The sequence below is a fragment of the Heptranchias perlo genome, chromosome 20 (genome assembly GCF_035084215.1).
Source record: "Heptranchias perlo isolate sHepPer1 chromosome 20, sHepPer1.hap1, whole genome shotgun sequence".
Lineage (NCBI taxonomy): Eukaryota > Metazoa > Chordata > Chondrichthyes > Hexanchiformes > Hexanchidae > Heptranchias > Heptranchias perlo.
The window spans coordinates 52,691,844-52,817,169 of record NC_090344.1 but is presented as its reverse complement, the minus strand read 5'-3'; the positions used below and the strand labels follow the sequence as shown (position 1 = coordinate 52,817,169).

At 51.4% G+C, this 125,326-nt stretch overlaps 1 protein-coding gene across 2 annotated transcripts; it reads left to right on the top strand.

Annotated features, from left to right (window-relative positions):
* Positions 1-14,642: 14,642 nt before the first annotated feature.
* On the top strand, positions 14,643-115,354 carry si:dkey-220o5.5 (actin filament-associated protein 1-like 2). Of its 2 annotated transcripts, none has more exons than XM_068001397.1 (17): positions 14,643-14,786; positions 60,365-60,514; positions 61,170-61,247; positions 62,484-62,575; positions 79,160-79,265; positions 90,626-90,834; positions 92,217-92,396; positions 93,542-93,637; positions 94,223-94,307; positions 95,343-95,554; positions 96,164-96,306; positions 97,248-97,362; positions 100,708-100,828; positions 101,618-101,755; positions 104,001-104,188; positions 112,364-112,474; positions 113,765-115,354. In XM_068001397.1, the coding sequence occupies exons 1-17, from the start codon at positions 14,771-14,773 to the stop codon at positions 113,792-113,794; spliced, it is 2,070 nt and encodes a 689-aa protein (XP_067857498.1). In that variant the 5' UTR covers positions 14,643-14,770; the 3' UTR covers positions 113,795-115,354. The 2 variants fall into 2 exon arrangements, with proteins under 2 accessions (XP_067857498.1, XP_067857499.1); XM_068001398.1 differs by having other exon boundaries at positions 14,644-14,786; positions 100,711-100,828.
* Positions 115,355-125,326: the final 9,972 nt, after the last annotated feature.

Below are 125,326 nucleotides of genomic sequence, written 5' to 3'. Positions count from 1 at the left end.
CCAGGATATCAGCCTCTTACCCAGTGCATCAGCCTCTCACCCAGATTATCAGCCTCCCACCTGTGCATCAGCCTCTCACCCGGTGTATTACACTCTCACCCGGGATATCAGCCTCTCACCCGGTGTATCAGCCTCTCACCCGGTGTATCAGCCTCTCACCTGGGATATCAGCCTCTCACCCGACGTATCAGACTCCCACCCGGGATACCAGCTTCTCATCTGGGATATCAGCAGCCCACCCAGGATATCAGCAACTCACCCGGTGTATTACCCTCTCACCCAGAATATCAGCCTCTTACCCGGTGTATCAGCCTCTCACCCGGTATATCAGCCTCTCACCCAGAATATCAGCCTCTCACCCGGTGTATCAGCCTCTCACCCGGTGTATCAGCCTCTCACCCAGAATATCAGCCTCTCACCCGGGATATCAGCCTCTCACCCGGGATATCAGCCTCTCACCCAGAATATCAGCCTCTCACCCGGTGTATCAGCCTCTCACACAGAAAATCAGTCTCTCACCCGGGTTATCAGCCTCTCACCCAGAATATCAGCCTCTCATCCAGAATATCAGTCTCTCACTTGGTGTATCAGCCTCTCACCCGGGATATCAGCCTCTCACCCGGGATATCAGCCTCTCACCCGGGATATCAGCCTCTCACCCGGGATATCAGCCTCTCACCCGGGATATCAGCCTCTCACCCGGGATATCAGCCTCTCACCCGGGATATCAGCCTCTCACCCGGGATATCAGCCTCTCACCCGGGATATCAGCCTCTCACCCGGGATATCAGCCTCTCACCCGGGATATCAGCCTCTCACCCGGGATATCAGCCTCTCACCCGGGATATCAGCCTCTCACCCGGTATATCAGCCTCTCACCCGGTATATCAGCCTCTCATCCGGTGTATCAGCCTCTCACCCGGACTATCAGCCTCTCACCCAGAATATCAGCCTCTCACCCAGAATATCAGCCTCTCACCCAGAATATCAGCCTCTCACCCGGTGTATCAGCCTCTCACCCGGTGTATCAGCCTCTCACCCAGAAAATCAGCCTCTCACCCAGAATATCAGCCTCTCACCCAGAATATCAGCCTCTCACCCAAAATATCAGTCTCTCACTTGGTGCATCAGCCTCTCACCCGGGATATCAGCCTCTCACCCGGGATATCAGCCTCTCACCCGGGATATCAGCCTCTCACCCGGGATATCAGCCTCTCACCCGGTATATCAGCCTCTCACCCAGAATATCAGCCTCTCATCCGGTGTATCAGCCTCTCATCCGGTGTATCAGCCTCTCACCCAGAATATCAGCCTCTCACCCAGAATATCAGCCTCTCAACCAGAATATCAGACTCTCAACCAGAATATCAGCCTCTCACCCAGAATATCAGCCTCTCACCCGGTGTATCAGCCTCTCACCCAGAAAATCAGTCTCTCACCCGGGTTATCAGCCTCTCACCCAGAATATCAGCCTCTCACCCGGGATATCAGCCTCTCACCCGGGATATCAGCCTCTCACCCAGAATATCAGCCTCTCACTTGGTGTATCAGCCTCTCACCCAGAATATCAGCCTCTCACTCGGGCTATCAGCCTCTCACACAGAATATCAGCAACTCACCCGGGAGATCAGCCTCTCACCCAGTGTATCAGCCTCTCACCCGGTGTATCAGCCTCTCACCCGGGATATCAACCTCTCACCCGGGATATCAACCTCTCACCCGGGATATCTGCCTCTCACCCGGGATATCAGCCTCTCACCCAGAATATCAGCCTCTCACCCAGAGTATCAGCCTCTCACCCGGTGTATCAGCCTCTCACCCGGTGTATCAGCCTCTCACCCGGTGTATCAGCCTCTCACCCGGTGTATCAGCCTCTCACCCAGAATATCAGCCTCTCACCCAGAATATCAGCCTCTCACTCGGTGTATCAGCCTCTCACCCAGAATATCAGCCTCTCACTCGGGCTATCAGCCTCTCACCCAGAATATCAGCAACTCACCCGATATATCAGCCTGTTATCCGGTGTATCAGCCACTCACCCGGTGTATCAGCCTCTCACCCGGGATATCAACCTCTCACCCGGGATATCTGCCTCTCACCCAGGATATCAGCCTCTTACCCAGTGTATCAGCCTCTCACCCAGATTATCAGCCTCCCACCTGTGTATCAGCCTCTCACCCGGTGTATTACACTCTCACCCGGGATATCAGCCTCTCATCCGGTGTATCAGCCTCTCACCCAGTGTATCAGCCTCTCACCCAGTGTATCAGCCTCTCACCCGACGTATCAGACTCCCACCCGGGATACCAGCTTCTCATCTGGGATATCAGCAGCCCACCCAGGATATCAACAACTCACCCGGTGTATTACCCTCTCACCCAGAATATCAGCCTCTCACCCAGAATATCAGCCTCTCACTCGGTGTATCAGCCTCTCACCCAGAATATCAGCCTCTCACTCGGTGTATCAGCCTCTCACCCAGAATATCAGCCTCTCACCCGGGCTATCAGCCTCTCACCCAGAATATCAGCAACTCACCCAAGATATCAGCCTCTTACCCGATGTATCAGCCTCTCACACGGTATATCAGCCTCTCACACGGTATATCAGCCTCTCACCCAGAATATCAGCCTCTCATCCGGTGTATCAGCCTCTCATCCGGTGTATCAGCCTCTCACCCGGGATATCAGCCTCTCACCCAGAATATCAGCCTCTCACCCGGTGTATCAGCCTCTCACCCAGAAAATCAGTCTCTCACCCGGGTTATCAGCCTCTCACCCAGAATATCAGCCTCTCACTCGGTGTATCAGCCTCTCACCCAGAATATCAGCCTCTCACTTGGTGTATCAGCCTCTCACTTGGTGTATCAGCCTCTCACTTGGTGTATCAGCCTCTCACTTGGTGTATCAGCCTCTCACTCGGTGTATCAGCCTCTCACCCAGAATATCAGCCTCTCACTTGGTGTATCAGCCTCTCACTTGGTGTATCAGCCTCTCACTTGGTGTATCAGCCTCTCACTTGGTGTATCAGCCTCTCACCCGGGATATCAGCCTCTCATCCGGGATATCAGCCTCTCACCCAGAATATCAGCCTCTCACCCAGAAAATCAGTCTCTCACCCGGTGTATCTGCCTCTCACCCGGTGTATCAGCCTCTCACCCGGTGTATCAGCCTCTCACCCGGTGTATCAGCCTCTCACCCGGTGTATCAGCCTCTCACCCAGAATATCAGCATCTCACCTGGGCTATCAGCCTCTCACCTGGGCTATCAGCCTCTCACCCAGAATATCAGCCTCTCACCCGGGATATCAGCCTCTCACCCGGGATATCAGCCTCTCACCCGGGATATCAGCCTCTCACCCGGGATATCAGCCTCTCACCCAGAATATCTGCCTCTCACCCAGAATATCTGCCTCTCACCCAGAATATCTGCCTCTCACCCAGAATATCTGCCTCTCACCCAGAATATCTGCCTCTCACCCGGTGTATCTGCCTCTCACCCGGTGTATCTGCCTCTCACCCGGTGTATCTGCCTCTCACCCGGTGTATCTGCCTCTCACCCGGTGTATCTGCCTCTCACCCGGTGTATCTGCCTCTCACCCGGTGTATCTGCCTCTCACCCGGTGTATCAGCAGCACACCGGGGATATCAGCCTCTCACCCAGAAAATCAGTCTCTCACCCGGGTTATCAGCCTCTCACCCAGAATATCAGCCTCTCACTTGGTGTATCAGCCTCTCACCCGGGATATCAGCCTCTCACCCGGGATATCAGCCTCTCACCCAGAATATCAGCCTCTCACTCAGTGTATCAGCCTCTCACCCAGAATATCAGCCTCTCACTCGGTGTATCAGCCTCTCACCCAGAATATCAGCCTCTCACTCGGTGTATCAGCCTCTCACCCAGAATATCAGCCTCTCACGCAGCGTATCAGCCTCTCACCTGGGCTATCAGCCTCTCACCCAGAATATCAGCCTCTCACCCAGAATATCAGCCTCTCACCCAGAATATCAGCCTCTCACCCGGGATATCAGCCTCTCACCCGGGATATCTGCCTCTCACCCAGAATATCTGCCTCTCACCCGGTGTATCTGCCTCTCACCCGGTGTATCTGCCTCTCACCCGGTGTATCAGCAGCACACCGGGGATATCAGCCTCTCACCCGGGGTATCAGCCTCTCACTCGGTGTATCAGCAGCACACCTGGGATATCAGCCTCTCACCCGGGGTATCAGCCTCTCACCCGGTGTATCAGCAGCACACCTGGGATATCAGCCTCTTGCCCGGTGTATCAGCCTCTCACCCGGTGTATCAGCAGCACACCGGGGATATCAGCCTCTCACCCGGGGTATCAGCCTCTCACCCGGTGTATCAGCAGCACACCTGGGATATCAGCCTCTTGCCCGGTGTATCAGCCTCTCACCTGTGTATCAGCCTCTCACCCGGGATATCTGCTTCTCACCTGGTATATCAGCAGCTCACCCGGTATATCGGGGATCTATGAGCATAGGGCAGGGGAGTGGGACTGGTTAGATTGCTCCTGCATAGAGCCGGCATGGACTTGATGGGCCGAATGGCCTCCTTCCGTGCTGTAACCTTTTTATGACTCTATGATCAGCCTCCCACTTGGTATATTAGCAGTCAGTCCGGATGTGGTTCTATGGATTGAACTAAAGGCACCTGAAGGGGGTTTGCTGTTCTCGGTATTCCTCCTACTTATTGTAAACCAAAACCATGTCTCAGTCCCCACAGGTTACTGTGGGAATATTGCAAAGCTGGGCAGTAATTGAATAAACCTGTAATCCAGGACTTCAATGGCCTTCTCAATAGAACTTCTGTCCATGTTGTACATGTGGTATTAATTTTACAGGACCAAAACTGTCAAACACCATTAGAAAGTGTTGGAAATAATCAGCAGGTCAGACTGCATCTAAAAAGAGTAAAGGTTTTGAGTGGGGATCTGATGACAATTCTCCACGAAAGTACTGTCTCTCTGAGCTGCTGGCATCAGCTGTGAATTTCCAGCACTTTATATTTTTATTTTTGATATATTTTTTGTTTGATTTCTTGTGGGTTCAGCAGGTTTCTTCATCCTACTTCAAACCCTGAAGCTTGACAAATTTAAAGAACATGTATCACAGGTGAGAGCATGTTGGAGGGTGGGTGCAGTGTTTCAGGGTGAGATGGGGACAGGGCTGCAGGGCGAAACAGATGAAGTGCTACAGGGCGAGATGGGGGCAGGGCCACAGGGAGAGAGTGGGGCAGGGCCACATGACGAGATGGGCAGGGCCACAGGGTGAGATGGGGCTGGGCTACTGGGCGAGACGGGCAGGGCTATGGGGAGAGAGTGGGCCAGCGGAATTAGTTTGGGATTGAAACAGGACTATGGGGGGAGAGTGGGCCAGTGGGATTAGTTTGGGATTGGTACAGGTCTATAGGGAGAGAGCGGGACAGTGAGATTAGTTTTGGATTGATACAGGGCTATGGGGAGTGACCAGGGCAATGGGATTAGTTTGGGATTGATACTGGGCTATGGGGAGAGAGTGGGCCAGTGGGATTAGTTTTGGATTGATACAGGGCTATGGGGAGAGAGTGGGCCAGTGGGATTAGTTTGAGATTGATAGAGGGCTACGGGGAGCAAGTGGGGCACTGGGATTAGTTTGGGGATTGATACAGGGCTATGGGGAGCGACCAGGGCAATGGGATTAGTTTGGGGATTGATACAGGTCTATAAGGAGATAGTGGGGCAGTGGGATTAGTTTTGGATTGATACAGGGCTATGGGGAGCGACCAGGGCAATGGGATTAGTTTGGGATTGATACAGGACTACAGGGAGATAGCGGGGCAGTGGGATTAGTTTGGGATTGATTCAGGGCGATGGGGAGTGAGCAGGGCAGTGGGTTTAGTTTGGGATTGATACAGGACTATAGGGAGATAGCGGGGCAGTGGGATTAGTTTGGGGATTGATACAGGACTATAGGGAGATAGCGGGGCAGTGGGATTAGTTTGGGATTGAGACAGGGCTATGGGGAGACAGAGGGCAGTGGGCTTAGTTTGGGATTGATACAGGGCTATGGGGAGAGAGCGGGGCAGTGGGATTAGTTTGGGATTGAGACAGGGCTATGGGGAGAGAGCGGGGCAGTGGGATTAGTTTGGGATTGAGACAGGGCTATGGGGAGAGAGCGGGGCAGTGGGATTAGTTTGGGATTGGTAGCCAGTACAGACCACAATGGGCTGAGTGCCTTTCTTCTGTGTTGTAAACCTCTTCTGTGCTGTCCCACCATCCACAGCACAGCCTGTTGGAGAATCCGCTTTAATAAACTGCTACAACTGTGTTTCGAAACCATACGACAAACACAGAAGAATTATGCTGAGTGGGAAAGTAATTTTGGGTCAGCTAAAAAATATATATTTCCCATCATGACCAAGTTGAGTCCTTAACGAACCAGTGATATTTTAAAATGCAGCACTAACATCTCAAAGAAAGCCTTTGAGGAGCCTTAGTGACAGTGGGCATGTGAGGGAGAAAGACACACCTCAAACTTTAAACTGATCCACATTGCACTTTCAATTTATGATCGATTGGATTCGAATTTAAGAAATACCATCTTTTTGGAAACTCTTGAAGAAACTGCTCTGAAATTCTTCACACTGTTTAAAATATAATAAAGATTTGTTTTTGCAAATAGCCACAATGAGATACAGCATTTAAAGGGGTAGGCGTGCATGAGATGTCCTGCTGGGTTTAAACTTGTGTAAACAATCAGTGTTCACTGAGCAGGAATATTAGGGGAATCAAGAATCTACTTCCTGATCTGCTCTGTCCCGACTGCTGGAAGAGGAATTTAGGATCAATAACGAGCCCATGTTCCTCATTTCTCTGCGATCATACCATCTGCTTTATAAACTGCTTATTCCATTCTTCATTTTATCAAATGGTTTTCTCGAGCTCTCTCTAGCTCTCCTTCCATTCACACCCGCACACCACACCCTGGCAGACTGATTAGGTACAGACGGACCTGCTGCCAGGTGTGTGCCAGTGCTGCTATACAACTGGTCACTGGGCAATAGGTGGGAATGAGCCAGGTAACTCCGATCTCTGTGAGGAGACAGCGAGAGTTGGGAGCTAACTGAGACCATGAACTCACTGCTTCAGCTGGCCCACAGACCCTGGTGATTGAGCAGACTGCCAGCACAGTCTCATGGTCTAGACTCACACATGAAGTCCCATGGAGTGCCAATGCCTGTGGGACTGTGCCCCACAAAAAGTCAGCACTTTCTGGGGAAGAGGGAAGGGACCTGGGAGCAAAATGAAGAAGAATCGAACTGTGTGGAGAATCATGTATCCAAACACTCCATGTCGCTGTATCGCTACACTGACCATTCACCGGTAGCTACTGGTGAACCAGGTTAGAAGATTAAGGGGTGATCTAATTGAGGTGTTTAAGATGATTAAAGGATTCGATAGGGTCGATCGAGAGAAACTATTTCCTCTGGTGGGGGGAGTCCAGAACAAGGGGGCTTAATCTTAAAATTAAAGCCAGGCCGTTCAGGGGTGATGTCGGGAAGCACTTCTTCACACAAAGGGGAGTGGAAATCTGGAACTCTCTCCCGTGGATGCTGGGGGTCAATTAGAGTTTTCAAAACTGAGATTGTCAGATTTTTGTTAGGTAAGGGCATCAAGACAAAGACGGGTAAATGGAGTTGAGATACAGATCAGCCATGATGATTTTTTGAGGAGGTAACAAGGAGGGTCGATAGGGTAGTGCATTTGATGTAACGTACATGGATTTTAGCAAGGCTTTTGACAAGGTCCCACATGGCAGACTGGTCAAAAAAGTAAAAGCCCATGGGATCCAAGGGAGAGTGGCAAATTGGATCCAAAATTGGCTCAGTGGCAGGAAGCAAAAGGTAATGGTCGACAGGTGTTTTTGTGACAGGAAGGCTGTTTCCAATGGGGTCCCACAGGACTCAGTATGAAGTCCCTTGCTTTTTGTGGTATATATTAATGATTTGGACTTGAATGTAGGGGGCATGATTAAGAAGTTTGCAGATAATACAAAAATTGGCCGTATGGTTGATGGTGAGGAGGAAAGCTGTAGACTGCAGGAAGAGATCGATGGACAGGTCAGGTGGGCAGAAAAGTGGCAAATGGAACTCAATCCAGAGAAGTGTGAGGAAATGCATTTGGGGAGAGCAAACAAGGCCATGTGTCTGCCCATTTCACCAGTCTGTCCATGTCCTCCTGAAGTCTGTTACTATCCTCCACATTGTTTACTACATTTTGGAGTTTCGTGCCATCTGCAAACATTTTGAAAGTGATATTCCAGAGTCAACCAGGCTGAGTCCATCCAGTCAACTGAATGCATTACATTTGTAGCACATCGAAGTTCTACAGACATCAGTTACCTCTCTGCTCCGGTCAGTCACCTCTCTGCTCCGGTCAGTCACCTCTCTGCTCCGGTCAGTCACCTCTCTGCTCCGGTCAGTCACCTCTCTGCTCTGGTCAGTTACCTCTCTGCTCCGGTCAGTCACCTCTCTGCACTGACCAGTTACCTCTCTGCTCCGGTCAGTCACCTCTCTGCACTGACCAGTTACCTCTCTGCTCCGGTCAGTCACCTCTCTGCTCCGGTCAGTCACTCCTCTGCTCTGGTCAGTTACCTCTCTGCTCCGGTCAGTCACCTCTCTGCTCTGGTCAATCACCTCTTTGCTTTGATCAGTTACCTCTCTGCTCCGGTCAGTCACCTCTGGTCAGTCACCTCTCTGCTCTGGTCAGTCACCTCCCTGCTCTGGTCAGTCACCTCTCTGCTCCGGTCAGTTACCCCGCTGCTCTGGTCAGTTACCTCTCTGCTCTGGTCAGTCACCTCCCTGCTCTGGTCAGTCACCTCTCTGCTCCGGTCAGTTACCCCGCTGCTCTGGTCAGTTACCTCTCTGCTCCGGTCAGTCACCTCTCTGCTCTGGTCAGTCACCTCTCTGCTCCGGTCAGTCACCTCTCTGCTCCGGTCAGTTACCTCTCTGCTCCGGTCAGTCACCTCTCTGCACTGACCAGTTACCTCTCTGCTCCGGTCAGTCACCTCTCTGCACTGACCAGTTACCTCTCTGCTCCGGTCAGTCACCTCTCTGCTCCGGTCAGTCACTCCTCTGCTCTGGTCAGTTACCTCTCTGCTCCGGTCAGTCACCTCTCTGCTCTGGTCAATCACCTCTTTGCTTTGATCAGTTACCTCTCTGCTCCGGTCAGTCACCTCTGGTCAGTCACCTCTCTGCTCTGGTCAGTCACCTCCCTGCTCTGGTCAGTCACCTCTCTGCTCCGGTCAGTTACCCCGCTGCTCTGGTCAGTTACCTCTCTGCTCTGGTCAGTCACCTCCCTGCTCTGGTCAGTCACCTCTCTGCTCCGGTCAGTTACCCCGCTGCTCTGGTCAGTTACCTCTCTGCTCCGGTCAGTCACCTCTCTGCTCTGGTCAGTTACCTCTCTGCTCCGGTCAGTTACCTCTCTGCTCTGGTCAGTCACCCATCTGCTCTGGTCAGTCACCTCTCTGCTCTAGTCAGTCACCTCTCTGCTCTGGTCAGTTACCTCTCTGCTCTGGTCAGTTACCTGTCTGCTCTGGTCAGTCACCTCTCTGCTCTGGTCAATCACCTCTTTGCTTTGATCAGTTACCTCTCTGCTCCGGTCAGTCACCTCTGGTCAGTCACCTCTCTGCTCTGGTCAGTTACCTCTCTGCTCCGGTCAGTCACCTCTGGTCAGTCACCTCTCTGCTCTGGTCAGTTACCTGTCTGCTCTGGTCAGTCACCTCTCTGCTCTGGTCAATCACCTCTTTGCTTTGATCAGTTACCTCTCTGCTCCGGTCAGTCACCTCTGGTCAGTCACCTCTCTGCTCTGGTCAGTTACCTCTCTGCTCTGGTCAGTCACCTCTCTGCTCTGGTCAGTTACCTCTCTGCTCTGGTCAGTCACCTCTCTGCTCTGGTCAGTTACCTCTCTGCTCTGGTCAGTTACCTCTCTGCTCTGACCAGTCACCTCTCTGCTCTGGTCAGTCACCTCTCTGCTCTGGTCAGTCACCTCTGGTCAGTCACCTCTCTGCTCTGACCAGTCACCTCTCTGCTCTGGTCAGTCACCTCTCTGCTCTGGTCAGTCACCTCTCTGCTCTGGTCAGTCACCTCTGGTCAGTCACCTATCTGCTCTGGTCGGTCACCTCTGGTCAGTCACCAATCTGCTCTGGTCAGTTACCTCTTTGCTCAGGTCAGTTACCTCTCTGCTCCGGTCAGTCACCTCTCTGCTCCGGTCAGTCACCTCTCTGCTCCGGTCAGTTACCTCTCTGCTCTGGTCAGTCACCTCTTTGCTCTGGTCAGTCACCTCTCTGCTCTGACCAGTTACCCCTCTGCTCTGGTCAGTCACCTATCCGCTCTGGTCGGTCACCTCTGGTCAGTCACCTCTCTGCTCCGGTCAGTCACCTCTCTGCTCTGACCAGTTACCCCTCTGCTCTGGTCAGTCACCTATCCGCTCTGGTCGGTCACCTCTGGTCAGTCACCAATCTGCTCTGGTCAGTTACCTCTTTGCTCAGGTCAGTTACCTCTCTGCTCCGGTCAGTCACCTCTCTGCTCCGGTCAGTCACCTCTCTGCTCTGGTCAGTCACCTCTCTGCTCCGGTCAATCACCCCTCTGCTCTGGTCAGTCACCTCTCTGCTCCGGTCAGCCACCCCTCTGCTCCGGTCAGTCACCACTCTGTTCCGGTCAGTCACCCCTCTGCTCCGGTCAGTCACTCCTCTGCTCTGGTCAGTCACCTCTCTGCTCCGGTCAGTCACCGCTCTGATCCGGTCAGTCACCTCTCTGATCCAGTCAGTTACCTCTCTGCTCCGTCAGTTACCTCTCTGCTCTGACCAGTTACCCCTCTGCTCTGGTCAGTCACCGCTCTGATCCGGTCAGTTACCTCTCTGCTCCGGTCAGTTACCCCGCTGCTCTGGTCAGTTACCCCGCTGCTCTGGTCAGTTACCTCTCTGCTCCGGTCAGTTACCTATCCGCTCTGGTCAGTCACCTCTGGTCAGTCACCTCTCTGCTCCGGTCAGTCACCTCTCTGCTCCGGTCAGTTACCTCTCTGCTCTGGTCAGTCACCTCTCTGCTCTGACCAGTTACCCCTCTGCTCTGGTCAGTTACCTATCCGCTCTGGTCAGTCACCTATCTGCTCTGGTCGGTCACCTCTGGTCAGTCACCAATCTGCTCTGGTCAGTTACCTCTTTGCTCAGGTCAGTTACCTCTCTGCTCCGGTCAGTCACCTCTCTGCTCCGGTCAATCACCTCTCTGCTCTGGTCAGTCACCTCTCTGCTCCGGTCAATCACCCCTCTGCTCTGGTCAGTCACCTCTCTGCTCTGGTCAGTCACCTCTCTGCTCCGGTCAATCACCCCTCTGCTCTGGTCAGTCACCTCTCTGCTCCGGTCAGCCACCCCTCTGCTCCGGTCAGTCACCCCTCTGCTCCGGTCAGTCACTCCTCTGCTCTGGTCAGTCACCGCTCTGATCCGGTCAGTCACCTCTCTGATCCAGTCAGTTACCTCTCTGCTCCGTCAGTTACCTCTCTGCTCTGACCAGTTACCCCTCTGCTCTGGTCAGTCACCGCTCTGATCCGGTCAGTTACCTCTCTGCTCCGGTCAGTTACCCCGCTGCTCTGGTCAGTTACCCCGCTGCTCTGGTCAGTTACCTCTCTGCTCCGGTCAGTTACCTCTCTGCTCCGGTCAGTTACCTATCCGCTCTGGTCAGTCACCTCTGGTCAGTCACCTCTCTGCTCTGGTCAGTCACCTCACTGCTCTGGTCAGTTACCTCTCTGCTCTAGTCAGTTACCTCTCTGCTCTGGTCAGTCACCTCTCTGCTCTGGTCAGTCACCCATCTGCTCTGGTCAGTCACCTCTCTGCTCTGGTCAGTTACCTCTCTGCTCTGGTCAGTCACCTCTCTGCTCTGGTCAGTCACCTCTCTGCTCCGGTCAGTCACCTCTCTGCTCTGGTCAGTTACCTCTCTGCTCTGGTCAGTTACCTCTCTGCTCTGGTCAGTTACCTCACTGCTCTGTCAGTCACCTCTGGTCAGTCACCTCTCTGCTCTGGTCAGTTACCTCTCTGCTCTGGTCAGTCACCCATCTGCTCTGGTCAGTCACCTCTCTGCTCTGGTCAGTTACCTCACTGCTCTGGTCAGTTACCTCTCTGCTCTGGTCAGTCACCTCTTTGCTTTGATCAGTTACCTCTCTGCTCTGGTCAGTTACCCCGCTGCTCCGGTCAGTCACCTCTCTGCTCTGGTCAGTTACCTCTCTGCTCCGGTCAGTTACCTGTCTGCTCTGGTCAGTCACCTTGGGTCAGTCACCTATCTGCTCTGGTCGGTCACCTCTGGTCAGTCACCTATCTGCTCTGACCAGTCACCTCTCTGCTCTGACCAGTTACCCCTCTGCTCTGGTCAGTCACCTCTCTGCTCTGGTCAGTTACCCCTCTGCTCTGGTCAGTCACCTCTTTGCTCTGGTCGGTTACCTCTCTGCTATGACCAGTTACCTCTCTGCTCTGGTCAGTCACCTCTCTGCTCTGGTCAGTCACCTCTGGTCAGTCACCTCACTGCTCTGGTCAGTCACCTCACTGCTCTGGTCAGTCAACTCTCTGCTCTGGTCAGTCAACTCTCTGCTCTGGTCAGTCACCTCACTGCTCTGGTCAGTCAACTCTCTGCTCTGGTCAGTCACCTCACTGCTCTGGTCAGTCAACTCTCTGCTCTGGTCAGTCACTTCTCTGCTCCGGTCAGTCACCTATCTGCTCTGGTCAGTTACCTCTCTGCTCTGGTCAGTCACCTCTCTGCTCTGGTCAGTCACCTCTCTGCTCCGGTCAGTCACCTCTTTGCTCTGGTCAGTCACCTCTGGTCAGTTACCTCTCTGCTCTGACCAGTCACCTCTCTGCTCTGGTCAGTTACCTCACTGCTCTGGTCAGTTACCTCTCTGCTCCGGTCAGTCACCTCTCTGCACTGACCAATTACCTCTCTGCTCTGGTCAGTCACCTCTCTGCTCTGGTCAGTCACCTCTCTGCTCTGGTCAGTCAACTCTCTGCTCCGGTCAGTCACCTCTCTGCTCTGGTCAGTCAACTCTCTGCTCTGCTCAGTCACCTCTGGTCAGTCACCTCTCTGCTCCAGTCAGTCACCTCTCTGCTCCGGTCAGTCACCTCTCTGCTCCGGTCAGTCACCTCTTTGCTCTGGTCAGTCACCTCTGGTCAGTTACCTCTCTGCTCTGACCAGTCACCTCTCAGCTCTAGTCAGTTACCTCTCTGCTCTGGTCAGTCACCTCTCTGCTCTGGTCAGTTACCTCTCTGCTCTGGTCAGTCACCTCTCTGCTTTGATCAGTTACCTCTCTGCTCTGGTCAGTTACCTGTCTGCTCTGGTCAGTCACCTTGGGTCAGTCACCTATCTGCTCTGGTCGGTCACCTCTGGTCAGTCACCTCTCTGCTCTGGTCAGTCACCTCTCTGCTCTGGTCAGTTACCTCTCTGCTCTGGTCAGTCACCTCTCTGCTCTGGTCAGTTACCTCTCTGCTCCGGTCAGTTACCTGTCTGCTCTGGTCAGTCACCTTGGGTCAGTCACCTATCTGCTCTGGTCGGTCACCTCTGGTCAGTCACCTATCTGCTCTGGTCAGTTACCTCTCTGCTCTGGTCAGTTACCTCTCTGCTCTGGTCAGTTACCTCTCTGCTCTGGTCAGTTACCTCTCTGCTATGACCAGTTACCTCTCTGCTCTGGTCAGTCACCTCTCTGCTCTGGTCAGTCACCTCTGGTCAGTCACCTCACTGCTCTGGTCAGTCAACTCTCTGCTCTGGTCAGTCACCTCACTGCTCTGGTCAGTCACCTCACTGCTCTGGTCAGTCACCTCTCTGCTCTGGTCAGTTACCTCTTTGCTCCGGTCAGTCACCTCTTTGCTCCGGTCAGTTACCTCTCTGCTCTGGTCAGTCACCTCTCTGCTCTGACCAGTTACCCCTCTGCTCCGGTCAGTTACCTCTCTGCTCCGGTCAGTTACCCCTCTGCTATGACCAGTTACCTCTCTGCTCTGACCAGTCACCTCTCTGCTCCGGTCAGTCACCTCTCTGCTCTGGTCAGTCAACTCTCTGCTCTGCTCAGTCACCTCTGGTCAGTCACCTCTGCTCCAGTCAGTTACCTCTCTGCTCTGGTCAGTCACCTCTCTGCTCTGCTCAGTCACCTCTGGTTAGTCACCTCTCTGCTCCGGTCAGTCACCTCTCTGCTCTGGTCAGTCACCCCTCTGCGATATTAAAATACTTTTGCTGGTGTTTGGGAAAACTGAGTGCTTTCTGGTTTATCATTAAGAATATTTGATATACTTTATCCTGTTTGCGATCACAAAAGCATTCTGCATATTTGAAGGGAGCGAGAAAAGGAAGGGAGATCGTCCTTCGGTTTGCAGAAATATCCCCACCAGGTGCAGGCGATGGGTGACTTTCCCTCATCACTCACCTGCCAGAAACAACTCATTGGTTTCACTCCCGTTTGGAGCACAGTCTCCCCCGACCCCCGCCTCAAAGACCCTCCTCCCGACTCTGTTCCAAGCCTCCCGGGGCAGCAGATGGTGCTGTATTCGGGAGTTGTCCGACTCCAGGCTCCAAACTACCTCCTCGCTTCCTGTTTAAGAATCAGTGTTGATATAATGTCCAGTTTGGGTTGTGCTGAGTACAGTAACAGTTTGCAGAGACGCTCAGCCTTAAGACAAAGGATCCAGAGCAGCAATGGGACATGCAGAAGGGCGCCTTTGTTTTTAGATTCAATCATCCACAATGGACAAGCAAAAAGGTAAAACGAACTTCTCTCTGCTGACTTGTTTTTTCAACCAAAACAAAATGTTTAAATATTATTCAGCTGAATGGAAAGTTTCCCCAAACTTTTGTTTGAAACATTCCATCACATCCATGAAACGTATGGGCTGCAGAATACTTTCCCAACGCTCCAATACTCCAGCAAGCATGATCACTCTCAGTACTCTTACAAGTGTCATTATTTTGACACTCCGTATGGTAAGAGGAAGAATAACTAAGATTAACCTCAGGCTAACAGGGGCATGCTTTGTTAAGCTCGTCATTGTCAGGGCAGTGACACGGGACAAATCATTGTTTTCAGTGAAGGAACATACCTGGGACATCAGTATCATGTTTGTTTGCGTTGAAATGTGTTACAGGGTGTTCAGATGTGGGTTTGTAGTTTAATGTGTTAGAAGGTGTTTAGAGGTGGGTTTGTAATGTAATCATAGAATGGTTACAGCACAGAAGGAGGCCATTCAGCCCGTCGAGTTCATGCCAGCTCTCTGCAAGAGCAATCCAGCTAGTCTCCCCCTCCCTATCCCCGTAGCCATGCAAATTTTTCCCTTCAAATACTTATCCAGTTCCCTTTTGAAGGCCATGATTGAATCTGCCTCCACCACCCCCTCGGGCAATGCATTCCAGATCCTAACCACTCGCTGTGTAAAAAAGTTTTTCCTCATGTCACCTTTGGTTCTTTTGCCAATCACCTTAAATCTGTGTCCTCTGGTTCTTGACCCTTCCGCCAATTGGAACAGTTTCTCTCTATCTACTCTGTCTGGACCCTTCATTATTTTGAATACCTCTATCAAATCTCCTCGCAACCTTCTCTGTTCCAAGGAGAACAACCCGAGCTTCTCCAGTCTATCCACGTAACTAAAGTCCCTTATCCCCGGAATCATTCTGGTAAATCTCTTCTGCACCCTCTCTAAGGCCTTCACATCTTTCCTGAAGTGAGGTGCCCAGAACTGGACACAATACTCCAGTTGTGAACGAACCAGTGTTTTATAAAGGTTCATCATGACATCCTTGCTTTTATACTCTATGCCTCTATTTATAAAGCCCAGGATCCCGTATGCTTTTTTAACCGCTTTCTCAACCTGCCACCTTTAATGATTTGTGCACATTTGCCCCAGATCTCTCTGTTCCTGCACCTCTTTTGGAATTGTACTTTTAAGTTTATATTGCTTCTCCTCGTTCTTCCTACTGAAATGTATCACTTCACATTTCTCTGCGTTAAATTTCATCTGCCACTTGTCCGCCCATGCCACCAGCCTGTCTATATCCTCGTGAAGTCTATCACTATCCTCATCACTGTTTACTACCCTTCCAAGTTTTGTGTCATCTGCAAATTTTGAAATTGTGCCCTGTACACCCAATAATATATTTTTTAAAATTATCATCGTTAATATATATCAAAAACAGCAGTGGTCCTAGTACCGACCCCTGGGGAACACCACTGCACACCTCCCTCCAATCTGTAAAACAAATGTTCAATACTCTCTGTTTCCTGTCACTGAGCCAATTTCCTATCCATGCTGCCACTGCCCCTTTTATTCCATGGGCTTCAACTTTGCTGACAAGCCTATTATGCGGCACTTTATCAAAAGCCTTTTGGAAGTCCATATACACCACATCAACTGCATTGCCCTCATCGACCCTCTCTGTTACCTCATTAAAAAACTCAAATCAAGGTGGTTAAACATGATTTGCCTTTAACAAATCCGTGCTGGCTTTCCCTAATCAATCCACACTTGTCCAAGTGACTGTTAATTCTGTCCTGGATTCTCATTTCCAAAAGTTTCCCCACCACTGAGGTTAAACTGACTGGCCTGTAGTTGCTGGGTTTATCCTTACAACCTTTTTTGAACAAGGGTGTAACATTTGCAATTCTCCAGTCCTCTGGCACCACCTCTGTATCTAAGGACGATTGGAAGATTATGGCCAGTACCTCCGCAATTTCCACCCTTACTTCCCTCAGCAACCTAGGATGCATCCCATCCGGACCAGGTGACTTATCTACTTTAAGTTCAGCTAGCCTTTCTAGTACCTCCTCTTTATCAATTTTTAGTCCATCCAGTATCTAAGAACATAGGAACAGGAGTAGGCCATTCAGCCCCTCTAGCCCGCTCCGCCATTTGAAAAGACCATGGCTGATCTGTGATCTAACTCCATATACCTGCCTTTGGCCCATATCCCTTAATACCTTTGGTTGGCAAAAAGCTATCTATCTCACATTTAAATTTAGCAATTGAGCTAGTATCAATTGCCGTTTGCGGAAGAGAGTTCCAAACTTCTACCACCCTTTGTGTGTAGAAGTGTTTTCTAATCTCGCTCCTGAAAGGTCTGGCTCTAATTTTTAGACTGTGCCCCCTACTCCTAGAATCCCCAACCAGCGGAAATAGTTTCTCTCTATCCACCCTATCCGTTCCCCTTAATATCTTATAAACTTCGATCAGATCACCCCTTAACCTTCGAAACTCGAGAGAATACAACCCCAATTTGTGTAATCTCTCCTCGTAACTTAACCCTTGAAGTCCGGGTATCATTCTAGTAAACCTACGCTGCACTCCCTCCAAGGCCAGTATGTCCTTCCGAAGGTGCGGTGCCCAGAACTGCTCACAGTACTCCAGGTGCGGTCTAACCAGGGTTTTGTATAGCTGCAGCATAACTTCTGCCCCCTTGTACTCTAGTCCCTACTCTATCTCAACTACCTCCTCTTTTACTGAGACTCTGGCAGCATCTTCTTTGTTGGTAAAGACAGATGCAAAATACTCATTTAGTACCTCAGCCATGCCTTCTGCCTCCATGAGTAGATCTCTTTTTTGGTCCCTAATCGGCCCCACCACTCCTTTTTATATGTAACAGGGTGTTTAGAGGTGGGTTTGTAATGGAGCGTGTTACAGGGTGTTTAGAGGTGGGTTTGTAACGGAGTGTGTTACAGGGTGTTAAGAGGTGGGTTTGTAATGGAGCGTGTTACAGGGTGTTTAGAGGTGGGTTTGTAATGGAGCGTGTTACAGGGTGTTTAGAGGTGGGTTTGTAATGGAGCGTGTTACAGGGTGTTTAGAGGTGGGTTTGTAATGGAGCGTGTTACAGGGTGTTTAGAGGTGGGTTTGTAATGTTACAGGGTGTTTAGAGGTGGGTTTGTAATGTTACAGGGTGTTTAGAGGTGGGTTTGTAATGTTACAGGGTGTTTCGAGGTGGGTTTGTAATGTTACAGGGTGTTTCGAGGTGGGTTTGTAATGTTACAGGGTGTTTCGAGGTGGGTTTGTACATTATCCTGTTGCTGGTTTCAGGCTCATTTACACAGGGATGAGGAATGTCTAGTGTGGTAGAGATGGGAAGTCAGAGTGAGTTCTGCAGTCCAGAGTCTCTCCAGCTGAGAAATAGCGTTGATAAAGGTCAGGAGCAGGGTTGTCGCCCATGGGACCGGCTGGTAGATGATGCTTATCCTGGGAGCTCCTGTCAGACCAAAACATGTTGTTATTTTCTAAATCATAAATGCAGAAACAGTTTAATCTTGTTACCAGTTCAGAGCATCTGCCCCGTGTCCGCCCATTCCACCAGCCTGACTATATCCTCCTGATGTCTATCACTCTCCTCACTGTTCACTCACCTTCCGAGTTTTGTGTCATCTGCAAATTTTGAAATTGTGACTCGGACAATCAACAATCGAATGATCGCCCGAATCACAGGCCTCGCGTTGGCCAGAGGTTCACACCAGTACTGGGGGGGCAGATCGTAAGATGTCTCCCTCCTGTGGGGGGGGGGGGTGTTTGGGGGGGTGGGGGGAGGGGGTGTGTGTTTGGGGGGGTGTGGGGGGGAGGGGTGTGTTTGGGGGGGTGGGGGGGAGGGGGTGTGTGTTTGGGGGGGAGGGTGGGGGGGAGGGTGTGTGTTTGGGGGGGTGTGGGGGGGAGGGGTGTGTTTGGGGGGGTGGGGGGGAGGGGGTGTGTGTTTGGGGGGGAGGGTGGGGGGGGAGGGTGTGTGTTTGGGGGGGTGTGTGGGGGGGGAGGGTGTGTTTGGGGGGGTGGGGGGAGGGGGGGTGTGTTTGGGGGGGTGGGGGGGAGGGGTGTGTGTTTGTGGGGGCTGCTGGGTGTGTGTTTGGGGGGATGGATGTTGAGGGGGGAGCTAGTTGTTGGGGAGGGCTGGGTGTGTCGCTGGCTGGTGTGAAGGGGCTGGTGTGAAGGGGCTGGTGTGTCAGAGGCTGGGTGTGTCGCGGGCTGGTGTGTCGCGGGCTGGTGTGAAGGGGCTGGTGTGTCAGAGGCTGGGTGTGTCGCGGGCTGGTGTGAAGGGACTGGGTGTGTCGCGGGCTGGTGTGAAGGGGCTGGGTGTGTCAGAGGCTGGGTGTGTCGCTGGCTGGGTGTGTCAGAGGCTGGGTGTGTCGCTGGCTGGGTGTGTCAGAGGCTGGGTGTGTCGCTGGCTGGTGTGAAGGGGCTGGGTGTGTCAGAGGCTGGGTGTGAAGGGGCTGGGTGTGTCGCGGGCTGGTGTGAAGGGGCTGGGTGTGTCAGAGGCTGGGTGTGTCGCGGTGTGAGCTGTCATTGGCAATTCGGGCAGGTGAGGGGCTGATATGGGATACGATTCTGGATTGATCCCATTTCCATGTGACCATTCTGCCCAAGTTTTGCTCCCTCTATTCCTGGTACCAGCTTTCCGAGAGAAAAGCCACTTTTGGTCATTTCAGGAGACTGGACGGTTTCCTGGCATCTCGAAGATTAAATTAGTTTTTCTCTAATGTGATGGGAGCAGACCCATTGCTAGCTGCCATTTTCATTGTTTCAATATTTTAACACCAAGAATCGTACAAGAAAAGGTTCCTCTATATAATCTCCCAAGAACAAGATTCTGTGAAGGTAATTAAGCAAAGCTCCTGAAATCTTTCTTTCCTTTCCACCTACACTATTTCTATTTCACTGACTGTCTTTTGTCTGTTTGACATTTTCACCATCCTAACAACTGCAAGAATCCGACCACTTTGATCCTTACTGACCCATGTAACCCATTGCTAACCAGATATATATTTAGATAAAAGGCAAGTGGAAGGTGCAGCACGACATTAACTAAAAATCAGTTCCGTTACTGATCGGCATGGCTTTCCAAACAGAAATGTTGTCTCTAGGCGTGCTTGGGTTTTCCAGAATGAGGCAGGAGACTTGTAAGTCTGTAGAGGAGTGAAGTGTTCATGTCCTGAGTTTGGAAGAATTCAGTATTTGTAATGGATGAAGAACAAACATTTGGTCCTCACTGGAGCACTGGAAAATTGTCTTTGAATACAACTGCTTCCCCCAAACAAGCACCAATATGACTTGAATTACTTCCAGAGATTGCAGTAGCACATCTGGTGGAGTGGCAGTTTCCAATTACAGGTTCAGGTCTAACTGGCTTCCTGTTGCTTGGGTTTGGGGTGAGCTTCTGTATTCCTTGGTCACATCAGACCACAGCTCTGAGGGAGTGGGGGAAACTGGGAATAATCAGCTCACCTTATCATCAGCTGATTAGCCTGCCCAGTTATGGCGCGAGCAATGCTAACACGCACCAACAGCTTAATCTCCGAGGTGAGTGACAGCATCGAGCTTCAGTTGGGGGACAAAGGTAGAAAAACAAGGAGGATAAAGAGAAATGGAAAGGAATCAAAAGTAGGGTCTGCAATAAACCATCTGTACCTCTGGCCCCCTTGCTGCAGAGTGTCACGTCTAAAAAGATCTCCATCTAGGAATGTTCATAATGATTGTGCAGCAATCGGAAATGTTCTCCCAGTCCCCAGAGAACAGCTGAGAACTGTTGTGTATTGATGGGGTAAGCAGGCCCTTGACTGACTGACTGACTGATTGTAATCTCGGGAATGGTGAATTACTGCCTCATTCTGAGGCCCAGAGCTGCAAACTGAGAATAACGTGTTCCTTTTAAAGCTGTGCTGACCCGGTACAATTCACTCATTTCAAGGCCCCCCAACCCTTTCGTCCTCCTCTCCTGAGGGCAGGGACTCACTTGCTTGGTTACAGGTCAGCAGGTACTGGTAGCTGTTACACCTTCCTGTATCTGAGGCTGGACAGTGAATGCTCTCCCAAGGGGGGCGGTGCGGGTGCGGGCTGGGTGCGGGGGTGGGGAGGCGGGGAGGGGGGGGGTGGGGGGAGGCGGGGGGTGCGGGGGAGGCGGGCTGGGTGCGGGGGAGGCGGGCTGGGTGCGGGGGAGGGGAGGCGGGGCCGAGGCGGGCTGGGTGCGGGAGAGCACAGTAGAAACCCGGTAGGACCTCATTATAATTTTATTGGACTGTTTCCCGCCCGGCAGCCAGCAAAATTGACAGGCTGATCGCAGCCGAGCGGGAAAACCAGCAGCAGGAGGCTGCAGCCCCGCGGGGACCCTTGGGGAGGGACCCAGGCAATCAGGAGGGAGAGAGTGACAGATCAAGGCTTGGTGGCCCTGCCTCCCTGCTTATTGTCAATAATAACCATGTGATTTATATTAATTAGAGTTAATTGTATCAATTGGGGACTCTCTCATCCATTTACAAGAGAGCTGATTGAGGATGTGTTGTGCGGGTCTCTGTGAATAGAGGCTTGGAAGCAACTGAAGACCAGGCTCTGGTATTCGATCCTTCACCACCGGGCTATCCACTTTTAACACTTACATCACTGGCCCCGCCTCCCTGCTTACATCACCACCTGTACCCGCTGGCCCCGCCCCCCTGCTTACATCACCACCTGTACCCGCTGGCCCCGCCTCCCTGCTTACATCACCACCTGTACCCGCTGACCCCGCCTCCCTGCTTACATCACCACCTGTACCCGCTGGCCCCGCCCCCTGCTTACATCACCACCTGTACCCGCTGACCTCGCCTCCCTGCTTACATCACCACCTGTACCCGCTGGCCCCGCCTCCCTGCTTACATCATAGCCCAGAGCCCGAGCACATTTCTGCTCATGTTTGTGTGTCTGTATATGCGTGTGGACGTGTTGAATGAGGAGAGGTCATTCTTGCCTGTGATGCCCACGCAGGAGTCAGTGTCTGTGGAACCCGTACCCCAGTGAGAGTCGGTGTGTGTGGGACCCGTACCCCAGTGAGAGTCGGTGTCTGTGGGACCCGTACCCCAGTGAGAGTCGGTGTGTGTGGGATCCGTACCCCAGTGAGAGTCGGTGTCTGTGGGACCCGTACCCCAGTGAGAGTCGGTGTGTGTGGGACCCGTACCCCAGTTAGAGTCAGTGTGTGTGGGACCCGTACCCCAGTGAGAGTCGGTGTCTGTGGGACCCGTACCCCAGTGAGAGTCGGTGTCTGTGGGACCCGTACCCCAGTGAGAGTCGGTGTCTGTGGGACCCGTACCCCAGTGAGAGTCGGTGTCTGTGGGACCCGTACCCCAGTGAGAGTCGGTGTCTGTGGGACCCGTACCCCAGTGAGAGTCGGTGTCTGTGGGACCCGTACCCCAGTGAGAGTCGGTGTGTGTGGGACCCGTACCCCAGTGAGAGTCGGTGTGTGTGGGACCCGTACCCCAGTGAGAGTCGGTGTCTGTGGGACCCGTACCCCAGTGAGAGTCGGTGTGTGTGGGACCCGTACCCCAGTGAGAGTCGGTGTCTGTGGGACCCGTACCCCAGTGAGAGTCGGTGTCTGTGGGACCCGTACCCCAGTGAGAGTCGGTGTGTGTGGGACCCGTACCCCAGTGAGAGTCGGTGTCTGTGGGACCCGTACCCCAGTGAGAGTCGGTGTCTGTGGGACCCGTACCCCAGTGAGAGTCGGTGTCTGTGGGACCCGTACCCCAGTGAGAGTCGGTGTGTGTGGGACCCGTACCCCAGTGAGAGTCGGTGTGTGTGGGACCCGTACCCCAGTGAGAGTCGGTGTCTGTGGGACCCGTACCCCAGTGAGAGTCGGTGTCTGTGGGACCCGTACCCCAGTGAGAGTCGGTGTCTGTGGGACCCGTACCCCAGTGAGAGTCGGTGTCTGTGGGACCCGTACCCCAGTGAGAGTCGGTGTGTGTGGGACCCGTACCCCTGTGAGAGTCGGTGTCTGTGGGACCCGTACCCCAGTGAGAGTCCGTGTCTGTGGGATCTGTACCCCAGTGAGAGTCAGTGCCTTAAGGAGATATGGGGGAGGGAAGTTTACAATGAAGCAGATGTCGTACAGGAAAATTATCAGAGGTTTTGCTGATTGAGCTTAATTTTCAATACTGGCTGTTCCAGGAACTGAAAATGGAAGAAATCTTCCCAAATCCAGCATCATTGCCCCTTCAATCTGACAAATGCATATTGATTGTAAATGGTCCTGTCACTTTCCATTTAAAGCCAAGTCTGACCGGGATTCTTTGAAAGTTTGTTTATGTGACTCTAATTCCCCAACTATGCTGTCAGCACCGACTCCCTGAGCCAACAAGACTTTCAAAAAAACGAAATGGTTTGAACGCCAAGTGAAGGGTCCAGAGAGAGAGAAACAAAACCACATGTTTTTTCCAAATGTGTATATGTTCAAGAATATAGAAACTGTCGATATATAGTTTTAAGCTTTTGCACCTTTTATTCTCATTTTATCTTGTTCCCTGGGACTGTGTTCTCATCAATCACAGATCTAGTTTGATATAATTGCTGTCACCATCAGAACTTTCTAAAAAATCAAACCCCTTCCCAATTACCCAGCTTCCTGAATATATTTAATAAATGACAGGATACAAGGGAGGAAATATTGTAAACTGTAACTCAGAAGCTCAGATCGTAACCAGAGGAGCGGGTGAATGGAATGGTCACACAGGCCAACCCGGAAATCATTCAGGGAGCAGTGGGAGACGGCAACGGGGGGAGTGGAGTTGTTCTGGATGAATGAATCCAGATGGACTGAATGGCCGCCTTCACCCGTAAGTATATTGTGACTTCTAAACTCGGTCACGGTTCCATAGCGAGGTCCTGCTTTTATTCTCAGCCGTGGCTCTGCGGGTAGCACCCTCTCCTCTGAGTCAGCAGGTCATGGGGTCAAGTCCCACTCCAGAGACTTGCACACATAATCTAGGCTGACATTTCAGGTCAGTACTGAGGGAGCGCTGCACCATTGGAGGGTCAGTACTGAGGGAGCGCTGCACCGTTGGAGGGTCAGTACTGAGGGAGCGCTGTACCGTTGGAGGGTCAATACTGAGGGAGTGCTGCACTGTCGGAGGGTCAGTACTGAGGGAGCACTGCACTGTCGGAGTGTCAGTACTGAGGGAGCACTGCACTGTCGGAGGGTCAGTACTGAGTGAGCGCTGCACTGTCGGAGGGTCAGTACTGAGGGAGCGCTGCACCGTCGGAGGGTCAGTACTGAGGGAGCGCTGCACTGTCGGACGGTCAGTACTGAGGGAGCGCTGCACTGTCGGAGGGTCAGTACTGAGGGAGCGCTGCACCATTGGAGGGTCAGTACTGAGGGGATGTTGCATTGGCAGAGATGCCATCTTTCGGATGAGACGTTAAACCAAGGCCCTATCTGCCCTCTCAGGTGGACGTAAATGATCCTATGGCACTGTTTCGAAGAGCAAGGGAGATCCCCCTGGTGTCCTGGCCAATATTTATCCCTCAACCAACATCACTAAAACAGATTATCTGGTCATTATCACATTGCTGTTTGTGGGATCTTGCTGTGCGCAAATTGGCTGCTGCGTTTCCCACATTACAACAGTGACTACACTTCAGAAATACTACATTGGCTGTAAAGCTCTTTGGGACGTCTTGAGGTCGTGAAAGGTGCTATAGAAATGCAGGTCTTTCATTCTTTCTTTACACTGGAGAGTGGGACATGTGCTTCAGTCACTGGGTTGAAAGGTGGTTTTACCCTGAAGGTGTGACGGAGGGACAGTGTGACGGAGGGACAGTGTGACGGACGGTGTGACGGACGGTGTGACGGAGGGACAGTGTGACGGACGGTGTGACGGACGGTGTGACGGAGGGACAGTGTGACGGACGGTGTGACGGACGGTGTGACGGAGGGACAGTGTGACGGAGGGACAGTGTGACGGACGGTGTGACGGACGGTGTGACGGAGGGACAGTGTGACGGACGGTGTGACGGACGGTGTGACGGAGGGACAGTGTGACGGAGGGACAGTGTGACGGACGGTGTGACGGACGGTGTGACGGAGGGACAGTGTGACGGAGGGACAGTGTGACGGACGGTGTGACGGACGGTGTGACGGAGGGACAGTGTGACGGACGGTGTGACGGACGGTGTGACGGAGGGACAGTGTGACGGACGGTGTGACGGACGGTGTGACGGAGGGACAGTGTGACGGAGGGACAGTGTGACGGACGGTGTGACGGACGGTGTGACGGACGGTGTGACGGAGGGACAGTGTGACGGAGGGACAGTGTGACGGACGGTGTGACATCTGGAGTGACATCTGGACTGACGGCAGGATCAGGGAGATGAGCTGCTGTCAGATCAGCAGTTTCAGTACTCGGGTCCGTGAGGTAAGAGATAAAAAACCACAACCTGAAACAGGAAACTCTCAGATACTGCAAATGCACAACAGCATCAACAACTACTGGAGCAGCCCAACCAGCTGACCCGATGTAGCCCCTCCTGCAATGACGTGTCCAGCCCATTCCCAAATGTTGTTGCCCTCAGTTTACACTTAAATAAATGGTGGAGGTTCATCCCCAGATGTGGGAGAGGAACTCCAGCTGTGTTTCTGGCTGCTGGCACCAGCAGCTCATTCTTTTGAGGCAGGATTTCCCATGTCCTGTGACACTTACTGAGCTGGGTCCTGATCCAGCTGCTAAATGTTTCGAGGAACCATTCACTCACTTTCCGAAATTCAATGGGTGCAAAGTGCCGGCTCTCATGATTTACTTCAGGAAACTCATTTTCTTTTCTTAAAAAGAGGCTTTAATATTTAGTGTATTATTTTTCACCAAATTGGTATCCTGGTCACAGGTGAGGAACAATTCTTGCCTTTGAGTCTGCAGTTGCTTCCAGCATATCCTGAGGTACCCACCTCCTCCACCTCCTCCTCCTCCCCTCCACCTCCATGTCCTCCCTCCCCTCCCTCTTCCTGCTCTCCTACTCCTCCTCTCTTTCTCTCCCTCCCTCTCCCCTCTGCATCCATCATCTGCTCCCTCCTTCCTCATCCGCCCACTCCCTCCCTCCCTCTTCCTCCTCCTCCTTCTCCCCTCCTCTCCATCGCTCCTCTCCATCCTCCTCTCCCTCCCTCCTTCCCCTTCTACTCCTCCCCTCCCCCTCCTCCTCCATCTCCATGTCCTCCGTCCCCTCTTCCTCCTGCTCTCCTCTTCCCCTTCCCTCCCTCCCACCCTGCTCCCCTTCCTTCCCTCCCTCCCACCCTGCTCCACTTCCTTCCCTCCCTCCCACCCTGCTCCCCTTCCTTCTCTCCCTCCCACCCTGCTCCCCTTCCTTCCCTCCCTCCCACCCTGCTCCCCTTCCTTCTCTCCCTCCCACCCTGCTCCCCTTCCTTCCCTCCCTCCCTCCCACCCTGCTCCCCTTCCTTCCCTCCCTCCCCTCCTGCTCCCCTTCCTTCCCTCCCTCCCCTCCTGCTCCCCTTCCTTCCCTCCCTCCCCTCCTGCTCCCCATCCCTCCCTCCCTCCCCCCCTGCTCCCCTTCCCTCCCTCCCTCCCCTCCTGCTCCCCTTCCCTCCCTCCCCTCCCGCTCCCTCCCCTCCCCTACCCTCCTGCTCCCCTCCCCTACCCTCCTGCTCCCCTCCCCTACCCTCCTGCTCCCCTTCCCTCCCTCCTGCTCCCCCTCCCTCCCCTCCCCTCCTGCTCCCCTTCCCTCCCTCCCCTCCCCTCCTGCTCCCCTTCCCTCTCTCCCCTCCCCTCCTGCTCCCCTTCCCTCCTGCTCCCCTTCCCTCCTGCTCCCCTCCCCTCCTGCTCCCCTTCCCTCCCTCCCTCCTCTTCCTCCTCCCCTTCCATCCCTCCCCCCTCCTCCTCCCCCTTGGATGAGGGAGATTTCTGCTGCATGTTGCAGCCACTGAGGGTTGCTGGCTGCCTGTGGAGTTCATATTCTTTGAAAAGTGTACATTTCCCAGGGTCTCAGAGTGTAATCCATTGCCTGGTAGGGGCGGTGTAAAATTGAAATGCCCTCCGACCTGTCCTAGTAGCGCTGGGCACAAAATGAGCTGCTTGTGTCCAGTGTCATTGTGATGGGAATGGCAGGAGATCTAGTGCCAGTCTGACTGAGTTCATCTAACTTCAATCAGGATCAAATCTCCAATCTCTGCCAATTGGGAAGTGAACAAATTTCATTCATGAAAATAGTTGAATAAATTGAAAGTATTTAACTGCTGGAGTCTGTTTCTGGCACCTTGCAAAGGGTTGCTGACATGTAATAATTAAGGAATAGACTGTGAGGAGCTATGACATCTGATTCACATTCAACTCATGGTCTGACTTCACAACTCATAGAAACAAAGAAACATAGAAAATAGGAGCAAGAGTAGGCCATTCGGCCCTTCGGGCCTGCTCTGCCATTCAAAATGATCATGGCTGATCGTCTAACTCAGTGCCCTGTTCCTGCTTTTTCCCCATTTCCCTTGATCCCTTTAGCATTAAGAAATATATCTATCTCCTTCTTGAATACATCTAATGACTTGGCCTCCACTGCCTTCTGTGGTAGAGAATTCCACAGGTTCACCACCCTCTGAGTGAAGAAATTTCTCCTCATCTCGGTTCTAAATGTCCTACCCCGTATCCTGAGACTGTGACCCCTGGTTCTGGACTCCCCAGCCATCGGGAACATCCTCCCTGCATCTAGTCTGTCTAGTCCTGTTAGAATTTTATATGTTTCGATGAGATCCCCTCTCATTCTTCTAAACTCGAGTGAATATAGGCCTAGTCGACCCAATCTCTCCTCATATGTCAGTCCCGCCATCCCAGGAATCAGTCTGGTAAACCTTTGTTGCACTCCCTCCATGGCAAGGACATCCTTCCTCAGATAAAGAGACCAAAACTGCACACAATACTCCAGATGTGGTCTCACCAAGGCCCTGTATAACTGCAGTAAGACATCCCTGTTCCTGTACTCAAATCCTCTTGCAATGAAGGCCAACATACCATTCGCCTTCCTAACTGCTTGCTGCACCTGAATGCTCGCTTCCAGCGACTGGTGTACAAGGACACCCAGGTCTCGTTACACCTCCCCTTTTCCCAATCTATCACCATTCAGATAATAATCTGTCTTTCTGTTTTTACAACCAAAGTGAATAACCTCACATTTATCCACGTTACACTGCATCTGCCATGTTCTTGCCCACTCACCCAACTTGTCTAAATCACATTGGAGCCTCTTTGCATCCTCCTCACAGCTTACATTCCACCCCAGCTTTGTGTCGTCTGCAAATTTGGAAATATTACATTCCGTTCCCTCATCCAAATCATTGATCTATATTGTGAATAGCTGGGGCCCAAGCACTGATCCCTGCGGTACCCCACTAGTCACTGCCTGCCACCTGGAAAAAGACCCGTTTATTCCGACTCTCTGATTCCTGTCTGTCAACCAATTCTCAATCCATGCCAGTATATTCCCCCCAATCCCATGTGCTTTAATTTTGCACACTAACCTCTTGTGTGGGACCTTATCAAAAGCCTTCTGAAAATCCAAATACACCACATCCACTGCTTCTCCCCTATCTATTCTACTAGTTACATCCTCAAAAAACTCCAGTAGATTTGTTAAGCATGATTTCCCTTTCATAAACCCATGCTGACTTTGTCCAATCCCATTAATGCCTTCCAAGTGTTCTGTTATCACATCTTTTATAATAGACTCTAGCATTTTCCCCACTCCTGATGTTAGGCTAACTGGTCTGTAATTCCCTGTTTTTTCTCTCCCTCCTTCTTTAAATAGTGGGGTTACATTTGCCACCCTCCAATCTGCAGGAACTGTTCCAGAGTCTATAGAATTTTGGAAGATGATCACCAATGCATCCACTATTTCCAGGGCCACTTCCTTTAGTACTCTGGGATGTAGATTATCAGGCCCTGGGGATTTGTCAGCCTTCAGCCCCATTAATTTCCCAAGCACTATTTTTTTTCACTAATACTGATTTCCTTCAGTTCCTCCCTCTCACCAGACCCTTGGTTCCCTAACATTTCTGGGAGGTTATTTGTGTCCTCCTTTGTGAGGACAGAACCAAAGTATGTGTTTAATTGTTCTGCCATTTCTTTGTTCCCCATTATAATTTCCCCCATTTCTGACTGTAAGGGACCTACATTTGTCTTCACTAATCTTTTTCTCTTGACATATTTACAGAAGCTTTTACAGTCAGTTTTTATGTTCCCTGCCAGTTTACTCTCATACTCTATTTTTCCCCTCTTAATCAATCTCTTTGTCCTCCTTTGCTGAATTCTGAACTGCTCCCAATCCTCGGGCTTGCCGCTTTTTCTGGCAATTTTATATGCCTCCTCTTTGGATCGAATACTATCCCTAATTTCTTTTGTAAGCCACGGTTGAGCCACCTTTCCTGTTTTATTTTTGCGCCAGACAGGAATGAATAATTGTTGTAATTCCTGCACACGTTCTTTAAAATATTAGCCATTGCCTATCCACCATCATCCCTTTTAGTAAAGTTCCCCAATCTATCATCGCCAACTCACACCTCATACTTTCGTAATTTCCTTTATTTAGATTCAGGACCCTAGTTTCAGATTCAACTACTTCACTCTCCATCTTAATGAGGAATTCTATCATGTTATGGTCGCTCTTCCCAAAGGGACCCCACACAACAAGATTGTTAATTAATCCTTTCTCATTGCACAATACCCAGTCTAGGATCGCCTGTTCTCTGGTTGGTTCCTCAACGTATTGGTCTAGAAAACCATCACATACACACTCCAGGAATTCCTCCCCCACAGTATTATTGCTAATTTGGTTTGACCAATCTATATGTAGATTAAAGTCACCCATGATTATAGTTGTACCCTTCTTGCATGCGTCTCTAATTTCCTGTTTAATGCCCTCACCTGCATCTCCACTACTGTCTGGGGGCCGATAGACAACCCCCACCAACGTTTTCTGCCCCTTGGTGTTTCTTAGCTCCACCCATACAGATTCCACATTGTGATTTTCCGAGCCAATATCCTTCCTCACTATTGCATTGATTTCCTCCTTTACTAACAACGCTACCCCACCTCCTTTCCCTTTTTGCCTGTCCTTCCTAAATATTGAATACCCCTGGATGTTCAGTTCCCATCCTTGGTCACCCTGCAGCCATGTCTCCGTAATCGCAACTATATCATAACCGTTAATATCTATCTGCGCTGTTAATTCATCTACCTCATTGCGAATGCTCCGCGCATTAAGACACAATGCCTTGAGACTTGTCTTTTTAAGATTGCTCGTCATCTTAGTTTTATTTTGCACTATGGCCCTATTTGTTTTTCGCCCTTGTTTTCTCTGCCTTCCACTATTGCTTCTTCCCTTTCTGTCTTTTTTGTTTCTGTCCTTGTTTCCCCCTCCTCTGTCTCCCTGCTCAGGTTCCCATGCCCCTGCCATTCTAGTTTAAACCTTCCCCAACAGCACTAGCAAACACCCCCGCGAGGACATCGGTCCCGGTCCTGCTCGGGTGTAACCCGTCCCGCTTGTACAGGTCCCACCTTCCCCAGAACCGGTCCCAATGTCCCAGGAATCTAAATCCCTCCCTCCTACACCATCCCTGCAGCCACGCATTCATCCTGTCTATTCTCCTGTTCCTGTACTCACTAGCACGTGGCACCGGTCGTAATCCTGAGATCACTACCTTTGAGGTCCTGCTTTTTAATTTATCTCCTAACTCCTTAAATTCACCTTGCAGGACCTCATCCCTTTTTTTACCAATGTCGTTGGTACCGAAATGGACCACGACTACTGGCTGTTCACCCTCCCCCTCCAGAATGTCCTGCAGCCGCTCCGTGACATCCTTGACCCTAGCACCAGGGAGGCACCATGCCATCCTGGAGTCACGTTTGCGGCCACAGAAACACCTATCTGTTCCCCTTACAATTGAATCCCCTATCACTATAGCCCTGCCACTCTTCTTCCTCCCCTCCTGTGCAGCAGAGCCACCCGTGGTGCCCCGAACCTGGCTCTTGCTGCTTTCCCCTGATAAGCCATCTCCCCAACAGTATCCAAAGCGGTATATCTGTTTGAGAGGGAGATGGCCCCAGGGGACTCCTGCTCTATCTGCCTAGTCCTTTTACTCTGCCTGGCGGTCACCCATTTCCTTTCTGCCTGCGTATTCTTCACCTGCGGTGTGACCACCTCACTGAACGTGCTATCCACGATAGTCTCAGCATCACGGATGCTCCACAGTGAGTCCACCAGCAGCTCCAGCTCTGAAATACGGTTAGCCAGTAGCTGCAGCTGGACACACTTCCTGCACACATGGTCGCCAGGGACACCTGTAGTGTCCATAACTGCCCACATAGTGCAGGAGGAGCATATCACGGGTTTGGGCTGTGCTGCCATGACTTGCCTTAGATTTACACTGCGTTCACCTCTCGGACTCTCCTTTTACACTGCGTTCACCTCTCGGGACTCTCCTCCTGCTCTCGGACTCTCCTTTTACACTGAGTTCACCTCTCGGACTCTCCTTTTACACCGCGCTCACCTCTCGGACTCTCCTTTTACACTGCGTTCACCTCTCGGGACTCTCCTTTTACACTGCGTTCACCTCTCGGACTCTCCTCCTGCTCTCGGACTCTCCTTTTACACTGAGTTCACCTCTCGGACTCTCCTTTTACACTGTGCTCACCTCTTGGACTCTCCTTTTACACCGCGTTCACCTCTCGGACTCTTCTTTTACACTGCGTTCACCTCTCAGACTCTCCTCCTGCTCTCGGGACTCTCCTTTTACACTGTGCTCACCTCTCAGACTCTCCTTTTACACCGTGCTCACCTCTCAGACTCTCCTTTTACACCGTGCTCACCTCTCAGACTCTCCTTTTACACTGCGCTCACCTCTCGGACTCTCCTTTTACACCGCGCTCACCTCTCGGACTCTCCTTTTACACTGCGCTCACCTCTCGGACTCTCCTTTTACACTGCGCTCACCTCTCGGACTCTCCTTTTACACTGCGCTCACCTCTCGGACTCTCCTTTTACACTGCGCTCACCTCTCGGACTCTCCTTTTACACTGCGTTCACCTCTCGGACTCTCCTTTTACACTGCGCTCACCTCTCGGACTCTCCTTTTACACCGCGCTCACCTCCCGGACTCTCCTTTTACACTGCGCTCACATCTCGGACTCTCCTTTTACACTGCGCTCACCTCTCGGACTCTCCTTTTACACTGCGCTCACCTCTCGGACTCTCCTTTTACACTGTGCTCACCTCTCGGACTCTCCTTTTACACCGTGCTCACCTCTCGGACTCTCCTTTTACACCACGCTCACCTCTCGGACTCTCCTTTTACACTGTGCTCACCTCTCGGACTCTCCTTTTAAACCGCGCTCACCTCTCGGACTCTCCTTTTACACAGCGCTCACCTCTCGGACTCTCCTTTTACACTGCGCTCACCTCTCGGACTCTCCTTTTACACTGCGTTCACCTCTCGGACTCTCCTTTTACACTGCGCTCACCTCTCGGACTCTCCTTTTACACCACGCTCACCTCTCGGACTCTCCTTTTACACTGTGCTCACCTCTCGGACTCTCCTTTTACACTGCGCTCACCTCTCGGACTCTCCTTTTACACAGCGCTCACCTCTCGGACTCTCCTTTTACACTGCGCTCACCTCTCGGACTCTCCTTTTACACAGCGCTCACCTCTCGGACTCTCCTTTTACACTGCGCTCACCTCTCGGACTCTCCTTTTACACCGTGCTCACCTCTCGGACTCTCCTTTTACACTGCGCTCACCTCTCGGACTCTCCTTTTACACCGTGCTCACCTCTCGGACTCTCCTTTTACACTGCGCTCACATCTCGGACTCTCCTTTTACACTGCGCTCACCTCTCGGACTCTCCTTTTACACAGCGCTCACCTCTCGGACTCTCCTTTTACACTGCGCTCACCTCTCGGACTCTCCTTTTACACCGTGCTCACCTCTCAGACTCTCCTTTTACACCGTGCTCACCTCTCGGACTCTCCTTTTACACTGCGCTCACCTCTCGGACTCTCCTTTTACACAGCGCTCACCTCTCGGACTCTCCTTTTACACTGCGCTCACCTCTCGGACTCTCCTTTTACACCGTGCTCACCTCTCGGACTCTCCTTTTACACTGCACTCACCTCTCGGACTCTCCTTTTACACTGCGCTCACCTCTCGGACTCTCCTTTTACACTGTGCTCACCTCTCGGACTCTCCTTTTACACCGTGCTCCCCTCTCGGACTCTCCTTTTACACTGCACTCACCTCTCGGACTCTCCTTTTACACTGCACTCACCTCTCGGACTCTCCTTTTACACCATGCTCCCCTCTCGGACTCTCCTTTTACACTGCACTCACCTCTCGGACTCTCCTTTTACACTGCACTCACCTCTCGGACTCTCCTTTTACACTGCGCTCACCTCTCGGACTCTCCTTTTACACTGTGCTCACCTCTCGGACTCTCCTTTTACACCGCGCTCACCTCTCGGACTCTCCTTTTACACTGCGCTCACCTCTCGGACTCTCCTTTTACACCGCGCTCCCCTCTCGGACTCTCCTTTTACACCGCGCTCACCTCTCGGACTCTCCTTTTACACCGTGCTCACCTCTCGGACTCTCCTTTTACACTGTGCTCACCTCTCGGACTCTCCTTTTACACTGTGCTCACCTCTCGGACTCTCCTTTTACACTGCGCTCACCTCTCGGACTCTCCTTTTACACTGTGCTCACCTCTCGGACTCTCCTTTTACACTGAGCTCACCTCTCGGACTCTCCTTTTACACCGCGCTCACCTCTCCGACTCTCCTTTTACACCGTGCTCACCTCTCGAACTCTCCTTTTACACTGCGCTCACCTCTCGGACTCTCCTTTTACACTGCGCTCACCTCTCGGACTCTCCTTTTACACCGTGCTCACCTCTCGAACTCTCCTTTTACACTGTGCTCACCTCTCGGACTCTCCTTTTACACAGCGCTCACCTCTCGGACTCTCCTTTTACACCGTGCTCACCTCTCGGACTCTCCTTTTACACCGTGCTCACCTCTCGGACTCTCCTTTTACACTGTGCTCACCTCTCGGACTCTCCTTTTACACCGCGCTCACCTCTCGGACTCTCCTTTTACACAGCGCTCACCTCTCGGACTCTCCTTTTACACCGCGCTCACCTCTCAGACTCTCCTTTTACACCGCGCTCACCTCTCGGACTCTCCTTTTACACCGCGCTCACCTCTCAGACTCTCCTTTTACACTGAGCTCACCTCTCGGACTCTCCTCCCGCTCTCGGACTCTCCTTTTACACTGTGCTCACCTCTCGGACTCTCCTTTTACCCCGCGCTCACCTCTCGGACTCTCCTTTTACACCGCGCTCACCTCTCAGACTCTCCTTTTACACTGCGCTCACCTCTCGGACTCTCCTTTTACACCGCGCTCACCTCTCGGACTCTCCTTTTACACTGAGCTCACCTCTCAGACTCTCCTTTTACACCGCGCTCACCTCTCAGACTCTCCTTTTACACTGCGCTCACCTCTCGGACTCTCCTTTTACAGCGCGCTCACCTCTCGGACTCTCCTTTTACACCGCGCTCACCTCTCGGACTCTCCTTTTGCACTGCGCTCACCTCTCGGACTCTCCTTTTACACCGCGCTCACCTCTCAGACTCTCCTTTTACACCGCGCTCACCTCTCGGACTCTCCTTTTACACTGAGCTCACCTCTCGGACTCTCCTTTTACACTGAGCTCACCTCTCGGACTCTCCTTTTACACTGCGCTCACCTCTCGGACTCTCCTTTTACACCGCGTTCACCTCTCGGACTCTCCTTTTACACCACGCTCACCTCTCTGACTCTCATTTTACACCGTGCTCACCTCTCGGACTCTCCTTTTACACCGTGCTCACCTCTCGGACTCTCCTTTTACACCGTGCTCACCTCTCGGACTCTCCTTTTACACCGCGCTCACCTCTCGGACTCTCCTTTTACACCGCGCTCCCCTCTCGGACTCTCCTTTTACTCTGTGCTCACCTCTCGGACTCTCCTTTTACACTGCGCTCACCTCTCGGACTCTCCTTTTACACCGCGCTCACCTCTCGGACTCTCCTTTTACACCGCGCTCACCTCTCGGACTCTCCTTTTACACCGCGCTCACCTCTCGGACTCTCCTTTTACACAGCGCTCACCTCTCGGACTCTCCTTTTACACCGCGCTCACCTCTCGGACTCTCCTTTTACACAGCGCTCACCTCTCGGACTCTCCTTTTACACCGTGCTCACCTCTCGGACTCTCCTTTTACACTGAGCTCACCTCTCGGACTCTCCTTTTACACTGCGCTCACCTCTCGGACTCTCCTTTTACACCGCGCTCACCTCTCGGACTCTCCTTTTACACCGCGCTCACCTCTCGGACTCTCCTTTTACACCGCGCTCACCTCTCGGACTCTCCTTTTACACCGCGCTCACCTCTCGGACTCTCCTTTTACACTGCGCTCACCTCTCGGACTCTCCTTTTACACTGTGCTCACCTCTCGGACTCTCCTTTTACACTGAGCTCACCTCTCGGACTCTCCTTTTACACTGCGCTCACCTCTCGGACTCTCCTTTTACACTGCGCTCACCTCTCGGACTCTCCTTTTACACTGCGCTCACCTCTCGGACTCTCCTTTTACACTGCGCTCACATCTCGGACTCTCCTTTTACACTGCGCTCACCTCTCGGACTCTCCTTTTACACTGAGCTCACCTCTCGGACTCTCCTTTTACACCGCGCTCACCTCTCGGACTCTCCTTTTACACCGCGCTCACCTCTCGGACTCTCCTTTTACACCGCGCTCACCTCTCGGACTCTCCTTTTACACCGCGCTCACCTCTCGGACTCTCCTTTTACACCGCGCTCACCTCTCGGACTCTCCTTTTACACCGCGCTCACCTCTCGGACTCTCCTTTTACACCGCGCTCACCTCTCGGACTCTCCTTTTACACTGCGCTCACCTCTCGGACTCTCCTTTTACACTGAGCTCACCTCTCGGACTCTCCTTTTACACTGCGCTCACCTCTCGGACTCTCCTTTTACACAGCGCTCACCTCTCGGACTCTCCTTTTACACCGCGCTCACCTCTCGGACTCTCCTTTTACACTGCGCTCACCTCTCGGACTCTCCTTTTACACCGCGCTCACCTCTCGGACTCTCCTTTTACACCGCGTTCACCTCTCGGACTCTCCTTTTACACCGCGCTCACCTCTCGGACTCTCCTTTTACACCGCGCTCACCTCTCGGACTCTCCTTTTACACTGCGCTCACCTCTCGGACTCTCCTTTTACACTGCGCTCACCTCTCGGACTCTCCTTTTACACTGCGCTCACCTCTCGGACTCTCCTTTTACACTGCGCTCACCTCTCGGACTCTCCTTTTACACTGCGCTCACCTCTCGGACTCTCCTTTTACACTGCGCTCACATCTCGGACTCTCCTTTTACACTGCGCTCACCTCTCGGACTCTCCTTTTACACTGAGCTCACCTCTCGGACTCTCCTTTTACACCGTGCTCACCTCTCGGACTCTCCTTTTACACTGCGCTCACCTCTCGGACTCTCCTTTTACACTGCGCTCACCTCTCGGACTCTCCTTTTACACTGAGCTCACCTCTCGGACTCTCCTTTTACACTGCGCTCACCTCTCGGACTCTCCTTTTACACTGCGCTCACCTCTCGGACTCTCCTTTTACACAGCGCTCACCTCTCGGACTCTCCTTTTACACCGCGCTCACCTCTCGGACTCTCCTTTTACACCGCGCTCACCTCTCGGACTCTCCTTTTACACCGCGCTCACCTCTCGGACTCTCCTTTTACACCGCGCTCACCTCTCGGACTCTCCTTTTACACCGCGCTCACCTCCCGGACTCTCCTTTTACACCGCGCTCACCTCTCGGACTCTCCTTTTACACCGCGCTCACCTCCCGGACTCTCCTTTTACACTGCGCTCACCTCTCGGACTCTCCTTTTACACTGCGCTCACCTCTCGGACTCTCCTTTTACTCTGTGCTCACCTCTCGGACTCTCCTTTTACACCGTGCTCACCTCTCGGACTCTCCTTTTACACCGTGCTCACCTCTCGGACTCTCCTTTTACACTGCGCTCACCTCTCGGACTCTCCTTTTACACTGCGCTCACCTCTCGGACTCTCCTTTTACACTGCGCTCACCTCTCGGACTCTCCTTTCACTCTGCGCTCACCTCTCGGACTCTCCTCCCGCTCTCGGACTCTCCTTTTACACCGCGCTCACCTCTCGGACTCTCCTTTTACACCGCGCTCACCTCCCGGACTCTCCTTTTACACCGCGCTCACCTCTCGGACTCTCCTTTTACACCGCGCTCACCTCCCGGACTCTCCTTTTACACTGCGCTCACCTCTCGGACTCTCCTTTTACACTGCGCTCACCTCTCGGACTCTCCTTTTACTCTGTGCTCACCTCTCGGACTCTCCTTTTACACCGTGCTCACCTCTCGGACTCTCCTTTTACACCGTGCTCACCTCTCGGACTCTCCTTTCACTCTGCGCTCACCTCTCGGACTCTCCTCCCGCTCTCGGACTCTCCTTTTACCCCGCGCTCACCTCTCGGACTCTCCTTTTACACTGTGCTCACCTCTCGGACTCTCCTTTTACACTGCGTTCACCTCTCGGACTCTCCTTTTACACCGCGCTCACCTCTCGGACTCTCCTTTTACACTGCGCTCACCTCTCGGACTCTCCTTTTACACTGCGCTCACCTCTCGGACTCTCCTTTTACACTGAGCTCACCTCTCGGACTCTCCTTTTGCACCGCGCTCACCTCTCGGACTCTCCTTTTACACCGTGCTCACCTCTCGGACTCTCCTTTTACACCGCGCTCCCCTCTCGGACTCTCCTTTTACACTGCGCTCACCTCTCGGACTCTCCTTTTACACCGCGCTCACCTCTCGGACTCTCCTTTTACACCGCGCTCACCTCTCGGACTCTCCTTTTACACCGCGCTCACCTCTCGGACTCTCCTTTTACACCGCGCTCACCTCTCGGACTCTCCTTTTGCACTGCGCTCACCTCTCGGACTCTCCTTTTACACTGCGCTCACCTCTCGGACTCCCCTTTTACACCGTGTTCACCTCTCGGACTCTCCTTTTACACTGCGTTCACCTCTCGGACTCTCCTTTTACCCCGCGTTCACCTCTCGGACTCTCCTTTTACACCGCGCTCACCTCTCGGACTCTCCTTTTACACCGCGCTCACCTCTCGGACTCTCCTTTTACACCGCGCTCACCTCTCGGACTCTCCTTTTACACTGCGCTCACCTCTCGGACTCTCCTTTTACACTGCGCTCACCTCTCGGACTCCCCTTTTACACCGTGTTCACCTCTCGGACTCTCCTTTTACACTGCGTTCACCTCTCGGACTCTCCTTTTACACCGTGCTCACCTCTCGGACTCTCCTTTTACACTGCGTTCACCTCTCGGACTCTCCTTTTACACTGCGCTCACCTCTCGGACTCCCCTTTTACACTGCGCTCACCTCTCGGACTCTCCTTTTACACTGCGCTCACCTCTCGGACTCTCCTTTTACACCGCGCTCACCTCTCGGACTCTCCTTTTACACCGCGCTCACCTCTCGGACTCTCCTTTTACACTGCGCTCACCTCTCGGACTCTCCTTTTACACTGCGCTCACCTCTCGGACTCTCCTTTTACACTGCGCTCACCTCTCGGACTCTCCTTTTACACCACGCTCACCTCTCGGACTCTCCTTTTACACTGCGCTCACCTCTCGGACTCTCCTCTCGTTCTCGGACCATAAACTTGCTGATGTGACTCCTGGTACAATTTAATAACGTTTACTAGTTTTAATCAAAGGATTTTTACAAGTTTTGGAGCAGGTTGGCACAGGAACAGCTCATTCCCAAGCGCTCCCTAATATGTTATCACACTTAACAACTCCACCTGTTCCTGGCCAAATACTCCAGGTCTTCTCAATCTTGACACTAATGTTGGACATGGTTGGAAAAGGCTGGGAGACCTGTGCAGCTCAAACTCGGCCACATCAGTGACCCAGCTCCACCAACCATGGTGCCTTTTGACATTGCCAGCCCCTCCCCAAACTAAACCCTTCGCTAACAAAATCATTACTCAATAAAATGCTCTGAAATCCACAGATAAACAGAGTGGGTTTGAGAATCGCTGTCTGAGCTGGACTTTCTGGGATGTTGGGCCTATTTCTCAGCTGTCTTACTCTGCTTGGTCTTTCTGTCATATGCTGTTGATTCCAAAATGACAGACTGTTTTAACACTTGCCTTCACAATCTCGTCACTTCAGCGAAAGCGACTACACATCCCAATCTGGGAATACCGCCCATTGTTATTCCTCCTGTCGCACAGCCTCTCTGAGCCTCCTCTGTCCAGACAAATGTCGATTCAAAGTGAGTCTTCATCAGTACCTTGGACCTCAATCCCATGGAAAGCTTGGAGCAGGTGGGGGTGGTCGACAGTAAAACAGATTTCGGGGCATTTAAACCACCACTGCTACAGGTTGTGAACATAGACTGAGGACAGGGACGGAGTCAGTGGGATGTCTCCTACCTCCACTCCAACACTGTGGAGTTTGGTGAAAGGTCTCCAGCAAAGAGGTGCTAGAGAATGGCTGGCATTTCTGGACCCCCGCCCCAACACGGACCCCCGCCCCAACACGGACCCCCGCCCCAACACGGACCCCCGCCCCAACACGGACCCCCGCCCCAACACGGACCCCCGCCCCAACACGGACCCCCGCCCCAACACGGACCCCCGCCCCAACACGGACCCCCGGCCCCAACACGGACCCCCGGCCCCAACACGGACCCCCGCCCCAACACGGACCCCCGCCCCAACACGGACCCCCGCCCCAACACGGACCCCCGCCCCAACACGGACCCCCGCCCCAACACGGACCCCCGCCCCAACACGGACCCCCGCCCCAACACGGACCCCCGGCCCCAACACGGACCCCCGGCCCCAACACGGACCCCCGCCCCAACACGGACCCCCGCCCCAACACGGACCCCCGCCCCAACACGGACCCCCGCCCCCAACACGGACCCCCGGCCCCAACACGGACCCCCGGCCCCAACACGGACCCCCGGCCCCAACACGGACCCCCGGCCCCAACACGGACCCCCGGCCCCAACACGGACCCCCGGCCCCAACACGGACCCCCGGCCCCAACACGGACCCCCGGCCCCAACACGGACCCCCGCCCCAACACGGACCCACAATTTCTTGGAAGAGGTTGGAAAGTGTGAGGGGAAGGAAGCCCCAGAAGTTGCTCTTGTTTTGTGGTGCTGGGTGAGGACAGTCGGTGCTCGGTGTCTGTGCTGAAACTGAATGTGTTGATGAATCACAATCCACAGAGAGTCCACTTCACCCATGACCGTATTGTCTAACGCCATGATTATTTCCCAGGTTTAGGTCCAGTGCTGGTGACACTAAAATAACAAAGTGTGTTTGGTCAGACAAAGATTGGCTCCTGATGGCCCTTTGTTTTGCTGAAATAATCACTTATCAGTTGTGTGAGTGGAACAGACAGCGTATGGTGCCCCAATACACATTGTTACTGGAACGCTGCAACATTTGTTCCCTGATTCGAGCCATGTGTAGCTTGTCACTGGCACGGTTCATCCATGGGGCAGGGCAGGGCAGGGCAGGACAGGGTTGGGGGAGCAACTAATGTGGACAAAGTTACAGGAGGATTTTATAGAATCATAGAAGGAGGCCATTCGGCCCATTGTGACTGTACTGGTGACACACCATTAAAGCCATCCACTCTAATCTCTTTCTTTGTATCCCCTGATCTCTTTCTTCCAATATTTCTCTAATTCTCAGATACATGTTCCCTTGCGTGGTTGTACATTTAACAAGGACAGAACATGCAGCAGAGCTACCTGCTAGGCCGAGGCCTCTGGGCTGTGCCAATTTGCTCCAGTGTCCTAGGCCCAACCATCTTCAGCTGCTTCATCAATGACCTTCCCTCCATCATAAGGTCAGAAACGGGGATGTTCGCTGATGATTGCAGTGTTCAGTTCCATTCGCAACCCCTCTGATAATGAAGCAGTCCGAGCCCGCATGCAGCAAGACCTGGACAACATCCAGGCTTGGGCTCATAAGTGGCAAGTAACATTCACGCCAGACAAGTGCCAGGCAATGACCATCTCCAACAAGAGAGAGTCTAACCACCTCCCCTTGACATTCAACGGCATTACCATCGCCGAATCCCCCACCATCAACATCCTGGGGGTGACCACTGACCAGAAACTTAACTGGACCAGCCACATAAATACTGTGGCTACGAGAGCAGGTCAGAGGCTGGGTATTCTGCGGCGAGTAACTCACCTCCTGACTCCCCAAAGCCTTTCCACCGTCTACAAGGCACAAGTCTACACACAAAGGGTGGTAGAAGTTTGGAACTCTCTTCCGCAAACGGCAATTGATACTAGCTCAATTGCTAAATTTAAATGTGAGATAGATAGCTTTTTGGCAACCAGAGGTATTAGGGGATATGGGCCAAAGGCAGGTATATGGAGTTAGATCACAGATCAGCCATGATCTTATCGAATGGCGGAGCAAGCACGAGGGGCTGAATGGCCTACTCCTGTTCCTATAAGTCAGGAGTGTGATGGAATACTCTCCACTTGCCTGGATGAGTGCAGCTCCAACAACACTCAAGAAGCTCGACACCATCCAGGACAAAGCAGCCCACTTGATTGGCACCCCATCCACCACCCTAAACATTCACTCCCTTCACCACCGACGCACCGTGGCTGCAGTGTGTACCATCCACAGGATGCACTGCAGCAACTCGCCAAGGCTTCTTCGACAGCACCTCCCAAACCCGCGACCTCTACCACCTAGAAGGACAAGGGCAGCAGGCACATGGGAACAACACCACCTGCACGTTCCCCTCCAAGTCACACACCATCCCGACTTGGAAATATATCGCCGTTCCTTCATCGTCGCTGGGTCAAAATCCAGGAACTCCCTTCCTAACAGCACTGTGGGAGAACCTTCACCACACGGACTGCAGCGGTTCAAGAAGGCGGCTCACCACCACCTTCTCAAGGGCAATTAGGGATGGGCAATAAATGCCAGCCTCGCCAGCGACGCCCACATCCCATGAACGAATAAAAAAAAACTTCCCGCCCACAATGGTTGGAAAGTCGGCCACTGGAAATTAAATGAAGTCCTTGAGTTAAAATCTCCCGCACCCCTTTTTTTCGGAGGGGGTGAGTTTTGAACTGATATCAAAACTCTCTTGCCCAGAAACTGGCTCCCAGTTAAAATCAGGGCCTAGGAGCTGGGCTGAGGGTTGGGGCCTTTTGTAAGTTAGTGAGAGGCAGCGTGAGAGTGAGAAGACTTTCAAGCTGACCTGAGTTACTGTACAGGAGCAGTACGACCAGCAATGGCCACTGACATTCCAGTGCCTGGTATTGTGCGAGTATTTTGGGAGAGTGTGAAAGTGATTTGTGGAGCCTTTCAAACACTTGCCCTGCCTGTAAATTGATTGCTGGGAATGGCCCTGTCTAAACGTTCAGACCCACTAAATCAGTATGAGGCAAATGTTCATTGGTCTGGAATTTGTCCAGATAAATGTGATGTACAGTAGTCAGTAATTCTCATATAGGGCATCCCACTCAGTACTGCTGGCACCAGCTCTGGGTGGACAGGGAAACATTGCTAGTTTGATAGTCACCTTCCTCACATGTGCATATGCTGGGTCACTATCTCCAATATTTACTAAGATCCTGAAGTAACAATTGGACAGGCCCTTCCCATGGAGCCGGGAGTAAGTGCAGCACCCAGTGTGATACTGAGTCCAACACCACAGGTGGGCGGTGGGCGGTGGGCAGCTCTGGTCCCAACACCCAGTGTGATACTGAGTCCAACACCACAGGTGGGCGGTGGGCGGTGGGCAGCTCTGGTCCCAACACCCAGTGTGATACTGAGTCCAACACCACAGGTGGGCGGTGGGCAGCTCTGGTCCCAACACCCAGTGTGATACTGAGTCCAACACCACAGGTGGGCGGTGGGCAGCTCTGGTCCCAACACCCAGTGTGATACTGAGTCTAACACCACAGGTGGGCGGTGGGCAGCTCTGGTCCCAACACCCAGTGTGATACTGAGTCCAACACCACAGGTGGGCGGTGGGCAGCTCTGGTCCCAACACCCAGTGTGATACTGAGTCCAACACCACAGGTGGGCGGTGGGCAGCTCTGGTCCCAACACCCAGTGTGATACTGAGTCCAACACCACAGGTGGGCGGTGGGCAGCTCTGGTCCCAACACCCAGTGTGATACTGAGTCCAACACCACAGGTGGGCGGTGGGCAGCTCTGGTCCCAACACCCAGTGTGATACTGAGTCCAACACCACAGGTGGGCGGTGGGCAGCTCTGGTCCCAACACCCAGTGTGATACTGAGTCCAACACCACAGGTGGGCGGTGGGCAGCTCTGGTCCCAACACCCAGTGTGATACTGAGTCCAACACCACAGGTGGGCGGTGGGCAGCTCTGGTCCCAACACCCAGTGTGATACTGAGTCTAACACCACAGGTGGGCGGTGGGCAGCCCAGAAAGACCCTCAACAACTTTTTCCTGTCTTGATTTGTAAACATCAATAAGTCATAGAATATTCCGGTGCAGAAACAGGCCATTCGACCCATTAAGTCTGTGTCAATGTTGTTCATGAATCACCTGTCTAATCCCACTCGCCCTGTCCCCTCCACACCCTTTCATGCTGCTCTCCCATGATCTACTTTATCAGAGCCCTTCATAATCTTGAAGCCCTCTCTCAGGTCACCCCTCGACCCTCTCATCGCCAATGAAAAAGCCCTGACCCCTCGAATCTCTCCAGAACGGTAACCCCATGTTCCTTGTAACATCCCAGTGAATCCATGCAGCACCTTTCCCATTGTTTGGAGATCCCTCCGAGAACAGGTGCCCAAAGCTGCATGCAATTCTCCAACTGCAGCCAAACTACAAGTTCAACATCACCTCCCTGGCTTTGTGCCCGATGCTCGAGATACAAAACCAAGGACTCTGAACACCTTTAATGGGCTGACCTACAAATGCCTTCAGGAATGTGTACTCTGTAATGTCGAGTCACACAAATGTCACAGTCTCTCTGTTTCTCGAAGGGTATTTTTGTCTTATATTAAAAGAGTGTTCAGCAAATTAACGATACATTATTTAAAGTTTCCATCCCTGGAGATCAGAGCTGATCCTGATCCTCGCCCAGTATCCACACATGTGCAGTTTACCAGCAGTAATCCCAAGACAAAACCCTCCACCACCTCATGTTTTCTCTCCTTTTCCCTCTTCCCCCTTAGCCCAGTGGTGTTGAGGCTAACTTTAAAAGCCAGGCTGAGATCAGTTAACAGGAACTGCCCCTTCGCTGCTCTTGAAATGAGTGTTGTGGAGATGGAGCAGGCCTACTCCTGCTCAGTGCTGGCCATCTCTGGGTTCTCCCTCGCTGTGTGGCACTCCCCCCACCCCCCCGAAGGCACGGTCAAGCACGCATCTGGTTAATGAGCATTTGATTCACAGAGGGGCAGTAACGTGTTTAAAGTGGCACAGTACAAATTGTATTCTAAGCTTTTATTGACTGCAAAGCACTCCTTAGTTTCAAATCTATATTTAGTTTAATGTTGACAGTGCGATGATTCAGTAGCTGGAGCAGCTGGGCCCGGAGTTGCTTATTTATTGCTTTTGTGTTCCAAAGAAGGATTTAACATCAAATTTGACAAGAAGTTACAGATCATTGTTTATTCTAAGAGCACAGTATTCTAAAGCCCCACTTTTTAGTTTGATGTGTTTTCTGTATTTGTCTTGTAATATCCAGCATTATTACCAATTTGTAGGAAACAGTGTACCAATGTACTGCATGATACAGTAACAGACTAGCTCACCCACTATCTCAACTGGTGAAGGCAGTGAGTGGCTGAGCCAGACAGGGCAGGGAGGCTCCAGGTCGAGTCCCAGTCTCTGCTGTTAGGAGGGGGTTGCTATAATTGGCTCAGCATCCTTGGGTTAGGCAGTCCCCGACTCCCAGTCGCGATCCACTGACTCCTGTTGGAAATCTGAGAGTGGACATGGAGTGAACATTCAATGTCAGGGCTAAAGCATCAATAATGGGAGCTTGGGTGTAATGTGTGAGAATAACCAGCACCTGTGAGTACATCTCTCACAACATGTCAGTGTCTTTGGGAGAGGAGAGGAGGGGAGAAATCTGGCAGAAAAAAGGGAAAAGAAAAAGAAAAACCAAAACAAGATATTGAGTTCCAAGAGGTTGTAAGGAAGGGATTGAATTTATAAAACAAATGCGTTGATCCCTAGTTGCCCCGAGGGTCTGGAGTCATGTGTGGGCCAGACTGGGTAAGGACAGCAGGTTCCCTTCCCTGAAGGACATTCATTAGGTTTTTACCACAATCAAACAGCTTTCATCATTTTTTCTGGTGCCAACCTATAAATTGGTGATTTATTGAATGAAATTTCACAACTTGCCAGGATGGGATTTGATCCCAGGACCTCTTGGTTGATAGTCCAGGACTATGACTACCAGGTGACTCTAATTATACTGAGTGGGAGCAGGCAACCTACTTACAATTAGGGAGGGAAATAAGAGAGTTACTTACCCTGAGGTGCTCTGACTCCATGCCTGAGGTTTAGAGAAGGCATGTGGTGTGTACAGCAGGACCAACATCATGGGAGGAAATAGCAAAAAATGGATCCAAATAAGGAACTGGTAAAATGGCAGCATTGGATCAGTGAGTAAACATCGCCTGGCATGGCAGTGAGATACACAGACCTGAAGGTCCCAGGTTTGATGCCTGATCTGTGCGGAGTTTGCTGTTGCTATAATTACACTCGGTAGCACTGGGCTACAGAGAACAAGGGTCAGCCTGGATCCCTGGTCCTGAGCACAGTCCAGTGACCCCTGCTGGAAGGGGCAGGGGCAGGGGCAGACTGGCTATGGTACGCTCCATGATTGAGTTCAGATGCACATCTGGGGAAGGTACCAGAGCCGGCTAGCATCTGGCAAAGAAATGTTATCTCAGTGGGACCCCTGTGCCTTGGGGAGAGGAGGAGGGAATAATAATGTTTACAGATGCTTTGTGACAGGAATCTTGAAATGTGCAAATGATTATGGATGGTCTGGTGGAGAAGGCTATCTACCATTCTACTAGATACTCTCCCCGACTAAAAGGGCTTGTTCTAAGCGTGGAAGATGTGAAACATTGCACTTATGGAGTTAGAAAAACACCAGCTGAAATGAGTGCCATAAATTAGCGGGAGCAGAGCAGCATTCGTTGTTTACAAGCCATTAAAGCATGGAGGAATGCACTGAAGTTGTTTTTTAAAATATGTGTATAATATATAATGTGGAGATGCCGGTGATGGACTGGGGTTGACAATTGTAAACAATTTTATAACACCAAGTTATAGTCCAGCAATTTTATTTGAAATTCACAAGCTTTCGGAGGCTCCCTCCTTCCTCAGGTGAATGTTGTGGAAATGAAATCCTCGAACCCTTCGCATTTATAAATCACAGAACAATGCCTGGTGATTACAGACAGTCTTTCCAACTGCCCGTTGCCACGGCAATCACAGTGTGCAGACAGAGAGGTGTTACCTACAAGGCCACCAAATATACAAACCACCAAAAAAAACAGAGAGAGAGAGGCAGAAACATAGAAAAGACAGCAAATGACCCGTTATATTAAAAACAGATAACATTTGTTCGCTGGTGGGGTTACGTGTAGTGTGACATGAACCCAAGATCCCGATTGAGGCCGTCCTCATGGGTGCGGAACTTGGCTATCAATTTCTGCTCGACAATTTTGCGTTGTCGTGTGTCTCGAAGGCCGCCTTGGAGAACGCTTACCCGAAGGTCGGTGGCTGAATGTCCATGACTGCTGAAGTGTTCCCCGACTGGGAGGGAACCCTCCTGTCTGGCGATTGTTGCGCGGTGTCCGTTCATCCGTTGTCGCAGCGTCTGCATGGTCTCGCCAATGTACCATGCTCTGGGGCATCCTTTCCTGCAACGTATGAGGTAGACAACGTTGGCCGAGTCACAGGAGTATGAATCATGTACCTGGTGGGTGGTGTCCTCTCATGTGATGGTGGTATCTGTGTCGATGATCTGGCATGTCTTGCAGAGGTTACCGTGGCAGGGTTGTGTGGTGTCGTGGATGCTGTTCTCCTGAAAGCTGGGTAATTTGCTGCGAACGATGGTCTGTTTGAGGTTGGGTGGCTGTTTAAAGGCGAGTCTGCACACTGCGACTCTGTCTGCACACTGTGATTGCCGTGGCAACGGGCAGTTGGAAAGACTCTCTGTAATCACCAGGCATTGTTCTGTGATTTATAAATGCGAAGGGTTCGAGGATTTCATTTCCACAACATTCACCTGAGGAAGGAGGAAGCCTCCGAAAGCTTGTGAATTTCAAATAAAATTGTTGGACTATAACTTGGTGTTGTAAAATTGTTTACAAGTGCATAATATAGACAAGGTAGGTTAGGAGGGAAGAGAACAGCAAGTGTCCTATTATCTTAGTGGGCTTCTGAAATATTGCAAAGAAACAATGTGAATTATTCTATCTGCTGGTTATTAAAATGGATTAACAGTGTTTGAGAGAACAAAATAACACACTATAAATTCAACAAAGGCCCATCACAAAGAGTGCAGTAAGTCACCAGACTGTTGAGAGCTTTCTGATTGTACTTTATTCCTCTCCCTTTTGCCCACTTTGCACCCCTGTGAAGCTGTAATGTTTGAAGCTCACTCTGTACTGAGTGTGATCCTTCTATAAGAACATAAGAAATAGGAGCAGGAATAGGCCATACAGCCCCTCGAGCCTGCTCCGCCATTCAATCAGATCATGGCTGATCTTCAACCTCAACTCCACTTTTCTGCCTGATCCCCATATCCCTTGATTCCCTTAGTGTCCAAAAATCTATCCATCTCAGCCTTGAATATACTCAACGACTCAGCATCCACAGCCCTCTGGGGTAGAGAATTCCAAAGAGTCACAACCCCCGAGTGAAGAAATTCCTCCTCTTTAATGGCCGACCCCTTATCCTGAGACTATGCCCCCTAGTTCTAGACTCTCCAGCCAGGGGAAACAATCTCTCAGCATCTACCCTGTCAAGCCCCCTCAGAATCTTATATGTTTCAATGAGATCACCTCTCATTCTTCTAAACTCCAGAGAGTATAGGCCCATTCTACTCAACCTCTCCTCATAGGACAACCCTCTCATCCCAGGAATTAATTTAGTGAACCTTCGTTGCACTGTCTCTAAGGCAAGTATATCCTTCCTTAGATAAGGAGACCAAAACTGTACGCAGTACTCCAGGTGAGGTCTCGCAAATGCCCTGTACAATTGTAGTAAGACTTCCTTCGTCTTGTACTTCAACCCCCCTGCAATAAAGGCCAATATGCCATTTCCCTTCCTAATTGCTTGCTGTACCTGCATGTTAACTTTTTGTGTTTCTTATACTGGGACACCCAAGTCTCTCTGGACACCAACATTTAATAGTTTCTCACCATTTAAAAAATATTCTGTTTTTCTATTCTTCCTACCAAAGTGAATAATCTCACATTTCCCCACATTATACTCCATCTGCCACCTTCTTGCCCACTCACTTAATCTGTCTATATCCTTTGCAGACTCTTTGCATCCTCCTCACAGCTTACTTTCCCAGCTAGCTTTGTATTGACAGCAAACTGTCTTGTTGCATTTTAGAATATCGGGCCCACTATCCGTTCATAGCCGAGGCCCAAGCACTGTATCTAGCCCCAACTGTGAATGACCGTTTATCCCTGTCTCGTTTCTGTTCGTTACCAATCCTCTATTCATGTTAATATGTTACCCCCAACCCCTTGAGACCTTATCCTGTGTAACAACCTTTTGTGAGGCAGCTTTTAGAATGCCTTTTGAAAATCCAAATATACTATATCCACTGGTTCCCCTTTATCTACCCTGCAAGTTACATCCTCAGAAAACTCTAATAAATTTGTCAAACAAGATTTCCCTTTCATAAAACCATGTTGACTCTGCCTAATCATATTATGATTTTCTAAGTGCCCTATTATCATTTCCTGAATAATGGATTCCAGCATTTTCTCGACAACCGATGTCAGGCCAACTGGCCTGTAGTTCCCTGTTTTCAATCTCCCTCCTTTCTTGAATAGCGGGGTTACATTTGCCAACTTCCAGTTTGCTGGGGCTATCGGTCACTGTAATGTTTGAAGCTCACTCTGCACTAAGTGTGTTCCTTCTATAGGTCACTGTAATGTTTGAAGCTCACTCTGCACTAAGTGTGTTCCTTCTATAGGTCACTGTAATGTTTGAAGCTCACTCTGCACTAAGTGTGTTCCTTCTATAGGTCACTGTAATGTTTGAAGCTCACTCTGCACTAAGTGTGTTCCTTCTATAGGTCACTGTAATGTTTGAAGCTCACTCTGCACTAAGTGTGTTCCTTCTATAGGTCACTGTAATGTTTGAAGCTCACTCTGCACTAAGTGTGTTCCTTCTATAGGTCACTGTAATGTTTGAAGCTCACTCTGCACTAAGTGTGTTCCTTCTACAGGTCACTGTAATGTTTGAAGCTCACTCTGCACTAAGTGTGTTCCTTCTATAGGTCACTGTAATGTTTGAAGCTCACTCTGCACTAAGTGTGTTCCTTCTACAGGTCACTGTAATGTTTGAAGCTCACTCTGTACTGAGTGTGTTCCTTCTACAGGTCACTGTAATGTTTGAAGCTCACTCTGCACTAAGTGTGTTCCTTCTATAGGTCACTGTAATGTTTGAAGCTCACTCTGCACTAAGTGTGTTCCTTCTATAGGTCACTGTAATGTTTGAAGCTCACTCTGTACTGAGTGTGTTCCTTCTATAGGTCACTGTAATGTTTGAAGCTCACTCTGCACTAAGTGTGTTCCTTCTACAGGTCACTGTAATGTTTGAAGCTCACTCTGCACTAAGTGTGTTCCTTCTATAGGTCACTGTAATGTTTGAAGCTCACTCTGCACTAAGTGTGTTCCTTCTATAGGTCACTGTAATGTTTGAAGCTCACTCTGCACTAAGTGTGTTCCTTCTATAGGTCACTGTAATGTTTGAAGCTCACTCTGCACTAAGTGTGTTCCTTCTATAGGTCACTGTAATGTTTGAAGCTCACTCTGCACTAAGTGTGTTCCTTCTACAGGTCACTGTAATGTTTGAAGCTCACTCTGTACTGAGTGTGTTCCTTCTATAGGTCACTGTAATGTTTGAAGCTCACTCTGCACTAAGTGTGTTCCTTCTATAGGTCACTGTAATGTTTGAAGCTCACTCTGCACTAAGTGTGTTCCTTCTATAGGTCACTGTAATGTTTGAAGCTCACTCTGCACTAAGTGTGTTCCTTCTATAGGTCACTGTAATGTTTGAAGCTCACTCTGCACTAAGTGTGTTCCTTCTATAGGTCACTGTAATGTTTGAAGCTCACTCTGCACTAAGTGTGTTCCTTCTATAGGTCACTGTAATGTTTGAAGCTCACTCTGCACTAAGTGTGTTCCTTCTATAGGTCACTGTAATGTTTGAAGCTCACTCTGCACTAAGTGTGTTCCTTCTATAGGTCACTGTAATGTTTGAAGCTCACTCTGCACTAAGTGTGTTCCTTCTATAGGAGGCTAATGATAAATGTAAGGTTCATAATACAGTAGAGAACCAGGCTGAATACAGAAAGTACAGAGGAGATCGAAAAAAGGAATAAAAGGGGCAAAGAGAGAGTATGGGAATAGATTAGTGACTAACGTAAAAGGGAATCCAAAAGTCTTTTATGAACATATAAATAGTAAAAGGATAGTCAAAGGGTGGGACCAATTAGGACACCAACGATATAGGTAAAAAACGGGATGAGGTCCTACAAGCTGAATTTAGGGAGTTAGGAGTTAAACTAAAAAGTAGGACCTCAAAGGTAGTAATCTCAGGATTGCTACCAGTGCCACGGGCTAGTCAGAGTAGGAATGACAGGATAGCTAGGATGAATACGTGGCTTGAGAGATGGTGCAAGAGGGAGGAATTCAAATTCCTGGGCCATTGGAACCGGTTCTGGGGGAGGTGGGACCAGTACAAATTGGACGGTCTGCATCTGGGCAGGACTGGAACCAATGTCCTAGGGGGAGTGTTTGCTCGTGCTGTTGGGGAGGGTTTAAACTAATGTGGCAGGGGGATGGGAACCGATGCAGGAAGTCAGTGGGAAGTAAAGTGGTGACAGAAACAAAAGGCTGTAAGGGAGAGTGTACAGAACATGACCGGACAGATGGTCTGAGAAAGCAGGGCAAAGACCAAGGGAAGTCTAGATTAAACTGCATTTATTTCAATGCAAGAAGTCTGATGGGCAAGGCAGATGAACTCAGGGCATGGATGGGTACATGGGACTGGGATGTTATAGCTATTACTGAAACATGGCTAAGGGAGGGGCAGGACTGGCAGCTCAATGTTCCAGGGTACAGATGCTATAGGAAAGATAGAGCAGGAGGTAAGAGAGGAGGGGGAGTTGCGTTCTTGATTAGGGAGAACATCACGGCAGTAGTGAGAGGGGATATATCCAAGGGTTCGCCCACTGAGTCTACATGGGTAGAACTGAAAAATAAGAAGGGAGTGATCACTTTGATAGAATTGTACTACAGACCCCCAAATAGTCAACGGGAAATTGAGGAGCAAATATGTAAGGAGATTACAGACAGCTGCAAGAAAAATAGGGTGGTAATAGGAGGGGACTTTAACTTTCCCAACATTGACTGGGACAGCCATAGCATTAGGGGCTTGGATGGAGAGAAATTTGTTGAGTGTATTCAGGAGGAATTTCTCATTCAGTATGTGGATGGCCCGACTAGAGAGGGGGCAAAACTTGACCTCCTCTTGGGAAATAAGGAAGGACAGGTGACAGAAGTGTTCGTGAGGGATCACTTTGGGACCAGTGATCATAATTCCATTAGTTTTAAGATAGCTATGGAGAATGATAGGTCTGGCCCAAAAGTTAAAATTCTAAATTGGGGAAAGGCCAATTTTGATGGTATTAGACAGGAACTTTCAGAAGTTGATTGGGAGAGTCTGTTGGCAGGCAAAGGGACGTCTGGTAAGTGGGAGGCTTTCAAAAGTGTGTTAACCAGGGTTCAGGGTAAGCACATTCCTTATAAAGTGAAGGGCAAGGCTGGTAGAAGTAGGGAACCTTGGATGACTCGGGAGATTGAGGCCCTAGTCAAAAAGAAGAAGGAGGCATATGACATGCATCGGCAGCTGGGATCAAGTGGATCCCTTGAAGAGTATAGAGATTGCCGGAGTAGAGTTAAGAGAGAAATCAGGAGGGCAAAAAGGGGACATGAGATTGCTTTGGCAGATAAGGCAAAGGAGAAACCAAAGAGCTTCTACAAATACATAAAGGGCAAAAGAGTAACTAGGGAGAGAGTAGGGCCTCTTAAGGATCAACAAGGTCATCTATGTGCGGAACCACAAGAGATGGGTGAGATCCTGAATGAATATTTCACATCGGTATTTACGGTTGAGAAAGGCATGGATGTTAGGGAACTTGGGGAAATAAATAGTGATGTCTTGAGGAGTGTACATATTACAGAGAGGGAGGTCCTGGAAGTCTAAACGCGCAGCAAGGTAGATAAATCTCCGGGACCTGATGAAATGTATCCCAGGACGTTATGGGATGTTAGGGAGGAAATTGCGGGTCCCCGAGCAGAGATATTTGAATCATCCACCGCGACAGGTGAGGTGCCTGAAGATTGGAGGGTAGCAAATGTTGTGCCTTTGTTTAAGAAGGGCGGCAGGGAAAAGCCTGGGAACTACAGACCGGTGAGCCTGACATCTGTAGTGGGTAAGTTGTTCGAGGGTATTCTGAGGGACAGGATCTACAGGCATTTGGAGAGGCAGGGACAGATTAGGAACAGTCAGCATGGTTTTGTGAGAGGAAAATCATGTCTCATGAATTTGATTGAGTTTTTTGAAGGGGTAACCAAGAAGACAGATGAGGGCTGTGCAGTAGACGTGGTCTACATGGACTTCAGCAAAGCCTTTGACAAGGTACCGCATGGTAGGTTGTTACATAAGGTTAAATCTCACGGGATCCAAGGTGAGGTAGCCAATTGGATACAAAATTGGATTGACGACAGAAGACAGAGGGTGGTTGTAGAGGGTTGTTTTTCAAACTGGATGCCTGTGTCCAGCGGTGTGCCTCAGGGATCGGTGCTGGGTCCGCTGTTATTTGTTATTTATATTAATGATTTGGATGAGAATTTAGGAGGCATGGTTAGTAAGTTTGCAGATGACACCAAGATTGGTGGCATTGTGGACAGTGAAGAAGGTTATCTAGGATTGCAACGGGATCTTGATAAATTGGGCCAGTGGGTCGATGAATGGCAGATGGAGTTTAATTTAGATAAATGTGAGGTGATGCATTTTGGTAGATCGAATCGGGCCAGGACCTACTCCGTTAATGGTAGGGCGTTGGGGAGAGTTATAGAACAAAGAGATCTAGGAGTACAGGTTCATAGCTCCTTGAAAGTGGAGTCACAGGTGGATAGGGTGGTGAAGAAGGCATTCAGCATGCTTGGTTTCATTGGTCAGAACATTGAATACAGGAGTTGGGATGTCTTGTTGAAGTTGTACAAGACATTAGTAAGGCCACACTTGGAATACTGTGTACAGTTCTGGTGACCCTATTATAGAAAGGATATTATTAAACTAGAAAGAGTGCAGAAAAAATTTATTAGGATGCTACCGGGACTTGATGGTTTGACTTATAGGGAGAGGTTAGATAGACTGGGACTTTTTTTCCCTGGAGAGTAGGAGGTTAAGGGGTGATCTTATAGAAGTCTATAAAATAATGAGGGGCATAGATAAGGTAGATAGTCAAAATCTTTTCCCAAAGGTAGGGGAGTCTATAACGAGGGGACATAGATTTAAGGTGAGAGGGGAGAGATACAAAAGGGTCCAGAGGGGCAATTTTTTCACTCAAAGGGTGGTGAGTGTCTGGAACGAGCTGCCAGAGGCAGTAGTAGAGGCGGATATAATTTTGTCTTTTAAAAAGCATTTGGACAGTTACATGGGTAAGATGGGTACAGAGGGATATGGGCCAAGTGCAGGCAATTGGGACTAGCTTAGTGGTATAAACTGGGCGACATGGACATGTTGGGCCGAAGGGCCTGTTTCCATGTTGTAACTTCTATGATTCTATGATTAGGGACAAAAAAGGAGATCTTCTTGTGGAGGCAGAGGGCATGGCTAAGGTAGTAAATGAATACTTCACATTGGTCTTCACTAGAGAAGAGGATGCTGCCAATGTAGCAGTAAAGGAGGAGGTAGTAGCGATATTGGAGAGGATAAAAATAGGTAAAGAGGAGATACTTAAAAGATTGGCAGTGCTCAAAGTAGAAAAGTCACCTGGTCCAGGTGAGATGCATCCTCGGTTACTGAGGGAAGTAAGGGTGGAAATTGCGGAGGCTCTGGCCACAATCTTCCTCAGATATGGGGGCGGTGCCGGAGGATTGGAGGATTGCAAATGTTACACCCCTGTTCAAAAAAGGGGAGAGGGATAAACCCGGCAATTACAGGCCAGTCAACCTGACGTCGGTGGTGGGGAAACTTTTAGAGACAATAATCCAGGACAAAATTAATTGGTACTTGGAAAAGTCTGGGCTAATAAATGAAAGTCAGCACAGATTTGTTAAAGGAAAATCATGTTTGACTAATTAATTGAGATCTTTGATGAAGTAACGGAGAGGGTTGATGAGAGTAGTGTGATTGATGCTGTATATATGGACTTTCAAAAGGCATTTGATAAAGTACCACATAAGAGACTTGTCAGCAAAATTAAAGCCTATGGGATTAAAGGGACAGTGGCAGCGTGAATACAAAATTGGCTAAGGGACAGAAGGCAGAGAGTAGTGGTGAACGGTTGTTTTTCAGACTGGAGGGAAGTATACAGTGGTGTTCCCCAGGGGTCAGTATTAGGACCAATGCTTTTTTTGATATATATTAATGACCTGGGTATAGAGGGTATAATTTCAAAGTTTGCAGAGGACATGAAACTCAGAAATGTAGTTAACAATGTGGAGGACAGTAACAGACTTCAGGAGGACAGAGACAGACTGGTGAAATGGGCAGACACATGGCAGATGTAATTTAACAGAGAAGGGTGAAGTGATATTTTGGTAGGAAGAATGAGGAGAGGCATAATAAACTAAATGGTACAATTTTAAGGGGTGTGCAGAAACAGAGAGACCTCGGGTGCACATACACAAATCTTTGAAGGTGGCAGGACAAGTTGAGAAGGCTGTTAAAAAAGCATACAGGATCCTGGATTTTATTGAGAGGCACCGGGGTTTAAATTGGATAACCCCCCGAATCCGGGTGCGGGGGTCACGGTGCGCATGTGAGATTCGTGCTCCCTGCTCACTTACCTGATTCCAGCACAAGCAGCCAGGCCTGGCTGCATTGTTCAGTGGTGGGGACCAGATATCGTGTGAGTGGCTCGCACTTCTTAAAGGCAGCCTGCACCTCATATTTGCAAAATATAAGATACGGATCCGCACGGAATCTGAACAGAGGTCAGACATCACACACGTAAAACACAGATGCGGGTCCCGCCCCTACATTTGCAAACTGTTGAGTTATGTTAAAACATTGAATAAAGGTTGCGCACTACTAAATCCCACATCCTCCAATCTACATGCCAGACCTCAGCAATCAGCCGATCTGAGTTTGTACCAGGCCTGCGAGAGAGCCTGCACCAAGGTTCTCTGCTGATGCACTAGAGGCCTTGGTGCAAGAGGCGGACAGAAGGAGGGACATTCAGCGGGGGCAAGAGGCCCTCCAGACATAGTCAAGAGGCAGTAGGGGACAAAGTCAATGCCAGGCACATAGCACCATGAATATGGATGCAGTGCAGGAAGAAGTTCAATGCTTTGACATGAGTGGTCAAGGCGAGTGAGGTCAACTGTCAAGTAGCATCTCCTACCAACTACACCACGAGCCGTGGCCACTGCTCCATGCACTATAATCCCCATCTCCCACATACCAACAAACTCTTTCAATCAGTACTCAACTCTTCCAACTAGATGCTTCCTCTCACCCTCACACATTACCACTGTTGCAAGCCGCATACCCACAACTCACAGGACACAAACACTGGCATCTATTCAACCATGACAGGCACATCACCCAAACATCCTGCAGGACACTCATTGACACACGTCTCGCTTTATTGCAGGAGAAGGTGACGCATATCAGGAGGCAGCAAGTGGCAGTGGCATTTAGCCCCTCGAGCCTGTTCTGCCATTCAATGAGATCATGGTTGGCCTTTGACCTAACTCCATATCCCTCAATACCCTTGGTTAACAAAAATCTATCAATCTCAGATTTAAAATTCACAACTGAGCTAGCATCAACTGCCATTTGCAGAAGGGCGTTCCAAACTTCTCCCACCCTTTGCGTGTAGAAGTGTTTCCTAACTTCACTCCTGCAAGTCCTGGCTCTAAATGTTAGGCTACGTCCCCGAGTCTTAGTATTCAAGTATAGGAGACCTCCAAAAACAGGTACAAATGCATCAGCAGCCAGAAGCAATAATCCTGCAACTAACTTGTAAATCCTGCATGGTCCCTTTAAATAGCACTGGTGTTGAGGGGGTGTCCTCCAGGTCGTCTATGACATGTTCAGCTGTTTGTGGTTCAGACAGTGGGTTGGCTGGAACACTGAGTACCAAAATGGTATCTATCCTTTTAAATCAGCATTGCACACTGATCTAATGCATATTCTCCTTACTTTACATGGTACTGGCGTTCGTATCTGCGCGTGCGCAAACGCCTTTACCAAGATGGCGTCCGGCACACGTCACGCTAGAAGCATGGTGAAATGGTCCATTTCTCCTCGATCTGTAGCAGCCAATTGATCACTCCATACCTCTCTCTCTCTCTCTTTCACTTCTTTTCTCTCGTTTTCTCTTTCATTCTCTTTTTCTGCTTTTCTCTCACTCTTCCTTTTTTTCTTTCTTTCTCTCCTGTCTTGCTCTCTCCTGTCTTGCTCTCTCTTGTCTTTCATTAACATTCGAGGTGTTTTTTGTTGAGTATCCATGAGAAATGATACAATAATGAAAGAGCAGGGGAGTGGGAGTAATTGGATAGCTCTTTCAAAGAGCTGGCACAGGCACGATGGGCCAAATGGCCTCCTCCTGTGCTGTAAGATTCTATGATGTGTTAAAATGTGTCAGTTAACCTCGTGGAACTGATGATGTAAAAGTTGATGTGAACGTTTACCAGTGATGGAGATGGAACAATGAAAGGTTAAAACTCTATAGGATGCATCAAATCACCAACAGTTGGTTTATTCTGTGGCACAGTTACCTCCACTGCTCAGAGATTCCTTTTTTTCCCCCCTTCACAAGGAGATGCAGAAATTATTGTGAGTTAACAATGAGATCCTTTGTGATAGGCTCTGAGATACTCTGGTGTTTATAAACTGCTTCATTCAGCCAGAGTCCAAGCTCTGAACCAGACAATATTAACCTTCTTTCATGGAGCACAGAGAGTAAAGACTATTCATTCTCGTAACACAAGCACTTGTTCAGGCAACTGGATGAATGGGACAAGATTCATACTGTGGTGTCCCACAATGTATGTATCTTTGACAGTACATCAGAGAGACAGTGCTCTTGTTTGTGTTTCACGACCAATGAAAGCCAACCTGCACAATAACAACAGAAATATTTTTTCAATTTTTTTTCTTATTTTTCTTTCCCCCGCGATTCTCCTCCCCACGCCCCCACCCCCAAACCAATCTCCATGTGCCACACAATCTCCGTGGGACACCTGCTCCCATATTTCCAATGACGCCAGTCTGAACCTCTGCCAGGGCACAGGACAGCTGGGCAGTGAATCTTTTTCTCCTTCTCATCAGTTTTTTTCATTCGTTCATGGGATGTGGGCGTCGCTGGTGAGGCCAGCATTTATTGCCCATCCCTAATTGCCCTTGAGAAGGTGGTGGTGAGCCGCCTTCTTGAACCGCTGTAGTCCATGTGGTGAAGGTTCTCCCACAGTGCTGTTAGGAAGGGAGTGCCAGGATTTTGACCCAGCGACGATGAAGGAACGGCGATATATTTCCAAGTCAGGATGGTGTGTGACTTGGAGGGGAACGTGCAGGTGGTGTTGTTCCCATGTGTCTGCTGCTCTTGTCCTTCTAGGTGGTAGAGGTCGCGGGTTTGGGAGGTGCTGTCGAAGGAGCCTTGGTGAGTTGCTGCAGTGCATCCTGTGGATGGTACACACTGCAGCCACGGTGCGCCGGTGGTGAAGGGAGTGAATGTTTAGGGTGGTGGATGGGGTGCTAATCAAGCGGGCTGCTTTGTCCAGGATGGTGTCGAGCTTCTTGAGTGTTGTTGGAGCTGCACTCATCCAGGCAAGTGGAGAGTATTCCATCACACTCCTGACTTGTGCCTTGTAGATTGTGGAAAGGCTTTGGGGAGTCAGGAGGTGAGTCACTTGCCGCAGAATACCCAGCCTCTGACCTGCTCTCGTAGCCACAGTATTTATATGGCTGGTCCAGTTAAGTTTCTTGTCAATGGTGGCCCCCAGGATGTTGATGGTGGGGGATTCGGCGATGGTAATGCCGTTGAATGTCAAGGGGGAGGTGGTCAGACTCTCTCTTGTTGGAGATGGTCATTGCCTGGCACTTGTCTGGCGTGAATGTTACTTGCCACTTATGAGCCCAAGCCTGGATGTTGTCCAGGTCTTGCTACATGCGGGCTCGGACTGCTTCATTATTTGAGGGGTTGCGAATGGAACTGAACACTGTGCAATCATCAGCGAACATCCCCATTTCTGACCTTATGATGGAGGGAAGGTCATTGAAGAAGCAGCTGAAGATGGTTGGGCCAAGGACACTGCCCTGAGGAACTCCTGCAGCAATGTCCTGGGGCTGAGATGATTGGCCTCCAACAACCACTACCATCTTCCTTTGTGCTAGGTATGACTCCAGCCACTGGAGAGTTTTCCCCCTGATTCCCATTGACTTCAATTTTACTGGGGCTCCTTGGTACCACACTCTGTCAAATGCTGCCTTGATGTCAAGGGCAGTCACTCTCACCTCACCTCTGGAATTCAACTCTTTTGTCCATGTTTGGACCAATGCTGTAATGAGGTCTGGAGCCGAGTGGTCCTGGCGGAACCCAAACTGAGCATCGGTAAGCAGGTTATTGGTGAGTAAGTGCCGCTTGATAGCACTGTCGATGACACCTTCCATCACTTTGCTGATGATTGAGAGTGGACTGATGGGGCGGTAATTGGCCCGATTGGATTTGTCCTGTTTTTTGTGGACAGGACATACCTGGGCAATTTTCCACATTGTCGGGTAGATGCCAGTGTTGTAGCTGTACTGGAACAGCTCCCCCCTCAACAACAACAACTTGCATTTATATATCACATTAACACAGTAAAATGTCCCAAGCCACTTCACAGGAGCGTTAGACAAAATTTGACACTGAGCCACATAAGGTGATATTAGGACAGGTGACCAAAAGCTTGGTCAAAGAGGTATGTTTTAAGGAGCATCTTAGTATCATTGTAGTTACAGCTAAGGAGGAGGCCATTCAACCCATCGTGCCTGTGCCAGCTCTTTGAAAGAGCTATCCAATTAGTCCCACTCCCCTGCTTTTTCCCCATAGCCCTGTAATTATTTTCCCTTCAAGTACTTATCCAATTCCCTTTTGAAAGTCACGGTTGAATCTGCTTCCACCACCCTTTCAGGCAGCGCATTCCAGATCATCACAACTCGCTGCATTAAAAAAATGTTTCCTCATGTTGCTTCTGGCTCTTTTGCCGATCACCTTAAATCTGAGTCCTCTGTTTACTGACCCTTCTGCCACTGGAAACAGTTTCTCCTCATTTACTCTAAAAGGAGGAGAGAGAGGCGGAGAGGTTTAGGGAGGAATTCCAGAGTTTCGGGCCTAGACAGCTGAAGGCACGGCTGCCAATGGTGGGTGAAGGAAATTGGGGATACACAAGAGGCCAGAGTTGGAGGAATTCAGAGTTCTCTGAGGATTGGAGGGGTGGAGGAGGATCAAGGTTGGCTGTGACGCTCCCATTGTTGATTAGCCTGCTAATACTCTTTTCATTGCTCATAGATGAAGAATGGGCACTTGGGTAAGGGACCAGGGGGTGACCAGAGCCTGTCAACCTGCAAAGAATCAATGCCTTCAGCAAAGGAGGAGATGAGAAAAGGCCATTCGTCCCATCAGATCACAGTCCCTCTTGCGCATTGACGGTCCCATCACTGCACTGGTCTATAACTGCACTTGGAATAATCTCATTGTTTGAATGTTAAGTCTCTTGAGTCATTGAAGAGGATTGGATGAGAGGATTGGATGAGTGGCTTGGGGTGATCCTTGCTTCCTATCATCCACTTAAAACTCCCAGGAAAATAGCAGTTCCACTGAGTGATGATTACACTAGGATGAACTGTGTAGCAATTATTGTCTCTGTTTCTCCCCAGATCTGGATCGGTTATTCTCTGAATTGCAGTCGTTCCTCAAGGTGTTGGACTCGGAGAATTTAAGTTGTGTTGCAGAGTCGAAGAAGGAATCTGTTGCGGAATTGCTTCAGGAGCTGAATGGGAGCCCGTGTACAGAACATTCCGGATTCAGTACGTACCGGCCATGGATACAGCTAGTCTCTGTTACATTACACCTGTGTTCCTATTGCATAAAATTCCTCTCCCTGATCCCAGCCGCTCCCAGGATTAAAAGTCTCTCTTTCTCAAAACACCTGTGTCTTCCCTACTCGCTCTCACAGACGGACAGAGGTCAAAGAGTTTCCCAGCACAATGGGCCAGAATCACTACGAGTTGCTTAATGTTTAGACTCTGGGAAGAACAACATCTGATTAGCATATTAACCACCTTTCACCTCACTTCGGATCCACGTCCCATTATGGGACTGTTGTAAGAAATAAACCCCAAGCTTTAACTTGTAACGTTGTTTAATGTAATTCATATCTACATCCTTTCTGTGAAAAAATGAACCGTGGCACATAGACTGAAATGCTGATCTCGCCATGTCGCTGTGAGGAGGTGCCAAATGGAGCCAACCAGGGCTGCATTAATACCGCCAGGGAGAAGGAACTCTGACTGGCAACACATTTACCAACAGAGTCACCAGGAGCTGGTACAACGTGTGCCCTAATAATTCCTAAATTGAGGAAGCGGGAACTTTAAGGGGAAGAGTTTAAACACCAGATTTGTAAATAGCTAAGCAATGATTGTAGATGGTATATAAGATTCTCCTGTGCTTCATTTCCAGCTGAGGATGCAGATTACATGTTCATGAGTTGTGTTACCTTGACGGAGAATCGCCTGGAGATGCAGCTCCACGAGAATGGTAGGTGCCATTCCCTTTCTTCATTACAGATTTCTTGGTGACCGTAAGTTAGAGTAACAGTGTGACTGAAAGTCAATAGGTGTCAGCAGGACTGACCTCGGGTATCTGTCCTCGGGTATCTGACCTCGGGTATCTGTCCTCGGGTATCTTGGTGTAAGTCGTGGGTCAGTGGGTAGCACTCTCTCCTCCTGAGTCAGGAGGTCGTGGGTTCAAGTCCCACTGCAGAGACTTGAGCACATAATCCAGGCTGACACTCCCAGTGCAGTACTGAGGGAGTGCTGCACTGTTCAAGGTGCCGTCTTTCGGATGAGATTTTAAACCGAGGCCCCTTCTGCCCTCTCAGGTGGATGTAAGAAATTCCATGACCGCTATTTCGAAGAACCGGCAGCATTCTTCCAGTGCCCTGGCCCCTCAATCAACATAACCAAATCAGGTTATCTGATCATTATCTCAATGCTGTTTGTGGGATCTTGCTGTGTGTAAATTGGCTGCCGTGTTTCCTACATTACAACAGTGACTGAACTTCAAAAGTACTTCATTGGCTGTAAAGCGCTTTGGGACGTCCTGAGGTTGTGAAAGGTGCTATAGAAATGCAATCTTCCTTTTCTGGGGAGCTGATAGTCGGAGGATTGTGTCAGCGAGAGAACTGTGTCTCTGCACCTGTGTTAGCCTGTGGATAACCAGCCTTCTCTGCAGAGCTCAGGATCTCCTGTGTAGTGAGCAGTGCCTTCTGCAGCTGATCAGCACCAGGAATGGAAAGCTAACTGTGGGCAGTGGCCTGGGGTCTGGTCACCGTCTCGTTCAGGTATAGGGTCTGCCGTCGCTAGACTGACTGGACTCTTGGACTACAATGCATATTAAGTTTTTTTTTATTCGTTCATGGGATGTGGGCGTCGCTGGCGAGGCCGGCATTTATTGCCCATCCCTAACACGAGTTTTAATCTTAGTATGGAGCCGAATGTGCTTTTGGCTTTTTATTAAATGTAATCTATCATTTCAATATTATTGAGCTAGGGTGAGGTAGAACTGGGAGTATAACCCAGGATATGATCTCATCAGGCAGTCGGTGAGGGGCAGTGTCCAGTGACAGAGAGGAAGTCAGTACTGGGCATTCCCAACATCACCGAGTTGTAGCAGTTAGGAATTGCACACTGTATTAATGTATTATCAGTGAGGACCGTGACAGTCTTCCTGAACAGTCCAAAACTTTGAAGCCATTCCACTGTTGTCCCACAGCAAATGACCTGCAGAATGTTCTAGAGATCATCGAAGACTCGGAAGACATTTCACCCTGTCCCCTGCCATCAGATGGTTTCCAAATGAAAGTGGTAAGGTCAAAGGTTATTTTATGATTTAATATAACGACTGATAATCAAGTACCTTAAATCACAAGAACATGAACTGCTCTGAACGGGACATCCTACAAACGCTTTAGAGATATACTCGGAGTCAGGGAGTGAGGCACACGGGCACAAAGTGTAGAAAACATCATCGCAGGCAGGAATTGGCTTTCTCCTGGGTTTATATGGCAGAAAGTCAGTGTCCCCACTGGTGGGCAGGAGCTGGTGTGCACCATTATCCAGCAGTGAGGCTGGCTGGGCTGACAGCAAGATCTTTTCATCGTGTTTCTTTCATACTAATTACATCACTACTTGAAGTGTTCCACAAACTAACAGCTGGATAAAGAAAGGCTGATCGTGTTTAAATGTCGGTGTGGCATCTGCTCACATCTGTTCCAGCTCATATTCGTGATGGCCACAACTTGTTCCTACCTGACCTCTGTTTTAAATCTCAAAGTTAGACTGGACACAAGACATCAACAGCGGTGAGACAAGTCTAACATCATCAGTGCACAGTTCCTGTCAACACGCTTTGGTTGGTTGTCAGGTGAGAGATGTTTCAATGTCGAGCATTCCCAGATCCGATATACCACAATCAGCTGCAGCAAGAAACACCTTAGAGCTCCCACACTTGGGGCACTGTGCACAGTTCTGGTCTGGTTAGCCCACACTTGGGGTACTGTGCACAGTTCTGGTCTGGTTAGCCCACACTTGGGGTACTGTGCACAGTTCTGGTCTGGTTAGACCACACTTGGGGTACTGTGCACAGTTCTGGTCTGGTTAGCCCACACTTGGGGTACTGTGCACAGTTCTGGTCTGGTTAGCCCACACTTGGGGTACTGTGCACAGTTCTGGTCTGGTTAGCCCACACTTGGGGTACTGTGCACAGTTCTGGTCTGGTTAGCCCACACTTGGGGTACTGTGCACAGTTCTGGTCTGGTTAGCCCACACTTGGGGTACTGTGCACAGTTCTGGTCTGGTTAGACCACACTTGGGGTACTGTGCACAGTTCTGGTCTGGTTAGCCCACACTTGGGGTACTGTGCACAGTTCTGGTCTGGTTAGACCACAGTTGGAGTACTGTGTACAGTTCTGGTCTGGTTAGCCCACACTTGGGGTACTTTGCACAGTTCTGGTCTGGTTAGCCCACACTTGGGGTACTTTGCACAGTTCTGGTCTGGTTAGACCACATTTGGAGTACTGTGCACAGTTCCGGTCTGGTTAGACCACACTTGGAGTACTGTGCACAGTTCTGGTCTGGTTAGCCCACACTTGGGGTACTGTGCACAGTTCTGGTCTGGTTAGACCACAGTTGAAGTACTGTGTACAGTTCTGGTCTGGTTAGCCCACACTTGGGGTACTTTGCACAGTTCTGGTCTGGTTAGCCCACACTTGGGGTACTTTGCACAGTTCTGGTCTGGTTAGACCACATTTGGAGTACTGTGCACAGTTCCGGTCTGGTTAGACCACACTTGGAGTACTGTGCACAGTTCTGGTCTGGTTAGCCCACACTTGGGGTACTGTGCACAGTTCTGGTCTGGTTAGACCACAGTTGGAGTACTGTGTACAGTTCTGGTCTGGTTAGCCCACACTTGGGGTACTTTGCACAGTTCTGGTCTGGTTAGACCACACTTGGAGTACTGTGCACAGTCCTGGTCTCCATATTATAAAAAGGATATCGAGGCACTGGAGAAGGTGCAAAAAAGATTCACAAGGATAGTACCAGAACTCAGAGATTTATAACTATCAGGAAAGACTGAACAGCTGGGGCTCTTTTTTCTCTAGAAAAGAGAGAGCTGAGGGGTGACCAAACAGAGGGCTTTAAGATTATGAAAGGTTTGATAGGGTAGACGTAGAGAAAATGTTTCTACTTGTGGGGGAGACCAGAACTAGGGGCCATAAATATAAGATAGTCACGAATAAATCCAATAGGGAATTCAGTCAGGAGAAACGACTTTACCCAGAGAGTGGTTAGCATGTGGAACGCATTGAGGCGAATAGCATAGACGCATTTAAGGGGAAGCTAGATATGTACATGAGGGAGAAAGGAATAGAAGGATGTGCTGATAGAGTTAGAAGAAGTAGGGAGGGAGGAGGCTCGTGTGGAGCATAAACATGGAGCAGTGGGGCCGAATGGCCTGTTTCTGTCCTGTAAATCCTATGTAATTCCTCTACTCCTTGGCCTAGCCCCAGAACGGCTCTATCAGTGTGTGGCACTTGTATTGTGCTGCTCACCTCTGTCACAGTGCTATGGCCGAGGATCATTGATCATTTAATAGAAGCATTCTGAATTCCAGTTTCCCCCCTTTCTCTGGTAATGTTAACGGAAATGGCCCAGAGACTCGATGACTCGGCATCCACAGCTCCCTGGGGTAGAGAATTCCAAAGATTCATGGCCCCCTGAGTCCTCCTCATCTCAGTCCGAAATATCCTGAGACTTATCCTTATCCTGAGACTATGCCCCCTAGTTCTAGACTCTCCAGCCAGGGGAAACAATCTCTCAGCATCTACCCTGTCAAGCCCTCTCAGATTCTCATATGTTTCAATGAGATCACCTCTCATTCTTCTAAACAGAGATCGATAGATTTCTAGGTATTAAAGGCATCAAGGGATATGGGGATGGTGCAGGAAAATAGTTTTGAGGTGAAGATCAGCCATGATCTTGTTGAATGGCGGAGCAGGCTCGAAGGGCTGGATGGCCTACTCCTGCTCCTATTTCTCATGTTCTTACGTTCTTAAGCTCCAGAGAGCCCATTGTACTTAACCTCTCTTCATAGGACAACCCCCTCATCCCAGGAATCAATCCACACAGATGATAAGATAGTATCTCAACTGGTTGTCAAATTAATACAATCCCCCATGGTGCCCGTTGTTAAATGACTGCTCCTGTACTGAGAATTCAGCTCCTGACACACTGTTGGGCTCAGTATAGCTCCCAGCCAGTTCCCATACACGATCACCAGTCAATGATAAAAATTTTATAAAAATCAGCCACAATGGACAAGAAAGAAACAGTTAAAAAGAGTCCTAATGGTTTGTTTGCAGCTGTTTTTAAAAAAACGTTTCGAAGACGTGAGGCTCTCTGCTAAAAATCACCCTGTTTATGTTATGAAGGAAATAGGGAAGTGTCACAAATTTTAACAATCTTGCAACCACCCAAAAAATAATGCTGTCAAGGAAAAAGCAACTGCCAAAAGTGATCCAGAAATCCAATAGTCTCCATAGAATGATAAAATGAAGAAAATATCGCACATCCCTGCATCCAAGGCCCAGACAGGATTATCGTTTATTCAATTAAATAGTCAGACCGAATTTTATGCAACAAAAGTCAGCTGCAAAGCCTCTAATGTAACCAAAAGGTTCCCCTCGCCCTCCTCCTCCTCCTCCCCCGCCCCTCGCCCTCCTCCTCCTCCTCCCCCGCCCCTCGCCCTCCTCCTCCTCCTCCCCCGCCCCTCGCCCTCCTCCTCCTCCTCCCCCGCCCCTCGCCCTCCTCCTCCTCCTCCCTGGCCCCCCTCGCTCTCCTCCACTACCTCTCCCTCCAGCCTCTCGCCCCCCCCCACCGCCCGCGGCCCCCTCTACCCCACCGCCCCGCGGCCCCCTCGCCCCCCCCCCCACCGCCCGCGGCCCCCTCGCCCCCCCCCCCACCGCCTGCGGCCCCCTCGCCCCCCCCAACCGCCCGCGGCCCCCTCGCCCCCCCCCCCCCACCGCCTGCGGCCCCCTCGCCCCCCACCGCCTGCGGCCCCCTCGCCCCCCCCCCCCCACCGTCCGCGGCCCCCTCGCCCCCTCGCCCCCCCCCCCCCACCGTCCGCGGCCCCCTCGCCCCCCCCCCCCACCGTCCGCGGCCCCCTCGCCCCCCCCCCCCCCACCGTCCGCGGCCCCCTCGCCCCCCCCCCCCCACCGTCCGCGGCCCCCTCGCCCCCCCCCCCCACCGCCCGCGGCCCCCTCGCCCCCCCCCCCACCGCCCGCGGCCCCCTCGCCCCCCCCCCCCCACCGCCCCGCGGCCCCCTCGCCCCCCCCCCCACCGCCCGCGGCCCCCTCTACCCCACCGCCCCGCGGCCCCCTCGCCCCCCCCCCACTGCCCGCGGCCCCCTCTACCCCACCGCCCCGCGGCCCCCTCGCCCCCCCCCACCGCCTGCGGCCCCCTCGCCCCCCCCCCACCGCCCGCGGCCCCCTCGCCCCCCCCCCCCCACCGCCTGCGGCCCCCTCGCCCCCCCCCACCGCCTGCGGCCCCCTCGCCCCCCACCGCCTGCGGCCCCCTCGCCCCCCCCCCCACCGTCCGCGGCCCCCTCGCCCCCCCCCCACCGTCCGCGGCCCCCTCGCCCCCCCCCCCCACCGCCTGCGGTCCCCTCGCCCCCCCCCCCCCACCGCCCGCGGCCCCCTCGCCCCCCCCCCACCGCCCGCGGCCCCCTCGCCCCCCCCCCCCACCGCCTGCGGCCCCCTCGCCCCCCCCCCCCCACCGCCCGCGGCCCCCTCGCCCCCCCCCCACCGCCCGCGGCCCCCTCGCCCCCCCCCCCACCGCCCACGGCCCCCTCGCCCCCCCCCCCCACCGCCTGCGGCCCCCTCGTCCCCCCCCCCACCGCCCGCGGCCCCCTCGCCCCCCCCCCCACCGCCCGCGGCCCCCTCGCCCCCCCCCCACCGCCCGCGGCCCCCTCGCCCCCCCCCCCACCGCCCCGCGGCCCCCTCGCCCCCCCCCCACCGCCCGCGGCCCCCTCGCCCCCCCCCCCACCGCCCGCGGCCCCCTCGCCCCCCCCCCACCGCCCGCGCCCCCCCTCGCCCCCCCCCCACCGCCTGCGGCCCCCTCACCCCCCCCCACCGCCCCGCGGCCCCCTCCGTGTGTAAGGATCACGGAGGAGCCCTTCTTTCCGGTGCAGACTGATTTGTTTTCTGTCCTGGGTTGACGTTGGGCTGCTGCTGACTGGCATGGTTCCAGACTGGAGTCCGTGACCCCTTGCACTCCCGCAGATCCTCTAATGAGTGGCACTAATGAGGCTACATCAAAGAAACGCCTTTGAAGATTATGGCCCATCAGCCCAATTAGCCGCTAACAGCCCTTACAATTCCACTTTAACCCACTCCCCACCTTATGGTACTTTTTTCCAATGTGACTTTATGGTCACGCAATACAGAGTGTGTACGTTGAAAGTTAAATAAATTAGTGCTTGCACCTTTTATGCCAAATCTAGCAACTTTATAGGTTGAAATTGCTTCCGTATTAGTGATTTGGTGGCTGAAAGAGAAATCCTACATCCTAGGGTTCTATAAGAGGTGGCTGCAGAGATAGTGGATGCATTGGTTGTGATCTTCCAAAATTCCCTAGATTCTGGAACGGTCCCAGCGGATTGGAAGGTAGCAAATGTAACACCGCTATTCAAGAAAGCAGGGAGAAAGAAAACAGGGAACTACAGGCCTGACATCAGTTGTCGGGAAAATGCTGGAATCCATTATTAAGGAAGTGGTAACAGGGCACTTAGAAAATCATAATATGATTAGGCAGAGTCAACATGGTTTTATGAAGGGGAAATTGTGTTTGACAAACTTATTAGAGTTTTTTGAGGATGTAACTAGGAGGGTAGATAAAGGGGAACCAGTGGATGTAGTATATTTGGATTTTCAAAAGGCATTCGATAAGCTGCCACATAAAAGGTTGTTACACAAGATAAGGGCTCATGGGGTTGGGGGTAACATATTAGCATGGATAGAGGATTGGTTAATGGACAGAAAACAGAGAGTAGGGATAAACGGGTCATTCTCAGGTTGGCAGGCTGTAACTAGTGGGGTGCTGCAAGGATCAGTGCTTGGGCCTCAGCTATTTACAATCTATATTAATGACTTAGATGAAGGGACCAAGTGTAATGTATCCAAGTTTGCTGACGATACAAAGCTAGGTGGGAAAGTAAGTTATGAGGAGGATGCAAAGAGTCTGCAAAGGGATATAGACAGATTAAGTGAGTGGGCAAGAAGGTGGCAGATGGAGTATAATGTGGGGAAATGTGAGATTATTCACTTTGGTGGGAAGAATAGAAAAACAGAATATTTTTTAATGGTGAGAAACTATTAAATGTTGATGTTCAGAGAGACTTGGGTGTCCCAGTACAAGAAACACAAAAAGTTAGTATGCAGGTACAGCAAGCAATTAGGAAAGGGCAAATGGCACATTGGCCTTTATTGCAAGGGGGTTGGAGTACAAGAGTAAGGAAGTCTTAGTACAGTTGTACAGGGCTTCAGTGAGACCTCACTGGGAGTACTGCCTACAGTTTTGGTCTCCTTATCTAAGAAAGGATATATTTGCCTTCGAGGTGGTGCAGCAAAGATTCACTAGATTAATTCCTGGGATGTCCTATGAAGAGAGGTTGAGTAGAATGGGCCAATACTGTCTGGAGTTTAAACATAGAAACATAGAAAATAGGAGCAAGAGTAGGCCATTCGGCCCTTCGGGCCTGCTCCGCCATTCAAAATGATCATGGCTGATCGTCTAACTCACTACCCTGTTCCCGCTTTTTCCCCATATCCCTTGATCCCTTTAGCATTAAGAAATAGATCTATCTCCTTCTTGAATACATCTAATGACTTGGCCTCCACTGCCTTCTGTGGTAGAGAATTCCACAGGTTCACCACCCTCTGAGTGAAGAAATTTCTCCTCATCTCGGTTCTAAATGGCATACCCCGTATCCTGAGACTGTGACCCCTGGTTCTGGACTCCCCAGCCATCGGGAACATGCTCCCTGCATCTAGTCTGTCTAGTCCTGTTAGAATTTTATATGTTTCGATGAGATCACCTCTCATTCTTCTAAACTCTAGTGAATATAGGCCTAGTCGACCCAATCTCTCCTCATACGTCAGCCCTGCCATCCCAGGAATCAGTCTGGTTGCGCCAGACAGGAATGATTAATTGTTGTAATTCCTGCACACGTTCTTTAAATATTAGCCATTGCCTATCCACCGTCATCCCTTTTAGTAAAGTTCCCCAATCGATCATAGCCAACTCGCACCTCATACTTTCGTAATTTCCTTTATTTAGATTCAGGACCCTAGTTTCGGATTCAACTACTTCACTCTCCATCTTAATGAGGAATTCTATCATGTTATGGTCGATCTTCCCAAAGGGACCCCGCACAACAAGATTGTTAATTAATCCTTTCTCATTGCACAATACCCAGTCTAGGATCGCCTGTTCTCTAGTTGGTTCCTCAATGTATTGGTCCAGAAAACCATGACATACACACTCCAGGAATTCCTCCCCCACAGTATTATTGCTAATTTGGTTTGACCAATCTATATGTATATTAAAGTCACCCATAATTATAGTTGTACCCTTCTTGCATGCGTCTCTAATTTCCTGTTTAATGCCCTCCCCTACATCCCCACTACTGTCTGGGGGCCTATAGACAACCCCCACCAACGTTTTCTGCCCCATTGGTGTTTCTTAGCTCCACCCATACAGATTCCACATTGTGATTTTCCGAGCCAATATCCTTCCTCGCTATTGCATTGATTTCCTCCTTTACTAACAACGCTACCCCTCCTCCTTTCCCTTTTTTCCTGTCCTTCCTAAATATTGAATACCCCTGGATGTTCAGTTCCCATCCTTGGTCACCCTGCAGCCATGTCTCCGTAATCGCAACTATATCATAACCGTTAATATCTATCTGCGCTGTTAATTCATCTACCTTATTGCGAATGCTCCGCGCATTAAGACACAATGCCTTGAGACTTGTCTTTTTAAGATTGCTAGTCATCTTAGTTTTATTTTGCACTGTGGCCCTATTTGTTTTTCGCCCTTGTTTTCTCTGCCTTCCACTATTGCTTCTTCCCTTTCTGTCTTTTGTTTCTATCCTTGTTTCCCCCTCCTCTGTCTCCCTGCTCAGGTTCCCATCCCCCTGCCATTCTAGTTTAAACCTTCCCCAACAGCACTAGCAAACACCCCCGCGAGGACATCGGTCCCGGTCCTGCTCGGGTGTAACCCGTCCCGCTTGTACAGGTCCCACCTTCCCCAGAACCGGTCCCAATGTCCCAGGAATCTAAATCCCTCCCTCCTACACCATCCCTGCAGCCACGCACTCATCTGGTCTATTCTCCTGTTCCTATACTCACTAGCACGTGGCACTGGTAGTAATCCTGAGATCACTACCTTTGAAGTCCTGCTTTTTAATTTATCTCCTAACTCCTTAAATTCACCTTGCAGGATCTCATCCCTTATTTTACCTATGTCGTTGGTACCGATATGGACCACGACTACTGGCTGTTCACCCTCCCCCTCCAGAATGCCCTGCAGCCGCTCCGTGACATCCTTGACCCGAGCACCAGGGAGGCAACATACCATCCTGGAGTCACGTTTACGGCCGCAGAAATGCCTATCTGTTCCCCTTACAATTGAATCCCCTATCACTATAGCCCTGCCACTCTTCTTCCTCCCCTCCTGTGCAGCAGAGCCACCCGTGGTGCCACGAACCTGGCTCTTGCTGCTTTCCCCTGATAAGCCATCTCCCCAACAGTATCCAAAGCAGAATATCTGTTTGAGAGGGAGATGGCCCCAGGGGACTCCTGCTCTACCTGCCTAGTCCTTTTACTCTGCCTGGCGGTCACCCATTTCCTTTCTGCCTGCGTAATCTTTACCTGCGGTGTGACCACCTCACTGAACGTGCTATCCACGATAGTCTCAGCATCGCGGATGCTCCACAGTGAATCCACCAGCAGCTCCAGCTCTGAAATACGGTTAGCCAGTCGCTGCAGCTGGACACACTACCTGCACACATGGTCGCCAGGGACACCTGTAGTGTCCATGACTTCCCACATAGTGCAGGAGGAGCATATCACGGGTGCGAGCTCTGCTGCCATGACTTGCCTTAGATTTAAACTGCGCTCACCTCTCGGACTCTCCTTTTACACAGCGCTCACCTCTCGGACTCTCCTTTTACACCACGCTCACCTCTCGGACTCTCCTTTTACACCGCGCTCACCTCTCGGACTCTCCTTTTACACCGTGCTCACCTCTCGGACTCTCCTTTTACACTGCGCTCACCTCTCGGACTCTCCTTTTACACCGTGCTCACCTCTCGGACTCTCCTTTTACACCGCGCTCACCTCTCGGACTCTCCTTTTACACTGCGCTCACCTCTCGGACTCTCCTTTTACACCGTGCTCACCTCTCGGACTCTCCTTTTACACCGTGCTCACCTCTCGGACTCTCCTTTTACACTGCGCTCACCTCTCGGACTCTCCTTTTACACCGTGCTCACCTCTCGGACTCTCCTTTTACACTGCGCTCACCTCTCGGACTCTCCTTTTACACCGTGCTCACCTCTCGGACTCTCCTTTTACACCGCGCTCACCTCTCGGACTCTCCTTTTACACCGCGCTCACCTCTCAGACTCTCCTTTTACACTGAGCTCACCTCTCGGACTCTCCTTTTACACCGCGCTCACCTCTCGGACTCTCCTTTTACACCGCGCTCACCTCTCGGACTCTCCTTTTACACTGCGCTCACCTCTCGGACTCTCCTTTTACACTGTGCTCACCTCTCGGACTCTCCTTTTACACCGTGCTCACCTCTCGGACTCTCCTTTTACACTGCGCTCACCTCTCGGACTCTCCTTTTACACCGTGCTCACCTCTCGGACTCTCCTTTTACACTGCGCTCACCTCTCGGACTCTCCTTTTACACTGCGCTCACCTCTCGGACTCTCCTTTTACACCGTGCTCACCTCTCGGACTCTCCTTTTACACCGTGCTTACCTCTCGGACTCTCCTTTTACACCGTGCTCACCTCTCGGACTCTCCTTTTACACCGCGCTCACCTCTCGGACTCTCCTTTTACACAGCGCTCTCCTCTCGGACTCTCCTTTTACACTGTGCTCACCTCTCGGACTCTCCTTTTACACCGTGCTCACCTCTCGGACTCTCCTTTTACACCGTGCTCACCTCTCGGACTCTCCTTTTACACCGTGCTCACCTCTCGGACTCTCCTTTTACACTGCGCTCACCTCTCGGACTCTCCTTTTACACCGCGCTCACCTCTCGGACTCTCCTTTTACACCGTGCTCACCTCTCGGACTCTCCTTTTACACCGTGCTCACCTCTCGGACTCTCCTTTTACACCGTGCTCACCTCTCGGACTCTCCTTTTACACCGTGCTCACCTCTCCGACTCTCCTTTTACACCGCGCTCACCTCTCGGACTCTCCTTTTACACCGCGCTCACCTCTCCGACTCTCCTTTTACACCGCGCTCACCTCTCGGACTCTCCTTTTACACTGCGCTCACCTCTCGGACTCTCCTTTTACACTGCGCTCACCTCTCGGACTCTCCTTTTACACTGCGCTCACCTCTCGGACTCTCCTTTTACACCGCGCTCACCTCTCCGACTCTCCTTTTACACCGCGCTCACCTCTCGGACTCTCCTTTTACACCGTGCTCACCTCTCGGACTCTCCTTTTACACCGCGCTCACCTCTCGGACTCTCCTTTTACACTGCGCTCACCTCTCGGACTCTCCTTTTACACTGCGCTCACCTCTCGGACTCTCCTTTTACACCGCGCTCACCTCTCGGACTCTCCTTTTACACCGCGCTCACCTCTCGGACTCTCCTTTTACACCGCGCTCACCTCTCGGACTCTCCTTTTACACCGCGCTCACCTCTCGGACTCTCCTTTTACACTGCGCTCACCTCTCGGACTCTCCTTTTACACCGTGCTCACCTCTCGGACTCTCCTTTTACACCGCGCTCACCTCTCGGACTCTCCTTTTAAACCGCGCTCACCTCTCGGACTCTCCTTTTACACTGCGCTCACCTCTCGGACTCTCCTTTTACACTGCGCTCACCTCTCGGACTCTCCTTTTACACTGCGCTCACCTCTCGGACTCTCCTTTTACACTGCGCTCACCTCTCGGACTCTCCTTTTACACTGTGCTCACCTCTCGGACTCTCCTTTTACACTGTGCTCACCTCTCGGACTCTCCTTTTACACTGAGCTCACCTCTCGGACTCTCCTTTTACACCGCGCTCACCTCTCGGACTCTCCTTTTACACTGTGCTCACCTCTCGGACTCTCCTTTTACACTGCGCTCACCTCTCGGACTCTCCTTTTACACCGCGCTCACCTCTCGGACTCTCCTTTTACACCGTGCTCACCTCTCGGACTCTCCTTTTACACTGCGCTCACCTCTCGGACTCTCCTTTTACACCGTGCTCACCTCTCGGACTCTCCTTTTACACTGCGCTCACCTCTCGGACTCTCCTTTTACACCGCGCTCACCTCTCGGACTCTCCTTTTACACTGTGCTCACCTCTCGGACTCTCCTTTTACACTGTGCTCACCTCTCTGACTCTCCTTTTACACTGTGCTCACCTCTCGGACTCTCCTTTTACACTGCGCTCACCTCTCGGACTCTCCTTTTACACTGCGCTCACCTCTCGGACTCTCCTTTTACACCGCGCTCACCTCTCGGACTCTCCTTTTACACTGTGCTCACCTCTCGGACTCTCCTTTTACACCGCGCTCACCTCTCGGACTCTCCTTTTACACCGCGCTCACCTCTCGGACTCTCCTTTTACACCGCGCTCACCTCTCGGACTCTCCTTTTACACTGTGTTCACCTCTCGGACTCTCCTTTTACACTGCGCTCACCTCTCGGACTCTCCTTTTCCACCGTGCTCACCTCTCGGACTCTCCTTTTACACCGTGCTCACCTCTCGGACTCTCCTTTTACACCGTGCTCACCTCTCGGACTCTCCTTTTACACCGCGCTCACCTCTCGGACTCTCCTTTTACACTGAGCTCACCTCTCGGACTCTCCTTTTACACTGCGCTCACCTCTCGGACTCTCCTTTTCCACCGTGCTCACCTCTCGGACTCTCCTTTTACACCGTGCTCACCTCTCGGACTCTCCTTTTACACCGTGCTCACCTCTCGGACTCTCCTTTTCCACCGTGCTCACCTCTCGGACTCTCCTTTTACACCGTGCTCACCTCTCGGACTCTCCTTTTACACTGCGCTCACCTCTCGGACTCTCCTTTTACACCGCGCTCACCTCTCGGACTCTCCTTTTACACTGTGCTCACCTCTCGGACTCTCCTTTTACACCGCGCTCACCTCTCGGACTCTCCTCCCGCTCTCGGACTCTCCTTTTACACCGCGCTCACCTCTCGGACTCTCCTCCCGCTCTCGGACTCTCCTTTTACACCGCGCTCACCTCTCGGACTCTCCTTTTACACTGCGCTCACCTCTCGGACTCTCCTTTTACACCGCGCTCACCTCTCGGACTCTCCTTTTACACTGCGCTCACCTCTCGGACTCTCCTTTTACACCGCGCTCACCACTCGGACTCTCCTTTTACACCGCGCTCACCTCTCGGACTCTCCTTTTACACTGCGCTCACCTCTCGGACTCTCCTTTTACACCGCGCTCACCTCTCGGACTCTCCTTTTACACTGCGTTCACCTCTCGGACTCTCCTTTTACACCGCGCTCACCTCTCGGACTCTCCTCCCGCTCTCGGACTCTCCTTTTACACCGCGCTCACCTCTCAGACTCTCCTTTTACACGGCGCTCACCTCTCGGACTCTCCTTTTACACCACGCTCACCTCTCGGACTCTCCTTTTACACCGCGCTCACCTCTCGGACTCTCCTTTTACACTGCGCTCACCTCTCGGACTCTCCTTTTACACCACGCTCACCTCTCGGACTCTCCTTTTACACCACGCTCACCTCTCGGACTCTCCTTTTACACCGCGCTCACCTCTCGGACTCTCCTTTTACACCGCGCTCACCTCTCGGACTCTCCTTTTACACTGTGCTCACCTCTCGGACTCTCCTTTTACACCGCGCTCACCTCTCGGACTCTCGGATTCATTTAGAAGAATGAGAGGTGATTTCATTGAAACATACAAGATTATGAGAGGGCTTGACAGGGTAGATGCTGAGAGATTGTTTCCCCTGGCTGGAGAGTCTAGAACCAGGGGCATAGTTGCAGGATAAGGGGTCGGACATTCAAGACTGAGATGAGGAGGAATTTCTTCACTCAGAGGGTTGTGAATCTTTGGAATTCTCTACCCCAGAGGGCTGTGGATGCTCAGTCATTGAATATATTTAAAGCTGAGATAGAGAGATTTTTGGACTCTCAGGGAACCAAGAGATATGGGGATCAGGCAGGAAAGTAGAGTTGAGGTTGAAGATTCTTATTGAATGGAGGAGCAGGCTCGAGGGGCTGTATGGCCGACTCCTGCTCCTATTTCTTATGTTCTAATTCAGTGAAGTCCATCCCATAGCGGATGAAATGAGCCCTCCCTCTGTCAGCATGTGTCAATGTAAGGAACTGGCTCATCACCTGCACTTCTCTCTGGTCTTTCCACATTACCATTAAACCCATCCGCTGAGGAATCCCTTTGGTTGTCAGCTGAAATGAGGCCTTCTGCAGTTTTTCCCAGATCCGTCCAGCCCCATCTCCTCATCCTGTTGCTGAGTGGGGCAAGTACCCCTGTCACTCAAAGGCACCCCCCATTCTCACTCCCAGCACCCCTTGCACAACTAACAAGGGGGAAAAGAACCTTGGGACCTCTGCCAAGCAGACCAAATGATGCACAGACCTGACTTGGAGCTGGAGAAACCTCCAGGAGGCTTCACCCCCAGCTGACATCCAAGGAAAAGTATCCCAGTTCCAATCACCATCTTCAGAAGAGGAGGGGAGAAAAGTTGAAAAAGATTGTTGTAAATGGTGCTGTAGAGTTCAAAGGGTTAATGGTGCAAGTGAGATATTTGAGACGATGGCAGTGTTGCTGTAAAATACTGGTTCATTCAGGGCACCAGTGATGAATTCTTGGCTCCCAACTATGGATGGTGTCCAATAATAACTGTACACACTTGCTTCTCCCCCACCCTCACCCTGTAAACCTTCGTTCTGTGTTTATCGTCCCTATCTGTCCGATTACATCGCAGTGTATGGAGGTTGGCTCAAAATACCAGCTGACCTCCGACCTGCTGTCTCACACCGTTCTCTGACCAACAGTATCCCGACAGTCCTCCAGGATGTCTCGGATCCCCTGTGTCAGCTGCGGAGTAGTGCAGTCCGGACATTACCTGCAACATCTGGAGTCAGGAGCGAGCACAGGTGTCCCAGGATTCTCCTGGATCAATCGGGATACTTGAAAGGTCTACCAGCAAGGAACCTGATCCCTCACTGTGCCAACGTTACATTTGAGCTGGGACTGATGGATCACTTCACTTTCAGCTGGTTCACCCCTGTATGTATATCGAATCTTCAAAAGTCATTGTTTGCTCTTCCAGATTAAGGCAAATTTAATCTTGAAAAGGATTCCAGCCTCTCGGAAGAGAAAGGAAATGTCCTGTTTACAAATGCAGGCTCATTCTCCAGCTCTCTCTCTGATGCTGTCCCGATACCATCATTCGCAGGAAATTAGTGATAATTAATGTCTGGACAAATTATAACTAGGCTAGGAACACCCACACAAACAGAGGAAATATCAAAGGCCATCAGTGCCATCAAAAACTAATCATACAGGAACCCATGATGACCGAGTCACTCAACTGCTTTGTGGCAGGGAGCAGATTGTGATGATAAATGGAGTGCAGCCTCTGAGTGAGGTCTAGGAGATTTCAGAGGGCGGAATGTCCGGGCCTCTTGCCTGACAGGAACACAGCAAGAGCGCCTGAAAATGCCGTGCTACAACTTCCCAGCCCCATGCCGCTGTCATGGTGACCACCGCCATTTTGCTATGCTCCACGCTGCGTGCGCTGTGCTCCATGTTGCGGGCAGTGCTGAGGAATGAATACTTTTTCATTTAGTCCAGGGGTAGCATCAAGCAGTCTATTTCTGCTACTGAGTCTCCAAGGGTTTAGGTTTTGAAATGATTCTCTCATCGTAACTTACTCTCTAATTATTCCTTTGATCTTTGATATTTCCTCTGTAATGGTTTTGATAGCTGCAGCGTTGCCAGATATTGCATTGCCCAAGGAACACAGTGTTCCACTTGGCTAAGGCTGACTATATACCTCCATTCCAAACTGAGCAGCAGCTCAGCCCCACTGTACCAGGGCAATGTTTGCATTGTCTCCTCTCTCCATCATTGTGGGGACATTGGCCTTTTCATGGGAGTTGCAGGTTAATTTATGTTGTAAGGTTCAAACACCAGGGGCCAGCTGTTAAAGATGAGAAAGCTCAAAGGAAGAAGAGGTCAGATGGAAGCTTTTTATCCAAGGAGCAGTCGATTTGTGGAATAAATTAGCAGCAAAGGTTATGAAATGTGGTTGAATTTTGGGTTGCCTCACAATCCACAGGTAGTTAGGAATAAAAAAGACCAAGCTCCATCCATTTAGCCTTCTGCCATCCTGGTAGTTGTAAGATGCAACAATAATGGAGTTATTGACTAATCACAGCAATCGATCGCCATCAATTAGCCTCCAACAGACCCAGACATGAGGTGAGGAAAACCCCCAGTAATGGAGAGATTGGGAACCAGAGGTCCAGAATCACCTGTTCCTCCCATGTCATCATGTCTCAAATTACTCAAATACTCGATCCCACAATATTACTTTCTGAAATCTAATTTGCATTTGAATGAATCAACACTTTCTGCTTCCACCATCTTCCGAGGGAGCCTGTTCGCTCACTGAAATATTATTCCCATGGATTAGTTTTGAATTTACCCCCTTCAAATGCAGGCCGTGTCCTCTGGTTCTACTGTTCTGGACAAGGTGAAACAGCTTGTTATGGTCGACATTATCTTGTCCCTTTAAAATCCTAAAAACCGGGATTATATCACTTCTCAACCTTCTGTTTTCCAGTGAGAACATTCCTAATTTACATAATCACTTCTCATAATCCAATCCCCTCGATCATTCTGGTCGCTCTCTTCTGTATCCCTTCAATAGCTGCAATTTCATTTTTGTACTCTAGCGATCAGAACTGTACACAATGTTCTAAGTGTGGTCGCACCAATGATTAATAAATTGGCAGGATTACCTCACTATTTTCACTTAATATTGACTGTTTCATACATCCCAATATCTGATTTGCTTCACTCACTGCCACCGAGCATTGTTGTGATAACCTCACTCAGGACCCCAGATCTCTCTCATTTTCATTTCAGTAGTAACTTGTAGAACAGAGATACCTGTCACATGTTGTCCAGGGTCCAGGGGGAAAGATGGAGTTTCTTGTTCCCTTTCAGTGTCAGCCTAACGAGGGAAGTAGAGCAGAAACGTTAATCATGGTTTAAATTATCTTCACCGATACTTTGACAGTTGAGGAAATGAGCGAGGTGCTATCACTGATGTTATTTAGCTTTGTAAATGACCACTAAGAGGGTGAAAGGAACATTGCATAATGTCCTGTGACAGTAAGAAGAGTAAATGAAAGGATCAGTGTGGGGAGGGGTTGGAGATGAGCCCAAACTCATCCCACCTCAAGGGGGCCTTGATTCCTCCGAGCACGGATACCCCAGGCAACATCTGTTCCAAGACAGACTGTACCCCAGTAAATGCTGTCTCAGGAAATGAGCTCAGCACCCATCTCTCCCACAGATTGCTGGTGTTCCTTTAACTCTGTATTTCTCCTCACAGACACAGGGGGCCGCAGCTCCTGCCCCTCTCCACGGTGATGAAGCTCACCCTGACGACTCCTATGAGGAATCAGAACCGCTCAGCCCCATTGCTCGGTCCTCTGCAGGTGGGTCTGTGCGAAAGGATGGTCACTTCATGAGATGTGAAGGAGTGTCAGCTCCCAGTAATTCACGGTCAACTGCAGAGTACAACTTGTAATTTGTCCAACTGTCCAAGAACACCTGGATTTACAGAGGGTCCCCAATAGTGTGTCAGTATTCCCTCGGGGTCCCAGATGGTGTGTCAGTATTCCCTCGGGGTCCCTGATAGTGTGTCAGTATTCCCTCGGGGTCCCTGATGGTGTGTCAGTATTCCCTCGGGGTCCCCAATAGTGTGTCAGTATTCCCTCGGGGTCCCTGATGGTGTGTCAGTATTCCCTCGGGGTCCCTGATGGTGTGTCAGTATTCCCCGGGGGTCCCCAATAGTGTGTCAGTATTCCCTCGGGGTCCCTGATGGTGTGTCAGTATTTTCAGGGGGTCCCTGATGGTGTGTCAGTATTCCCTGGGGGTCCCTGATGGTGTGTCAGTATTCCCTCGGGGTCCCTGATGGTGTGTCAGTATTCCCTGGGGGTCCCTGATAGTGTGTCAGTATTTCAGGGGGTCCCTGATGGTGTGTCAGTATTTACAGTGCATCCCTGATAGTGTGTCATTATTTACAGGGGGTCCCTGATAGTGTGTCAGTATTTTCAGGGGGTCCCTGATGGTGTGTCAGTATTTACAGTGCATCCCTGATAGTGTGTCATTATTTACAGGGGGTCCCTGATAGTGTGTCATTATTTACAGGGGGTCCCCAATAGTGTGTCAGTATTCCCTCGGGGTCCCTGATGGTGTGTCAGTATTCCCCGGGGGTCCCTGATGGTGTGTCAGTATTCCCCGGGGGTCCCTGATGGTGTGTCAGTATTCCCTTGGGGTCCCTGATGGTGTGTCAGTATTCCCTTGGGGTCCCTGATGGTGTGTCAGTATTCCCTCGGGGTCCCTGATGGTGTGTCAGTATTCCCCGGGGGTCCCTGATGGTGTGTCAGTATTCCCCGGGGGTCCCTGATGGTGTGTCAGTATTCCCTTGGGGTCCCTGATGGTGTGTCAGTATTCCCTCGGGGTCCCTGATGGTGTGTCAGAATTCCCTTGGGGTCCCTGATGGTGTGTCAGTATTTTCAGGGGGTCCCCAATAGTGTGTCAGTATTCCCTCGGGGTCCCTGATGGTGTGTCAGTATTCCCTCGGGGTCCCTGATGGTGTGTCAGTATTCCCTCGGGGTCCCTGATAGTGTGTCAGTATTCCCTCGGGGTCCCTGATGGTGTGTCAGTATTCCCTCGGGGTCCCCAATAGTGTGTCAGTATTCCCTGGGGGTCCCTGATGGTGTGTCAGTATTCCCTCGGGGTCCCTGATGGTGTGTCAGTATTCCCTGGGGGTCCCTGATAGTGTGTCAGTATTTCAGGGGGTCCCTGATGGTGTGTCAGTATTTACAGTGCATCCCTGATAGTGTGTCATTATTTACAGGGGGTCCCTGATAGTGTGTCAGTATTTTCAGGGGGTCCCTGATGGTGTGTCAGTATTTACAGTGCATCCCTGATAGTGTGTCATTATTTACAGGGGGTCCCTGATAGTGTGTGATTATTTACAGGGGGTCCCTGATAGTGTGTCATTATTTACAGGGGGTCCCTGATGGTGTGTCAGTATTCCCTCGGGGTCCCTGATGGTGTGTCAGTATTCCCCGGGGGTCCCTGATGGTGTGTCAGTATTCCCCGGGGGTCCCTGATGGTGTGTCAGTATTCCCTTGGGGTCCCTGATGGTGTGTCAGAATTCCCTCGGGGTCCCTGATGGTGTGTCAGTATTCCCTCGGGGTCCCTGATGGTGTGTCAGAATTCCCTCGGGGTCCCTGATGGTGTGTCAGTATTTTCAGGGGGTCCCCAATAGTGTGTCAGTATTCCCTCGGGGTCCCTGATGGTGTGTCAGTATTCCCTCGGGGTCCCTGATAGTGTGTCAGTATTCCCTCGGGGTCCCTGATAGTGTGTCAGTATTCCCTCGGGGTCCCTGATGGTGTGTCAGTATTCCCTCGGGGTCCCCAATAGTGTGTCAGTATTCCCTCGGGGTCCCTGATGGTGTGTCAGTATTTTCAGGGGGTCCCTGATGGTGTGTCAGTATTCCCCGGGGGTCCCTGATGGTGTGTCAGTATTCCCTGGGGGTCCCTGATAGTGTGTCAGTATTTACAGGGGGTCCCTGATAGTGTGTGATTATTTACAGGGGGTCCCTGATAGTGTGTCATTATTTACAGGGGGTCCCTGATGGTGTGTCAGTATTCCCTCGGGGTCCCTGATGGTGTGTCAGTATTCCCCGGGGGTCCCTGATGGTGTGTCAGTATTCCCCGGGGGTCCCTGATGGTGTGTCAGTATTCCCTTGGGGTCCCTGATGGTGTGTCAGAATTCCCTCGGGGTCCCTGATGGTGTGTCAGTATTCCCTCGGGGTCCCTGATGGTGTGTCAGAATTCCCTCGGGGTCCCTGATGGTGTGTCAGTATTTTCAGGGGGTCCCCAATAGTGTGTCAGTATTCCCTCGGGGTCCCTGATGGTGTGTCAGTATTCCCTCGGGGTCCCTGATAGTGTGTCAGTATTCCCTCGGGGTCACTGATAGTGTGTCAGTATTCCCTCGGGGTCCCTGATGGTGTGTCAGTATTCCCTCGGGGTCCCCAATAGTGTGTCAGTATTCCCTCGGGGTCCCTGATGGTGTGTCAGTATTTTCAGGGGGTCCCTGATGGTGTGTCAGTATTCCCCGGGGGTCCCTGATGGTGTGTCAGTATTCCCTGGGGGTCCCTGATAGTGTGTCAGTATTTACAGGGGGTACCTGATAGTGTGTCAGTATTTACAGGGGGTCCCTGATAGTGTGTCAGTATTTCAGGGGGTCCCTGATGGTGTGTCAGTATTTACAGTGCATCCCTGATAGTGTGTCATTATTTACAGGGGGTCCCTGATAGTGTGTCAGTATTTACAGGGGGTACCTGATAGTGTGTCAGTATTTTCAGGGGATCTCTGATGGTGTGTCAGTATTTTCAGGGGATCTCTGATGGTGTGTCAGTATTCCCTGGGGGTCCCTGATGGTGTGTCAGTATTCCCTGGGGGTCCCTGATGGTGTGTCAGTATTTACAGGGGGTCCCTGATAGTGTGTCAGTATTTACAGGGGGTCCCTGATAGTGTGTCAGTATTTTCAGGGGGTCCCTGATGGTGTGTCAGTATTCCCTGGGGGTCCCTGATAGTGTGTCAGTATTTACAGGGGGTCCCAGATAGTGTGTCAGTATTCCCTGGGGGTCCCTGATGGTGTTCAGTATTTACAGGGGGTCCCTGATAGTGTGTCAGTATTCCCTGGGGGTCCCTGATGGTGTGTCAGTATTTACAGGGGGTCCCTGATAGTGTGTCAGTATTTACAGGGGGTCCCTGATAGTGTGTCAGTATTCCCTGGGGGTCCCTGATAGTGTGTCAGTATTTACAGGGGGTACCTGATAGTGTGTCAGTATTTACAGGGGGTACCTGATAGTGTGTCAGTATTTACAGGGGGTCCCTGATAGTGTGTCAGTATTTACAGGGGGTACCTGATAGTGTGTCAGTATTTACAGGGGGTCCCTGATAGTGTGTCAGTATTTACAGGGGGTCCCTGATAGTGTGTCAGTATTTACAGGGGGTCCCTGATAGTGTGTCAGTATTTACAGGGGGTACCTGATAGTGTGTCAGTATTTACAGGGGGTCCCTGATAGTGTGTCAGTATTTACAGGGGGTACCTGATAGTGTGTCAGTATTTACAGGGGGTACCTGATAGTGTGTCAGTATAATCATAGAATCATAGAAAGGTTACAGCACGGAAGGAGGATACTGAGAGGTGTAGAGGAAGTGGGGACCTTGGAGTGCATGTCCACAGATCCCCGAAGGTAGCAGGACAGGTAGATAAGGTGGTTAAGAAGGCAAACGGGATACTTTCCTTTATTAGCCGAGGCATAGAATATAAGAGCAGGGAGGTTATGCTGGAACTGTGTAAAACACTGGTTAGGCCACAGCTTGAGTACTGTGTACAGTTCTGGTCACCACATTATAGGAAAGATGTGCTTGCAGTAGAGAGGGTGCAGAGGAGATTTACAATGATGTTGCCAGGACTGGAGAATTTTAGCTATGAGAAAAGATTGGATAGACTGGGGTTATTCTCTTTGGAACAGAGGAGGCTGAGGGGAGATTTAATTGAGGTGTATAAAATTATGAGGGGCCTAGATAGAGCGGATAGGAAGGACCTATTTCCCTCAGCAGAGAGGTCAGTGACCAGGGGAAATAGATTTAAAGTAATTGGTAGAAGGATTAGAGGGGAGCTGAGGAGAAATTTTTTTACCCAGAGGATGGTGGGGGTCTGGAACTCACTGCCTGAAAGGGTGGGAGAGGCAGAAACCCTCAACTCATTTAAAAAGTACCTGGATGTGCACCTGAAGTGCGGTAACCTACAGGGCTACGGACCCAGTGCTGGAAAGTGGGATTAGGATGGGGGGCTCATTTTCGGCCGGCGCTGACCCGATGGGCTGAATGGACGCCTTCTGTGCTGTAAATTTTCTATGATTCTATGGGTCCGTGCCGGCTCCATGTCAGAGCAATCCAGCTAGTCCCACTCCCCCCGCCCTTTCCCCATAACCCTGCAAGTTTTTTCCTTTCAAGTACTTATCCAGTTCCCTTTTGAAGGCCATGATTGAATCTGCCTCCACCACCCCCTCGGGCAGTGCATTCCAGATCCTAACCACTTGCTGCGTAAAAAAGTTTTTCCTCATGTCACCTTTGGTTCTTTTGCCAATCACCTCAAATCTATGTCCTCTGGTTCTTGATCCTTCCACCAATGGGAACAGTTTCTCTCTGTCTACTCTGTCTAGAGCCTTCATGATTTTGAATACCTCCATCAAATCTCCTCACAACCGTCTCTGTTCCAAGGAGAACAACCCCAGCTTCTCCAGTCTATCCAAATAACTGAAGTCCCTCATCCCTGGAACCATTCTAGTAAATCTCTTCTGCACCTTCTCTAAGGCCTTGACATCCTTCTCACTGTTCACTACCCTTCCAAGTTTTGTGTCATCTGCAAATTTTGAAATTGTGCCCTGTACACACAAGTCATTAATATATATCAAGAAAAGCAGTGGTCCCAGCACTGACCCCTGGGGGACACCACTGTACACCTCCCTCCAGTCTGAAAACAACCATTCACCACTACTCTCTGTTTTCTGTCACTTAGCCAATTCTGTATCCATGTTGCTACTGCCCCCTTTATTCCATGGGCCGCAAACTCGATGACAAGCCTACCGTGCGGCACTTTATCATAGAATCATAGAAAGGTTACAGCACGGAAGGAGGCCATTTGGCCCATCAAGTCCACGCCGGCTCTATGCAAGAGCAATCCAGCTAGTCCCACTCCCCCTCCCTATCCCCGTAGCTCTGCAATTTTTTCCAATCAAACATCTTTTGAAAGTCCATGTACACCAACTGCATTGCCCTCACCTACCCTCTCTGTTACATCATCAAAAAACTCTATCAGGTTAGTTAAACACAATTTGGCTTTAACATTATTTATAGGGGGTCCCTGATAGTGTGTCTGTATTCCCCGGGGGTCACTGATGGTATGTCAGTATTCCCCGGGGGTCCCTGATGGTGTGTCAGTATTCCCCGGGGGTCCCTGATGGTGTGTCAGTATTCCCCGGGGGTCCCTGATGGTGTGTCAGTATTCCCCAGGGGTCCCTGATGGTGTGTCAGTATTCCCCGGGGGACCCTGATAGTGTCAGTATTCCCCGGGGGTCCCTGATAGTGTCAGTATTCTCCGGGGGTCCCTGATGGTGTGTCAGTATTCCCCGGGGGTCCCTGATGGTGTGTCAGTATTCCCCGGGGGTCCCTGATGGTGTGTCTGTATTCCCCGGGGGTCCCTGATGGTGTGTCAGTATTCCCCGGGGGACCCTGATAGTGTCAGTATTCCCCGGGGGTCCCTGATAGTGTCTGTATTTCCCGGGGGGTCCCTGATGGTGTGTCTGTATTCCCCGGGGGTCCCTGATAGTGTCAGTATTCCCCGGGGGTCCCTGATGGTGTGTCAGTATTCCCCGGGGGACCCTGATAGTGTCAGTAATCCCCGGGGGTCCCTGATAGTGTCAGTATTCCCCGGGGGTCCCTGATAGTGTGTCAGTATTCCCCGGGGGTCCCTGATGGTATGTCAGTATTCCCCGGGGGTCCCTGATGGTATGTCAGTATTCCCCGGGGGTCCCTGATGGTGTGTCAGTATTCCCCGGGGGTCCCTGATGGTGTGTCTGTATTCCCCGGGGGTCCCTGATGGTGTGTCAGTATTCCCCGGGGGTCCCTGATGGTATGTCAGTATTCCCCGGGGGTCCCTGATGGTGTGTCAGTATTCCCCGGGGGTCCCTGGTGGTATGTCAGTATTCCCCGGGGGTCCCTGATAGTGTCAGTATTCCCTGGGGGTCCCTGATGGTGTGTCAGTATTCCCCGGGGGTCCCTGATAGTGTGTCAGTATTCCCCAGGGGTCCCTGATGGTGTGTCTGTATTCCCCGGGGGTCCCTGATGGTGTGTCAGTATTCCCCGGGGGACCCTGATAGTGTCAGTATTCCCCGGGGGTCCCTGATAGTGTCTGTATTTCCCGGGGGGTCCCTGTATTTCCCGGGGGGTCCCTGATGGTGTGTCTGTATTCCCCGGGGGTCCCTGATGGTGTGTCAGTATTCCCGGGGGACCCTGATAGTGTCAGTAATCCCCGGGGGTCCCTGATAGTGTCAGTATTCCCCGGGGGTCCCTGATAGTGTGTCAGTATTCCCCGGGGGTCCCTGATAGTGTCTGTATTCCCCGGGGGTCCCTGATGGTGTGTCAGTATTCCCCGGGGGTCCCTGATAGTGTCAGTATTCCCCGGGGGTCCCTGATGGTGTGTCAGTATTCCCCGGGGGTCCCTGATGGTATGTCAGTATTCCCCGGGGGTCCCTGATGGTGTGTCAGTATTCCCCGGGGGTCCCTGATGGTATGTCAGTATTCCCCGGGGGTCCCTGATAGTGTCAGTATTCCCCGGGGGTCCCTGATGGTGTGTCAGTATTCCCCGGGGGTCCCTGATAGTGTGTCAGTATTCCCTGATAGTGTGTCAGTATTCCCCGGGGGTCCCTGATGGTGTGTCAGTATTCCCCGGGGGTCCCTGATAGTGTGTCAGTATTCCCCGGGGGTCCCTGATGGTGTGTCTGTATTCCCCGGGGGTCCCTGATGGTGTGTCTGTATTCCCCGGGGTTCCCTGATGGTGTGTCAGTATTCCCCGGGGGTCGCTGATGGTGTGTCAGTATTCCCCGGGGGTCGCTGATGGTGTGTCAGTATTCCCCGGGGGTCCCTGATGGTGTGTCAGTATTCTCCGGGGGTCCCTGATGGTGTGTCTGTATTCCCCGGGGGTCCCTGATGGTGTGTCAGTATTCCCCGGGGGTCCCTGATGGTGTGTCAGTGTTCCCCGGGGGTCCCAGTTAGTGTGTCAGTATTCCCCGGGGGTCCATGATAGTGTGTCAGTATTCCCCGGGGGTCCATGATGGTGTGTCTGTATTCCCCGGGGGTCCCTGATGGTGTGTCAGTATTCCCCGGGGGTCCCTGATGGTGTGTCAGTATTCCCCGGGGGTCCCTGATGGTGTGTCTGTATTCCCTGGGGGTCCCTGATGGTATGTCAGTATTCCCCGGGGGTCCCTGATGGTGTGTCAGTATTCCCCGGGGGTCCCTGATAGTGTCTGTATTCCCCGGGGGTCCCTGATAGTGTCAGTATTCCCCGGGGGTCCCTGATAGTGTCAGTATTCCCCGGGGGTCCCTGATAGTGTCAGTATTCTCCGGGGGTCCCTGATGGTGTCAGTATTCCCCGGGGGTCCCTGATAGTGTGTCAGTATTCCCCGGGGGTCCCTGATGGTATGTCAGTATTCCCCGGGGGTCCCTGATGGTATGTCAGTATTCCCCGGGGGTCCCTGATGGTGTGTCAGTATTCCCCGGGGGTCCCTGATGGTGTGTCTGTATTCCCCGGGGGTCCCTGATGGTGTGTCAGTATTCCCCGGGGGTCCCTGATGGTATGTCAGTATTCCCCGGGGGTCCCTGATGGTGTGTCAGTATTCCCCGGGGGTCCCTGGTGGTATGTCAGTATTCCCCGGGGGTCCCTGATAGTGTCAGTATTCCCTGGGGGTCCCTGATGGTGTGTCAGTATTCCCCGGGGGTCCCTGATAGTGTGTCAGTATTCCCCAGGGGTCCCTGATGGTGTGTCTGTATTCCCCGGGGGTCCCTGATGGTGTGTCAGTATTCCCCGGGGGACCCTGATAGTGTCAGTATTCCCCGGGGGTCCCTGATAGTGTCTGTATTTCCCGGGGGGTCCCTGTATTTCCCGGGGGGTCCCTGATGGTGTGTCTGTATTCCCCGGGGGTCCCTGATGGTGTGTCAGTATTCCCGGGGGACCCTGATAGTGTCAGTAATCCCCGGGGGTCCCTGATAGTGTCAGTATTCCCCGGGGGTCCCTGATAGTGTGTCAGTATTCCCCGGGGGTCCCTGATAGTGTCTGTATTCCCCGGGGGTCCCTGATGGTGTGTCAGTATTCCCCGGGGGTCCCTGATAGTGTCAGTATTCCCCGGGGGTCCCTGATGGTGTGTCAGTATTCCCCGGGGGTCCCTGATGGTATGTCAGTATTCCCCGGGGGTCCCTGATGGTGTGTCAGTATTCCCCGGGGGTCCCTGATGGTATGTCAGTATTCCCCGGGGGTCCCTGATAGTGTCAGTATTCCCCGGGGGTCCCTGATGGTGTGTCAGTATTCCCCGGGGGTCCCTGATAGTGTGTCAGTATTCCCTGATAGTGTGTCAGTATTCCCCGGGGGTCCCTGATGGTGTGTCAGTATTCCCCGGGGGTCCCTGATAGTGTGTCAGTATTCCCCGGGGGTCCCTGATGGTGTGTCTGTATTCCCCGGGGGTCCCTGATGGTGTGTCTGTATTCCCCGGGGTTCCCTGATGGTGTGTCAGTATTCCCCGGGGGTCGCTGATGGTGTGTCAGTATTCCCCGGGGGTCGCTGATGGTGTGTCAGTATTCCCCGGGGGTCCCTGATGGTGTGTCAGTATTCTCCGGGGGTCCCTGATGGTGTGTCTGTATTCCCCGGGGGTCCCTGATGGTGTGTCAGTATTCCCCGGGGGTCCCTGATGGTGTGTCAGTGTTCCCCGGGGGTCCCAGTTAGTGTGTCAATATTCCCTGGGGGTCCCTGATGGTGTGTCAGTATTCCCCGGGGGTCCCTGATAGTGTGTCAGTATTCCCCGGGGGTCCATGATAGTGTGTCAGTATTCCCCGGGGGTCCATGATGGTGTGTCTGTATTCCCCGGGGGTCCCTGATGGTGTGTCAGTATTCCCCGGGGGTCCCTGATGGTGTGTCAGTATTCCCCGGGGGTCCCTGATGGTGTGTCTGTATTCCCTGGGGGTCCCTGATGGTATGTCAGTATTCCCCGGGGGTCCCTGATGGTGTGTCAGTATTCCCCGGGGGTCCCTGATAGTGTCTGTATTCCCCGGGGGTCCCTGATAGTGTCAGTATTCCCCGGGGGTCCCTGATAGTGTCAGTATTCCCCGGGGGTCCCTGATAGTGTCAGTATTCCCCGGGGGTCCCTGATGGTGTCAGTATTCCCCGGGGGTCCCTGATAGTGTCAGTATTCCCCGGGGGTCCCTGATAGTGTCAGTATTCCCCGGGGGTCCCTGATGGTGTCAGTATTCCCCGGGGGTCCCTGATGGTGTCAGTATTCCCCGGGGGTCCCTGATAGTGTCAGTATTCCCCGGGGGTCCCTGATGGTGCCAGTATTCCCCGGGGGTCCCTGATAGTGTCAGTATTCCCCGGGGGTCCCTGATAGTGTCAGTATTCCCCGGGGGTCCCTGATAGTGTCAGTATTCCCCGGTGGTCCCTGATAGTGTCAGTATTCCCCGGGGGTCCCTGATAGTGTCAGTATTCCCCGGGGGTCCCTGATAGTGTCAGTATTCCCCGGGGGTCCCTGATAGTGTCAGTATTCCCCGGGGGTCCCTGATAGTGTCTGTATTCCCCGGGGGTCCCTGATAGTGTCAGTATTCCCCGGGGGTCCCTGATAGTGTCAGTATTCCCCGGGGGTCCCTGATAGTGTCAGTATTCCCCGGGGGTCCCTGATAGTGTCAGTATTCCCCGGGGGTCCCTGATAGTGTCAGTATTCCCCGGGGGTCCCTGATAGTGTCAGTATTCCCCGGGGGTCCCTGATAGTGTCAGTATTCCCCGGGGGTCCCTGATGGTGTCAGTATTCCCCGGGGGTCCCTGATGGTGTCAGTATTCCCCGGGGGTCCCTGATAGTGTCAGTATTCCCCGGGGGTCCCTGATAGTGTCAGTATTCCCCGGGGGTCCCTGATGGTGTCAGTATTCCCCGGGGGTCCCTGATGGTGTCAGTATTCCCCGGGGGTCCCTGATAGTGTCTGTATTCCCCGGGGGTCCCTGATAGTGTCAGTATTCCCCGGGGGTCCCTGATAGTGTCAGTATTCCCCGGGGGTCCCTGATAGTGTCAGTATTCCCCGGGGGTCCCTGATAGTGTCAGTATTCCCCGGGGGTCCCTGATAGTGTCAGTATTCCCCGGGGGTCCCTGATGGTGTCAGTATTCCCCGGGGGTCCCTGATGGTGTCAGTATTCCCCGGGGGTCCCTGATGGTGTCAGTATTCCCCGGGGGTCCCTGATGGTGTCAGTATTCCCCGGGGGTCCCTGATAGTGTCAGTATTCCCCGGGGGTCCCTGATAGTGTCAGTATTGCCCGGGGGTCCCTGATAGTGTCAGTATTCCCCGGGGGTCCCTGATGGTGTCAGTATTTCCCGGGGGTCCCTGATAGTGTCAGTATTCCCCGGGGGTCCCTGATAGTGTCAGTATTCCCCGGGGGTCCCTGATAGTGTCAGTATTCCCCGGGGGTCCCTGATAGTGTCAGTATTCCCCGGGGGTCCCTGATGGTGTGTCAGTATTCCCCGGGGGTCCCTGATAGTGTCAGTATTCCCCGGGGGTCCCTGATGGTGTCAGTATTCCCCGGGGGTCCCTGATAGTGTCAGTATTCCCCGGGGGTCCCTGATAGTGTCAGTATTCCCCGGGGGTCCCTGATGGTGTGTCAGTATTCCCCGGGGGTCCCTGATAGTGTCAGTATTCCCCGGGGGTCCCTGATAGTGTCAGTATTCCCCGGGGGTCCCTGATAGTGTCAGTATTCCCCGGGGGTCCCTGATAGTGTCAGTATTCCCCGGGGGTCCCTGATGGTGTGTCAGTATTCCCCGGGGGTCCCTGATAGTGTCAGTATTAACCCACCCTGTGAAGTTTGACCCGTGCTGTTTTACCTGAATGATCCACAGAGGACCTTGAACCCCAGTCACTCTGTGTTGTGATGCTGAAGGCCTGTTAACAATATGTGATTCCAGACTGTGTGGATTCAGACAGCAGTCACTATGAATCTTATGGAGAAGAGGAGGTTTCTGGCAAGACCCGTATGGGCTCCCTTCAATGGATCCCCACAGAGGCTCCCATACGGCCGGTGACTGATTCCCGAATCTGCGGCTTTCTGTGGCGGAAGAAGTGGTTGGGACAGTGGACTAAGCAGCTTTTTCTCATCAAAGACCAGGTTCTGATGGTAAGTCCCTGCACACCCTTCATCCTCACAACTTCAAATCCAGGCTTCTGGCCCCTTCCTACACTCTCATTCATTCCTTCCTGAAACCCCCAATACTGCTGAGCTCCCTTCCCGAGTCTCTCCTTCCTCTCACAGTCACAAGCTTCGGACATCTTAATTGTTACTTTTTGATTTCTCCTGGGTCACTATCCATCCCTTCCTCTTGTTCTACACTGATGGGTACGATAGCATAGTGGTTATGTTACTGGACTAGTAATCCTAGAGGCCTGGACTAATATTCTAGAGTTATGAGTTCAAATCCTGCCACAGCAGCTGGGGAATTTAAATTCAATTAATTAAATAAAAATCTGGAATAAAAAAAAACTAGTATTAGCAATGGTGGCCATGAAACTATTGGATTGTCATAAAAACCCATCTGGTTCACTAATGTCCTTTAGGGAAGGAAACCTGCCGTCCTTACCCGGTCTGGGCCTATATGTGATTCCAGACCCACAGCAATGTGGTTGATTCTTAATCGTTCTCTGAAATGGCCTAGCAAGCCACTCAGTTGTTCAAGAAGACAGCTTGCCACCACCTTCTCAAGGGCAATTAGGGATGGGCAATAAATGTTGGCCCTGCCAGCGACGCCCACATCCCATGAACAAATAAAAAAAAACACACTAATACACACACTCTCATGCATACATACTTATACACACACACACTCACTCACTCTTGGTGGTGACCTGCACCATGACCCCTAGCCCTTCACCTAGTTTCTCCATTTCAGGAAATAGGGATTGTCGTTCACTTCTAGTTGGCGATCAGTATATTTCACCGCATGTTAGGTGTCTTTACAAGAAATACAAACATATGATCAGCTTTAAGACCAAACACTGAACTGAGTAATGATACTCAATTATAAAAACCCAGGGAGTTTGATGCAATTTAGTACACTGAGGTTGTGCCCACAGCTCTGAAACACTTACGCCTGTTTGCTGCAGTGCTGCTGATTGAGGATGGATTCTGTTCTCTGGAATGGATTTGCCTTCACTGGTGAATGGGATGGTTCAATCAGTCAAAGAACGGAACAAGTGAAAATGGGGGAAGAGAGTGGAGGCCCCTGGTGCCCATCGTCGTGATACAGACAGTTAGACACAGACAGGTACTGGTCCCAGGGTCTCCATCCCACAGCAAGACAGCAAACCCTTGATCTTAAATTGATCCTTCCAGGGGTAGGAGATGCAGTCATTCCCATAAACCGAGGTCAGCCATACAGCGCAGTTACCGATACTCTGAGACTAGACCATGTTGGGTCAATTCATCTCTCTGCAACTGATCTGTAAATACCTCATGCCTTTCAGAGCTTAACCCAGTCTGATTCTTGTGTTCCTCTCCTGCAGTGTTATAAGTGTATGAAGGACCAGTATCCCCTGATGGAGCTTAGTCTGCAAGAATCCCGTGTTGTGTACAAGTTCAAACGCAGTAAGAAGATACAGCACGAACTTAAGATTACGACAGCGAGTAATGAGACTGTGGTGCTGGGGCTTCAGAGTCGTGAGCAGGCCGAGGACTGGAGGAAGGTTTGGAGGTGTTAGCACCAGAAATTCAACTCGTTTAGACCTGAGTGACTAACTAGTATAGTAACCCAGATTATGAGTTACTAACTAGTACAGTAACCCATGTTATGAATGACTCACTAGTACAGTAACCCTGGTTATGGGTTACTAACTAGTACGGTAACCCTTGTTATGAGTTACTAACTAGCACGGCAACCCAGGTTATGAGTTACTAACTAGTACAGTTACCCTTGTTAAGTAGTAGTTTGGTGTGAGAATATACTGAAGTCTGGAACACAGGTTTAATTGTAATGTGGGGTTACTGTGTGAATGAACTCTTTCAATTATTCCATAAAAGTGATTTTGTTTGACAAAGCGTTTACAAGATGAAGAGTTGTGGAAGGTTTGGACGACAGGGAGCAGCATGGTGAGGGACAGGTCAGTCAGTTTCTCCAGTCCCACCCAGACTATGGGGTGAGGGTGCAGGGGGAGCAGGGGATGCAGAGTGTGCAGGGGGAGACTTCTTGACTCAGACCTGCCAACTACTTCTTATTGTGAGCTGAAGCCTCGTTTCTGACCAATGTCCCAGGTCCACTTAGCTCGTTCACTGGAACGTTTGGTATCAATCAGAGTAAGCGAAAGGCTAGTGGTGACCCAAAGTTGCTGGGGTCTAAAGCAGCCCTGGAATCCCCAGGTTGCAGCTCGGGACTTTGGTACTTGGCTCAATCGCCATCCTCATAGGTTGCAACGTCACTTGGCCGGCTGACAGCAGGTTGCCCTGCCTTCTCGATCGCAGTCCTGGGGAAACTGGAGTACAATAGAGAGACTCAAGGTGTAGGGCTGTTGTCCTGGGGAGTACCCGAGGTGTAGAGACCAGAATCACCCAGCTTTGATTCCCAGGCTGTGCTGAGTTAGTTGCTACCTTCAGCCTTGGTTTCAAAGGGTGAAGATGGCCTGGGGTTGGTTAAGGCTGCAATGCCTGCATCCTCCTCACTCACGGTCCAGGCACATGCTGGATCCGAGTCAGTCCCAGAGTGGAGGGTCGGGAAGAGAAACAACGGCACAATGTATATGAGAAATGAATTTGTCCTAAATGAAACTGGATTTGCTTGTATGACTGGTGCTGCAGTTTTACTCTGTCTTTTCCATTTTGACTGCACTGCCTTTAGATTGTTCAGGAGGTGAGCAGCTACACTGGCTACAGAACTACACCGAGGAATTCACCAAGGGTGCCGGGGACCACCAGTAAATGTGCCTCAAGCAAGGTGAGTCTATAAAGGCACTGCTCACTGCTTTCCTGTCTGGTGTATCGTTTCCCCAGGGTGAGAGAGACACAGAAAATGCTGGAAATAAACAACTGGTCTGTCAGCGTCTGAAAGGAGGAGATTTGGGTTATTGTTTTATACAGACACCCTTTGTCAGAACGAGAAAGGGGAGGTAGGAGAAATTCCATAACAGGACAAACCGAAACCGAGAGAGGAGGGGAGGACAAGGGGTGAAGGGCACGGGTCAGATAGATTCAATACAACAATATAGAGTACCTAATGGGTTGATGTAAATATGAACACAAGTTCTCTCAAGGTCGTCCCACACCCAAAGCTCACGGGAACCACGATGATCAGACCCAAGGTCCAAAATGGGCCGAAACCAATGTCTCACCCTCTATTTAAATTCCCATCTTTAACATCTCCCCTCATTGATGGCTGACGTAGATGAACTGGCAACAGATTGGGATTAAAGCTGGGTCAGCCACTCCCTGCTGTGACCAGCGCAACCATCGAGAGTGCTTTGTTCGTGCTTCTGTGGCTGTGTATTCAGGGTTCCAAATAACATGCTCTGCTTTCGTGCAGTCAGTGTTGAGGGGCAGTCGAAGCTTGGAATCAGAGAGATCCACAGGTGAAACGGTCGCAGACAACACAGACACCAGAGACACAGGTGAGGCGATGCAAGCAGTGAGGCCCCACACTGCAGTCAGATCATTCACATGATTCACTTTTCAGTTTCTGATGTCTAAAGATTTGTTATTGTCTGTCTAACCAGTCTCCCTGATAGCATTCAGGAACCAAACATTGTACTTGCAACACAAAGCTTAACTGGCAGCTTAGCTCAGTTGGTGACACTCAGACCTCTAAGGCAGAAGATTGTGGGTTCAAGCCCATAATGGTTGTGGATACATAATCTATTCGAACACATTCAATGCAGTACTGAGGGAGGGTGGAGACATAACCCAGGCCTTGGGTGACGTTAAAAATTCTTTGGCTGTAAAGTGCTTTGGGACGTTCTGAGGTAGTGAAAGGTGCGATATAATTGCAAGTCTATTTGAAGAAGAGCAGGGAGTTCTCCTCGGTGTCCTGAACAACCTTCCTCCCTCAACCAACTCCACCGAAAAAAAAAGCACCAAGTTAACTGGTCATGTAATCATTACAATTTGTGGGATCTTGCTGTGTGCAAATTGGCTGCTGCACTTGCTGCAATACAGTGACTATATTTGAAAAGTAACTCATTGGCTACGGGGATCTCCTGACGATACGAGAGACACTTTATATAAAAACAAGCTTGCTCTTTCTAAGGTCCAAATTTCAATCCTTCAATTTGCATCAATACGTGTGATTCACAGCAGACGTTGAGAGAGTAATGGTGGACGGTCACACACTCCCCCTGTGAGCTGCACATTGTGTGAGATGTAGGGAGACTGAGAATGGGCTGGGCAGGAAATCACCTGAAAGGTGAAGGAGAGTTTCTTATTGGTCCCTCGGTCAGTTCCTCAAGCAGTGTCATTGCTACATGGGCTGGCACATTTCCTTTCTGTATTCTTTACTTTTTATTGTGTGTATCTGTAACATTTTCCAAAGTTTGAACAGAGGGGCCAGGTCACTGAGGTAGTTCAGCACTGATGATACATAGATATGGGATGAGGGGAACGTACCTGCTCGCTGACATCGCTCTGTGTGGTCTGCTCTGCTCTGCCAGGTTATCTCAAGGTGCTCGTGAACAGCCACTGGCAGACTCTGTGGTGTCGCATTGAGGACAGAGTGCTGCTGATGTACAAAGATATCAGCTGGGCTGGGAGCTTGCAATACTCTGTGGATCTGCAAGGATGTCAGGTCAGAACACAAGCAGACACAGCTCACAAGTACAAGCTGACTGTCTCACACCAGTGCAAGGATCTGGCAGTGCTGCAGGTAAGGTGCTCCTTAGTTTGAATGCCCTGGTTGTGTGATGTAAGTGTGCAGATGCCCTCCCCATCTCTCCTGAAGGGACTGACTTTTTCCAGTATCACTGGATTCACAGTCTCTCTGGGTCCAGTTTCACTGGTGCAGGCAGCAGCCTGTTCCTGCTCCAAGCCCAAGACTGTCCTAATGCGAGCTCCAGGCACTTGCACATTCCAGGACTTGGTCACTTGATAGTTACAGGGCGGGCAGGCACTGTAACATGGCTGTGCACTGTAGGACCGGAGGAATTCACCCTCCCCCTCCATCCCCTTTCTCCCTTGATACCTGCTGGCTGCTCTTCAGTACCTTGGCCATCAGTAGGCTATTTGATTATGGAAGGCAGCACCACTTTGCCTAATCCTGTCCTGAGCAAGGATGTCTGGATAATGATCAAGAACCCCAGCTGATTGTTTCTTTTCCTCTGCCTAGCCCAGGGACACTGAGAGAAGTTGCGGTGTCCCAGTAAGATGAGAGAAGGTGTAAGGGACGGGGAATTGAAGCTGTAACTCAGTGTCACCCGTTTTGAAAGGTGGGCTGAGGTGTGTTGGACTGGATTGTGACACACTGTGTCTCTGATAGACCAGCTCCTCGGAGGAGAGGGACCGGTGGCTCAGCCTGCTGCGGGCAGGATGTGTAACAGACACAGAATCAGCGCATCTCTACGAAGACACAGTCCTACAGACTGGAAGACAAACAGCTCCAACTGATGGAAACCAAGTCAGGTCAGAGACCTCTTAGCAATCTCCACCCGGCTCACAGCTCAGTCCCAGTTCTGTTCTGTTTACTTTACTTTAATTATCAACAATAGTATTACTCTGTGAACGAAACGTGGAATTTAGCCAACAATTGCCCGATTCTCCTCTCTATTTAGTGGCCACAACTTAACACGATAGAAAGGACTGAGAGAAAAATCCTCTGTCTGTCTTTCTCTTTCCCTCCTTCTTGCCCAGTCACTGTGAATAGGGTGCATTAGAACAGCAATGAAAAATCAGTACGTGATTAACTAAAATTTCATTACTGCCGAGGTAAGTTTGATGCTTAGGTTAGACAAAGGATTAAAAGATTTACTGCTGGTCTGGAAGTTCAGCTTTAATAGTCACACCTCTGCATTTTTTCCTTTTTAGGGGTAGTATTTTTATCATCTTTCCATTGTCCCTCTGCCCTGATACTTGCAGCTGAGCATGTGGGCCAGGTGTAGCTCTGCTCTGCTGCCACTGCTCCTGGTATTTCTGGGCTCTGATTTCCCTCAGCCCCAGAAAGGGTTTCCACAGCCTCCATCTGATGAGGTTCAGATCGGGTATGGAGAGCGGGTGTATTAGTTTTAAACTTACAATACAGAAGGAAGATCCGTTACTGAATGTTGAATATTTGCACCTTCCTATTATTAAACATTAAACTCCCGGGATTAGAAGGTGGATGAGTGATTTGTTTCCATCTCCTTGTGCCCACTGCCACCCTGTTACTGGGCACAAGGAGGCACCGGAGAGTCAGCAGGGGTTAACACACCCTTTGGGTTAGAGCTGAGCCTTTCCCCGATCAGCACCATCTTGTTGATGGTAATTGAGTGTAAGTAAAGGACACTGGGGTATGAGGAGGTGCTGTGTATACGAAGGTGCTGCCCTGTTGCTGCCCTCTATCCACGTGATACTTTAATTGTTTTCAGTGGTTTGCTGCTGCGAAGGCTCATCACTCCCAACACGTACATAGATGACCCATTTGGCCATGTGTCCAGTCAGACCCACCCAGACGATGGAGACCCCAGTGCCTTGCGGCAGACGGTATGTGAGAAAACAATTACATCAGAGGTTTAGAGAGTCGCCTCGCTTTTCAAACATGCTCCTTTTTTTTTAGGATGTTCTTTCCCCTCATGGAACTTTGCTTCCCCGCCGTTGGAGAGGGCAGATAATGGCCTGCTCTGAATGCTGGGCCGTCAATGGGTAACTGTTCTTTGGAATGTCTACTACTCTGGCCCATGTCCGGGGTACCTATCTCTCTGATATTGCCGTTCATATGGAGAAACGGGAGTGTATTGGACGAACAATCCAATCCCACCAGGGCAGTTTAAGAATTTAAAATTCCGTTTTTAAAAAAATCTGGAAATAAAAAGCTGGTCTCAGTAAAATTGACCATGAAGCTGTGGGATTGTCATAAAAACCCAACTGGTTCACTAACGTCCTTTCGGGAAGGAAACCTGCCGTCCTTACCCAGTCTGGGCCTATACGTGAATCCAGTCTCACATCAATATCATTGGCTTTTAACTTCCCTCTGCAGTGGCAGCCACTCAGTTGTATCAAACCTGCAGTGGTTCAAGGAGAAGGCCCACCGCCACCTTCTGAGGGCAACTTGGCATGGGCAATAAATGCCAGCTTTGCGAGCGTCACCCACATCCCAAGACTAAATTTTAGTTTCCATTCTACTCCTCCCTACACTGGCAAGGCTGGGAACTCACCGTACGGTGGGAAATCACAGGCACAAGCCCACTTCCCACATTCTGGGGAACAGCAGATTGGAGCTCCCAAGTTTTGCCCCACTGCCATGTCCTTGTGCCCACTCAGTAAGTCTGATCTGTGTGAGGCTCACGTCTGGACCTTGTGTGTGGTCCAATCACGTATCTACACAGTGACACAAGTCAGCATGGATGGACGGACATTTTGACCATCAAGTTCGTACTGGAAGCCCTTTCTCACACCTGCCAAAGATTATAGTAACGAGCTACCAACTGCGTGATTCCAAGTGGTGGTGAAAGAAATGTCCTTTGTAGGATTTGATTTTACCCAGCAGTTGGGGCAAGTGAAGTTTCAATCTCTGAAGCTTTATTGGAAGGTTATTGTAACTGTTGAATCTAAACCTAGTCTGAAGTTTAGATTCTTGCTCCATCTTAGAACCATAGAAAAGATACAGCACAGAAGGAGGCCATTCGGCCCATCGTGTCTGCGCCAGCTCGAAGAACAACCAGGTGCCCATTCTAATCCCACCTTCCAGCACCCGGTCCGTAGCCCTGCAGCTTACAGCACTTTAGGTGCAGGTCCAGGTACTCTTTAAAAGAGTTGAGGGTGCCTGCCTCTACCACCAATTTGGGCAGCGAATTCCATTCACCCACCACCCTCTGGGTAAAAAAGTTTTTCCTCATGTCCCCTCTAATCCTTCCGCCAATCAGCTTAAATCTATGTCCTCCAGTTCTTGAACTCTCCGCTAGGGGAAACAGGTACTTCCTGTCTACTCTATCTGGGCCCCTCAATTTGTACACCTCAATCAAGTCTCCCCTCAGCCTCCTCTGCTCCAAGGAAAACAACCCCAGCCTATCCAATCTCTCCTCGTAGCTGCAATTTTCAGGCCCTGGCAACATTCTTGTAAATCTTCTCTGCACTCTCTCCAGAGCAATTACGTCCTTTCTGTAATGTGGTGACCAGAACCGTGCACAATATTCCAGCTGTGTGGCCTTACCAGTGTTTTATACAGTTCCATCATTACATCCCTGCTTTTGTATTCTATACCTCAGCTAATAACGGAGAGCATTCCGTATGCCTTCTTCACAACCTTATCTACCTGTACTGGCACTTTCAGGGACCTGTGCACATGCACTCCAAGATCTCTCACTTCCTCCACCCCTCTCAATATATTCCCATTTACTGCGTATTCCCTTTTACTGTTTGCCCTCCCAAAGTGCATTACCTCACACTTCTCCAGGTTGAACTCCATTTGCCACTTTTCCGCCCACTCCACCAACCCATTGATATCTTCTTGGAGTCTACAGCTATCCTCTTCACTATCAACTACACGGCCAATTTTTGTGTCATCTGCAAACTTGCCAATCATGCCCCCTACATTCAAGTCCAAATCATTAATATATGCCACAAACAGCAAGGGACCCAACACTGAGCCCTGTGGCACACCACTGGAAAAGGATTTCCATTCGCAAAGACATCCATCGACTTTTACCCTTTGTTTCCTGTTACTGAGCTAATTTTGGATCCAATTCGCCACATTTCCCTGTATCCTATGGGCTTTTACCTTTCTGACCAGTCTGCCATGTGGGACCTTGTCAAATGCCTTACTAAAATCCATGATGTGGAGATGCCGGTGATGGACTGGGGTGGACAAATGTAAGTAATCTTACAACACCAGGTTATAGTCCAACAGTTTTATTTGAAAATCACAAGCTTTCAGAGATTATCTCATTCGTCACCTGACGAAGGAGATAATCTCCGAAAGCTTGTGATTTTCAAATAAAACTGTTGGACTATAACCTGGTGTTGTAAGATTCCTTACATTACTAAAATCCATGTAGACAACATCCACTGCACTACCCACATCAATCCTCCTTGTCACTTCCTCAAAGAATTCAATCAGATTTGTAAGGCATGACCTTCCCCGAACAAAGCCATGCTGACTATCCCTGATTAAACCATGCCTTTCCAAGTGACAGTTTATCCTATCTCTCAGTATTGATTCTAACAGTTTGCCCATCACCAAGGTAAGACTGACCGGCCTATAATTGTTCAGCCTTTCCCTCGTACCCTTTTTATACAATGGTACTACGTTTGCAGTCTTCCAGTCCTCCGGTACCTCCCCTGTATCTAGTGAGGATTGGAAAATGATCCTCAGGGCATCCGCTATTTCCTCCCTGGCTTCCTTCAATAGCCATGAAACAATCCATCCGGCCCTGGTGACTTATCAACTTTCAAAGATTCCAGTCCCTCTCGTACTTCCTCTCTCGTTATCTTCTGCTAAAATGTGTGCCTGACGTCTAATCTATTGGAGTTTTAGAGTGGTGACAAGGCCATTCTAAGGTAATTAAACAGTTGCATTAATTTAAGATGGTAGACTTTTTGCAATTCCTCCTTGCAGTGAGTTCCCAATTTTGACCAAGGTGAGGAACAGAAAACCCAAGAGTGGAGTTTTTCTGATGGATAAATTCACTGCTCCGTGTGTTTGTGGGCCATTCTCACTGCCTCGTTCCCAGGTTTGAGCCGATCTAAGATGAGACTAAAGCAGGTATCGCCTCTCCTTGGCCGCAGTGGGTTATAAAGCCAGGTCCCAGGTCACTTGTCTGACCCTCGGTGTATCATGGGAGAGAAGAACAAATAAACAAAACGCGTGCCATTTTCTCCGCTTGTTTTCAGCAGAGGGTCGATTTGCCAACCCGTGAAGTGGTAAATAGAGAACGTACCGCATTTCCAGAGAGTGATCACCAAGGCAATACAAACAACAACAACACAGCGAGGTACAACACGCTGCCAGGCGGTAAGTGTTGGCCAGGCACTCAGCAGAACTCTTGTCTATACCATACCACTATCCTCAAGAATAGCTGCTTTCTCCTTAGCTTCTTCCTTCACTTGTCTCCGAGACACTTTCCCACGTCCTGCTACTCTCAATTTTAATCTTAAACTGGCCATTAGGATGACCAACAAATTCCATATGGGAATTGATATGAGATACAACAACTTGCATTTAGACTGCACTTTTAACGTAGTAAAATATCTCAAGGCGCTTCACATGAGCGATTATCAAACAAAATTTGATGCTGAGCCACATAAGGAGATATCAGAACAGGTGACCAAAAGCTTGGTCAAATAGGTAGGTTTTAAAGAGTGTCTTAAAGGAGGAGAGAAAGGTGGAGAGGTTCAGGGAGGGAATTCCAGAGCTTAGGGCCTAGGCAGCTGAAGGCACGGCCGCCAACGGCGAAGCAATGAAAATTAGGGATGCGCAAGAGGCCAGAATTGGAGGGACGCAGAGATCGCGGAGGGTTGTAAGGCTAGAGGAGGTTACAGAGATAGGGAGGGGGGTGAGGCCATGGAGGGACTTGAACATGTGTCTGTGTTGCCATATACAATGTAGTGGTCATTTGAAATTCTCCGTTGACCCACCAGGCGAATGCAGAGAGCCTGACTAAACAGCATACACTCCAAATTTGGGAGTGATATAATCAGCGTGAAAGGGAAGATCGAGAGATGAATTAGTGAGGAAATTCTGTAAACCCACGCAGCAAACAGCATGAAGCATTTTTGATGCATGCATTGTTTCTTTCAACAGCATTTCCTGAAAACAGCTTTTTCAAATCTTGGAGTGACTTTGAAATCAAAACGTGCGGAGCTGAAAAGGAGCCCGTTCGGAACCAATCGACTCAGACGGACAAGAAGGATTTCAAAGAAGCGATGGATTCCTCGTCTGGTGAGCTGGGGGTGCAATATCCCATTGCAGGATTTCATTTCATGGGTGGGAAAATTGTCACTGTGCTATCATGCTCTGATCGCCACATTTGGAGTTTAAGAAGTCAAGAAGATAGGGTAAATTTATTACTCCTGTCCTCCCAACGAGGAGTTGCACTCAAAGGGAGCGCAGGTTAGAGATTGCAGTATAACACAAGTGCAGTTTTCTGACCTGGGCTCCCCTCAGTGCTGCTCCTCGCTGGGAGTGCTGTATCCCAGTCTCTGATCTGTGCTCCCCTCAGTGTGGCTCCTCGCTGGGAGTGCAGTATCCCAGTCTCTGACCTGTGCTCCCCTCAGTGCTGCTCCTCGCTGAGAGTGCAGTATCCCAGTCTCTGACCTGTGCTCCCCTCAGTGTGGCTCCTCGCTGGGAGTGCAGTATCCCAGTCTCTGACCTGGGCTCCCCTCAGTGTGGCTCCTCGCTGGGAGTGCAATATCCCAGTCTCTGATCTGTGCTCCCCTCAGTGCTGCTCCTCGCTGGGAGTGCAATATCCCAGTCTCTGACCTGTCCTCCCCTCAGTGTGGCTCCTCGCTGGGAGTGCAGTATCCCAGTCTCTGACCTGTCCTCCCCTCAGTGTGGCTCCTCGCTGGGAGTGCTGTATCCCAGTCTCTGACCTGTGCTCCCCTCAGTGTGGCTCCTCCCTGGGAGTGCAGTATCCCAGTCTCTGACCTGGGCTCCCCTCAGTGTGGCTCCTCGCTGGGAGTGCAGTATCCCAGTCTCTGATCTGTCCTCCCCTCAGTGTGGCTCCTCGCTGGGAGTGCAGTATCCCAGTCTCTGACCTGTGCTCCCCTCAGTGCTGCTCCTCGCTGGGAGTGCTGTATCCCAGTCTCTGACCTGTGCTCCCCTCAGTGTGGCTCCTCGCTGGGAGTGCAGTATCCCAGTCTCTGACCTGGGCTCCCCTCAGTGTGGCTCCTCGCTGGGAGTGCAGTATCCCAGTCTCTGATCTGTGCTCCCCTCAGTGCTGCTCCTCGCTGGGAGTGCAGTATCCCAGTCTCTGATCTGTCCTCCCCTCAGTGTGGCTCCTCGCTGGGAGTGCAATATCCCAGTCTCTGACCTGTGCTCCCCTCAGTGTGGCTCCTCGCTGGGAGTGCTGTATCCCAGTCTCTGACCTGGGCTCCCCTCAGTGTGGCTCCTCGCTGGGAGTGCAGTATCCCAGTCTCTGATCTGTCCTCCCCTCAGTGTGGCTTCTTGCTGGGAGTGCAGTATCCCAGTCTCTGACCTGTGCTCCCCTCAGTGTGGCTCCTCGCTGGGAGTGCAGTATCCCAGTCTCTGATCTGTCCTCCCCTCAGTGTGGCTCCTCACTGGGAGTGCAGTATCCCAGTCTCTGACCTGTGCTCCCCTGAGTGTGGCTTCTCGCTGGGAGTGCAGTATCCCAGTCTCTGACCTGTGCTCCCCTCAGTGTGGCTCCTCGCTGGGAGTGCAATATCCCAGTCTCTGACCTGTGCTCCCCTCAGTGTGGCTCCTCGCTGGGAGTGCTGTATCCCAGTCTCTGACCTGGGCTCCCCTCAGTGCTGCTCCTCGCTGAGAGTGCAATATCCCAGTCTCTGACCTGGGCTCCCCTCAGTGTGGCTCCTCGCTGGGAGTGCAGTATCCCAGTCTCTGACCTGTGCTCCCCTCAGTGTGGCTCCTTGTTGGGAGTGCAGTATCCCAATCTCTGACCTGTGCTCCCCTCAGTGCTGCTCCTCGCTGGGAGTGCAATATCCCAGTCTCTGACCTGGGCTCCCCTCAGTGTGGCTCCTTGTTGGGAGTGCAGTATCCCAGTCTCTGACCTGTGCTCCCCTCAGTGTGGCTCCTCGCTGGGAGTGCAATATCCCAGTCTCTGACCTGTGCTGCCTTAGAGCTTTCTGATACCTTGCTCTTGTGGCTATTCCAATGTTTGGGCCTGGAGGTTGAGTTTCAGCAGGCAGTTTCATGTCTTGTGATTTGCATTTAACCCATCACATTAAGGATACTGCTCCCATAACAGGTTAAACTGGCGGCACATTTTCTATCTCCTTTTCCCGGAAAGGATTAATCTTTTTCCTCAGTAGAGATTAATGCAGCTCCTTTTTAAATAGTTGATCCATTTAGTGTTAGCTTCTCTCCTCTCGCATTGACTGCTCTTGGCAAGGCCGAGTGAGCTGGTTAACTTTGTGTGTATGTCTCCTCGTCCCTCTGAGTGCACTTGGGCCATCCCTGTAACCTGTGCTGTGTTTATCCCTGGCTGCAGAGAGAAAGACATTGCCCCGTTTGGAGGAGAAGATCCGTCGCCTGGAACAGGCTGTGTACCGAGCTAAAGAGAGGGTGAAGTCAGGCTCCGAGCTGAACCTGCTCTCCCTCAGCAAGACCTTCAAACGAGCATCCTGTGGACAAACGTTGTCGTTCTTTTCCTCAAACTCCGAGACTGCAAGCTCCGAGGTTTGTATCGGTTACTATAAAGGTGTGGGAGGGACCTCCTCTCCCACTGAAATAACCAACGAACCCCCTTTCAATGCTGCCTGCCGGACCAGTTGCCAATATCACTGCTTGCTGCAGCAACAGAAGGAAAAGACTTGTATTCCTATAGCACCTTTCAGGATGTCCCAAAGTGCTTTACAGCCAATTAAGTACTTTTGAAGTGTAGTCACTATTGTAATGTAGGAAATGAGGCAGCCAATTTATACATAGCAAGATCCCACAAACAGTAATGAAATAACATGACCGGAAAATCTGTTATAGATGTTGGTTGAGGGATAAATATCAGCCAGGACACTGGGGAGAACTCCCCCTGCTCTTCAAAATAGTGCCATGGGATCTTTTACTTCCACCCGAGAGGGCAGACGGGGCCTTGGTTTAACGTCTCACCCGAAAGACAGCACCTCTCCCATACTTAAGAAAAGACATACTTGCTCTCGAGGCAGTACAAAGCAGGTTCACTCGGTTAATCCCGGGGATGAGGGGGTGGACATATGAGGAGAGGTTGAGTAGATTGGGACTCTACTCATTGGAGTTCAGAAGAATGAGAGGCGATCTTATTGAAACATATAAGATTGTGAAGGGGCTTGATCGGGTGGATGCGGTAAGGATGTTCCCAAGGATGGGTGAAACTAGAACTAGGGGGCATAATCTTAGAATAAGGGGCTGCTCTTTCAAAACTGAGATGAGGAGAAACTTCTTCACTCAGAGGGTAGTAGGTCTGTGGAATTTGCTGCCCCAGGAAGCTGTGGAAGCTACATCATTGAATAAATTTAAAACAGAAATAGACAGTTTCCTAGAAGTAAAGGGAATAAGGGGTTACGGGGAGTGGGCAGGAAATTGGACATGATTTTAGATTTGAGGTTAGGACCAGATCAGCCATGATCTTATTGAATGGCGGAGCAGGCTCGAGGGGCCGATTGGCCTACTCCTGCTCCTATTTCTTATGTTCTTATGTTCTTATGCAGCACTCCCTCAGTACTGAACTGGGAGTGTTGGCCTGGAATTAGCGCTCAAGTCTCTGGAGTGGGACTTGAACCGACAACATTCTGACTCAGAGGCGAGAGTGTTACCCACTGAGCCAGGGCTGACACAGCGTTCAATGACCAGGCCAACTCTAGCTTTCCCAAGTCCAGATACCAGTAAGGGCTGGGATTCAAACTCGGACACTCCATCTGAGACTCTATTACATTGCTTGCAAGCAAGAAAGTAGATAACTGTAAATAGTGCTGCGTGATGGTATCATCGTTCAGTAGCAATATTTTCATGCCCACCTCTGGGCTTGACCAGCAGTGTAAGTGAGCTCACGGCTGCAAACAGTCAGCTGTTAGTGCAGCTGGTTAAAGTGATGGGCTGGACAGCGGTCAGGGTGGGACAGTTGGTGCAGGAATTCCAAACCTTGTCCTCATTAGTTTCAGGAATGTGTGACCTTGCTTTGCCTTGTGCAGTTAGTTCAGTCCAATCCAAGTATCTCAAACTGAGAGTCAGAACAGTCATTAAATTCATATTTACACAATGTTTTGTGACTTTTCAAAAAAAAGAGGTATTTGTGGTATGTTCTGGCTTGGAACATTGCCACTTGACAAATTCTCCCCTCTCAACCCTTCTATCACACACAGCGTTTCCCAGTCTTCGGGAAAATCTGCTCCTGTCCCAGTACAAAATTCCACCAAAATTCCAACTCACAGCCTAGAATGTTTGAGGCCTTTCCCAGCTATTCAGATTTGGACTACAGTGAAACCTGTAAATGAGGGACACCTAAGGGACTTGCATCAGGTGTCCTTTATTTGCTGCTGTCCTTATTTTCAAAATGATTATTGTGTGTACAATAAACTGGATGAGCCAATTATCCCGGGATTGGCTCTATCTCCTGCAGAGTTCCCTCTGTTTTTCACCCTCACCTGTGATCATGCCGAATTCTGGAGCCCTGCCAGTGGGATGTGATTTCAGATCGTTTTCTGGTCGTTGGGTTTCCCAGTTCGTTGCCATCCCAGGGTCCTTTTCCTTTGAGGGAGGGCTGTCCTGATCCTGGGATCTGCAACGTTGGCAGCCTGCACAGGGCCAGGTGGCTGCTGTAGGGCCGGAGTGCCTGGGAGATCCCAGCCAAAATGGGGGGGGGGGTGGGGGGTGGAATTAATGTCCTGCAAACCCCTGTCTGGAACACCCTCCCTCTGTGTGCAGCCCCTGCTAATATTTGAGGTGTTCGAGGATGGTGAGGGGGCTGTTAGCAGCTCATCAGTACCTGACATACTGATGGACTGAGATGTGGTGTTGCCCGATGCAGTTCCCGACATTTGTGGAATGGTGAGTTCTTTATCAAGAATCCATAGCGGCAGAGAAAGCGCTCGGTCCTCGGGACAGAGCCGTGTAAACACTGGATCCCGGGACAGGGCCGTGTAAACACTCGATCCCCGGGGACAGGGCCGTGTAAACACTCGATCCCCGGGGACAGGGCTGTGTAAACGCTCGATCCCCGGGGACAGGGCCGTGTAAACACTCGATCCCCGGGGACAGGGCCGTGTAAACGCTCGATCCCCCGGGACAGGGCCGTGTAAACGCTCGATCCCAGGGACAGGGCCGTGTAAACGCTCGATCCCCGGGGACAGGGCCGTGTAAACACTCGATCCCCGGGGACAGGGCCGTGTAAACGCTCGATCCCCGGGGACAGGGCCGTGTAAACGCTCGATCCCCGAGGACAGGGCCGTGTAAACACTCGATCCCCGGGGACAGGGCCGTGTAAACGCTCGATCCCGGGGACAGGGCCGTGTAAACGCTCGATCCCCGGGGACAGGGCCGTGTAAACGCTCGATCCCCGGGGACAGAGCCGTGTAAACGCTGGATCCCGGGGACAGGGCCGTGTAAACGCTCGATCCCGGGGACAGGGCCGTGTAAACGCTCGATCCCCGGGGACAGGGCCGTGTAAACGCTCGATCCCGGGATAGGGCCGTGTAAACGCTCGATCCCGGGGACAGGGCCGTGTAAACGCTCGATCCCGGGGACAGGGCCGTGTAAACGCTCGATCCCCGGGGACAGGGCCGTGTAAACGCTCGATCCCCGAGGACAGGGCCGTGTAAACGCTCGATCCCCGGGGACAGGGCCGTGTAAACGCTCGATCCCGGGGACAGGGCCGTGTAAACGCTCGATCCCCGGGGACAGAGCCGTGTAAACGCTCGATCCCGGGACAGGGCCGTGTAAACGCTCGATCCCCGGGGACAGGGCCGTGTAAACGCTCGATCCCCGGGGACAGGGCCGTGTAAACGCTCGATCCCTGGGGACAGGGCCGTGTAAACACTCGATCCCGGGGACAGGGCCGTGTAAACGCTCGATCCCCGAGGACAGGGCCGTGTAAACGCTCGATCCCCGGGGACAGGGCCGTGTAAACGCTCGATCCCCGGGGACAGGGCCGTGTAAACATTCGATCCCCGGGGACAGGGCCATGTAAACAATCGATCCCCGGGGACAGAGCCGTGTAAACGCTCGATCCCCGGGACAGGGCCGTGTAAACGCTCGATCCCCGGGGACAGGGCCGTGTAAACGCTCGATCCCCGGGAACAGGGCCGTGTAAACGCTCGATCACCGGGGACAGGGCCGTGTAAACGCTCGATCCCCGGGGACAGGGCCGTGTAAACGCTCGATCCCCGGCGACAGGGCCGTGTAAACGCTCGATCCCGGGGACAGGGCCGTGTAAACGCTCGATCCCGGGGACAGGGCCGTGTAAACGCTCGATCCCCGGGGACAGGGCCGTGTAAACGCTCGATCCCCGGGGACAGGGCCGTGCAAACACTCGATCCCGGGGACAGGGCCGTGTAAACGCTCGATCCCCCGGGACAGGGCCGTGTAAACGCTCGATCCCCGGGGACAGGGCCGTGTAAACGCTCGATCCCGGGGACAGGGCCGTGTAAACACTCGATCCCGGGACAGGGCCGTGTAAACGCTCGATCCCCGGGGACAGGGCCGTGCAAACGCTCGATCCCCCGGGACAGGGCCGTGTAAACGCTCGATCCCGGGGACAGGGCCGTGCAAACGCTCGATCCCCCGGGACAGGGCCGTGTAAACGCTCGATCCCGGGGACAGGGCCGTGCAAACACTCGATCCCGGGGACAGAGCCGTGTAAACGCTCGATCCCCGGGGACAGGGCCGTGTAAACATTCGATCCCCGGGGACAGGGCCGTGTAAACAATCGATCCCCGGGGACAGAGCCGTGTAAACGCTCGATCCCGGGGACAGGGCCGTGCAAACGCTCGATCCCGGGGACAGAGCCGTGTAAACGCTCGATCCCCGGGGACAGGGCCGTGTAAACATTCGATCCCCGGGGACAGGGCCATGTAAACGCTCGATCCCCGGGGACAGGGCCGTGTAAACGCTCGATCCCCGGGGACAGAGCCGTGTAAACGCTGGATCCCGGGGACAGGGCCGTGTAAACACTCGATCCCCGGGGACAGGGCCGTGTAAACGCTCGATCCCCGGGGACAGGGCCGTGTAAACGATCGATCCCCGGGGACAGGGCCGTGTAAACGCTCGATCCCGGGATAGGGCCGTGTAAACGCTCGATCCCGGCGACAGGGCCGTGTAAACGCTCGATCCCGGGGACAGGGCCGTGTAAACGCTCGATCCCCGGGGACAGGGCCGTGTAAACGCTCGATCCCCGAGGACAGGGCCGTGTAAACGCTCGATCCCCGGGGACAGGGCCGTGTAAACGCTCGATCCCCGGGGACAGGGCCGTGTAAACGCTCGATCCCGGGGACAGGGCCGTGTAAACGCTCGATCCCCGGGGACAGAGCCGTGTAAACGCTCGATCCCCGGGGACAGAGCCGTGTAAACACTGGATCCTGGGGACAGGGCCGTGTAAACTCTCGATCCCCGGGGACAGGGCCGTGTAAACGCTCGATCCCCGGGGACAGAGCCGTGTAAACGCTCGATCCCGGGGACAGAGCCGTGTAAACGCTCGATCCCCGGGGACAGAGCCGTGTAAACGCTCGATCCCGGGGACAGAGCCGTGTAAACGCTCGATCCCGGGACAGGGCCGTGTAAACGCTCGATCCCCGGGGACAGGGCCGTGTAAACGCTCGATCCCCGGGGACAGGGCCGTGTAAACGCTCGATCCCTGGGGACAGGGCCGTGTAAACACTCGATCCCGGGGACAGGGCCGTGTAAACGCTCGATCCCCGAGGACAGGGCCGTGTAAACGCTCGATCCCCGGGGACAGGGCCGTGTAAACGCTCGATCCCCGGGGACAGGGCCGTGTAAACATTCGATCCCCGGGGACAGGGCCGTGTAAACAATCGATCCCCGGGGACAGAGCCGTGTAAACGCTCGATCCCCGGGACAGGGCCGTGTAAACGCTCGATCCCCGGGGACAGGGCCGTGTAAACGCTCGATCCCCGGGGACAGGGCCGTGTAAACGCTCGATCCCCGGGGACAGGGCCGTGTAAACGCTCGATCACCGGGGACAGGGCCGTGTAAACGCTCGATCCCCGGGGACAGGGCCGTGTAAACGCTCGATCCCCGGCGACAGGGCCGTGTAAACGCTCGATCCCCGGGGACAGGGCCGTGTAAACGCTCGATCCCGGGGACAGGGCCGTGTAAACGCTCGATCCCGGGGACAGGGCCGTGTAAACGTTCGATCCCCGGGGACAGGGCCGTGTAAACGCTCGATCCCGGGGACAGGGCCGTGTAAACGCTCGATCCCCGGGGACAGGGCCGTGTAAACGCTCGATCCCCGGGGACAGGGCCGTGCAAACACTCGATCCCGGGGACAGGGCCGTGTAAACGCTCGATCCCCCGGGACAGGGCCGTGTAAACGCTCGATCCCCGGGGACAGGGCCGTGTAAACGCTCGATCCCGGGGACAGGGCCGTGTAAACACTCGATCCCGGGACAGGGCCGTGTAAACGCTCGATCCCCGGGGACAGGGCCGTGTAAACGCTCGATCCCCGGGGACAGGGCCGTGCAAACACTCGATCCCCCGGGACAGGGCCGTGTAAACGCTCGATCCCGGGGACAGGGCCGTGCAAACACTCGATCCCGGGGACAGAGCCGTGTAAACGCTCGATCCCCCGGGACAGGGCCGTGTAAACGCTCGATCCCCCGGGGACAGGGCCGTGTAAACGCTCGATCCCCGGGGACAGGGCCGTGCAAACACTCGATCCCGGGGACAGGGCCGTGTAAACGCTCGATCCCCCGGGACAGGGCCGTGTAAACGCTCGATCCCGGGACAGGGCCGTGCAAACACTCGATCCCGGGGACAGAGCCGTGAAAACGCTCGATCCCCCGGGACAGGGCCATGTAAACGCTCGATCCCCCGGGGACAGGGCCGTGTAAACACTCGATCCCGGGGGACAGGGCCGTTTAAACGCTGGAGCCCCGGGGACAGGGCCATGTAAACGCTCGATCCCCGGGGACAGGGCCGTGTAAACGCTCGATCCCGGGGACAGAGCCGTGTAAACGCTCGATACCGGGGACAGCGCCGTGTAAACGCTCGATCCCCGGGGACAGGGCCGTGTAAACACTCGATACCGGGGACAGGGCCGTGTAAACGCTCGATCCCCGGGGACAGAGCCGTGGAAACGCTCGATCCCGGGGACAGGGCCGTGTAAACGCTCGATCCCCGGGGACAGGGCCGTGTAAACGCTCGATCCCCGAGGACAGGGCCGTGTAAACGCTCGATACCGGGGACAGGGCCGTGTAAACGCTCGATCCCCGGGGACAGGGCCGTGTAAACACTCGATCCCAGGGACAGGGCCGTGTAAACGCTCGATCCCCGGGGACAGAGCCGTGTAAACGCTCGATCCCGGGGACAGAGCCGTGTAAACGCTCGATCCCCGGGGACAGGGCCGTGTAAACACTCGATCCCCGGGGACAGGGCCGTGTAAACGCTCGATCCCGGGGACAGGGCCGTGTAAACACTCGATCCCCGGGGACAGGGCCGTGTAAACGCTCGATCCCGGTGACAGAGCCGTGTAAACACTGGATCCCGGGGACAGAGCCGTGTAAAAGCTCGATCCCGGGGACAGAGCCGTGTAAACACTCGATCCCCGGGGACAGGGCCGTGTAAACACTCGATCCCCGGGGACAGGGCCGTGTAAACACTCGATCCCCGGGGACAGGGCTGTGTAAACGCTCGATCCCCGGGGACAGAGCCGTGTAAACACTCGATCCTCGGGGACAGGGCCGTGTAAACGCTCGATCCCGGGACAGGGCCGTGTAAACCCTCGATCCTCGGGGACAGAGCCGTGTGAACACTCGATCCCCGGGGACAGGGCCGTGTAAACGCTCGATCCCCGGGGACAGGGCCGTGTAAACGCTCGATCCCCGGGGACAGAGCCGTGTAAACGCTCGATCCCCGGGGACAGAGCCGTGTAAACACTCGATCCCCGGGGACAGAGCCGTGTAAACGCTCGATCCCCGGGGACAGGGCCGTGTAAACACTCTATCCCCGGGGACAGAGCCGTGTGAACACTCGATCCTCGGGACAGAGCCGTGTAAACGCTCGATCCTCGGGACAGAGCTCTGTGTTTGCTGCTATGGACGCTGAGTAAAGAACTCCCCATTCTCCAAAAAACGTTTTTTCCACCCGTTGCTGCCTCACGCTGACCTGCATGTCCCGTGTTTCAAGTTGTGAATGGACTTGGTGCATTGAAGGCTGGCCGTAGTTCGTAATTTGCGAGTGTTTGTGGTTTCAAGGTGCAGCTTTTATATTGTCCAATGTAAATTATTTGGGACTGTCAATGAATGTCTCTTTTTTGATGGTGTCCGTTTTTTGGGATGTCCATCTGATCAATTGCCTGGATTTGGTTTGACATCTTCATTATCCCATGTGCCAACAATATGCTCCAGTGTGCCTTCATTTCAGGTCTGAACTTCACTTCTCAGATCTCAAAGAATGGATCGCTGATTGGGACAAAGATAACTGGAAACTTTTCTTAGAAAGTAGTTTTTGTTTTTTCTTTCCAATATCCGTTTTCACCTGTCCTTTCAAATTCAATGGGCCAAATTCAGAACCACATTTGATTGCACCTGATCATTTCAGGGTCTAATAGGCCCCAAGCTCTCAGTTGCTGCCAATCTGCTCAACTCAAATTGACCTTCTACAACCTGCAGACAAATCGAAGGGATTCATTCTTTCCAATTCAATTGACAGGTTCCAATTGTGAGCCCCGTTCTAAGACGCACTGCCTCGGCCAAAAGCAGCCTCAAAAGGACACCGTCAGTTATCGTGGTTGAAAAGGGCAGAGTGCTTCAGAAAACTAAGGTAGGCATCACCAACCTTTTTAAAGCTTTTGTTAGCTAATCAGCTCCTCAGAGATGCTCAGGGCAGTTTCAACACAGAATCACAACAGAAAATGCTGGAAACACTCAGCAGGTCAGACAGCATCTGTGGAGAGAGAAACAGAGTTAATGTTTCAGGTGTAGACTGGATCAGAACAGAATTGTGTCCCACACTCCCTTTCGTAGTCTTTTGTGTGATTTGTGAAGGAATTTTGATAAACAGGTGGTTTGTCGCATCCCTCAAGAGTATCAGCCATGGCTCAGTGGGTATCACTCTCGCCTCTGAGTCAGAAGGTTATGGGTTCACAGTCCCACTCCAGAGACTAATTGACATTATCCAGGCTGACACTCCTAGTACAGTACTGAGAGAGTGCTTCACTGTCAGAGGTGCCGTCTTTTGGATGAGACGTTAAACCAAAGCCCCGTTTGCCCTTTCAGGTGGATGTAAAAGATCCCATGGCACTAATTGAAGAAGAGCAGGGGAGTTCCCCCTGTTGTTGAGGCCAATATTTATCCCTCAATCAACATCCTATAACAGATTATCTGATCATTATCACAATGCTGTTTGTGGGATCTTGCTAGTGGGGTCTCTGTTTTCAACCTTGCTGATATCCCGCACTGTACACCTCGGCCCTTCACCCAGCTTTCTCAATTCAGGATAGAGGAAAGTTATCAACTGTTGATGACACAAGGTATTTCTTGTTGGTGGGTTTGATAACATCCTGTGTTCCGTATCTATCTACATTTCTTCTCAGTCAGTCTGGCTAGTAGAGTATCGCAGAACAATACAGCACAGGTGGCCATTCGGCCCAGGGTGCAATTGCCGGCTCTTTGAAAGAGCTATCCAATTAGTCCCACACCCTTGCTCTTTCCCTCATAGCCCTGTAAGTTTTTCCCCTTCAAATATTTATCCAATTCCCTTTTGAAAGTTACTATTGAATCTGCTTCCACCGCCCTTTCAGGCAGCGCATTCCAGATCATCACAACTCGCTGCATAAAAAAAAAGGTTTTTCCTCATGTTGCCTCTGGCTCTTTTGTCGATTACCTTAAATCTGTGTCCTCTGGTTACTGACCCTTCTGCCACTGGAAACAATTTCTCTTTATTTACTCTGAAGTCCCTCATCCCTGGTACCATTCTAGTAAATCTCCTCTGCATTCTCTCGAAGGCCTTGACATTGTTCCTAAAGTGTGGTGCCCAGAATTGAACACAAGACACACTCAGCCCTGGTACGGCTGCTGCCCTTAATGATACAGTTCTTTTTTTTTTAAACAGGAATGGGAAATGAAGTCCTCGGTGCAATGAAATGTTAACAGAAATACATTTCCTCAGCAAAGAACTGTCTCCATATGAATATGCCCTGTTTTGTGGGACACATCACTGTAAATATTGGAATCAGCATGTGGATCATGCAAAAAACTGGATTCACTCTTGTTCTCTAACTCTTAAAGGAGAGTGACTCCTGTACTGCACCTGGTTTCCATTCCTGCCTGCGGGCCGTTCAAGTGTGACTTGTAATAAGATGCATGAAGATAACAGAATCAGACAGTAATCTCCTCCTCACTGGGGAGACTGAAACTTCAAACAGCTGATTTATCATCACTTTTGTTTCGAGTGTCTGTCTGCTTTTAATGCAAGTTAAGCTTATCAAGGCCAGAATGATGGTAAGTTTATTTTCGAAATCAGTTTTCTTTCCTCCTGAGCTCCACCCGTCCCCCCACCTGCCAGGATCGGTCACTCTCTGACCCAGTGGCAATGAGACAATTGTAGTCACTGATGACCAATGCTGCGGTCAATTCTGGTGCCTGTTTGCCCAACAGGAAGTGACAAACTGATCATTTAGTCGGTGTATCATTTACAACATTCTCATTTCGAAAACGAGCCCAGTGCAGAGAGGTGATGCCAGCTGCAGTGAGGGTTAACACTCTGTCCTATCTCAAACATCCTCTGCCAGAAGGAGTTTCATTGCTAAATCTAAGCCTGTCTGGAGTAACAGAAACAAGACTAAGATGCCCTAGGAGGGGGAGTTGGTGACAAGGCCTGATATAAACATGTTAGACAAACACTTACTTCCTTAACAGCTGTTGTGTGTTAACTCACAGTACGAACTGGCAGGCAAGCCACAATCCTGTCTTCAAATATATATTAATCAGCGCTGAGTTAGCTGATGTCAGCCACGACAGTGGTAGGGCTGTTTACAGTCAGCCGATGGACCAGGGAGAGAGAATCCAGCCAGGGTTCCTGCTCCTCACTGCTATCCAGTGACCCATACCGAGGAAGGATGTAAGTGTGGGTATCAGGAGAGTTCAGCATTGGTTTAGTGTCAGGGCCACTCTGATCTGAACATCGTTCATTCATCGTCGCTGGTCAAGATCCTGGAACTCCCTACCTAACAGCACTGTGGGAGAACCTTCACCACACGGACTGCAACGGTTCAAGAAGGCGGCTCACCACCACCTTCTCAAGGGCAATTAGGGATGGGCAATAAATGCCGGCCTCGCCAGCGACGCCCACATCCCATGAACGAATTTTTAAAAAAATCCTACTGCCGCTCCTTGATTTGACTGACACACAGAGATAGATGAGGTGCCAAAGGGTGTCTGTTGCTCGCAGCATTGTACCCAGCGGAACTCACAGCCTTAGGGAGACCAAAAGGGAGCAAAGGAACTGGTTTAAAAAATAATTTTAAAACTTTCTAAAACACGTGTATTAATCACATTGGAGTAAAATAACACTGTATACCTGTCACTGAGTTACACCAAGACTCGCACATCAAATATCAGATTTGTACACCAGTTTTTACTGAATCTTGTGTTTATAAATTGTAAATGTCAAGTTTTCTTTGTTAAAATGATTTATACCTTCTGGTGGGTTGGAGATATTCTTGGAATTATATATGAAAGCACCAGTGAGTTCAAGTTGTTTGGGTTGGTCCCTCTCCCTCAGTACTGAGGAAGTGCTGCACTGTTGGAGGTGCTGTCTTTTGGGATGAGACGTTAAACCGAGGCCCTGTCTGCCCTCTCGGGTGGATATAAAAGATCCCATGGCACCAGTTGAAGAAGAGCAGGGGAGTTCTCCCTGGTGTTCTGGCCAATATTTATCCCTCAACCAACATCATTAAAACAGATGATCTGGTCATTATCACATTGCTGTTTGTGGGATCTTGCTGTGTACAAATTGGCTGCTGCATTTCCCACATTACAACAGTGACTACACTTCGAAAGTACTTCATTGGCTGTAAAGCTCTTTGGGGCATCCTGAAGTCATGAAAGACTCCATATAAATGCAAGTCTTGCTTTATTTCTTGGGGAGCTAAACAAGTTTATTAATGAATAACTTAGTGATTGTGCCCAGTGAGTAACTGAGCCATTCAGAGCAGGAGTTTCCAGGTTTCATTCCCCATATTAATTAGCACCAACGTCGACAGACAGAAAGTGCTAAGTATCAGTCGTTGTTATTCCAGTCCAAGTGTGGGGGACGGGATTGTAAGCTGGTCCTGGTGTGGTCAGTGCAATCGAATCCCTGCTCTGTCCCATGCTCCAATGCTATTCCAGTGCTCTCCTGGCCGGACTCCCATCCAGAAACTTGAGCTCATTTGAAACACTGCTGCCCGTATCTTAACTCACACCAAGTCCCGTTCGTCCTGAGTGAAATCGACAGCTTGGAGAATCAGAGTTATGGTCTATGATGAGTTAGGGTTTCACAATTGGCCAGGGGAGGGGGAGTCCCTGTGCCGGGGAGGGGGTGGGGGAGGGTGTAGGGGGAATCCCTGTGATGGGGGAGGGGGGAGGAGGAGGAGGGGGGAGGGTGTAGGGGGAATCTCTGTGCCGGGGGAAGGGAGGGGAGGAGGAGGAGGAGGGGGAGGGTGTAGGGGGAATCCCTGTGCCGGGGGGGGGGGGGAGAGAATCCCTGTGCCGGGGAGGGGGGAGGGGGAGGGGGAATCCCTGTGCCAGGAAGGGTGGAGGGGGAGGGGCAATCCCTGTGCCGGGGTGGGGGAGGGGGAGGGGGAATCCCTGTGAGGGGGAGGGGGACTCCCTGTGCGGGGAGGGGGAATCCCTGTGCCGGGGAGGGGGAGGGGGAATCCCTGTGCCGGGGGGAAGGGGGGAATCCCTGTGTCGGGGGAGGGGGAGGGGGAATCCCTGTGCCGGGGGAGGGGGTGTAGGAGGAATCCCTGTGCCGGGTGAGGGGGGGGGAAATCCCTGTGCCGGGGAGGGGGGAGGGGGAATCCCTGTGCCGGGGAGGGTGGAGGGGGAGGGGCAATCCCTGTGCCGGGGTGGGGGAGGGGGAATCCCTGTGCCGGGGGGAAGGGGGGAATCCCTGTGTCGGGGGGAGGGGGAGGGGGAATCCCTGTGCCGGGGGAGGGGGTGTAGGAGGAATCCCTGTGCCGGGTGAGGGGGGGGGAAATCCCTGTGCCGGGGAGGGGGGAGGGGGAATCCCTGTGCCGGGGAGGGTGGAGGGGGAGGGGCAATCCCTGTGCCGGGGTGGGGGAGGGGGACTCCCTGTGCCGGGGTGGGGGAGGGGGACTCCCTGTGCCGGGGAGGGTGGAGGGGGAGGGGCAATCCCTGTGCCGGGGAGGGGGAGGGGGACTCCCTGTGCCGGGGTGGGGGAGGGGGAATCCCTGTGCCGGGGAGGGGGAATCCCTGTGCCGGGGTGGGGGAGGGGGAGGGGGACTCCCTGTGCCGGGGTGGGGGAGGGGGAGGGGGACTCCCTGTGCCGGGGTGGGGGAGGGGGAGGGGGAATCCCTGTGCCGGGGTGGGGGAGGGGGAATCCCTGTGCCGGGGTGGGGGAGGGGGAGGGGGAATCCCTGTGCCGGGGTGGGGGAGGGGGAGGGGGAATCCCTGTGCCGGGGTGGGGGAGGGGGAATCCCTGTGCCGGGGTGGGGGAGGGGGAATCCCTGTGCCGGGGAGGGGGAGGGGGAATCCCTGTGCCGGGGGAGGGGGAATCTGTGCTGGAATGTGTATGTGTGGACGTGAGGTGATGGACAGGATCACACTGCTGCGAGCAACCCCAGAGAAAAGCAGAATTCACACTTTGCACTCACAGTTCACATCTGTAGTTTGTGCCTGTGTACTTTGTTCACCCACCAACTTCTTGCACAACAGCTGCTGGAGTGAGACCGTGAGCAAAGATGCTCGACTGTAGGGACCCAACCTTTCAACGGTCAATGTAATAACATCGGCAAACTGCGGCCAATGCGTCACCTGATCAAACCACCAGAGTTGCTAACTCGAGCTGATCTGTACCTCAAACTCCATTTCTCTTGTAAACAATTTTAAAACACCAAGTTATAGTCCAACGATTTTATTTGAAATTTACAAGCTTTCGGAGGCTTCCCCCTTCCTCAGGTAAATGTCAGGAACTCCTCGAAGCCGACGCATTTATAAATCGCAGAACAATACATGGTGATTACAGATAGTGTTTGCAACTGCCCGTTGCCAAGGCAATCACCGTGTTCAGACAGAGAGGTGTTACCTGCAGAACCCCCGAATATACAGTCAACAAAAAAAACAAACAAACAGAAAAAAAAACACAGAGAGAGAGAGGCAGAAACATCCGGAAGGCAGAGAAAGCCAGCAAATGACCCGTTATATTAAAAACAGATAGCTTTTGTTCGCTGGTGGGCTTACGTGTAGCGTGACATGAACCCAAGATCCCGGTTGAGGCCGTCCTCATGGGTGCGGAACTTGGCTATCAATTTCTGCTCGACGATTTTGCGTTGTCGTGTGTCTCGAAGGCCGCCTTGGAGTACGCTTACCCGAAGGTCGGTGGCTGAATATCCCTGACTGCTGAAGTGTTCCCCGACTGGGAGGGAACCCTCCTGTCTGGCAATTGTTGCGCGGTGTCCGTTCATCCGTTGTCGCAGCGTCTGCATGGTCTCGCCAATGTACCATGCTCTGGGGCATCCTTTCCTGCAACGTATGAGGTAGACAACGTTGGCCGAGTCACAGGAGTATGAACCATGCACCTGGTGGGTGGTGTCCTCTCGTGTGATGGTGGTATCCGTGTCGATGATCTGGCATGTCTTGCAGAGGTTACCGTGGCAGGGTTGTGTGGTGTCGTGGACGCTGTTCTCCTGAAAGCTAGGTAATTTGCTGCGAACGATGGTCTGTTTGAGGTTGGGTGGCTGTTTGAAGGCGAGTAGTGGAGGTGTGGGGATGGCCATAGCGAGGTGTTCGTCGTCATTGATGACATGTTGAAGGCTGCGGAGAACATGGCGTAGTTTCTCCGCTCCGGGGAAGTACTGGACGACGAAGGGTACTCTGTTGGTTGCGTCCCGTGTTAGTCTTCTGAGGAGGTCTACGCGATTTTTCACTGTGGCCCGTCGGAACTGTCGATCGATGAGTTGAGCGTCATATCCCGTTCTTACGAGGGCGTCTTTCAGCGTCTGTAGGTGTCCATCGCGTTCCTCCTCGTCTGAGCAGACCCTGGGTATTCGCAGGGCCTGTCCATAGGGGATGGCCTCTTTGACGTGGTTAGGGTGGAAGCTGGAAAAGTGGAGCATCGTGAGGTTGTCCGTGGGCTTGCGGTAGAGTGAGGTGCTGAGGTGCTCGTCTTTGATGGAGATTCGTGTGTCCAAGAAAGAAACTGATTCTGAGGAGTAGTCCATGGTGAGCTTTACGTCAAAGAGGCCATCCCCTATGGACAGGCCCTGCGAATACCCAGGGTCTGCTCAGACGAGGAGGAACGCGATGGACACCTACAGACGCTGAAAGACGCCCTAGTAAGAACGGGATATGACGCTCGACTCATCGATCAACAGTTCCGACGGGCCACAGCGAAAAATCGCATAGACCTCCTCAGAAGACTAACACGGGACGCAACCAACAGAGTAGCCTTCGTCGTCCAGTACTTCCCCGGAGCGGAGAAACTACGCCATGTTCTCCGCAGCCTTCAACATGTCATCAATGAGGACAAACACCTCGCTAAGGCCATCCCCACACCTCCACTACTCGCCTTTAAACAGCCACCCAACCTCAAACAGACCATCGTTCGCAGCAAATTACCCAGCTTTCAGGAGAACAGCGTCCACGACGCCACACAACCCTGCCACGGCAACCTCTGCAAGACATGCCAGATCATCGACACAGATACCACCATCACACGAGAGGACACCACCCACCAGGTGCATGGTTCATACTCCTGTGACTCGGCCAACGTTGTCTACCTCATACGTTGCAGGAAAGGATGCCCCAGAGCATGGTACATTGGCGAGACCATGCAGACGCTGCGACAACGGATGAACGGACACCGCGCAACAATCGCCAGACAGGAGGGTTCCCTCCCAGTCGGGGAACACTTCAGCAGTCAGGGACATTCAGCCACCGACCTTCGGGTAAGCGTACTCCACGGCGGCCTTCGAGACATACGACAACGCAAAATCGTCGAGCAGAAATTGATAGCCAAGTTCCGCACCCATGAGGACGGCCTCAACCGGGATCTTGGGTTCATGTCACGCTACACGTAAGCCCACCAGCGAACAAAAGCTATCTGTTTTTAATATAACGGGTCATTTGCTGGCTTTCTCTGCCTTCCGGATGTTTCTGCCTCTCTCTGTTTTTTTTCTGTTTGTTTGGTTTTTTTTGTTGACTGTATATTCGGGGGTTCTGCAGGTAACACCTCTCTGTCTGAACACGGTGATTGCCTTGGCAACGGGCAGTTGCAAACACTATCTGTAATCACCATGTATTGTTCTGTGATTTATAAATGCGTAGGCTTCGAGGAGTTCCTGACAGCTTGTAAATTTCAAATAAAATCGTTGGACTATAACTTGGTGTTGTAAAATTGTTTACAATTGTCAACCCCAGTCCATCACCGGCATCTCCACATCATCCATATCCCTTGATACACTTACCCAACAAAAATCTGTCGATCTCAGTCTTAAAAGCTGCAATTGACCCAGCATCCACTGCCTTTTGGGGAGAGAATTCCAGATTTCCACTTCCCTATGTGTGAAAAAGTGCTTCCTGATTAGATTCATTGAACAAAATACACTAACTTCAATACACTTCCCGAGTGAAATCAACAACTTCAAACTTATCAGCAATCGGAGAACCCATGTCTGTCTCGCCTGCCAGTCTCCCCTCGTCTAAACTCTTTGCTTTATATAAACCCCCTTGTTTCTTCAATCAGGGACACGGAGAGCTGACACCATCCACTCCCTATGGTCCACATGCCCTCTGACTGCGGGAGTGCACGTACACTCCATCACACAACATATTCAAAACCTCTCCAAAAGGTGATTGATCACTTAGAAACATCTCCAAACACTTCAAACCATGATTAGTTTTGAAGTGTAGTTATTGTTATGTGGCCATTCCTCACCAGCCACAGCTGACAGGCTGGTTAACCTGTTTGTTTTTGGTGACTGTGCTTGAGGCAGGAATGTTGGTCAGGATATCAGGAACATTCCTGGATCTTCAAACAATGTCACGGGATTTTGAACTTCCAGCTCAACCACAACAACAAGGGAGACAACACCTCGGAATAACAAGAGTTTGCAGGACGTCACTTGCCCCAGTCACATATCAATTTATAATAGGAAAACAGTAATTGCGCTGGGTGACCTGAGATCGCCAACTGAGAGCTGCTTCAAAGCACAACCCCAAATCCAGCAACAGTGTAGAACTGTCACGCTGAATATTGTCAAATTACACACAGCAGCAGCCTGGAACTCTCATCTTGCACAACTTTCATTCCAAAAGATAGTTTTTGAATAAATATATAATTCTATTAAAGTGTCCAAAATATGGTTGTCCAATGAATAGTTTAAATACGCAAGACGATGGGGAAAGAGCAGAGAAGAGGGACAAACTGGACAGCTCTTTCAAATGGCCTCGTCCTGTGCTGTAACATTCTATGAAGACTAGGAGGGAATCAAATACAGCCAATCCTGACCCAACCATCACATTTCTTGGTAAACTACTCACACATTGATGAGGATTCAGCTGTCACGGTAAATAACAGCTGGAAGTGAACAATCTGGCTGACTCTGAAATGTCAATGTGAACATCGCTCTCTGACACATTGATGGGTTTAACTCCATGTATCACACCATCCCTATCCATTTCTCACTGTGTGAAGACACAATCCTGGGCACCGTCCTACCCTTGACTGCCCCAGATATGCTGGTTGGTGGCACCGGTCTTGCAGAGTAGCTGCAGCCCCGTAGGAGCTTGGCATAAACCGCAGGAACTCCCAGCCCGTCCGGTCCCCATTCTGACAGGTGTCAAACCCAATCCCTGGAGCCAGCGTTTGATGCCCCGGACCTGATGGGGCGGGCAGAGCTCCTGACCCCAGACCCCTCTCCCCAGACACAGACCCCGGCCTCACTGTGCCACTCTCCTGTCCCCAGAGCCCTGACCCAGGACCGACCCCCGTCCCACTTGCATTGGAGGCAGTTCAGAGAAGGTTCACTAGGTTGATTCCGGGTATGGAAGGGTTGTCTTATGAGGAAAGATTGAACAGGTTGGGTCTATACTCATTGGAGTTTAGAAGAATGAGAGGAGATCTTATTAAAACATACAAGATTCTGAGGGGACTTGATAGGGTAGATGCTGAGAGGATGTTACCCCTCATGGGGGAATCTAAAACTAGGGGGCATAGTCTCAGAATAAGGGGTCGCCCGTTTAAGACGGAAATGAGGAGGAATTTCTTCTCCCAGAGGGTCGTGAATCTTTGGAATTCTTTACCCCAAAAAGCTGTGGAGGCTGAGTCATTGAATACATTCAAGGCTGAGTTAGACACATTTTTGATCAGCAAGAGAGTCAAAGGATATGGGAAAGTGCGGGAAAGTGGAGTTGAGCTAAAAATCAGATCAGCCATGATCTCATTAAATGGCGGAGCAGGCTCGAGGGGCCGAATGGCCTACTCCTGCTCCTATCACTGATGGTCTAATGGTCCATCCTCTGTCCCTAGACCCCTGTCCCCCTCCCCTCACCCTCTGTCTCCTCTCCTGTCCCAGACACCTATCCCCCTCCCCTCAACCCGCCCCCTCTATACCCATCCACCACTATCTCTCTCCCCACACCCTTTATCCCACTCCCCCATCCCCTTTATCCCCTCCCCCCTTATATTCCCTCACCTCACCCCCTTTCCTCTATATCCGCCTCCTCTGACCGCCTTCCCTCACCCTCTATTCCCTATATCTCGCTCTATCCCTCCTCCTTCACCCTCTATCCCTCCTCCCTCACCCTCTATCCCCCGATATCCCTTTATCCCCCTCCTATCCTCGATATCTCCCCATCCCCACTACCCATCTATCCCCCTCCTGCTCTCCCCTCATTCTCTATTCCCTATATCTCCCTCTATACCTCCTCCCCTCACCCTCTATCCCCCTCCCCTCACCCTCTATCCCCCATATCTTCCCCCTCTATTTCCCGATATCCCTTTATCCCCCTCCTATCCTCTATATCTCCCCATCCCCCACTACCCATCTATCCCCCTCCCGCTCTCCCCTCATTCCTCTATCCCCCATCTCCCCTCTATTTAGAAAACATAGAAAATAGGAGGAGTAGGCCATTCGGCTCTTCGAGCCTGCTGCACCATTCAATATGATCATGGCTGATCCTCTATCTCAGTACCATATTCCCGCTCTCTCCCCATACCCCTTGATGCCTTTTGTGTCTAGAAATCTATCTGGCTCCTTCTTAAACATATTCAGTGACTTGGCCTCCACAGCCTTCTGTGGTAGAGAATTCCACAGGTTCACCACCCTCTGAGTGAAGAAATTTCTCCTCATCTCGGTCCTAAATGTCCTACCCCGTATCCTGAGACTGTGACCCCCCTCAGCCAGGGGAAACATCCTCCCTGCATCCAGTCTGTCCAGCCCTGTCAGAATTTTATACATTTCAATGAGATCCCCTCTCATTCTAAACTCGAGTGAATACAGGCCGAGTCGACCCAATCTCTCCTCATACGACAGTCCTGCCATCCCAGGGATCAATCTGGTGAACCTTCGCTGCACTCCCTCGATGCCAAGTATATCCTTTCTTAGGTAAGGAGACTAAAACTACACACAATACTCCAGGTGTGGTCTCACCAAGGCCCTATATAACTGCAGTAAGACATCCTTGCTCCTAGACTCAAATCCTCTTGCAACGAAGGCCAACATACCATTTGCCTTCCTAACTGCTTGCTGCACCTGAATGTTTGCTTTCAGTGACTGGTGTACAAGGACACCCAGGTCCCTTTGTATATCAACATTTCCCAATCTATCACCATTTAAATAATACTCTGTCTTTCTGTTTTCCTTCCGAAGTGGATAACTTCACATTTATCCACATTATACTGCATCTGCCATGTATTTGCCCACTTGCTCAACTTGTCTAAATCACCTTGAAGTCTCTTTGCATCCTCCTCACAACTCATGATCCCACCTAGTTTTGTGTCATCAGCAAACTTGGAAATATTACATTTGGTTCCCTCATCCAAATCATTGATCTATATTGTGAATAGCTGGGGCCCAAGCACTGATCCCTGCGGTACCCCACTAGTCACTGCCTGCCACCCCGAGAAAGTTAGTTAACCAATTAACTAACAACAGCAGCTCTCCAGTAGGGGAGCTTGCTTGTTTGTTTGTCTCTGCTTAAGCCTGCAGAAACTTAAAAATGTAAAGTTTAAAATTGAACGTAAACAGCTGATCTTACTTAGAAGTTAATAGCAATTAACACTAGATTTTAAAGAGATTTCTCCTGTTTGTGACAGATGAGTCACAAATTAACCAATCTCCCCTCTATCCCTGATATCACCTCCCTATCTTTCCCCATCTCTCCTCTTTCTCTTTATCTCCCCACATTCCCTCTCTCTATCCCTCCCTCTATTCCCCCCTATCTCCCTCTATCCCTCCCTCTATTCCCCCCTATCTCCCTCTATCCCTCCCTCTATTCCCCCCTATCTCCCTCTATCCTCCCTCTATTCCCCCTATCCCTCCCTCTATTCATCGATATCCCTCTATTCCCCCCTATCTCCCTCTATCCCTCTATTCATCGATCTCCCTCTATCCCTCTATCCCTCCCTCTATCCCTCCCTCTATCCCTCTCTCTATCCCTCCCTCTATTCATCGATCTCCCTCTATCCCTCCCTCTATCCCTCTCTCTATCCCTCCCTCTATTCATCGATCTCCCTCTATCCCTCTCTCTATCCCTCTCTCTATCCCTCTCTCTATCCCTCCTCTATTCATCGATCTCCCTCTATCCCTCCCTCTATCCCTCTCTCTATCCCTCCCTCTATTCATCGATCTCCCTCTATCCCTCTCTCTATCCCTCTCTCTATCCCTCCTCTATTCATCGATCTCCCTCTATCCCTCTCTCTATCCCTCTCTCTATCCCTCCTCTATTCATCGATCTCCTCTATCCCTCTCTCTATCCCTCTCTATCCCTCCCTCTATTCATCGATCTCCCTCTAACCTCCCTCTATCCCTCTCTCTATCCCTCCCTCTATTCATCGATCTCCCTCTATCCCTCCCTCTATTCATCGATCTCCCTCTATCCCCCCTCTATCCCTCTCTCTATCCCTCCCTCTATTCATCGATCTCCCTCTATCCCCCCTCTATCCCTCTCTCTATCCCTCCCTCTATCTCATCGATCTCCCTCTATCCCCCTCTATCTCTCTCTATCCTCCCTCTATCATCGATCTCCCTCTATCCCTCTATTCCTCCCTCTATCCTCCTCTATCCCTCACTATCTCCCTCTCTATCCCTCTCTATCATCGATCTCCCTCTATCCCTCTATTCCTCCCTCTATCCTCTATCCTCCCTCTATCCCTCTATCCTCCCTCTATCCCTCTATTCCTCCTCTATCCCCTCTATCCCATACCCTCTATTCCTCTATCCCCTCACTA

Bases quoted from the DNA above. Each gene is read 5' to 3' on its own strand.
- si:dkey-220o5.5 (XM_068001397.1), top strand. The intron at 60,515-61,169 runs GTACGTACCGGC...CTTCATTTCCAG, and splicing joins TACAGAACATTCCGGATTCA to CTGAGGATGCAGATTACATG. The intron at 112,475-113,764 runs GTAGGCATCACC...TTTTTTAAACAG, and splicing joins GAGTGCTTCAGAAAACTAAG to GAATGGGAAATGAAGTCCTC.